Source organism: Lynx canadensis, chromosome X, assembly GCF_007474595.2.
Source record: "Lynx canadensis isolate LIC74 chromosome X, mLynCan4.pri.v2, whole genome shotgun sequence".
NCBI lineage: Eukaryota > Metazoa > Chordata > Mammalia > Carnivora > Felidae > Lynx > Lynx canadensis.
In genome coordinates, this window is record NC_044321.2 from 78711573 (window position 1) to 78855751 (window position 144179).

At 38.8% G+C, this 144179-nt stretch overlaps 2 protein-coding genes, 1 long non-coding RNA gene and 1 other non-coding gene across 8 annotated transcripts; 2 read left to right on the top strand and 2 right to left on the bottom strand.

The window, feature by feature from the left end:
* Positions 1 to 16159: 16159 nt before the first annotated feature.
* On the bottom strand, positions 16160 to 46227 carry LOC115507492. 2 transcript variants are annotated; one of them, XR_004343220.1, is made up of 4 exons: positions 45803 to 46227; positions 43325 to 43512; positions 43174 to 43234; positions 16160 to 16526 (listed from the first exon to the last, which is right to left on the bottom strand). It is a non-coding gene; the product is annotated as an uncharacterized LOC115507492 (long non-coding RNA). The 2 variants fall into 2 exon arrangements; XR_003966669.1 differs by having other exon boundaries at positions 43128 to 43234.
* Positions 46228 to 46336: 109 nt separating this feature from the next.
* On the top strand, positions 46337 to 69806 carry CSTF2 (cleavage stimulation factor subunit 2). 2 transcript variants are annotated; one of them, XM_030305657.1, is made up of 15 exons: positions 46337 to 46434; positions 47285 to 47363; positions 47876 to 48045; positions 48778 to 48914; positions 49389 to 49508; positions 49618 to 49755; positions 51718 to 51841; positions 56346 to 56408; positions 58749 to 58808; positions 59458 to 59599; positions 60620 to 60795; positions 61365 to 61657; positions 65062 to 65172; positions 67143 to 67268; positions 69590 to 69806. In XM_030305657.1, the coding sequence occupies exons 1-14, from the start codon at positions 46377 to 46379 to the stop codon at positions 67263 to 67265; spliced, it is 1794 nt and encodes a 597-aa protein (XP_030161517.1). In that variant the 5' UTR covers positions 46337 to 46376; the 3' UTR covers positions 67266 to 67268; positions 69590 to 69806. The 2 variants fall into 2 exon arrangements, with proteins under 2 accessions (XP_030161517.1, XP_030161518.1); XM_030305658.1 differs by lacking the exon at positions 58749 to 58808.
* TRNAR-UCG lies at positions 63722 to 63806 on the top strand. The gene has a single exon. It is a non-coding gene; the product is annotated as a tRNA-Arg (tRNA).
* A 2059-nt stretch (positions 69807 to 71865) lies between the features above and the next one.
* NOX1 (NADPH oxidase 1) lies at positions 71866 to 100421 on the bottom strand. 3 transcript variants are annotated; one of them, XM_030305659.2, is made up of 13 exons: positions 100362 to 100421; positions 92374 to 92469; positions 87711 to 87821; positions 87384 to 87468; positions 86892 to 87043; positions 86607 to 86788; positions 86386 to 86518; positions 79617 to 79709; positions 77664 to 77899; positions 77060 to 77222; positions 76492 to 76638; positions 76135 to 76259; positions 71866 to 72832 (listed from the first exon to the last, which is right to left on the bottom strand). In XM_030305659.2, the coding sequence occupies exons 1-13, from the start codon at positions 100404 to 100406 to the stop codon at positions 72706 to 72708; spliced, it is 1695 nt and encodes a 564-aa protein (XP_030161519.1). In that variant the 5' UTR covers positions 100407 to 100421; the 3' UTR covers positions 71866 to 72705. The 3 variants fall into 3 exon arrangements, with proteins under 3 accessions (XP_030161519.1, XP_032448034.1, XP_032448035.1); XM_032592143.1 differs by lacking the exon at positions 87711 to 87821 and having other exon boundaries at positions 100362 to 100406; XM_032592144.1 differs by lacking the exon at positions 76492 to 76638 and having other exon boundaries at positions 100362 to 100406.
* Positions 100422 to 144179: the final 43758 nt, after the last annotated feature.

Sequence of the window (144179 nt, forward strand, 5' to 3'; positions counted from 1 at the left end):
TGAATGCTGCACTGAAGGGCACTATAGGACCTCTACTTCATAAGGCCATTACCGTCAAGAACAGAAGACAAAGCTGACTTTCCAAACACACAGAAACAGACACAATGAGTTAGACACAATGAGGAAACAGAGGAATGAAAAAAAACAGGAAAAAAAACACAGCAAGGAACCTAAGCAAAACAGATATGAGTAATATGCCTGATAGAGAAATTAAAGTAATGATCATAAAGATACTTACTGGACTTGAGAAAAGAGTAGAGGACATCAGTGAGACCCTTAACAAACAGATAAAAAAAGAACCAATCAGAGATGAAGAACACAATAAATGAAATCAAAAATACACTTGATGGAATGCATAGCAGGCTACAGGAAGTAGAGGAACAAATTAATGACCTGGAAGACAGAGTACTGGAGAGTAATGAAGCTGAACAAATGAGAGAAAAAACTTATGAAAACTGAGAATATACTGAGACAATTAACTCAGTGACTCCATCAAGCATTATGGGGATAATAACTGCATTATAGTGATCCCAGAAGAAAGAAAGGAGGAGAGAAAATTTATTTGAAGAATAGCTGAAAACATCCCTAATCTAAGGAAGGAAACAGATGTCCAGACCCAGGAGGCAAAGAGATCCCAAAAAACCTCAACACAAGGAGGTCTACACCAAGACAAATAGTAATTAAAATGGTAAAAAGTAGAGATAAAGAAAAAAAATTTAAGCAGCAAGAGAAAAGAAAACAACTTTATATAAAGGAAAACCCATAAGGCTGTTAGCATATTTTTCAGCAGAAACTTTGCAGGCCACAAGGGAATGGCATGATATATTCAAAGTGCTAAAAGGGAAAAATCTGCAACCAAGAATACTATATTCAGCAACACTATGTATGATTCACAATACAAGGACAGATAAACAGTTTCTCAGACAAACAAAAACTAATGGAATTCATGACACTAAACCACCTTATAAGAAATATTAAAAGGAACTCTTTGATTCAAAAGGAAAGAGCATAACTAAGGGTATCAAAATAAAAAACACCAAAGCAGTAAAAATAAGTGTATCTGTAAAAATCAGTCAACAGATTTAAAAAACAAAAGGATATAAAATATGACACCATATATCTTAATAATATAGGGGAGAGGAATAAAAAATGGGCTCAAACTTAAGCAACCATGAACTTAATATAGACTGTTATATGCAGAAGACGTTGCATACAAACCTAATAGTAACCACAAATCAAAAACCAGTAATAGGTATGGAAAAATAAAGAGAAAGAAATCCAAGTTCATCACTAAAAAAGGCCAAAAAAACATGAAAGAGAGCAGGTGAAGGATCAGAGAGAACCACAGAGTAAGTAACAAAATGGCAATAAATACATATCTATCAATTACTTTGAATATAAATGGATTAAATGCTCTAATCAAAAGACATAAGGTGACAGAATAGCAAAATATAAAGAAAATTTACATTGGATGCAGTAGAATTTAAAACAAAGACCATAACAAGTAACAAAGAAGAACACTATATAACAATAAAGACGACAATCCAACAAGAAGATATAACAATTGTAAATATTTATGCACCCAACATGGAACCACTCAAATATATAAAACAGCTAATAACTAACATAAAGGAACTAATCCACAGTAATATAATAATATTAGGGGACTTTAACAGCCTTTTTACATCAATGAACAGATCATGCTAACAGAAAATCAATAAGAAAACAGTGGCTTTGAATGACACACTGGGCCCAATGGATATAACAGGTATATTCAGAACATTCCATCCTAATAAGGCAGAATACACATTATTTTCAAGTGTACATGGAACATTCTCCAGAAGAGATCACATATTAGTCCACAAAACAAGTCTCAAAAAATTCAAAAAGATCAAAGTCATACCATGCATCTTTTCTGACCACAACACTATGAAACTAGAAGTCAACCACAAGAAAAAAGAAAGACCACAAATATGTGGAGGTTAAATAACATGCTACTAAGCAATGAATGGGTCAACCAAGAAATCAAAGAAGAGATAAAAAATTAGATGGAAACAAATGAAAATGAAATCTTCCAAAATCTCTCGGATGGAGCAAAAGTGGTTCTAAGAAGGAAGTTTATAGAAATACAGACCTACCTCAAAAAGCAAGAAAAATCTCAAACAACCCAAACGTATACCTAAAGTATCTATAAAAAGAACAAACAAAATCCCAAACCAGCAGAAGGAAGGAAATAATAAAGACTAGAGAAGAAATAAATGATAAACAAACAAACAAAAAAACACAAGAGAAAAGATCAATGAAACCAAGAGCTGGTTCTTTGAAAAGATCAACAAAATTGATAAACCTCTACCCAGACTCAAAAAACAAAAAAAAAAAAAAAAAAAAAAAAGAGAGAAAAAAGACAGGACTCAAATAGACGAAATCACAAATGAACGGGGAAAATATCAACCAACACCACAGAAATATAAATAATTCTAAGAGAATATTATGAAAAGTTACATGCCAACAAATTGGACAACCTAGAAGGAATGGGTAAATTCCTACAAACACATATTGTACCAAAACTAAAGCAGGAAGAAAAGGAAAATTTGAAGAGACAGAAAACCAGCAATGAAATTTAATCAGTAATCTTAAAACTCCCAATAAACAAAATTCTAAGACCAGATGGCTTCAAATATGAATTCTACCAAACATTTAAAGAAGAGTTAATACCTACTTTTCTCAAACTATTCCAAAAAATAGAAAAGGAAGGAAAACTTCCAAATTCATTCTATGAGGTCAATGTTACCCTGATACCAAAATGAGATAAAGACACCACTAAAAAGAGAACTACAGGCTAATATCTTTGTTGAACATGGATGTAAAAATCCTCAATAAAATACTAGCAAACTGAATTCAACAATACATTAAAAAATTCATTCACCACAATCAAGTGGTGGATCAGTTGCAAGTGAGGATCAGTATCTGCAAATCAATCAATGTGATACATAATATTAATATAAGAAAAAATAAGAACCACATGATCATTTCTGTAAATGCAGAAAAAGCACTGGACAAAGTACAACATCCATTCATGATTAAAAACCCTCCACAAAGTAAATTTAGAGGGAGCATACCTCAACATAATAAAGGCCATATATGAAAAACCCACAGCTAGTCATCCTCAATGGGAAAAACTGAGAGCTTTTCTTATAGAGTCAGGAACAAGACAGGGATGTCCACTCTCACCACTTTTATTCAACATAGTACTGGAAGTCCTAGGCAGGAAGTCCTAGAGATCAGAAAACAAAAAGAAATAAAAGGCATCCAAATTAGTAAGGAAGAAGTAAAACTTTCACGATTTGCAGATGACATGATATTATATACAGAATACCTAAAAACTTCACAAAAAAATACTAGAACTGATAAAATGAATTCAATAAAGTTATAGGATACAGAATCAATGTACAGAAATCTTTTGGATTTTTATACACTAATAATGAGGAAGCAGAAACAGATATTAAGGAAAGAATTCCATTTACAATTGCACCAAAAACAATAAAATATCTAGAATAAACTTAACCAAAGAGGTGACAGATCTATACTCTGAAAACAAGAAAACAATGATGAAGGAAATTGAAGGTGACACAAAGAAATGGAAAGACATTCCATGCTCATGGATTAGGAGACCAAATATTGTTAAACAGTCTATACTATCCAAAGCAATCTACAGAGTTAATTTAATCCTTGCCAAAATACCAACAGTATTTTTCACAGAAGTAAAACAATCCTAAAATTTGAATGCAACCACAAAAGACCCCAAATAGCCAAAATAATCTTGAAAGAGAAAACCAAATCTGGAAGCATCACAATTCCTGAATTCAAGTTATATTACAAAGCTGCAACAATCAAAACAGTATGGTACTGTCACAAAAAACAGACACCATAGATCAATGGATGAGAATAGACAACCCAGAAATAAATCTACAATTACATGGTCAATTAATCTTCAACAAAGCAGGAAAGAATATCCAATGGGAAAAAGACAGTCTCTTCAACAAATGGTGTTGGGAAAACTGGACAGTGACATGCAGAAGAATGAAACTGGACCATTTTCTTACACTATACATAAAAACAAACTCAAAATGGACTAACGACCTAAATGTAAGACTTGAAACCAAAAAATTGTAGAAGAGATCACAGGCAGTAATTTCTCTGACATTAGCCACAGCAACTTTTTTCTAGATATGTCTTCTGAAACAAGGGAAACAGAAGCAAAAATAAACTATTGGGACTTCATTTAAAAAAGCTTCTGCACAGTGAAGGAAACAATCAACAAAACTGAAAGGCAACCTACTGAATGGCAGAAAACATTTGTAAATGATGTATTCAATAAAGGGTTAGTATCCAAAATATATAGAGGACTTATAAAACTCAACACCCCAAAAAACAAATAATCCAGTTAAAAAACGGGCAGAAGACATGAACAGACATGTTTGCAAAGAAGACATAGAAATGGACAACAGACACATGAAAAGATGTTCATCATCACTTACCTTCAGGGAAATGCAAATCAAAACTACAGTGAGATATCACCTCACACCTGTCAGAATTGCTAAACTCAACAACACAAACAATAGGTGCTGGCAAGGATGTGGAGAGAAAGGAATCTTTGGGCACTATTGGTGGGAATGCGAACTGGTGCAGCCACTCTGGAAAACAGTATGGAGGTGCCTCAAAAAGTTAAAAATCAAACTACCCTACAATCCAGCTATCACCTACTAGATATTTACCCAAAGAATACAAAGATCTTAATTCAAAGGGATACATACATCCCTGTGTTAACTGCAGCATTATTTACAGAAACCAAATCATGGAAGCAGCCCAAGTATCCACTGATAGATGAATGGATAAAGAGGTGGCATACACACACACACACACACACACACACACACACACACACACAGAGGAATATTATTCAGCCATAAAGAAGAATGACATCTTGTCATTCGCAATGACATGGATAGAGCTAGAGAGTATAATGCTAAGTGAAATAAAACAGGGAAAGACAAATACCACATGACTTCACTCATATGTGGAATTTAAGAAACAAAACAAATGAACAAAGGAAAAAAGAGAGAGACAAACCAAGAAACAGACCCTTAACTATAAAGAACAAATTGATGGTTACCAGAAGGGAGATGGGTGGGGGAATGGGTGAAACAGGTGATGGGGATTTAGAGTACACTTATCATGAGCACTGAGTAATGTTTTGAATTGTTGAATCACTATATTCTAAATCTGTAACTAACATAACACTGTGCATTAAATATACTGGAATTAAAATTTAAAAATTAATTTAAAACTCCTGTAGCAAGAAATAAAAAAGAGCATTCCATAATGATCGAGAGGTCAATTCAATAAGAGGATATAACACTGGTACATGTTGATACATCTAACATAGGAGAACCTAAATAGAGAAAGCAAATATTAGTGGAAATAGAGCTAGACACTGCCAGTAATGCAATCACAGTAGCAGACTTCAACAGTCCACTTAAATCAATTCATAGATCATCCAGACAGTAGTAAATCAATAAGGAAAGAGTTGTTTTCAAAGACATATTAGACCAGGTGAACCTAACAGATATATACAGAACATTCCATCCAAAACAATGAAATACACATTCTTTTCAAGTGTACATATAACATTCTCCAGCATAAATCACACATTAGGACACAAAATAAAACTCAGGCACTCCTTTGCTATATATCCAATAAACTTCTATCACCTTAGGGGCGCCTGGGTGGCTCAGTCGGTTAAGCGTCCAACTTCAGCTCAGGCCATGATCTCATGGTCCATGGGTTCAAGCCCCGCACCAGGCTCTGTGCTGACAGCTCAGAGCCTGGAGCCTGCTTCAGATTCTGTGTCTCCCTCTCTCTCTCTGCCCCTCCCCCACTCATGCTCTGTCTCTCTCCTCTCCTCTCATCTCTCCTCTCCTCTCTCTCCATGTTTCAAAAATGAATAAATGTTAAAAAATTAAAAACAAAAAACTTCCATTCCCTTAAAAAAACTCAGCGAATTTAAGAAGACTAAAATCATATCAAGAATCTTTTCTGATAACAATGATATAAAAATAGAAATCAATTACAACAAAAAACTGGAAGAAACACAAACACAAGAAGGGTAAATAACATGTCAATAAACAACCAAAGACCACTGAAGAAATCAGAGCAAATCAAAAAATACATGGAGAGAAATGAAAATAAATCACAATGGCCCCAAATACTTGGGACATAATAAACACAGTTCTAAGAGGGAAGTTAATAGCAATACAGGCCTACCAAAACAAAACAAAACAAGGAAAATCTCAAATAAACAATCTAACCTTACACCTAAAGGTATAGAACAGCACCTTTACGAAAAGAACAAGGGCCAAAGTTAGTAGAAATAATGAAATAATAAAGTTCACAGCAGAAATAAATGAAATAGAGACTAAAAAACAATAGAAAAGATCAATGAAACCAGGCTGGTTCTTTGAACAAAATTGATAAACCTTTAGCCAGATTCCTCAAGATAGAAAGAGGACTAAAATAAGTAAAATAAGAAATAACAGAGAAGTATCAACTGACACCACAGAAAAACAAATTACTAGTAATTGTGAAAAACTAGTAGTTGTGAAAAAACACAATTACTGGTAAGAAAACTGAATCTGTAATCAAAACCTCCCAATAAACAGAAGTCCAAGACCAAGTGGTTTCACAGGTGAATTCTACCAAATGTTTAAAGAAGAGTTAATATTCATTTCACCAAATTATTCCAAAAATAGAAGAGGAAGGAAAGCTTCCAAATTTATTCTACAAGACCAGAATTACTCTGATACCAAAACCAGAGAGACAATACAAAAAAATAAAATTACATGCCAATATATTGCCTGATGAACACAGATGCAAAAATGCTCAACAAAATATTAGCAACCTGAATTCAAAAATACATTAAAAGGATGATTCAACCCAATCAAGTGGAATTTATTCCAGGAATGAAAGTACAGTACAATATTCACACATCGATTAACGTGATACATCAAATTAACCAAATAAAGAGTAAAAACCATATGATCATCTCACTAGATGCAGAAAAAGCATTTGACAAAATTCTGTATCTATTCATGATAAACACCGAACAAAATGAGTAGAGGAAACCTACCTCAACATAATAAACACCATATATGACAAACATACAACTATCATACTCAGTGTTGAAAACCTGAAAGCTTTTCCTCTAAAATCAGAAACAAGACAAAAATGTCCCCCCTCACCAGTTTTTTTTTTTAATTTTGTAACGTTTATTCATTTTTGAGAGAGAAAGACAAAGCACGAATGGGGTAGGGGCAGAGAGAGAGGGAGACACAGAATCTGAAGTAGACCCCATGCTTCAAGCTGTTGGCACAGAGCCCAATACAGGGCTCAAACTCACAAACTGTGAGATCATGACCTAAGCCAATATCGGATGTTCAACCAACTGAGCCACCCAGGTGCCCCTCTCACCAGTTTTATTAAACAAAGTAGGAGATATCCTAGCAATAGCCATGAGAAAAAAAAAGAAAATCATTCAAATTGGTAAGGAAGAAGTAAAACTGTCATTATTTGCAGATGACATGATACCATATAGAGAAAACCCTAAAGACTCCACCAAAAAAAATATTAAAATAAATGAATTCAGTAATGTTGACAGACAAAAAATTAATATACAGAAATCTGTTCCATTTCTAAACATTAATAATGAGGTAGAAGAAAGAGAAATTAAGAAAACAATGCCATTTATGACTGCACCAAAAAAAATAAAATTCCTAGGAATAAATTTCACCAAGGTGAAAGACGTGTACTCTGAGAACTGTAAAACACTGATGTACAAAATTGAAAAGAACACAAGCAAATGGAAAGATATATATGTTCATGGATCGGAAGAACTAATATTGATAAAATGTCCGTACTACCCAAGGTAATCCTCAGATTCAATACAATCCCATCAAAACATCAATATTTTTCACAGAACTAGAAAAAATAATGCTAAAATTTGTATGAAACCAGAAGAGACCCCAAAGAGCCAAAGCAATCTTGAGAAAGAAGAAAAAAGGTGGAGGTACACAATGCCAGATTTCAGGATATATTACAAAGCTAAAATAATGAAAACAGTATGGTACTAGTACAAAACAGACATATAGATCAATGGAACAGGACAGAGAGTCCAGAAATAAACCAATTAATCTATGACAAAGGAGGTAATAATATATAATGGGGGAAAGACAGTCTATCCAATATATGGTGCTGGGAAACTAGACAGCTACATGTAAAAGAATAAAACTAGACCAACTTCTTATACACAAAAATAAAGTCAAAATAGATTAAGGACCTAAATCTGAGACCTGAAACCATAAAACTCCTAAAAGAAAACACAGGCAGTAATCTCCTGGACATCAGCTCTAGCAACAGTTTTTTAGATGGTTCTCCTCAGGCAAGGGAAACAAAAACAAAATTAAACCATTAGGACTGCACCAAAAAAAGAAGCAGCAGCAGCAGCAGCTTTTGTACAGTAAAAACAAAAAAAAAAAGGATACCTACTGAATAGAAGATATTTTTAAATGATAGATCTGATAAGGGGTTAATATCCAAAGTATATAAAAAACTTTATACAAGTCAACACCAAAAAACCCCAAATAATCCAATTTAAAAATGGGCAGAGGTCCACAGCAACTTCTTACTCAACACGTCTCTGGAAGCAAGGGAAACAAAAGCAAAAATAAACTATTGGGATCTCATCAAAATAAAAAGCTTCTGCACAGTGAAGGAAACAATCAGCAAAACTAAAAGGCAACCAATGGAATGGGAGAAGATATTTGCAAACGACCTATCAGATAAAGGGTTAGTGTCCAAAACCTGTAAAGAACTTATCAAACTCGAACAAATAACCCAAAAAAAAAAAAAATAATCCAGTGAAGAAATGGGCAAAAGTCATGAATAGACACTTCTCCAAAAAAGACATCCAGATGGCCAACCGACACATGAAAAAATGCTCAACATCACTCATCATCAGGCAAATACAAATCAAAACCACAATGAGATACCACCTCACACCTGTCAGAATGGCTAACATTAACAACTCAGGCAACAACAGATGTCGGCGAGGATGCAGAGAAAGGATCTCTTTTTCATTGCCGGTGGGAATGCAAGCTGGTGCAGCCACTCTGGAAAACAGTATGCAGGTTCCTCAAAAAAAATTAAAAATAGAACTACCCTACGACCCAGCAACTGCACTACTAGGTATTTATCCAGGAGATACAGGTATGCTGTTTCGAAGGGGCACATGCACTCCAAAGTTTATAGCGGCACTATCGACAATAGCCAAAGTATGGAAAGAGCCCAAACGTCCATTGATGGATGAATAAAGAATATGTGATGTGTATACACACACACACACACACACACACACACACAATGGAGAATTACTTGGCAATCCAAAAGAATGAAATATTGCCATTTGCAACTTTGTGGATGGAACTAGAGGGTATTATGCTAAGCGAAATTAGAGAAAGACAAATATCATATGACTTCACTTATATGAGGCCTTTAAGAGACAAAACAGATGAACATAAGGGAAGGGAAGCAAAAATAATATAAAAACAGGGAGAGGGACAAAGCATAAGAGACTTTTAAATATGGAGAACAGAGGGTTGCTGGAGGGGTTGTGGGAGGGGGGATGGGCTAAATGGGTAAGGGGCATTAAGGAATCTACTCCTGAAATCATTGTTGCACTATATGCTAACTTGGATGTAAATTAAAAAATAAATTATTAAAGTCAAGCCATAAAAAAAATGGGCAGACCTGAATAGACATTATTCCAAAGACACATGAAAAAATGCTCAATATCACTAATCAGGAAAATGCAATCAAAACTACAATGAGATATCAGTTATACCTGTTTGAATGGTTAGTATCAAGAAATAACAAATGTTTGCAAGGATGTGGAGAAGAGATCACTTGTGCACTTTGGTGGGAAGTAAACTGATGCAACTATTGTGGAAAACAGTATGGAGTGTCCTCAAAATATTAAAAATAGAATTACTCTATGATCTAATAATTCTACTATTGGGTAATAACCCAAAGAAAATAAGAACACAAATTCCAAAAGATAAGTGCCCCTATGTTTATTGCAATATGTTACAATATTCAAGGTATGGAAGCAACCTCCATGTCTATCAATAGATGAATGGATAAAGGACATGTAACATATATATTCAGTGAAGTATTAGTCATAAGAATGTGATCTTACCATGTTCAACAACATGGATGGACCTAGAGGGTATTATGCTAAGTGAGATACATCAAACAGAGGAAAACAAAAACCGTATGCTTTCACTTATATGTGGAATGTAAAAAACAAATGAACAAAAAAAAGAGACAGAATCATAAATACAAAGAACTGATGTTTGCCAAAGGGGAGGGGATTGGGGACATGTGTGAAATAGGTGAAAAGGATTAAGAGTTACAAACTTCCAGTCATAAAATTGGTAAGTCACAGGATGAAAAGTATAGCATAGGGAATACAGTCAGTAATACTGTAATAACACTGTATGGCGACAGATGACAATTACACTTATGGTGAGCATAGTGTAATGTACAGAATTTTCAAATCACTATGTTGTACACCTGAAACTAATACAACATTGTACATCAAATACGGTTCAAAAAAAAGGAAAGAAAATATGGTATATATATATACAATGGAATATAATCCAGCCATAAAAAAAGAGAAAATCTTGCCATTTGGGACACCATGGATAGACCTTCAGGGCATTATGCTAAGTGAAGTAAGTTAGAAGAAGACAAATACCATATGATCTCACTTATATGTGGAATCTGGAAGAAAAAAAAAACCCAAACTCACAGATATAGAGAACAGTTTGATAGTGTCAGAGGTGGGGGTAGGGAATGGGCAAAATGGGTGAACTGGGTCAAAATAAATAAGTCATTGGATACAGTGTACAGCATACAGCATGGTGACTAGTTAATAATACTGTATTGTATATTTGAGAGTTGCTAAGAGAGTAGATCTTAAAAATTCTCACAAGAAAAAAACTGTTAACTATGTATGGTGATAGAGTTAAGTAGACATAGTGGAGTGAACATTTTGGAATGCATACAATTCACCTGAAACTAATTAATGTTGTATGTCAATTATATCTCAATAAAGAAAAAAATGGGTAAAAGTGGCCAAAGACCAGTAAAAATATTTGCAAGAGACACATTTGATAAGGATTTTAACCCCGATTAAAAATGGGTCAAAGACTTAACAGACACCTCACCAAAGATATACATATGACACTGGGCATATGAACGAAGCTCCTCATCATATGTCACTAGGAAATTGAAAATTAAAGCAACAAAGATATACCACTACATACTATTAGAATGGCCAAACTCCAGAATAATAAGTAACAACACCTAATGCTGGTAAGAATGTGGAGCAGCAAGAACTCTCTCATTCATTGCTAGTGGGAATGCAAAATAGTATATAGCCCCTTTAAAACACAGTTTAGTGGTTTCTTACAAAACCACACGTTTTTACCATACAATCTAGCAATCATATTCCTTGGTATTTACCTAAAGATGAAAACTTACGTTCACGCAAAAACCTGCACACAGATATTCATAGGAGCTTTATTCATAATTGCCAAAACTTTGGAAGTAACCAAAATGTCCTTTAGTAAGTGAATGGATAAATAAATGGTAGTACATCTAGGTAATGCAGTATTATTCACTGCTAAAATGAAATGGGCTATCAAGCCATGAAAAGACATAGCGGAACCTTAAATTCTATTACTAAACAAAAGAAGCCAATCTGAAAAGGCTACATGCTGTGTGACTCCAACTATAAAGTCACAAAAGGCAAAAACTATGGAGACAATAAAGAAGATCAGTAATAGCCAGGGGTTGCAGGTACAGGAGTTTTAGGGCAGTGGAAATACTCTGTATGAGACTATAATGATAGATACATAAGATTATACATTTTTCCAAAGCCACAGAATTTACTTCAAGAGTGAACTCTAAAAGTAAACTATGAGGTTTTGGTGACTATGTGTCAATGTAGATTCATCAATTGCAACCAAAGTATCACTGTGGTGGGGATGTTGAAAATGTGGGAGGCTATTTAAGTGTGGAGGTAGGGGGTATATAAGAAATCTGTGTACCTTTCTCTCAAATTTTCTGTGAAACTACAATTGCTCTAAAAAAATTAAAGTCTTAAAAAAAACCATAGGATAAAAGAAAATATTAGCAAATCATGTATATGATAAGGGTCTAATATCTAGAATATATAAAGAACTCATAATTCAATAATAAAATGACAAACCACCCAATTAACAAATGGACAAAGGACTTGAATAAGCATTTTCCAATAAAGGTTTACATAGAAAGGTGTTTGACAGCATTATTAGAGAAATGCAAAACAAAACCACAAGGAGATACCATTTCACAACCAATAGTCTGGCCATAATTTAAAAACAACAGAAACCAGAGCGCCTGGGTGGCTCAACCAGTAAGCGTCCAACTGCGCCTCAGGTCATGATCTCGCAGTTAGTGAGTTTGAGCCCTGAGTCGGGCTCTGTGCTGACAGCTCAGAGCCTGGAGCCTGCCTTGGATTCTGTGTCTTCTCTCTCTCTCTCTCTCTCTCTCTCTCTCTCCCCTTCCCCCACTTGTGCTCTCTCGCACTCTCTCTCTCAAAAATAGTTAACATTAAAAAAATTTTAAATACAGAAACAAGTGTTGGCAAAGATGTAGAAAAAATGGAACCTTTGCATATTGTTCGTAGGACTGTAAAACGGTGCAGCCACTGGCAAGTTTGACACTTTCTTAAAAAGTTAAATACAGAATTACCATATCACCCAGCAATTCCACTCCTATATATATGGCTAAAAGAATTGAAAACAGGAGTTCTAAAATGATCTAAAATGACTAATAATTGCATGCCTCTGTGAATACTATTGAATTTCTTACTTCAAATGTGTAAATTGTATAGGAATAATAACATTCACACATAAATATGGAATGAAGTACTGATATAAGCTACAACATGAATGAACCTTGAAATCATTATGTTCATTCAGTTAAAGCCAGTCACAAAAGAGCACATATTATATGATTTAATTTATATAAAATGTCCTTAATAGTCAAATATACAGAGACAAAATATACATTATTGGTTATCCTGGGCATGGAATGGGGAATTGGGATAGCTACAGCTAAAAATTAGAAGGTTTCTTTGTGATACGATAAAAATATTTTAAAATTGATTGTGGTGATAGTTTCATAATTCTGTGAATACACCAAAAGCAATTGAATTGTATACTTTAAATGTGAATTATACCACAATAAACTGTTTTTTGTAAAATAAAAAAAAAAGATTACTAGAAGACAAGGGGATTAGAACTTAGGTTGAGATAACATGTTAAAGGCATCAACTATGGGGGCACCCAGGTGGCTCAGTTGGTTAAGTGCCCAACTCTTGATTTCAGCTTGGGCCACGATTCTCGCAGTTCATGAGTTCGAGCCTCACGTTGGGCTCTGAGCTAACAGTGTGGAGCCTGCTTGGGATTCTTGCTCTCTCTCTCTCTGCCCCTCTCCCATTTGCACACGCTCTCTCAAAATAAACCTAAAAAAATAAATAAAGGCATCAGCTATGGACACTAATTCACACATGAAACCCATATGCCACAGGACTTACCTTCTCTAGTCAACTAAAGGACAGGGATAGATCCCCTGCTAACACAGCTCAGATCCAGGACTATGTGATATACATGGACAGTATAGGATTTTACCAGCTGAGTATGTAGGATCTGTGTCTTCCATAGTTAAGTGTGCACTTTGATGAAGAATGGCAAAGTGATTTTCTACAGATTGAGCCCATCTTTGCCACTCTAGCTTGGTTACTGGCCAGATTTCCTCACAGAAGCCCTGGTAGCTTTATATTTCTACTGGTCATTGATAATTTGCTAAGGATAATGACAGAGCTTATTCGCCTCTATTTCCATGCTTCCAGGAAGATGGAGATTCTCTCCCAGAAAAGACAACACATTTGGGTGAACATGCAAAATGCCCCCAGTCCTGATATAACATTTGATAAGCTATGAACCAGCCTTCTTCAGGGCCAAGGACCAGCCCCAGAATTACCCTGTCAGTGATGTTCAACAGTTTCTGCTACAAGAGGCACAAAGAAATGAAATGAGGAACAAAAGCAGTCCTATCAAATGGGACATCGCTTTGGGAAGCAAGAGAGAAAATGACTACCTATACCTTACCAATTCTCTTTTCCAGTTGTATATCCTGAAAAGAAAAAAAAAAAATTCTTCTGCACTTTATTCTGTAGGAAATGAGGATGACTCATCTTTTTTTTTTTTTCAACGTTTATTTATTTTTGGGACAGAGAGAGACAGAGCATGAACGGGCGAGGGGCAGAGAGAGAGGGAGACACAGAATCGGAAACAGGCTCCAGGCTCTGAGCCATCAGCCCAGAGCCCGACGCGGGGCTCGAACTCACGGACCGCGAGATCGTGACCTGGCTGAAGTCGGACGCTTAACCGACTGCGCCACCCAGGCGCCCCGAGGATGACTCATCTTTCATGAGTTTTCACTTTAAGTTAACATTTCTCACATCATTTTCCTTTCTAATTTATTTTAAGGCAGGCAATACACATCTTCAAACAGTGTTAAATTTCCAAAGTCCCATATTCTATTTCTACCACTTTATCTTTCTGTATTAGTTCCAGATCTTGGCTTCCTACCTAATCCCCGCTTCCACCCAATTACATACAAATAACTTCCTACATTGTATCACTCAAATTTTGAGTAAAATCATTCAATATAAGAGCAGTACTTTGTGTAGTTGTGATGAAGGCAAGCAATAGAGTTGGTCTTGTTTGTTTTTGTAAAGAAGGATATTTTCTGAAAGTCACTGCCTGGCGACTTTACTGTAGAAAGTCACTCTGAGTTATCAAAAGCTGTATTTCCCCTGCACTCAACTTTCTGTTATTTTCAAAGTATATTTGGCACCAATCTGCTATTACATCTATCTCTAGATTTTTTTTTTCCTCAAAGCAGCCATAGTATGAAGATTCCAATCAGAGTCATGGAAGAAGAGAGCACAGCATGAACTGGGAATGGCAATGTAGTCAATCTCTACAGAAAGATTAGACACTACTTGATATTATGGGCCCCAAGTGGCCAACTATAAATAAAGGTTCCAAGCTCTAAGACTCAGAAATAGCAATCTTCTTGAGGAAATACCTAGCTGTGGACTGAGTTGGGAGTTAATTTCTTATAATCACACCCAAGGGACTAAAGAAGGCATGAGGAAACTACCTCAATTTAAGAAGTACCCTTATTCAAATTTGTAGAGGACTATACTCTAGACTTATTAGAGAGCCTTTATCTTCCTCCTAATTATCAATAAGCAGATACTTAGTACTAACTTGACTGGGGTACTTACATACATGTTCTTTAGGGAGATGACAACATTAATACAAATATTTAGAAGATATATAGGAACATGACCAAATGTTGAATACGTATTTGTATTTATAACATACACAAATCAAGGGCCAATGCATTCTAGGGGATAAAAAGCAGTGTTCAAAAAGCAGTAGACAGGGAGGTATTAGCACTCCTTAAAGTACTCCAGGTAGAGTTTGAAGTTATTTGAATGTAGTCTAGAGAAGAAAATTATGAGAAAAGAACATATCATGTATGAAAGTCATGGGAGAAGTCAGGTATAAAAAAATATAGCAATCTTAGAGGGGGGTGCTGACACTCAGGAGGAAGATTTTAGACATAATCTGTAGTGAAATAGGAAGAACCTTTAGAAGAATCACATGATCAAAAGGAGGACAATTTCTTCTTAAAGGAATAATTTTTTTTTAATTTTTTCAACGTTTATTTATTTTTGGGACAGAGAGAGACAGAGCATGAACAGGGGAGGGGCAGAGAGAGAGGGAGACACAGAATCGGAAACAGGCTCCAGGCTCTGAGCCATCAGCCCAGAGCCTGACGCGGGGCTCGAACTCACAGACCGCGAGATCGCGACCTGGCTGAAGTCGGACGCTTAACCGACTGCACCACCCAGGCGCCCCTTAAAGGAATAATTTTAAAGAGGTCACCTAACAAGGGGATACAAAATTTGCTAGGAGGATACTAAAATCTTTTTAATTCTATTAACAAAAAGAGATTTGGTGTTCAGTTTACCTTAATATGAATATTTCATATTCAAATGACATGATTTTTTATGGTCTCTAAGATAAAGACCAATAGAGACTCAGGAGTGGACTGAACCTGATTATGGGTCTGGCAAAGAGACAGCTACATAACGCCAAATGTCCCTAGAAAGGTCACCTGCAGAGACCCCCCCACATGCTTCTCCAGTACCAGGCAGTGATGCCACTTGCAGCTTCTTGGCGATCTCAAAGGAGAACATGTACTGGATCCCATCAAAAGCATTCCTACAGAGAGAAATACAACAAGAGGGAAGCTGAATAACATAGGCATCAAAGTGAGAATTCACAGTTGTTCATGACATTATAGTAGCTACTTCAGATGAGTAAAGAATTTAAACTAATAACAAGAGCTAACATAAGAATGCTTACTGTGTGCCAGACACTGAAGAGCATGTGTTTTATATCATTTAATCATTGTGCCAACAACCTGATGAGGTTATTATACCAGTATTACAGATAAGGAAATTTATGTTTACAGACACACAACTAGGAAGTGTCAGAGTTGGCATTTAAACCTAAGGTATCTGACTCTTATTTTATGCTCTTAAGTTGCCTCCAAATGTATAGTAAAGTATCATTCATAAGAAAATTGGATTATGACCCTTCCAGCTTTGTCCTTTTCTTTGGTCTTGTAGCCACCTCAACATACACATACCCTTCCAAATGAGTTTCTAGTGGCTACTACAATCTATTAGAACTTTCATATCCTGGAAGACATTTTGATTTACTAAAAGGAACTGCAGTTCTTTGGAGAAATGACTGATTATACAATAGCTGAGGCAGGGAATATACAAAATAGGCATCTCATCATGCAAGAAAGTAAGGAAGTACTCAGGAAATACAACAATGGGGGCATGCCAAAGGGACATGGGAACCAATGTGAAAGAGCTTTCAATGGACAAAACTGAAACAATTTGAGAAACAAAATAAATAATTTTTTATTATTATTATTTTATTCTTCCTATAGAAGAATGCTAAATAACTTATGTAGCTTCTCACCCTCCAGGAAGTGGAGCTTAATCTTCCCCAACACTTCTTAACTGTTGTATATAAAGTAAAAAAGTAAGTTTACAGAGCAGAAACCCAGCAAACACTACCTTAGCCAGCTGATCAAGGCCCTGACATGACAGGATAAGAATGGCATTTTACCTGTGTGGTCTTCCTCCCAAATACCCATAACCCAGTCTAATCATGAGAAAAGCCATCAGACAAATTCCAACTGAGGCACAGTCTACAAAATACCTGAACAGTACTTCTCAATACTATCAAGGTCATCAAAACAAGGAAATTCTCTGAAACTGTGACAGTCAACAGGAGCTAAAGGAGACATGACAACAATGTAATGTGGTATCCTAGACTAGGTCCTAGAATAGAAAAAGATATTAGGTTAAAAATAAGGAAATCTCAATAAAGTACAGACTTCAATTAACAATAATGTATCAGTAGTGGTTCATTAATTGTAACAAATGTACTAGATTGATCTAACATGTTGATAAAAGGGATAATTGTGTAGGGCAGAGGGTAGGTGGATATGGGAACTCTCTGTACTACCTTTGCAACTTTCTGGCAAATCTAAAATTATTCTAAAATACAAAGTTTCTTTCAAAAAATTCACGAAACCTGGAAAAAGAAATATAGTCAAATTCCAGCCTTTATCTTTGTGTAACCTTGTGCAAGTCACTATCTGAGCTTTGGTATTCCTGTTTATAAAATAGTTAAAATAATCTTTTTTAGGAACATCTAAAAGATAGCAGACTAGGAAACTCCGTCCAGACTCTCCATCCTCTACCTACACTGACATTTAAAACAACTAGAGGAGAACAGGTATTTGACAGAGTAGAAGGATCCTGAGCTTGCCTCCTCCCACAGACACACTAAGGCAATGACTTCATGTAATGCAATGCACTCTGAAAACCACCTGAACACTGGCAGAACAGATCCTCCAAAACCAGTAACATAAAAAGAAGGCCATATCAAGAAGGATAGAAGGGGCAGAGACACAACCGGGAATCAAATGCTTGGCATGATGACCCAAAAGCAGAAGGGATATCACAGGCATGGAGGTCCTTTCCTTGAGGAGTGAGGGGATCAAGACCTACATTGTACACCAAAAGGAAGAGCTCCCATTATGTCTGTCTTAGAAAATCAGCAGGGCTCAAAACTGGGAGATTTGAAAATCAGGAGAGCTTGAATCAAGGAGAGCCACAGGGTGAGAGGAAACTGAGACTTCACTCTGAAAGGGCCAGCACACTGTATCACTCAGTCTCAGACTCAGCACAGAAACAGCAGTTTGAAAAACACCTGTATTATATGTGAAGGAGATTTACTGACTAATTTTAGGTATGTGTTAGAGAGACAGGGATCAACTAGAACTTTCTCCAGGAATGGGAGTGCTGGTGGGCACCATTCTTCTTGCCCTTCTTCAGTCTAGCTGGCCCAACACTGGTAGACATTAGTTCTGATACTGATACATCAGTACTCTGATACCATCTACCTTGCTAGCACTGCTTGCCCTGCCCTAGTATTCCCCTGCTGGCCCACCCTAGCAGGAGCCCCTCCAAAGCAACTATTGCCTCACCACACCTGGCTGGCAGCCCAGCCCTACAAAGTGACTCCTTCACTGAGGAGTCATTCCCATCAACCAGCATACCCACAGCCACTGTGGCCAAGCCAATTAGCCAGCTGTACCAAGGGACGTTTGCACCCAATAGTACACCAACAGTATCTATGACCCAGCCTCTCAGCCAGCTACAATGGGAACTAACACCACCTACCAGCACACCATCAGCAACTATAGATAGGACTCTCAACCAGCTGTGAAAGGAGCTACTCCACCCACCAGAAAGCTGGCAGCAGTTACAGTTGAACCACTCAGCAAGCTGCACCAGGGTCCATTCATGCCCACCAATATGCTTGCAGCAGTCATATGAATCACTGCTGACAACAGGGCTGATGGCCAGCCACATCCACAAGCGTACCAGCAGCAGTCACGGCCAAGTCACAACAGAAGGACCTATGAACCCACACAGGGGACACCCCCACAGTGATGGCTGGTTCTCTTGGCCAGGGAGACTGCACTACTGGGTGCCATAAGATGCCTTCTTCATAAGGCCACCACTTTCAAGACCAGAAAACACACATGACCTACCTAATACCCAGAAACAAACACAGAGACTCAGATAAAATGAGGAGACAAAGGAATATGTTCTAAACAAAAGAATAATACAAAACTTCAGAAAAAGAACAAAATGAAATGGCAATCAACAATCTATCTGATAAGGACTTCAAAATAATGGTCATAAAGATATTCACCAGACTTGAGAGAAGAGTGGATGAACTAAGTGATAACATCAACAAAGAGATAAAACAAAACATGAAAAATCTGAGCCTAAGAATTAAATCTGAGACTAAGATTTAAATAACTGAAGTGAAAAATACACTAGAGAGAATCAACAGTAGATTTTTAAATGCAGAAAAATGGGGCGCCTGGGTGGCTCAGTTGGCAAAGCATCCGACTTCGGCTCAGGTCATGATATCACAGTTCATGTGTTCGAGCCCCACGTCTGGCTCTGTACTGACAGCTCAGAGCCTGGAGCCAGCTTCAGATTCTGTGTTTCCCTCTCTCTCTGCCCCTCTCCCACTCACACTCTGTGTGTCTCTCTCTCAAAAATAAAGAAACATTTTTTAAAAATTTTAAATGCAGAAAAACAATCAAGCAATCTGGAAGACAGGGTAGTGGAAAGCACCCAAACTGAAAAGCCAAAAGGAAAAAGATTTTTTTAAATTGAGGGTAGGTTGGGGAGACTGGGTGGCTCAGTCAGTTAAGCATCAGACTCTTTCTCTCAGCTCAGGTCTTGATCTCAGGGTCATGAGTTTGGGCCCTGCATTGGGCCCCATGATAGTTGTGGAGCCTAATTAAAAATAATAAAAATAAAAATTTTAATTTAACACATAAGGGTAGGTTAAGGGACCTCTGAAAAAATATCAAGCATACTAACATTCACTTTAGAGAGGTCCTGAAGAAGATAAAGAGAAGAGGGCAGAAAACATATTTGAAAAAATAATAGCTGAAACTTCCCTAAGCTGAGGAAGGAAAAAGACATCCAGGCCCAGCAAGCTCAGAGAGCCCCAAACAAGATGAACCCAGGAAGGTACACACCAAGATACATAATAATTAAAATGTCAATAAATTAAAAATAATCTTTTAAAAAAAAACAACAAGACAAAAGCAAGTGGATAGCTCAGTCAGTTGAGTATCTGACTCTTGATTTCAGCTCATGTCATGATCTCATGGCTTGTGAGATCAGAGCCCCACATCAGGCTCTGCTGACAAAGAAGAGCCTGCTTGGGATTCTTTCTCTCCCTCTCTTTCTCTGCCCCTCCCTTGCATGTGTGCATTCTCTCTCTCTCAAAAAAATAAACTTTAAAAAAAGAAAAGCAAATAGGTATGTATGTACAAAGGAAATCCTATGACATAATCAGCTGATTTATCAATAGAAAACCTGTCAGCAAGAAAGGAGTGGAATGATATATTCAAAGCATTGAAAGGAAAATACCTGCAACCAAGAATACTACTATACCTAACAAAGTCATCATTCAGAATTGAAGGAGAGAGAGTCTCCCAGAACCAACAGATACACGTACATCACCACTAAAACTGCCTTACAAGAAATGTAAAAGGGAATTCTTGAAATGGAAAAAGAGAAAGTCATAACTAGAAGGAATTATGAAAAGAAAAAATTTCACTGGTGAAAACAAACTGAGGAAAAGTAGGTCAACCACCTATAAAGCTAATATGAAGGCTAAAAGACAAAAGTAGTAAATACAATTGTATCTACAAAAGTTAGCTAAGGATGCACAAAATAAAAGGATGTAAAATAGTACATCAAATACATAAAATGTGGAATGGGGAGAATAAAAATATAGCGCCTTTAGAATGTGTTTGAACTTAAGTGACCATCAACTTAAGACAGACTGCTATATACAAAGGATGTTACATGTGAACCTCATGGTAACCGCAAACAAAAAACCTACGATACACAAAAAATAAAGAAAAAGGAATCCAAGCATAATACTAAAAAAAAGTCATCAAATCACAAGTGACCAAGAAAGGAAAAGAGAGGAAATATAAACACAACAAAAAACAATTAATAATAAGAACACACCTATCAATAATTAATATAAATGCTAATGGTCTAAATGATAAATCAAAAGACACAGGGTGAATGAATGCATAAAAAAACAAAACCCATCTATATGCTGCCTACAAGAGACTCACTTCAAATCTAAAGACCCATACAGAGTGAAAGTGAAGGAGCAGAAAAAGATATTCCACATAAATGGAGGCAAAAAAAGCAAAGCTAGGGTAGCAATACTTATATCAAACAAAACAGACTTTAAAAGACCATAACAAAAGACAAAAAAGAGCATCACATAATAAAGAGATCAATTCAACAAAAGGATATAACAATTATGAATATATATGCACCCATGGAGTGCCTGGGTGGCTCAGTCAGTTAAGTGTCTGAGGTCAGCTCAGGTCTCATAGTTCATGAGTTCAAGCCCCGCGTCAGGCTCTGTGCTGACAGCTCAGAGCCTGAAGCCTGCTTAAATTCTGTGTCTCCCTTTCTCTGCCCCTCCCCAGCTTGTGCTCTGTGTCTCCCTCAAAAAAATAAACGTTAAAAAATAAAAAAATATATATACATATATGTGTACCCAATAGAGAAGCACCTAAATATATAAAGCAAGTATTAACAGATCTAAAGGGAAGCATTAACAGTAATTCAATAATAGTAGGGGACAGTCCACATACATCAAAGGATCACCCAGACAGAAAATCAATAAGGAAACCATGGCTTTGAATGACACATTGGACAATAGACTTAAGAGATACATACATTAACATTCCATCCAAAAATAGCAAAATACACATTCTTTTCAAGTGCACATGGAACATTCTCCAGCATAAACCATGTTAGGCAACAAAATAAGTCTCAATAAATACATGAAGACTGAAATCATATCACATCAAGTATCTTTTCAAACCACAATGGTATGACCTAAAAAACAGCTACCAAAAAAAAAAAAAAGGGGACAAACACAAACATATGGAGGCTAAATAACATGCTACTAAACAACCAATGGGTCAACTGCAAAGTCAAAGAGGAAATAGAAAATACATCGAGACAAATGAAAATGGAAACATACTGGTTCAAAATTTGTGGTACACAGCCCAAATAGTCTTAAGAGAGACGTTTACAGCAAGAAATAAGAAAAATAAGAAATAAGAAAACAAAAAATAAGAAAAATCTCCAATAATCTAACCTTACACCAAAAGGAACTATAAAAAGAACCAAAAAATGCTCAAAGTTAGCAGAAGGAAGGTAAAATAAAGATCAAAACAAAAATAGACTTGATCCTTCAACAACAAGGGTTTCAACAACATAGGGCCAGCTACATGCAGATTTTGTTTTATAAAGTACAGTACTGTAAATGTATTTTCTCTTCCTTATAATTTTCTTAATGACATTTTTTCCTCTAGTTTACTTTATTATGACACCAGAATACAACATATAAAATATGAGTTAATCAATGGTTTGTGTTCTCAGGCTTTCAGTTAATGGTAGGCTATTAGTAGTTAAGTTATGAAGCAGTCAAAAACTGTATGAAGATTTTTGACTGTGTAGGGAGTTGGGGACCCTAACCCCCACACTGTTCAAGGATCAACTGTAAATAAAATAGAGTCCCTAAAAACAATCAAAAATATCATGAAACTGTGAGCTGGTTCTTTGAAAAGATAAACAAAATTGATAAAACTTTAACCAGACCCATTAAGAAAAAGACAAAGAAAACCCAAATAAAATCAGAAATGAAAGAGGTTACAACTGGGGCGCTTATGAAGTAAGTGTCTGACTTTGGCTCAGGTCATGACTTCACAGTCTGTGAGTTCAAGCCCCACATCAGACCTGTGCTGACAGCTCAGAGCCTGGAGCCTGCTTCGGATTCTGGGTTTCCCTATTTCTCTGCTCCTCCCCTGTTGTGCTCTGTGTCTGTCTCTCAAAAGTAAATAAATGTTTTTTTTTTCTCCTTCTTAAAGCTTTTATTGGGTTTTTGGAGGAAGATGGCGGTGTAGGAGGAGGACGCTGGGCTCACCGCGTCCTGTTGACCACATAGATTCCAACCACATCTGCCTAAATAACCCAGAAAACTGCCAGAAGACTAGCAGAACAGACTCTCCAGAGCCAAGCATAGACAAGAGGCCCACGGAAGAGGGTAGGAAGGGCGAGAGGTGGTGCGCACTCCACGGACTGGCACAAAGGAGCCGGGACGGTGGAGGGGCAGCCCGCCCGGCAAGGCAGAGTGCCCGAGTCTGGCTTGCAAAAGCGGAGGGGCCGAACGGCCTCTGTACACCTTGCGGATCCACCCTGGCTAATACGCCAGATCCCATCGAAGCAGCACCACAAGCCTGGCAGTGTGCAAATGGCCCAGACAGGGGCCACACCACTACACAGTGAGTCCTGCACCCGGCAGAGGGGAAGATAAGGTACACACCAGTCTGACTGTGGCCCCAGAGGTGGGCTGGGGGCAGACATCAGGTCTGATTGCAGCCCCACCCACCAATGCAAGTTACTCCAGACAGCACAGAGGAACAGCCCTGCAGTTCTGCGCCACTCCAGGGACTATCCAAAATGACGAAACAGAAGAATTCTCCTCAAAAGAAACTCCAGGAAGTAGCAACAGCTAACGAACCGATCAAAAACGATTTAAGCAATATAACAGAAAGGGAATTTAGAATACTAGTCATAAAAGTAATCGCTGGGCTTGAAAAAAGTATAAAGGACAGCAGAGAATCTATTACTACAGAGATCAAGGGACTAAGAAACAGTCAGGAGGAGCTTAAAAATGCTATAAATGAGCTGCAAAATAAAATGGAGGCAACCACAGCTTGGACTGAAGAGGCAGAGGAGACAAAAGGGGAATTAGAAGACAAAATTATGGAAAAAGAAGAAGCTGAATAGGGGCACTTGTACCCCAATGTTTATAGCAGCATTCTCAACAATAGCCAAATTATGGAAAGAGCCTAAATGTCCATCAACTGATGAATGGATAAAGAAATTGTGGTTTATATACACAATGGAGTACTACGTGGCAATGAGAAAGAATGAAATATGGCCCTTTGTAGCAACATGGATGGAATTGGAGAGTGTTATGCTAAGTGAAATAAGCCATACAGAGAAAAAAAGACACCATATGGTTTCACTCTTATGTGGATCCTGAGAAACTTAACAGAAACCCATGGGGGAGGGGAAGGAAAAAAAAAAAGAGGCTAGAGTGGAAGAGAGCCAAAGCATAAGACACTCTTAAAAACTGAGAACAAACTGAGGGTTGATGGGGGGTGGGAGGGAGGGGAGGGTGGGTGATGGGTATTGAAGAGGGCACCTTTTGGGATGAGCACTGGGTGTTGTATGGAAACCAATTTGTCAATAAATTTCATATACATAAAATAAATAAATAAATAAATAAATAAATAAATAATAAAAAATAAATTAAAAAAATTTTAAAAAAAGGAAAAAGAAGAAGCTGAAAAAAAGAGAGATAAAAAAATCCAGGAGTATGAGGGGAGAATTAGAGAACTAAGTGACACAATTAAACGTAATAACATACGCATAATTGGGACTCCAGAGGAGGAAGAGAGGAAAAGCTGCTGAAAGTGTACTTGAAGAAATCATAGCTGAGAACTTCCCTGACCTGGGGAAGGAAAAAGGCACTGAAATCCAAGAGGCACAGAGAACTCAGACGTAACTTGAAACGATCTTCTGCATGACATACCATAGTCAAACTGGCATAATACAAGGATAAAGAGAAAATTCTGAAAGAAGCTAGGGATACACATGCTCTAACATATAAAGGGAGTCTGGTAAGACTAGTGACGGATTTATCTACTGAAACTTGGCAGGCCAGAAAGGAATGGCAGGAAATCTTCAATGTGATGAACAGAAAAAATATTCAGCCGAGAACCCCTTATTCAGCAAGTCAGTCATTTAGAATAGAAGGAGAGATAAAGGTCTTCCCAAACAAACAAAAACTGAAGGAATTCGTCACCACTAAACCAGCCCTACAAGAGATCCTAAGGGGGATCCTGTGAGACAAGGTACCAGAGACATCGCTACAAGCATAAAACATACAGACATCACAATGACTCTAAACCCGTATCTTTCTATAATAACACTGAATGTAAATGGATTAAATGCGCCAACCAAAAGACATAGGGTATCAGAATGGATAAAAAAACAAGACCCATCTATTTGCTGTCTACAAGAGACTCATTTTAGATCTGAGGACACCTTTAGATTGAAAGTGAGAGGATGGAGAACTATCTACGATGCTACTGGAAGTCAAAAGAAAGCTGGAGTAGCCATACTTATATCAGACAAACTAGACTTTAAATTAAAGGCTGGAACAAGAGATGAAGAAGGGCATTATATAATAATTACAGGGTCTATCCATCAGGAAGAGCTAACAATTATACATGTCTATGCACCAAATACGGGAGCCCATAAATATATAAAACAAGTAATCACAAACATAAGCAACCTTATTGATAAGAATGTGGTAATTGCAGGGGACTTTAATACTCCACTTATAACAATGGGTAGATCATCTAGACACAAGATCAATAAAGAAACGAGAGCCCTGAATGATACATTGGATCAGATGGACTTGACAGATATATTTAGAACTCTGCATCCCGAAGCAACAGAATGTACTTTGTTCTCAAGTGCACATGGAACATTCTCCAAGATAGATCACATACTGGGTCACAAAACAGCCCTTCATAAGTACACAAGAATTGAGATCATACCATGCATACCTTCAGACCACAATGCTATGAAACTTGAAATCAACCACAGGAAAAAGTCTGGAAAACCTCCAAAAGCATGGAGGTTAAAGAACACCCTACTAAAGAATGAGTGGGTGAACCAGGCAATTAGAGAAGAAATTAAGAACTATATGGAAACAAAGGAAAATGAAAAGACAACAATCCAAACGCTTTGGGATACAGCGAAGGCTGTCCTGAGAGGAAAATATATCGCAATCCAGGCCTATCTCAAGAAACAAGAAAAATCCCAAATACAAAATCTCACAGCACACCTAAAGGAAATAGAAGCAGAGCAGCAAAAACAGCCTAAACCCAGCAGAAGAAGAGAAATAATAAAGATCAGAGCAGAAATAAACAATATAGAATCTAAAAAAACTGTAGAGCAGATCAATGAAACCAAGACTTGGTTTCTTGAAAAAATAAACAAAATTGATAAACCTCTAGCCAGGCTTTTCAAAAAGAAAAGGGAGATGACCCAAATAGATAAAATCATGAGTGAAAATGGAATTATGACAACCAATCCCTCAGAGATACAACCAATTATCAGGGAATACTATGAAAAATTATATGCCAACAAATTGGACAACCTGGAAGAAATGGACAAATTCCTAAACACACACACACTTCCAAAACTCAATCAGGAGGAAATAGAAAGCTTGAACAGACCCATAATCAGCAAAGAAATTGAATGAGTTATAAAAATCTCCCAACAAATAAGAGTCCAGGACCAGATGGCTTCCCAGAGGAATTCTACCAGACATTTAAAGAAGCAATAATACCTATCCTTCTCAAGCTATTCTAAAAAATAGAAACGGAAGGAAAACTTCCAGACTCATTCTATGAAGCCTGTATGACTTTCATTCCCAAACCAGACAGAGACCCCACAAAAAAAAGAGATCTACAGGCCAATATCCCTGATGAATATGGATGCAAAAATTCTCAAGAAGATACTAGCAAATTGAATTCAACAGCATATAAAAAGAATTATTTACCATGATCAAGTGGGATTCATTCCTGGACTGCAGGGCTAGTGCCATATTCACAAATCAATCATTGTGCTACATCACATTAATAAAAGAAAAGATAAGAACCATAGGATCCTGTCAATCGATGCAGAAAAAGCATTTGACAAAATTCAGCATCCTTTCTTAATAAAAACCCTCGAGAAAGTCGGGATAGAAGGAACTTACTTAAACATCATAAAAGCCATTTATGAAAAGCCCACAGCTAACATCATCCTCAATGGGGAAAAACTGAGAGCTTTCTCCCTGAGATCAGGACCAGGACAGGGATGTCCACTCTCACCGCTGCTGCGTAACATGGTGTTGGAAGTTCTAGCATCAGCAATCAGACAACAAAAGGAAATCAAAGGCATCAAAATTGGCAAAGATGAAGTCAAGCTTTCGCTTTTTGCAGATGACATGATATTATACATGGAATATCCGATAGACTCCACCAAAAGTCTGCTAGAACTAATACATGAATTCCTCAAAGTCACAGGATACAAAATCAATGTACAGAAATCAGTTGCATTCTTATACACTAATAATGAAGCAAAAGAAAGAGAAATAAAGAAACTGATCCCATTCACAATTGCACCAAGAAGCATAAAATACCTAGGAATAAACCTAACCAAAGATGTAAGGATCTGTATGCTGAAAAATATAGAAAGCTTATGAAGGAAATTGAAGAAGATATAAAGAAATGGAAAAACATTCCGTGTTCATGGATTGGAAGAATAAATACTGTTAAAATGTCAATACTACCCAGAGCTATCTACACATTCAATGAATTCCCAATCAAAATTGCACCAGCATTCTTCTCAAAGCTAGAACAAGTAATCCTAAAATTTGTATGGAAACACAAAAGGACCCAAATAGCCAAAGTAATTTTGAAGAAGACCAAAGCAGGAGGCATCACAATCCCAGACTTTAGCCTCTACTACAAAGCGGCAATCATCGAGACAAACAGACACGTCGACCAATGGAATAGTATAGAAACCCCAGAACTACACCCACAAAAGTATGGCCAACTCATCTTTGACAAAGCAGGAAAGAATATCCAACGGAAAAAAGACAGTCTCTTTAACAAATGGTGCTGGGAGAACTGGACAGCAACATGCAGAAGAATGAAACTAGACCACTTTCTTGCACCACTCACAAAAATAAACTCAAAATGGATAAAGGACCTGAATGTGAGACAGGAAACCATCAAAACCCTAGAGGAGAAAGCAGGAAAAAACCTCTCTGACCTCAGCCGCAGCAATTTCTTCCTTGACACATCCCCAAGGGCAAGGGAATTAAAAGCAAAAATGAACTATTGGGACCTCATGAAGATAAAAAGCTTCTGCACAGCAAAGGAAACAAGCAACAAAACTGAAAGGCAACCAACGGAATGAGAAAAGATATTTGCAAATGACATATCGAACAAAGGGCTAGTATCCAAAACCTATAAAGAACTCACCAAACTCCACACCCGAAAAACAAAGAACCCAGTGAAGAAATGGGCAGAAAACATGAATAGACACTTCTCTAAAGAAGACATCCAGATGGCCAACAGGCACATGAAAAGATGCTCAAAATTGCTCCTCATGAGGGAAATACAAATCAAAACCACACTCAGATATCACCTCATGCCAGTCAGAGTGGCTAAAGTGAACAAATCAGGAGACTATAGATTTGCTGGAGAGGATGTGGAGAAACGGAAGCCCTTGCACTGTTGGTGGGAATGCAAACTTGTGCAGCCCCTCTGGAAAACAGTGTGGAGGTTCTTCAAAAAATTAAAAAGAGACCTAACCTATGACCCAGCAATAGCACTGCTAGGAATTTACCCAAGGGATACAGGAGTGCTGATGCACAGGGGCACCTGTACCCCAATGTTTATAGTAGCACTCTCTACAATAGCCAAATATGGAAAGAGCCTAAATGTCCATCAACTGATGAATGGATAAAGAAATTGTGGTTTATATACACAATGGAATACCACGTGGTAATGAGAAAGAATGAAATATGGCCCTTTGTAGCAACATGGATGGAACTGGAGAGTGTTATGCTAAGTGAAACAAGTCATACAGAGAAAGACAGATACCATATGTTTTCACTCTTATGTGGATCCTGAGAAACTTAACAGAAGTCTATGGGGGAGGGGGGAAAAAAAGAGGTTAGAGAGGGAGAGAGCCAAAGCATAAGAGACTCTTAAAAACTGAAAACAAACTGAGGGTTGATGGGGGGTCGGAGGGCAGGGAGGGTGGGTGATGGGTACTGAGGAGGGCAACTTTTGGGATGAGCACTGGGTGTTGTATGGTAACCAATTTGACAATACATTTCATATAAAAAAAAAACTTTTATGTGTGTAGCAACAATTCCGGGTTTAACTTAAGCAGTGTCCATGATAGAAGCATCTCTTCCCCTTTTTAAAATCAGAAAATCTATACTCCTCAAGGAAAGGATTAAACGTTATTAAAAATTTTTTAAAAAGGAGTTACAACCAGCAGCAGAGTAATACAAATGATTATAAGACACTATTACAAAAAAATTATATGCCAACAAACTGGACAAAAAAATTATAAATGCCTAGAAACATACACTGCTCCTAAACTGAATCAGTAATAAATAGAAAATCTTAACAAACCAATTACTAGTAACAAAATTCAATCAGTAATCCAAAAAATCACAGCAAACAAAAGTCCAGGACCAGATGGCTTCACAGGTGAATTCTACTAAACATTTATGGAAGAGTTAATACCTATCTTTTACAAACTGTTCCAAGAAATAGAAGAGGAAAAAATATTTTCAAATTCATTCTATAAGATTAGCACTGCCCTAATACCAAAACCAGACAAAGACACTACAAAAAAATTTACAGACCAGTATCTCTTCTGATGGACAATGATGCAAAAATCCTGACCAAATTATTAGCAAACCAAATTCAACAATACATTAAAATACATTAAAACAATACATTAAACTGCTTAAGTTAAACCCGGAATTGTTGCTACACAGATAATAAAAGTTTTTTTTTTTTAATACGATCAAATGGGATTTATCCTAGGGATGCATGGATGGTTCAATATCTGCAAACCAATCAACGTGGAACGCCATATTAACAAAATAAAGGATATAAATTATATGTTCATCTCAGTAGATGCAAAAAAAGCATTTGACAAAATTCAGTATCCATTCAGAATAAAAATTTTCAAAAAAGAGCGTTTAGAGGGAACAAACCTCAACATGATAAAGACATTATATGACAATCCCACAGACAACATCATAATCAATCATAAAAAGCTAAAAGCTCTTCCACTAAGATCAGGAACAGGACAAGGATGTCTACTCCCATCATTTTCACTGAACATAGTACTGAAGTCCTAGACACAGCAATCAGACAAAAGAAAGGGATAAAAGCCATCTAAATTGGTAAGGAAGAAGTAAGTAAAAACTGTCACTATTTACTGACTGCATGATACCATACATAGAAAACCCTAAAAATTCCACCAAAAAAACTATTTGATGTAATAAATGAATTAAGTAAAGTTTCAGGATACAAAAATATAAAGAAATCTGTTGTGTTTCTATACACTACTAATAAAATAGCAGTAAGAAAACAATACAATTTACAATTGTACCAATGAGGATACAATACCTACGAATAAACTTAATCAAGGAAGTGAAAAACCTGTACTGTGAAAACTTTAAAACATTGATGAAAGAAATTGAAGACTACACAAAGAAAAAGAAACAGAAAGACATTGCATGCTCATGGATTGGGAGAAGAAATATTGTTAAAACGTCCAAGCCGCCCAAAGCAATCTACAGATCCAATGCAATCTTTAGCAAAATACCAACATTTTTCACATGACTAGAACAAATAATCCTATAATTTGTATGGGAACATAAAAGACCCCAAATAGCCAAAGCAATCTGTAAAAAGAAGAACAAAGCTGGAGGTATAACAATCACAGATTTTAAGATACACTACAAAGCTTTAGTAATCAAAATAGTATGGTAATGGCACAAAAATAGATACATAGATGAATGGAACAGAATAGAAGACCCAGAAATAAACCCATGTTTATATGGACAATTCTATGACAAATTACAAGAATATACAATGGCGAAGGGCACCTGGGTGGCTCAGTTGGTTAAGTGTCCGACTCTTGATTTTGGCTCAGGTCATGATCTCACTATTCATGAGATCAAACCCTGTGTCGGGCTCTATGCTGACAGCGCGTGGAGCCTGCTTGAGATTCCCTCTCTGCCCATCTCTTTGCCCATCCCCCACTCATGCACATGCACTCACTCTCTTTCAAAATAAAGAAACATTTTTTTTTATAAAAGAATATACAATGGAAGAAGACATTCTCTTCAATAAATGGTGCTGAGAAAACTGGACAGCTACATGCAAAGGAATGAAACTGGACCACTTTCTAACACCATACACAAAAATATATTCAAAATGGGTTAAAGACCTAAATGTGAGACATGAAACCATAAAGTCCTAGAGGAAAACATATGCAATAATATCTTTAACATCAGTCAAGGCAGTATTTTTCTAGATATGCCTCCTCAGGCAAGGGAACCAAAAGCAAAATTAATCTATTGGGACTACACCAAAATAAAAAGCTTTTGTACAGTGAAGGAAACCATCAACAAAACAAAAAGGCAACCTATTGAATGGAAGAAGATATTTGCAAATGATATATCTATAGGCACCTAACATCCATAACCAGCTAACATCCAAAATATATAAAGAATTTCTACAACTCAATACCACAGAAACAAAGAATCCAATTAAAAAATGGGCAGAGGACCCGAACAGTTTTCCAAAGAAGATACACAGACAGCCAATAGACACATGGAAAGATGCTCAACATCACTAATTATCAGGGAAATACAAATCAAAACCACAATGAGATATCACCTCACACACCTGTCAAAACAAAAAATAAGTTTTAGCAAGAATGTGGACAAAAGGAAGCCTTGTGTGTTGTTGATGGGAATAGAAATTAGTGAAACTATTGTGGAAAATAGTATGAAGGTTCCTCAAAAAATTAGAAATAGAATTACCATATGATCCAGTAATTCCACTACCAGGTATTTACCCAAAGAAAACAAAAACATTAACTTGAAAAGATATATGCACCCGTAGGTTTACTGCAGCATTATTTACAATAGCCTAGATATGGATGCAACCCAAGTGTCCATCCATAGATGAGTGGATGATGAAGATGTGATACAGACACAGACACACACACACACACACACACACACACACACACACACAATGGAATATTACTCAGCCATAAAAAAGAATGAGATTTTACCATTTGCAACCATACCAATGGACCTAGGAAGTATATAAGGCTAAGTGAAATAAGTCAGAGAAAGACAAATGCCATATGATTTCACTGATATGTATATTTTAAGACACAAAACAAATGAACCATCTAAGAGACCATCAAAAAACCAAATTCTTAAAATACAAAACTGTTAGTTGCCAGAGGGGATATGGGTGGGAGGAGAGGTGAAATAAAGACAATCAAGAGTACAGCTATCTCGGGGGGCGCCTGAGTGGCTCAGTCAGTTAAGTGTTTGACTTCGGCTTAGGTCATGCTCTCACAGCTCATGAGTTCAAGCCCTGCTTCGAGCCCTGTGCTGACAGCTCAGAGCCTGGAGCCTGCTTTGGATTCTGTGTCTCCATCTCTCTCTGCCCTTCACGAACTCAGGCTCGCGCTCTCTCTCGCTCTCTCTCTCTCTCTCTCTCTCTCTCAAAAGTAAATTAACATTAAAAAATTTACAAAAAAAAGAGTACACTTATCTCGGGACACCTGGGTGGCTCAGTCAGTTAAGCATCTGACTTAGGCTCAGGTCATGATCTCATGGTTTCTGAGTTTGAGCCCCACATCGAGTTCTGCGGTGACAGCTCAAAGCCTGGAACCTGCTTCGGATTCTCTGCCTCCATCTCTCTCTGCCCCTCCACCGTTTGCTCATGCGTGCTCTCTTTCAAAAACAAACTTTTTTTTTCAAAAGCGTAAACTTATCCTGATGGCAAGAGTAATGTACATAATTGTTGAATCATTATACTGTATTGCTGAAACTCATAATACTGTATGTTAATTTTACATCAATACAATTACACATGGATATCTTTAAAGAAGAGTAAACTTAACAAAGGAGGTGCTTTTAATGCTAAAAACTACAGGGGCACCTGGGTGGCTTGGTCGGTTAAGCGTCTGACTTCGGCTCACTTCATGATCTTGCAGTCTGAGTTTGAGCCCCTGTGTCAGGCTCTGTGCTGACAGCTCAGAGCCTGGAGCCTGCTTCCGTTTCTGTGTCTCCCTCTCTCTCTGCCCTTCCCCCACTCATGCATGTGCGTGCGCGCACGCGCTCTCTCTCTCTCAAAAATAAATATTTTAAAAAATTTTAAATGCTAAACTCTACAAAAGGATTCTGAAAGAAATTAAGGAATACATAAATAGAAAGACACCTCATGTTCATGAGTTGGGAGATTTGATATTGTTTTGATGCTAATACCACTGAAAGTGACCTACAAATTCAAAGCAATCCCTAGTAAACTCCCAATGACATTTTTGCAGAGATAGAAAAATCTATCATAAAATTCACATGGAATCTCAAGGGATTCTGAATAGTCACAATAATCTTGAAAAAGAAAAAAGTTTGAGGTCTCACACTTCCTTATTTCAGAACTTACTACAAAACTACAATAATCCAAATAGTTTGATACTGGCATATAGACAGACATGTAGATCAATGAACTAGAGAGCCCAAAAATAAATTCTCACATTTATGTTCAAATGACTTTCAACAAGCGTGCCAAAACCATCCAATGGGGGAAAAAAAGCAGTCTTCCAACAAATAGTGCTGGGACAACTGGATATCCATATGCAAAAGGATGAAGTTGAACCCTTATCTAAACCACATACAAAATTATCTCAAGTTAGATCAAAGACCTAAATGTAACAGATAAACCTATGAAACTCTTAGAAGAAAATATAGGAGAAAAGTTTCATGACATTGGATTTGACAAAGAGTTCTTAGATATGACACCAAATGCACAGGCAACAAATAAAAAAGATAAGTTAGACTCCATCAGAATTAAAACCTTTTGTGCTTCAAAGGATACTATCAACAGAGAAAAGGCTACATACAAAGTGGGAAAAAATATTTGCAAGTTATATATCTGACAAGGGATAAGTATCCAGTATAAAAAAAATACTACAACTCAAGAACAAAAAATCAACCCAATTAAAAAATAGAAAAGGGGGAGGAGTTAAGATGGTGGAGGTGTATGGGGACCCTAAGCTGGTCTTGTCCCTAGAACACAGCTAGATATCAAATCATTCTAAACACCCAAAACATCAACCAGAGGTCTGAGAGAACAAAAACTGCAAGTCTACAAGTATAAAAGCAACCACGTTTTAGAAGGTAGGAGATGTGAGAGTTCACTTGGGGGAGATATAACTGTGGGTACAGTGGCGGGGAGGGAGCATGCCTATGGAAGCTACTACAAACTATCATAAGCAGCAGAGCGCAAAATATGAACTTTTAGAAGTCCACTACTGTGGCTGATGCGCCTGACTTAAACATGCTCAGGGGGTGACGTGGGGCAAAATCCCAGGACTGACAAGGTGATCTGAGGATCCCTTGGGTCACAAGAAGGACGGCTGGCACCAACATGCTTCACTGTTTTCAGGCATAGGAGTCAGGACTCTGGTTGAGGGCAACGAGCCAGGGTGCCAGCTTTCTGCTCCATTTTACCGTGAACTCTGAATGGCTGCACGGTTCAAAATTGCTACACAGCTGTGCAACCATACTCCTTACATGGCAAGCAAATGGCAAAAGTGCCCCGAGACCCTCCCCCAGAAGAACAACACAGGTCCATGCCACAGAAGTCCCTAAAATTTGGTGATTTGAAACTCAGTCATACGCCTGAGACAAAAAACTTGGACACAGGCAGCGTGAACACAGGGTTCTGACGGAAACCAGGAAGACAAGACAGGTGACTGATTGCTCTTCTGTGAAGAGTGGGGGATGCGAACTTCCAGCTCCAGGGCTAGAGAGAGGGGCGCCACCACATTCATCCCAACCATCAGCACTAAAAGTCTTCAGGGAGCAAAACAGCGCCAGTGAGCTGGCCAGGAAGCACCCAGATTAGGGAAGTACCAGATTAGGAAGCACTGCTTACACTAAGCCCCACCCCCCTGAGTCCTGCAGGTGCATCTCCACTAGGGCAGATCCACCTGAGAATCAGTGTAACAGGCCTCTCCCCTAGAAGACCAGCACAAACAACTCACTTGTGCCAAGTCTACTGATCATAGAGTGCTGCAAAGCCTAATCTGGTGAAGAACACAGATATCAAAATCCAAGAAGCACAGAAAATTCCCACTAACTTCAACAAAAGCTGACCATTGCCAAGGCATATGATAGTCAAATTCACAAACTACAGACAAGGAAAGAATCCTGAAAGCAGTGAGGGAAAGACAGTCTTTAACCTACAAGGGTAGAGAGATCAGGTTCACAGCAGATCTGTCAACAGAAACCTAGCAGGCCAGAAAGGAATGGCAGGATATATTCAATATGCTGAATGGGGAAAATATGCAGCCAAGAAGTCTTTGTCCAGAATGGCCATCATTCAGAATAGAAAGAGAAATAATGAGTTTCCCAAACAAACAAAAACAAAGTTTGTGACCACTAAACCAGCCATGTAAGAAATTTTGAGGACTCTTTGAGTGGAAAAAAAAAAAAAAAAAAAAGACCAAAAGCAACAATGACTAGAAAGTACCAGAGAACATCACCAGAAACACCAACTCTACAGGCAAAACAATGGCACTAAATTCACATCTTTCAATAATCACTCTGAATGTAAATGGACTAAATGTTCCAACAAAAGACATAGGGTATCAGAATGGATAAGAAAACAAGACCCATCTATATGCTGCCTACAAGACATTCATTTTAGACCTAAAGACACCTGCAGATTGAAAGTGAGGGGATGGAGAACCATCTATCATGCTAATGGACATTGAAAGAAAGCTGGAGTACCTATACTTATATCAGACAAACTAGATTTAAAGAAAAATTTTTAATGTTTATTTATTTTTGAGAGAGACACAGACAGAGCATGAGCAGGGGAGGTGAAGAGAGAGAAGGAGACAAAGAATCTGAAGCAGGCTCCAGGCTCTGGGCTGTCAGCATAAAGCCATACACAGGGGTCCAACCCACGAACCACAAGATCATGACCTGAGCTGAAGTTGGACACTTAACCGATGGAGCCAACCAGGTGCCCCCAACAAACTAGATTTTAAAACAAAGACTGTAACAAGAGATGAAGAAGGGCATGATATCATAATTAAGGGGTCTATCCATCAAGAAGATCTAACAATTGTAAATATTAATGCCCCCTAGTTGGCACCCAAAATATATAAATCAATTAATAACAAACACAAACTCTTTGATAATAATACAATAATTGTAAGGGACTTCAGCACCCTACTTACAGCAATGGACAGCTCAGCTAAGCAGAAAATCAACAAGGAAACAATGGCTTTGTATGACACACTGGACCGGATGGACTTAACAGATATATTCAGAACATTTCATCCTAAAGCAGAATATACATTCTTCTCAAGTGCACATGGAACATTATCCAAAATAAATCACATACTGGGTTACAAATCAGCCCTCAACAAACACAAAAGGACTGAGATCATATCATGCATATTTTCAGACCACAATGCTATGAAACTTGAAGTCAACCACAAGAAAAAATTTGGAAAGCCCTCAAATACATGGAGGTTAAAAGACATCATACTAAAGAATAAATAGGTTGAGGTGCCTGGGTGGCTCAGTGGGTTAAGCGTCTGACTTCAGCTCAGGTCATGATCTCATGGTTCCTGAGTTTAAGCCCTGCATCAGGCTCCCTGCTGTCAGCACAGAGCCTGCTTCAGATCCTCTGTCTCCCTCCCTCTTAGCCCCTCTCCTGCCTGTGCTCGCTTGTACTCTCTCTCTCAAAAATAAACATTAAAAGAAGAATGAACTTGTTAACCATGAAATTAAAGAAGAAATTAAATACATGGAAGCAAATGAAAACACCATAGTCCTAAACCTTTGGGATGCAGCCAAGGCAGTCCTAAGAGGGAATTATATTACAATACAGGCCCATCTCAGGAAGCAAGACAGGTCTCAAATATACAACCTAGCTAGCCTTACACCTAAAGGAGCTATACAAGTAACAAATAAAGCCTAAAGCCAGCAGAAGAGAAATACTAAAGAACAGAGCAGACATAAATGACACAGAATCAAAAACAACAGTAGAACCTATCAATGATACTATGAGCCAGTTTTTTTAAAGAACAAAATTGATAAACCCCTAGTCAGACTTCTCAAAAAGAAAAAAAGGACCTAAAGAGATAAAATCACGAATGAAAGAGGAGAGATGATAACCAACACCACAGAAATAGAAACAATTACTAGAGAAAACTATGAAAAATTATATGCCAACAAACTGGGTAATCAAGAAGAAATGGAAATATTCCTAGAAACTTACAAACTACCAAAACTGAAACAGGAAGAAATAGAAAATCTGAACAGACCCATAACCAGCAAAGAAATTGAAACAGTAATCAAAAACCTCCCAACAAACAAAAGTCCTAGGCCTGATGGTTTCCCTGGGGAATTCTACCAGACACTTAAATGAAGAGTTAATACCTATTTTTCTCAAACTGTTTCAAAAGATAGAAATGAAAGGAGAACTTCCATACTCATTCTACAAAGCCAGCATTACCATGACTCCAAAACCAGAGACCCCACTAAAAAGGTAAGTTACAGGCCAATATCCCTGATGAACACAGATGTAAAAATTTTCAATAAAATATTAGCAAATCAAATTCAACAGAACATTAAAAGAATTTACCATGATCAAATGGGGTGTATTCTTGGGCTGTATACAGGGTTGGTTCAATATCTGCAAATCAATCAACGTGATATACCACATTAATAAAAGAAAGGATAAGAAGCATACGATCCTGTCAATATATGCAGAAAAAGCATTTGACAAAATACAGCATCCATTCTTTTTTTTTTTTTTTTTTTTTAAATTTTTTTTTCAACATTTATTTATTTTTGGGACAGAGAGAGACAGAGCATGAACGGGCGAGGGGCAGAGAGAGAGGGAGACACAGAATCGGAAACAGGCTCCAGGCTCCGAGCCATCAGCCCAGAGCCTGACGCGGGGCTCGAACTCACGGACCGCGAGATCGTGACCTGGCTGAAGTCGGACGCTTAACCGACTGTGCCACCCAGGCGCCCCACAGCATCCATTCTTGATTAAAACCTTCAACAAAGTAGGGATAGATGGAATATACCTCAACATCATAAAGGCCATATACAAAAGACACACAGCTCACATTGTCCTCAATGGGGAAAACCGAGTGCCTTTTCCCTATGGTTAGGAACAAGACAAGGATGTCCACTCTCACCATTACTATTTAACACAGTATTGAAAGTTTTAACCTCAGCAATCAGACAACAAAAAGAAATAAAAGGCATCCAAATTGAAGAATTCAAACTTTCACTATTTTCAGATGATATAATCCTCTATGTAGAAAATTCAAAAGACTCCACCAAAACACTGCTAGAAGTAATACATGAATTCAGCAGTCACAGGATATAAAATCAACATGCAGAAATCTGTTGCATTTCTATACACCAATAATGAAGCAGCAGAAAATGAAATCAAGGAATCAACCCCATTCGCAATTGCACCAAAAACAATTAGATATCTAGGAATAAACCTAACCAAGAGGTAAAAGATCTGAACTATCTAAACTATAGAAGACTTATGCAAGAAATTGAAGAGGACACAAAGAAATGGAAAAGTATTCCATGCTCATGGATTGGAAAAACAAATTGTTAAAATGTCAATACTACCCAAAGCAATCTATACATTTAATGCAATCTCTATCAAAACACCATCAGAATTTCTCACAGAGCTAGAACAAACAATCCTAAAATTTGTATAGAACCATAAATTACCCCAAATAGCCAAAGCAATTCTGAAAAAGAAAAACTAAACTAGAGGCATCATGATTCCAGATTTCAAGCTCTAGTACAAAGCTTTAGTCATGAAGACAATATAGTACTGGCACAAAAACAGAGACATAGGTCAATGGAACAGAACAGAAAATCCAGAAATGGACCTACAACTATATGGTCAATTCACCTTCAACAAAAGAGAAAAGACTATCCAAAGGAAAAAAGACACTCTCTTCAACAAATGGTTTTGGGAAAACTGGACAGCAATATGCAGAAGACTGAAACTGGACCATTTTCTTATACCATATGCAAAAATTAATTCAAAATGGATGAAAAGACCTAAATGTGAGATAGAATACCATCAAAATCCCAGAGGAGAACAAAGGCAGCAACCTGTTTGACCTTGGCTACAGCAACTTCCTACTAGACACATCACCAGCGACAAGGTAAACAAAAGCAAATATGCACTATTAGGACTTCAAGATAAATAGCTTCTGCACAGCTAAGAAAACAATCAATGAAACTAAAAGGCAACCTACAGAATGAGAGAAGATATTTGCAAACGACATACGTAAAAAATGGTTAGCATCCAAAATCTATAAAAAACTTATCAAAACACCCAAAAAGCAAATAATTCAGTTCAGAAATAGGCAGGGGCTCCAGGGTGGCTCAGTCGGTTATGTGTCTGACTCTTGATTTCCACTCAGGTTATGATCTCATAGTCATGAGAACAAGCCCCATATCAGGCTCCATGCTGACCACATTGACTGTGCTTGGGATTCTCTCTCTTCCTCTCTTTGTCCCCCCAACTCGCAGTCTCTCTCTCCCTCTCTCTCAAAATAAATAAAAAGAAAAGAGAAATGGGCAGAAGACATGAATAGACATTTTCCAAAGAAGACATCCAGATGGCTAACCAACACATGAAATATGCTCAATATCACTCATCATCAGGGAAATACAAATCAAAACCACAATGAGCTACCACCTCACACCTGTCAGAATGGCTAAAATTAACAACACAGTAAACAACAGGTGTTGGCAAGGATGCGGGGAAAGGGGAACTGTCTTGCACTGTTGGTAGGAATGCAAACTAGTACAGCCACTCTGGAGACCATATGGAGGTTCCTCAAAAACCTAAAAATAGAATTACCCTACAATCCAGCAATTGCACTATTAGGTATTTACCCAAAGGATACAAAAATACTAATTTGAGGGTGTACATGCACCCCAAGGTTTATAGCAGCATTATCAACAATAGCCAAAATATGAAGAGAGCCCAAATATCCACTGACTGATAAATGGATAAAGAAGATGTGGTATATATATACAATGGAATATTACTCAGCCATCAAAATAGAATAAACCTTGCAATTTGCAATGATGTGAATGGAGCTAGAATGTACTATGCTAAGCTAAGTAAGTCAAAGAAAGACAAATACTGTATGATTTCACTCATATGTGGAATTTAAGAAACAAAACAGATGAACATATGGGAAGGGAGAGGCAAAGATGAGAGAGGAAGACAAACCACAAAAGACTCTTAATGATAGAGAACAAACTGAGGGTTGATGGAAGGAGGTGGGTGAGGAATGGGCTAGATGGGTGATGGGTATTAAAAAGGGCACTTTTTATGATGAGCACTGGGTGTTGTATGTGACTAATCACTTAAGTCTCCTCCTGAAACCAATATTGCACTATATTCTAACTAAACTTTAAATTAAAAAAAATAAGAAAAGGACCCAAATATACATTTTTCCAGAAAAGATATATAAGTGGTCAATAGCATATGAAAAGATGTTCAACCTTACTCATCACTAGGTATGAGATAATAGAAAATACACATACAGGTCTCTGCACCTGATTCTCCATTTAGAATTCCTAAAACCCTTATAATTTCAAAGTGATAAAAGCACAAGGAGTGTCTCTTATTCTAATATTTGGTCTTTGACGCCATCCCTGATACAGGGCTCCTATGTCCCTTGTAAATTCCTAAGTGATAACTGTATTAGGGGCATCTTTTGCCATAATGAAGCAACTCTGGGTGGGCTCCTGGATGGGGGCTGGTCACCAAATAACCAAGCCATAATTAGATGTTGGAATTGTCAGCCCCTCCACCCCTATCCCCCAGAGAGGGAAGTGAGGCTGGAAATGGAGTTAGTGATTGATCTTGCCTAAGTGATGAAGTAGGTAGGAAGTTCATAGAGCTTCCAGGTAGGTGAACACATCCATATACCAATAGGGTCACACATCCCAACTCCACAAGGACAGAAGCTCCTGCACTCAGGACCTTCCCAGACTTCACCCTATGAATCTCTTCACCTGGCTGTTCATCTGTATCCTTTATCATATCCTTTATTTTTTTTTATTTTTTAATGTTTATTTATTTTTGAAGGAGAGAAAGAGTGTGAGCAGGGGAAAGGCAGAGAGAGAGGGAGACGCAGAATCCAAAGCAGGCTCCAGGCTCTGAGCTGTCAGCACAGAAGCCTGACACGAGGCTCAAACCCACAGGCTGTGAGATCATGGCCTGAGCCGAAGTCAGACGCTTAACTGACTGAACCACCCAGGCGCCCCTATCATATCCTTTAATAAACTAGTAAATATTAGCAACTATTTTCCTGAGGTCTGTGAGCTGCTCTAGCAAAGTAACTGAACCCAAGTTTATAGCCAGTCAGTCAGAAGCACAGGTGACAACTTAAACTTGCAACTGCCATCTGAAATGGCGTAAGGGCAGTCTTGTGGGATTAGCCCTTAACCTGTGGGAATCTGACACTATCTCCAGGTGTCAGAATTGAGTTAAACTATGGGACACCCAGCTAGTGTTACAGAGAATTGCTTGCTGTGGGGAAAAATTCCCACACATTTGGCAACCAGAAATGTGAAAAGTAAATTATTCTGAGTGAAAATAAAGGAGACACTCAGGAGAGGAGAACAGTAGGTTTTCCAATATAGTAGTGAAATGCAAATCAAAACCACAATGGAATACACTTCACAACTATTAGGGTGGCTTTTACTCAAAAAAGAAATAAGTAAATAAAAAATATTGGTGAGGATGAAATGGGAACCCCTACGTATTGCTGATGGGAATGTGAAATGGTGAAGCCTCTGTGGCAAATGGTATGGTAGTTCCTCAAAAAATTAAACATAGAATTACCACACAATCTAGCAATTACACCTCTGGATATATACCCAAAATAATTTAAGGCAGGAACTCAAACACAATACGTATTTGTACTCCCATGTTCATAGCAACATTATCCACAATAGCCAAAAGATAGAAGCGACCCAAGTGTCCGTAAAAGGATGAATGGATAAACAAATTTTGGTATGTATAGACAACAGAATATTACTCAGTCTTAAAAGGGAAGGAAATTCTGGCACATGCTACAACACGGATGAACCTTGAAGACACTACGCTAAGTGAAATAAGCCCATCACAAAAGGAAAAATAGTGTTAAGATTCCACTTACATGAGGTACCTAAAGTAGTCAAATTTATAGACACAGAGAGTAGCATGATGGCTGCCAGGGGCTGATGGGAGGCAAGAATGGGGATTAATGTTTAATGGTATGGAGTTTCTATTTGGGAAAATAAAGAGGTTCTAGAGATGAATAATGATGATGGTTGGACAATGTGAATATACTTAATGCCACTGAATTGTACACTTAAAAATGGTTAAAATGGTAAATTTTGTTACATATACTTTGCCACAACAACAAATATATAGAGCACACTTTTAAACAATCTCCCCGGTTTTGTGAGACTCAAGTACGATCTATGTAGAAAAGCTCTGTAACCTATACAGCCCTTCACAAATATTAGCTCTTTCTAATCACTATCACCCTGTTTCCCCCAACCTGATAGCATTATCTACATGTTCTATCTAGCCATGCTCACCCAGAAGCACACTGTTGGAGTTTAAGTGTGGTACAGTGATATCCACCTTTGTTTTGCTAAACCCTGGGTTCCATGTGTCAATGCAACAGTCTCCCAGAACTCTGGTTCTGAAACAGAACAAACCCACCAAAGACATAAGTTTTAGACAAGCCTGATTGGATTCTAGAGAAAAAACTCAAGAGACTTCCTCCTCTTACCCAGCTTTCCCCAATGCTTGGTTTGGAAGCAGTTCTCATTCAGCAGCAAGAGGTCACCATGCCGTTGTCAACAACAAGGAAAATCTTACTCCAATTCAGTTGACCACCTAACTCCCTGGCCTGCTACCAAGCAATGTACCTCAGAAGGCAGCCCTTAAGCAGGTGAACAATCTTGAATCTTCTGGATTCTAGGAAACAAATAGAGGAAATGTAGTCATTAAGCATCAATTGAGAAAAGTAATTAGATAATAAAAATGAAAATGCTAAAATCTAAATACCACATGATCAGCTTTGATGGACTGCACAATTCTCTACATTGTAGCTTCAGAGATGAACCCTCAAATACTCATAGAAAGTAAAAATATTGCTGCAGAACCAGTGTGATAATGCAGTAGTGCAAAACTTAGAATGATGTTTCTGGAAAGCAAGCCAAATGGAACCTACAAACAAATACTGAGCAAGATCTGTGTCAGCATTTAGGTGCTCTCTGAGAGCCCCAAGTTTCCTTAACTATTACATGTGCTGCTTACTGAGAATTTCTCCTAACATAGGTAATGCTACAGTGCTATCTGAAATCTTTTTCATGCAATGATGTATACTCAGGAGTTCCTGCCTTTGCAGATAGTCCCTGGAGGACCAATGAGGGATTTTATTCCATGGCTCTTTGAGGAGCTTTAAATGCACATCAAACATGAAGTAGTACTTAGCCCAGCCTTGGAAATTTGACTTTCTATGGCCAAGTCTCTGTACCCTCACATTCTCTTCTTTTTAATATGAAATTTATTATCAAATTGGTTTCCATACAACACCCAGTGCTCCTCCCAACAGGTGCCCTCCTCAATGCCCATCACCCACTTTCCCCTCCCTCCCACCCCCCATCAACCCTCAGTTTTTAAGAGTCTCTTATGGTTTCCCTCCTTCCCTCTCTTTTTTTTTTCTCCTTCTCCTCCCCCATGGTCTTAAGTTTCTCAGGATCCACAGAAGAGTGAAAACATATGGTATCTGTCTTTCTCTGTATGGCTTATTTCACTTAGCATAACACTCTCCAGTTCCATCTACGTTGCTACAAAAGACCATATTTCATTCTTTCTCATTGCCACGTAGTATTCCATTGTGTATATAAACTACAGTTTCTTTATCCATTCATCAGTTGATGGACATTTAGACTCTTTCCATAATTTGGCAATTGTTGAAAGTGCTGCTATAAACATTGGGGTACAAGTGCCCCTACACATCAGCACTCCTGTATCCCTTGGGTAAATTCCTAGCAGTGCTATTGCTGGGTCATAGAATAGATCTATTTTTAATTTTTTGAGGAACCTCCACACTGTTTTCTAGAGTGGTTGTACCAGTTTGCATTCCCACCAACAGTGCAAGAGGGTTCCTGTTTCTCCACATCCTCTCCAGCATCTATAGTCTCCTGATTTGTTCATTTTGGCCACTCTGACTGGTGTGAGGTGATATCTGAGTGTGGTTTTGATTTGTATTTCCCTGATGAGGAGTAACGTCGAGCATCTTTTCATGTGTCTATTGTGTGCCCTCACAGTCTTGAATGTCATTGCTTGCTTCACTTATACTTATCCAAGATTCTTAGTATCATCCACAAGACTAAATAAGAACTCAAGATTTTTTGACAAAACTTTCTGCCAATGCCCACAAATCTTGGCTGTGGTTTCCCAAATTCTTTGATTCTCCACCATTAACCCTTTCTCTTGTGCGCAAAGCCCATAAATAATACTTATTCTATATATAGTCCCATTTGTGTACAAATGCATCTTTCCTAGTTTTCCCCCCTACCTCTTCATACTGCACCTATATTTTTGTGTTAACTCAGGTTCAGTCATAACAGCTACGACAGCATCAGACACTTTACCTTCTGTCTTCATTTTGCTATAACCTATTGGCTAAAGATGTATGTCGCTTTGGGAGTGCTGCAGTGATGGAAAAAGACTCAAAGGGACAACACTGAGGCAGGGGACACCAGCACACAGACTATAAATAGAACCCAAATATACAAAAGCAAAAGCTTATGAAACATCCCTTGCACACACCTCTTTTATAACCAGTTGAGTACGACTGGTTGATGAAGTGAAAGAACCAACAATCCCTTCTCCACAAATGATTGATGGCAGCACAACAAGCCCCTGGCTACAGGTGCCTCAACATATTCTTGGGTGGTTCATTGTTGTGAGTCATTGGCCCACCATCACCAGGTGGTAATGGTAATAAATTTGGAGCCATTCATATTCCCTCAGTTATAATGGGAGGAAATAGCTACAGCAGTTAAGCATTCAGTCTCTCAGCCAAAGCGACCCGAGTTCAAATCATGCTTTAGCCGCTTGTTGAGTACCAACAGTCAACGATCTTTTCTTATACCCCACTTGTCCAAGCCCTCGGCCACCTCGCTCCCTCACCACCACCAAGCACAGGGTGTCCGGGGACTACACAAGAGCAAACAGGAATCTGTTCTCCCTTTACCTGTCCATATCCTCAGCTATGTTGCCGCCTTGAAGTTGAGCGCTCCTCATTCTCTCATTCCCTAGACTGCCGCGACTCTCCTCATATTCCACCAAACACTCCAGCTAAATTTACAAAATAACAGGCACGCTGCTGGAGTGGAACCAAGCACTTCCTTTCCCTAACAAGGCGGAACTAAAGTGAAAGTGCCAAGGTTGTTAGCAAATGACTGCCCTGTTACCATGGTAAAGCGGCTGTCGCCATCTTTATTGTGATCGATGATTCCTCGTGTCGGTGTAAGAATAAATAAATAATAAAGATTTCTACAAACTAAAAGCCTTCCTTCAAGTTAGTCTGGGCCGGCACAAACGTAGGTCGGAACGGAGTTATCCTCAGGAAGCAGCCCAGCCCGGAGTGGTTAATGCTTTCGTGGACTGATCGCTGCTGCTGACGGAATGACGCCAGGGGAGGGGCCATACGTACGCCCAGGCCAGTTGCTTCCGGCTTACGCGCCTTACAGACGCGTGTTTAGCGCAGATCTCACGCGCCGTACGGAAGTGTGCTCTGGCGCACCGGAAGCGGCCGGAAGAGAGCGATGGCGGGTTTGACTGTGAGAGACCCTGCGGTGGATCGTTCTCTGCGTTCGGTGTTCGGTGAGAGGAATTCGTGGAGCCAAGCATCAGGGAGGCGCAGAAAGAGACAGGGGCTACGAGGAATTCCCCGTGCACCTCATGAATTGCCACAGGAGCTGGTTATGGGTTGGGCTTGCAGCTCTACCTGCCTATCCTGTGGGGCGGCCAACCTGGTGGACTCGCGGGCAAAGTGATGCCCCTTTCCCCTGAGGTCTCACAGCCTTTCTAAGATGTGGCTGAGAAAGTTAAACTAGCGTTCAGCTTCGATGCGTTTGTCCTTTCACGAGCTTCAATCATTGCCTGCAATTGAGGGCGCATGGCAACTGTCCCTACTACTTCTCACCCCCTTTCTCAGAATACAGATTATATGCTGAGTGTATAGATCCTTGTGTCCACTTGCCGCCCTCCATAAGGACTTTCCTCTGCTTTTTACCGTAACATTATCTAGTTAGATACCTGTAGCGGCCACCTGGCTTCTTAGGGTGAATTGTGAATGAATTTTTAAAATACCAAATACATTGGTATTTTTAGTTCTTATTGATAAGATTCGCAGATTTTCAGGTAAATACCAATGCCAGAGTTTTTCACCAAAGTTAAGGAAAATCATAACACTTGTCAGATAAGTCTACGAACTGCTACTAAGGAGTGCCTATACCTTTTATATTTACCCTTAGTGGTTTATTTGTTTTCTAATTAAAGTCAGCAGACAAAATTGAAATCTTATCTGAAGTACCATGGAACTGGGGTTGTAGGAACACAATTTTGAGGTAGTTATATTTTCAATGATAGAAGTAGATACTGGTTTACTTTCTCACCAGAGAAATGGGTTACAAACTCAAAAGTTTTCATATGTTGTCTATTTTCTTCGTAGTGGGGAACATTCCATATGAGGCTACTGAAGAGCAGTTAAAGGACATCTTTTCTGAGGTTGGACCCGTTGTTAGTTTCAGGTGAGATCCCCTTTGACTACTTGGGGTCTTCTTTAAAATCACAAATTTGGCCATTAGCAATAATGGCAAGGTTTTTACTGGTGACTTTTCACATTCTTCTGTTTTTTTGTAACAGTTTTATTCAGGTATGATTCATATACCATACAATCCACATTTATTTTTACTGAAAGATACTTTTTTTTCATTTAAAAAATATTTCAGTGAGGGGCATCTGGGTGGCTCAGTCAGTTAAGTGTGACTTCGGCTCAGGTAATGATTTCATGGTTTCAGTTCAAGCCCCACATCAGGCTGTCTGCTGTCAGCACAGAGTCCGCTTTGGATCCTCTGTCTCCCTCTCTCTCTGCCCCTGCCCGGCACACTCAAAAATAAGCATTAAAAAAAATATTTCAGTGGGGCGGTCAGAGTGATAAAGTTACTTGTCTTACAGTGGACCAAATTAGAACATGGCAATGTTAGCAGGAAACCTATATGTGTGTAACATTTGTGTCTGATACTTGGTTCTGCTCTTCCAGGTTGGTATATGATAGGGAAACAGGAAAGCCAAAGGGTTATGGCTTCTGTGAATACCAAGACCAGGAGACAGCACTTAGTGCCATGCGAAACCTGAATGGGCGTGAATTCAGTGGAAGAGCACTTCGCGTGGACAATGCTGCCAGTGAAAAGAACAAAGAAGAGCTGAAGAGTGAGTATAAACCTTATTTGTATGCAACATGAGTTAGTAAAGACGTATTGAAGATTTTCCATTTATGACCTGTTTTAGCATCTAGTGAAATGGTTAGCCATGTAGCTTTTTTACTTGACCCACTTAAGGCGCCTGAGGCGCCTGCATTAAGTAAGTGTATTTCTTTGAGAAACAAAGTACAGTTGACTTTAGAACTCCCTCTAGTTGCCAAGGAGTTGATTTCTAGTTAAAGATGAATTCGGGCTCACTAAGCCATTAGTTGCACTAATAACTGGGTCATTAGTTTGCCACTGCTGTAACTGTTTGTCAGATCTGTAATTAGTGGGATTACTAAGGCATTCTCTCGGCTTTTTTCATGAAGTAACAGATGAGGAATTACATTTTGAAATTGGTATCTTTATCTATTATTTTGCTTCTGAAAATTAGCATCTTTATCTATTGTTTTGCTTCTGAAATGAGTTGTCAAAAGAAATTGATATGCCCCATCCCTAATTTAGGTTAACATTGTCCACCTATGTGATCTTAGTCCCAGCTTTCCTCTGAGAGCAGAAAATACACTCGTCACTTTCCTCTACAGAAATAAGAGACTTGCAAATCACTTATTTCTCAGTTCCAGAGAATTTACAGTTATCAACGGGTCCTGGAAGGGAAGTAGCCCTGGAAAGTAGATACTTGAAATGATTTAGCTCTTAATTTTGCCTCCTTAACTTTTTGTACTTTCTTCCTGATCAGGCCTTGGCACTGGTGCCCCTGTCATTGAGTCACCTTATGGAGAGACCATCAGTCCTGAGGATGCCCCTGAGTCCATTAGCAAAGCAGTTGCCAGTCTTCCACCAGAGCAGATGTTTGAGCTGATGAAACAAATGAAGGTGGGAGGAGGCATTAGGTTAAGAACAAATCAAATCACAGCAAATTTTCAAGGAGTTAATTGATAAAGTTAATGGAAATGACTCCCTGAGCTCAAATATAAGGTGTGCCTGTTAATCACCATTTCTTGCACCTTTGATATGCCATATGTCCATAGCATATTTTACATTTTGTGCAAGGAGCTTTCCATTTTTGTACACGAACACAACTATACAGTCTGGCTTTTTGTGGCCCATAGATATCAGATGCAGATATTAAAATGTGTCTTTTTTCCTAAATGGTGGTATTATGGTATTTGAAATGCCTCTTTCTTCTCTTGCCTGTCATGACCAAAATTTTATGTGCTATGCAAAAACCAATGATAGCTTAAAAAGCTTCTTGAACATTACATTTCTCAGATGAGAATGGCTCTAAATCACTATTAATTTCTAAGTAATAAGTATTGAACCTGATGATGAATCTGTTTATCTTCTCAGCTCTGTGTCCAGAATAGTCCTCAGGAAGCACGGAACATGTTGCTTCAGAACCCTCAACTGGCTTATGCTTTGCTACAAGCACAGGTAGTGATGAGAATTGTGGATCCAGAGATTGCCCTGGTGAGTGCTGCTTGTTTTTTATGGAAATGCCACAATAAACTTTGAGTGGGGTAGGAACTACTTGATTGCTTTGTTAAACAGCTCATAGATTTGTCTTTTTGTTTTTTAGAAAATTCTGCATCGTCAGACAAATATCCCAACACTGATTGCAGGCAACCCTCAGCCAGTCCACAGTGCCGGCCCTGGCTCAGGATCCTCTGTGTCAATGAGCCAGCAGAATCCTCAGGCCCCTCAGGCCCAGTCTTTGGTAGGGCTTTACCTCTTAATATTACTTTTACCTGTTTTAGAATGCCATTTTCATTTTAGGAAGATATATTGAAAGAAGAATAGTCAGGAGTTGAAGATGATAATTTCAATTTCCAGACATGATAGCAATTTTCAGTTTGCAGGGTATATGGCCTCTAAATGAATATAGATGCAGTGCCAAGTTTGTAAAACAAAAAGGTCCTTTCTGTGTGCCCTTTTATAGAAGCTAATCTTTTGTTTACGTGCATGCATGGTACTGTGGTTGACAGTTTGTTCTACATAGGTCTCATTTAGTACTTATAGCAATTGTATCAGGTTGGCACTCTTATTATCTCCTTACCAATGAAAGTGTAAAGCTTGCTTTCCAACCGTGACACAAAACTTTGAAGCCATAAGAAATAAATACATTGGAAAGCTGAAAATTTTCTGTATAAAGAAAAAGAAATAGGGACGCCTGGTGGCTCAGTAGACTAAGCATCTGAATTCTGCTCAAGTCATGATCTCATGGTTCGTGAATTTGAGCCCCGTGTCAGGCTCTGTGCTGACAGCTCAGAGCCTGGAGCCTGCTTCGAATTCTGGGTCTCCCTCTCTCTGCCCCTCCCCTGCTCACGCTCTCTCTCTCTCTCTCTCTCTCTCTCTCTCAAGAATAAATAAACATTAAAAATTTTTGAAAAGAAATAAATACCAAAGACAAATGACAAATTGGGGAAAGTATTTGCCACACTCATGATGGATAATAGACTGATTACTTAATCATGTTCAAGAATGTTTATTGTCACAATATAATAGTGAAAAATTGAAACATCCTAAATGTACATCAGGGGGAGAATGGGAAAAATGTATATTTATCCACTGTGTCCCCATGAATGACTTTCAAAAACATAATTCCATATAAGCAGGTAAGATGAACTAGGATACAATGCTATCAACACAGATAACCCAAACATTCTAAAAGTGAAAATAAGTGGATGTAGAAGCCTTTTCAAAATATGGGATATATGTGTTTGCATATATCCCAAAAATATGCTGAAATGTGTTTAGTATGTATGTTTAGTTTGTAATGATTTATATATGATTTCAAAACATCTGTAAAAATTCTTAAGTGGTTGTCTTAAGAAGGGGATATAGGGAGGCACCTGGGTGGCTCAGTCAGTTAAGCCTCCGACTCTTGATTTTGGCTCAGGTAATGATCTCATATGAGGTCATGGGATTGAGTCCTGCAGTGGGCTCCCTGCTCAGTGTGGATTGGGATTATCTCTCTCCATGCTCACTGTGCTTGAGATTCTCTCTTTCCCTCTCTCTCTCTCTCTCTCCCCTCCTCCCCTGCTCACACTCTCTCAAGATAAATAAATAAGCTTAAAAAAAAAAAGGATACAATATGCAGTTGAGAAAGACCATACAGCAGATTTCAAACATATATATTATTTATTTTCTAAACTGTACGTTTATTTTATTTTGTATATAATTTATATATCTGGACTTTTTCGTAACAAAAATGTTCAACCTCAAAATAAGACAAATGTGAACAGAAATTACAATAATCTATCATTTTTTACCTATCACATTGGGGGAGATAAACAACTTGAAGTCAACCATGGGTGCTACATGTGGCCTCACAACACATATCAGACTTGTCAGTCTCTACTTTTATTTTTTTAATAAAGTTTATTTATTTATTTGGAGAGAGAGTGTATGCATGTGAGTGGGGGAGGGGGAGAGAGAGAGACTATCCCAAGCAGGTTCTGCACTGTCAGCTTGGAGCCTGAGGTGGAGCTTGAGCTCACCAATCATGAGATCATGACCTAAGTTGAAATCAAGAGTCAGAAGCTTAACTGACTGAGCCACCCAGACACCCCGGTCTCTGCTTTTAGAATGTGGTCCATCTTAATTGTGTTCTATATAACCAGGCTCATCATGTGTGTGTCCAGAGGCATGTACATACTCTGTTTTTTCTTTTGATCAGGGTGGAATGCATGTCAACGGTGCACCTCCTCTGATGCAAGCTTCTATGCAGGCTGGAGTTCCAGCACCAGGGCAAATACCAGCAACTGTAACAGGACCTGGCCCTGGTTCCTTAGCTCCTGGAGGTATGTTTCATTTAGAGTCTTCACCATTTTGGTATTTTGCTAAAGTTTTGTTGTAGCAATTGGTATGTTGTAGCCACATTATTACGTGGTAAAGAGATCTTGATATAAAATTAATATGCAGCTAAGAAATATATCCTAGGTGGAGGAAATAGTTGATATCTTATATATAGATCTTCTGTGTCTGATTAAGAGAACAAGGAAAAGGACTACAAAATGGGAAAATCCAGTAAAACTTCCAAACTTCCAAATGGAATGAATGGGAACTAGACCAAGCCAACAAATAGAAGGTACAGGAAACAACATTGTAAAGTAAGTAATAATAAACATAGAGTAAGGAGGAAGGAATAAAATCTTTTTTTTTTTTTATTTTATATATGAAATTTATTGTCAAATTGGTTTCCATACAACACCCAGTGCTCCTCCCAAAAGGTGCCCTCTTCAATACCCATCACCCACCCTCCCCTCCCTCCCACCCCCCATCAACCCTCAGTTTGTTCTCAGTTTTTAACAGTCTCTTATGCTTTGGCTCTCTCCCACTCTAACCTCTTTTTTTTTTGTTCCTTCCCCTCCCCCATGGGTTCCTGTTAAGTTTCTGAGGATCCACATAAGAGTGAAACCATATGGTATCTGTCTTTCTCTGTATGGCTTATTTCACTTAGCATCACACTCTCCAGTTCCATCCACGTTGCTACAAAAGGCCCTATTTCATTTTTTCTCATTGCCACGTAGTAAGGAATAAAATCTTGTATAGAGGTTAATTCTACTAAATGTGAAGGGACTCAATTTTCCCACTGAAAGCCAGAGATTTGGGTTAAATGGCACTTAAAAAGACACAAAATAATTGTACTTATTATTATATTTAACAAGTATAAAATTGTACTTTATTAAATGTAATCAGACAAAACTACAAAAAGAAAAAACATTTTGAAGCTGTATCTTTTCATTGAAAGTGTGTATATAGAAATTAAGAGTGTTGCTATTATGCTTATAGTTTTTTCTCATTCAACACTCATAACTAAAAAAGTTATGAGTGAAATAGTGATTCCCTATATGAAACTCCTGTATGAACACATGACGTGTATCAATATTAAAGTTTTTTATGCAACGAAATTGCTTCTTGTTAATTTATCTAATCTAGGTTAGATTGACTACAGCATTACTACTAGAGGATAATTGAATCTAAATTGTTCTGTATTGTAGAGAACCTGGTCTACAGAGCTAAGTTGACAAGGAATAGAGGAAGGGATTTTAAAAGAAATTTCAGCAAACTCATGATTTCCATTTATCTATGCAGTTAAAATATCTTTCAGTGAAAAAAATGAATTCTGTATTTTATACATTTTTGAGTTATGGGTACCTAACTTAAAAATATTACAAATTGTGATGTGGTCCTACTACACATGACAAGTATGCAACCCATGATATATGCAGCTCATAATGTAAGTTGAAAACACCCAAAGTGGACTATACCCTGTTCAGGGAGACAAGTGCACTTGGATGTCACAACAGTGTCAATTTGCTCTAAAAGTTTCTGTGTCCTCCATTTCTGCATTTGACATTGTCATGAATTGTTAACATAGTGTGTGGATCAGCATTGTCTGTGGACCACACTTTGAGTACCTTTGTACTAATGGACCAAAAATAAGTGAAGACATTGAGGAATAAAGTAGCAGAACCAATAAGCACAATTTATTATTGAGATTTGACTAAAGAATATACTTTTCCCCCCAAATGACCATGGAACAGTAAAAAAAAAAAAAAAAAAAGTGACTATGTAGTTGGCCATAAAATTAAAAGTTTAAAAAGTAGAGATTTTACAGGCCACATTCTCTTATTATAAGCCAATAAAATTAGGGGCGCCTGGGTGGCTTAGTTGGTTAAGTGTCCGACTTCAGCTCGGGTCATGATCTCACAGTTCACGAGTTCGGGCCCCATGTCGGGCTCTGTGCTGACAGCTCAGAGCCTGGAGCCTGCTTCAGATTCTGTGTCTCCCTCTCTCTCTCCTCCTTCCCCACTGGCACTCTGTCTCTTTCTCTTGCTCACTTGCTCAAAAATTAATAAACATTAATTTTTTTAAAAAATAAGCCAATAAAATTAGAAATAATTAAAAGGTGACTGAAAAATAACCTTTACTTGGGAAATTAAGGAACATACATTAGGTATCCTTGAATTAAAGAGAACATAAGGAAATTTATAAATTATCCAAAAGACAACAAAAATAGTGTACTTTATACAAAAAGTGTGGGAAATAGTGAAGGCAGTACTTAAAATGAGTATCTTTAAATGCCTGTGTTATTAAAGAATAAAAGAGCTCTAAGTGCTGGTTTTAAAAAATTAGGAAAATAATATTTTCGATGGTATGTTTTGTGAGTTTGTAGCACTTATACTCCTGAAGTTTTTAAAACATCACTAGGACTTTTAAAATAACCTCTACAAAGCTCTTTGACAATTGGTGAGAAGAGGGAACAACCTAGTAGAAAAGCAGGCAAAGAAAATGAGTAGGCACTTCAAAGAAGAGCAAATCCAAATGGCAACAAAAACAAATCCATTTATAGTCATAGGATTGGAAATTAAATAACAAGATTTCAAAGATAGACGACACTATTGGTGGGGAAAGTGGTATCATAAATTAATTGGTAGCGGAAATGTGAAGTTTTTCAGCCTTTTAAGAAACTAGTCTCACATTTAAAATTCATGTACACTTTAACCCACCAATTCCACTTCTGGGAACCTAGCCCATACAAATAAAAGTGTCATCATGTGATAGTGTATAATATGAGAAGTTATGCCCAGAAGTCCTTCTGCCATTGCTTTTATTAGATCCTAAATCTTTGTATTGTTTTACTGACTGGTCTGAATAAATCCTAGAATGTTGTGATTAGAAGAGACCTTTGAAATCATTTAGACCTGTTCTCAAACTTTAATGTACATTAGAATTACCTAATTAGCTTATTAAAACTCAGATGCTGCTTCCCACCCTGAGACTTTCTAATTCAGCAAGTCTGAGTTAGGGCCCTGGAATTTGCAGTTCTAATAATTCCTTGGTGATACTGACACTTCTGGTCTGGGGACCACATTCTGAGAACTACTGGTTTAGACCAACTCATTCACTTTGCAGGTGAGGAGGCCTGGGCATATGCTAATTGTATTAAATCACTTGTTCAAAATCACAGTTACTTTGTTCCAGTAGAGATAGGGCTATCCCAGGTTCAGGTTCTTAATTAATGGCTCTTTGGTGCCTGGCATGTTAAATGGAGTAAGAGAATATTATGTATTTTTGATATTTTAGTTAAGTATTAATAAACTGCAAACAGTAAAGCTTGTCTTTTCTCCCCGCTCACAGAATATATTGTTGCTTTAAGGAAAAAAGAATTACTGCTATATGGAAAGGGCAAGATAAGGACTTGTGATGCATAATTATTCTTTGTGTACCAATCCTCATATCCCAACTGGTTAGGATAGAACTAAGTGGTTCTCAATCCTGTTAGACCCTGTGGCCTCTTTTCATAACAGATACTTTGCAGTGACTTTTTACTATCCTGAAATGAAATGCACACTTATAACCTACTTAACATGATTTCCAAGAAAATAATGTCCTAACTATAATATAAAGGAGAAGCAAAAAGAAATTAACCTATAATAAAAAATATTTTTAATACACAAGTGTTCAGGCATGACTACACAAGAAACCAAAAGGTAGCAGTCAGATGCTTGCACCTATACCATGAAGTAAAAGCTACAAATGTAGACAAATACAGGTATGTTGTTTTGGCAACACAAATACCAAAGAGACTATTGATGTTAGTGGTGTGATTTTTCTCAAGTGGTGAAAACTCTAGGTAAAATTCTTAACAAAACAAAAAATGCAGTACCCATAATTAACTCAGTAATTGTATTTCTGGAAAATTCAGTACATCTGTGTATATACATAAGTAGGGAAAAGAACTTTTTGTTTACAGATACAACAGACTTAGGTTCTAAATTCAGATGACCATAAGCAGGTTTTCATTTGTGTTAATGTTCACCAAGGCATTTGAGAGTTTTGCAAGACAAGATGATTCTGGATTCTGGAGGACTGTTTCAGACATTGCAGGACATCTAGTATCCCTGTTGGCTTTTCATTAAATGCCAGCCATGCCCTCTAAATCTTTTCACAACTAAAACCCACACATTTACAAAATACCCTGGGAACAGTATTGCCTCCTATGAGAGGAGTTATGTGGATAAGTGCCGTTTTTCTCCTATGTAACAGAACTTCTGCCACGGTTTTGGTAACCGGTGAGATTAAGTATTGTCATTTAACTCGCTCTTCTGTCACTGAAGCCTAGAGTTTACTAACAAACTCTACTTCTGTATACCTGCATTGTTTCAGGATAGTTATGATGTTCCTGAGTAGTTTTCTGCCTCTGAGGCCAAAAGAGAACATTTGTTAACTCAACCACTGTCCTAATTTTTTCTCCACTGTCATAATTTGTGTTTTTCTTTGCTTCCCTTTATCTTCTAGGAGGAATGCAAGCCCAGGTTGGAATGCCAGGAAGTGGACCAGTATCCATTGAGCGGGGACAAGGTAAATAAATATTAATATCTGATTAATGTGGATTGGACTTGGAAATATTCTATATCTGCACTATCTTACTATAGCAGCCACTAATGATATGTGGCTATTTGAATGTTAAGTTAATTAAAATTGAATTGAATTTAGGTAAAACTTAAAATTCAGTTCCTCATTCACACTAGCCACATTCCAAGTACTCAATGGCCACATGTTGCTAGTGGATACTATACTGGATAGTGCAGATACAGAATATTTCCATCATTGCAGAATATACAGCACCAGTCTAGATTTTCCATCTAGTGACCCAGAGCCCAGCTGTATAAGAATTGATGATAAATCAAGTGGATCCTTTGTTTCTATTTAAGTTATATCACCTTTTCCTAATAGTCTAATGATTCTACTGACATATTCTCTGTTACTCTGTGGCTATCTGTTGACTGAGTAAGGAATTTTAATAATAAGCATGTAACACGTGACTGGGCATGAAGAAGCCTAAATTTAAACTGCAGAGAAAACTGGGAGGAGGTCAGAGGTCTAAAGCTTACTTGATAAGAAGAGCATGTTGTACTGTGGCAGTAACACTAGACACCACAGCAGAGCCACTCCAAAATCTCCACATTATTTCCCTCTGTTACTGGAGTTTGAAGAAAAAGAAAATACAGTAGTTTGGTTGAAAACATTAGGAGGAGACAGTGAGAAAACAGAAGGAATGAATGATAAAACTGAGTGCATACTGTGGGCAAGGCACCTTAATTTTCACAGACAACTGTGTGAGTTAGGTGGCAGCACCTCAGTTTTCAGGTAAAGAGGTGGAGGCTCAGAGTTTTAAAGTTACCTATTTAAGGGGCATGGTAGTAAGTAAGTAAATACTGCTGTCTGAGTAATGTGGACAGGACTCAGGCCACTCATCTCTTCCAGCCAGTAAGTGGCAGAGCAAGACTCTGAAGTCTCTGAAAAAAATCTATACTCTATCTGAAGAGTGCCTTCAGTGCTTTTTGTTCTTACTCATTTCGTCATTTGATGAGAAAGAACTGCTTTGGACAGCACAGAGAAGTTTAAGTTACTTCCTAGCATATGGCCTATAAGAGAAACTCATTTTTTAAAAGCAAAATATTAACATAGAAGCCTAAGTACTTTACTTCTTGTCTATAGTTTGTACACTAGGGTTGGTTGTTGAAGTAACAGAACTAATAATCTTGTCAGATAATTGACAGTGGGACCAAGCTCTTGACCAAATGTCTCATCTAAAGCAGCCTGTGCTTTCGTGCTTTGTGCCCCTCCCTCTCAGCCACTATCAGCAGATCGTATGTGTATCCCAGAATATTTTTGCATTAGGGAGAAATTGGGGTTGCAGTCATATTCTTCTTCCCAAGCCATCAATCAATCAGTCACGCTTTAGGTGTTTAATGCATACTTCCACAAGACATCTTCTTTCCTGCTATAATTGTCTTCACCTTTCTGGTTAAAAGTTAGCAAAGGGAAATGACTTGGATTTTGAAGGTAGATAGGTGTGTCTTCTTGAAGAGATAAAGTGAGATGAGTTTTCTTTTATAGTTTGTCTTCAGTACTTAGCAGAGGAAGCAAGAATCTTTCCGTTTGTACCCAGTTTTTCTTTTCCTGGAATCCATGCTTCTTATACGCATTTGTAATGGTAAAAGGAGACAGTGACATGTTTAAAAAGATACTTCTTGCCTTCCGCCACCTTTGTGTAGTATTAGCACCCTTGTCATCTCATTAGTCTTTGTTTGCTGTTGTCATGTTTCATTATTACTAGAGACTTGCAGTGGCAGAGTGTTTCTTGAGGGGCGATATTATCTTTCTTTGTCTAAAGCTCACTCACTGCATTTCCCATGGAAATTTTTGTGCTTAAAAATATGGCAAAAATAGTACTGTCCAACTTGTGTTATGGGCCTCTTCAGAATAAATCTTGCCTTCTAGGTTCAGTACAGTCTCTTTCATGTTTTGCTTATGAACGTATGTTTATGTTCTTTGCCTAACTAGGGGTTCAGAACCATCCTTTTTTTTATTTTGTTTCCTTTTTTTTTGTAGTGATATAAGGAGATTTAGGTGGACTTGTAGTAGCAGAGGCGAAAATCGAAAGTGGCTGAGTAAAATCATTGGCTGACAGGTTTCAACTTAGGAGGTAATCTCATCACAGCAGAACAATTTCAGATCCCAAAGAAGCTAATATAGTTCAGGAACATTTTGTAGCCTGGGGCAGGCTCCTTGGCTTTGTAACTTACGTGTATAAATCTCCAGCGTCTGTATGTGTATGTTTCTCTGTGTGTGCGCACATGCGCAAGCTGTTTCAAGTGTCTGCTCTTTCTCCTTTTGAACTTACTGCTCACCTAGGAACACTACAGCACTCGCCCGTGGGACCCGCCGGGCCTGCATCAATTGAGCGAGTTCAAGGTACCCATTGTATCTGCGGGTTTCCTTTTGTTTGTGGTGTTCAGGGTGGGACATTGAGAGGACAAGGGCTGCTTGGCAGTCATCCTCACGTTCGGAACCCAAAAGGGTAGTGTTTTGGGTTTTTGTTTTTAAATTTTTTTCCTGTTGGGGCCACAAGCCTAAGATTGACCTCTTCACACAGGGCAGAGAACATGGATGATATGGGCATCTGTCCGAGGCTGTACTCCCTCCCTACTGGTGTCAGGAGGCTTGGATGGAATAGCAGTCTGTAAGGAGACAGCAGGTTCTTGCAGAGCCATGGCAGTGTTCACATAATGCCAAGACCCTACCTCTCTTTTGTGACTCTGGTCCTTGAACTAAGATTGATTATAAGGAGAACCAGGAGCATAAATTTCTTCAGGTTGCAGTGCTAGTCCTTGGCAGGTTGCTCCCCACTTTGCTCTTTATATAATTCCATCCATACCTCTGACATGGCACAGATTCTGCCTACACCCTGCTTCTGTTCTTGAGCTGCAAGAGGAGTCTGCTGTGGTGAGGTTTCACCCACTCTCAGGTGTCTGAATTATGTTGTCAGTGGTTATATAGAGTCATTTCTTGTTTTCCTTATGTGTCCTTCACAACAGTAACTCCCTGTTTGTTTTCCTGTCAGTGCCAATGCAGGACCCCAGAGCAGCTATGCAGCGTGGTCCCTTGCCTGCCAACGTCCCAACTCCTCGAGGTCTACTAGGAGATGCTCCAAATGATCCACGTGGAGGCACTTTACTTTCTGTAACTGGAGAGGTAGAGCCTAGGTAAGCACCAACAGAAGGAAAAGATTGGATGGGGCATCTGGGTGGCTCAGTCGGTTAAGTGTCCGACTTCGGCTCAGGTAATGATTTCATGGCTCATAAGTTCGAGCCCCTCGTCTGGCTCTGTGCTGACAGCTCAGAGCCTGGAGCCTGCTTTGGATTCTGTGTCTCCCTCTCTCTAGGCCCCTCCCACACTTGAGCTCTCTCTCTCTCAAAAATAAATAAACATTAAAAAAATTTTAAAAAGAAGGAAAAGACTGGAGGAATCAGAATTTTCCCATGGTTTGAGAACAGTCTTTCTGTACCAGTGGTACCTATTTGTCTACCTCAGAAGATAGATAAGTATTCATAGCCACTGTCCAAGACTAAGCACTTCTCCTTGGACAGAACCATATAGTTGAGTATGTCATTTTGAATGAACCATGGCTACTCCATCTTTACAAATGAGAAATTCTGGCATATGTACCTGAACAGGAAAAACTTTTGCATAATGGTAGTAATGATATTAATAATAGCAGTAATGATAATAAGAACAATGATTGATGCTAATGGGGATTATGCCTCTGACTCTGCTGTGAGTACTTTACTTAGATCATCTCATTAAATCTACACAACCACCCTGTGAGATTGATACTAATATACCAGTCATATTTTACAGAGGAAGAAGCAAAGCTATAGAGAGGTTAAGTAAATGTGCCCAAGATCACACAACTAATGTGTGATAAAGCCTGGATTTGAACCCATACAGTAACCCATGTTTTTAAGCACTGTACTACATACTCATTCTGTACAGTGGGTATCTTACCTCCTCAGTTATGAGCACCCTGACCAAATGTGAAATTCTAGAATGCGTGGATTTACATCTCAGCACTTTTTTTGACCTGTTTGGTGTTAATTCTCTTAGAATTCGTAGACTGATGTTTGCATCAGTTCTTTGACTTTTTTACTTACTGATCTTCTGGTTAATAGTTTTGGTTGTTGTTTTGTTCTGTTTTAAAATATAACATTTTCCTCCATCTCTAGAGGTTATCTGGGACCACCTCATCAGGGTCCACCCATGCACCATGTCCCTGGTCATGACAGCCGTGGCCCACCCCCACATGAAATGAGGGGAGGGCCATTAGCTGAGCCCAGACCTCTAATGGCGGAGCCAAGAGGACCCATGCTAGATCAGAGGGGTCCACCGTTGGATGGCAGAGGTAAGGGGGAGACCACATCACAAGGCTGACTGGTAGTTGCGGGCTACCAGCAATAAACCCAACTATCTTAGGCCCTAAGCTGGTATAAAGAAGGTAGGGCAATGGGGTTGAAAAACATTTTTAAGGTTTATCTGCAAATCTGTGAAATTGGGAAGGAGAATGTAGTATCATGTGCACTTGAACAACACGTTTGAACTGCACAGGTCCGCTTATACATGATTTTTTTTTTTTTTTTGGTAAATATAGTACAGTGCTAGTTTCCTTAAGATTTAATTAATAACATTTTCTTTTCTCTAGCTTACTTTATTGCAAGAATGCAGAACATAATACACATAATATACAAAATATGTGTCAATCAACAGTTTATGTTTTCGGTAAGGCTTCCAGTCAACAGTAGGCTATTAGTAGTTAAGTTTTAGGGGAGTGCTTCAGTCCTCACACTGTTCAAGGGTCAGCTATAGTTGTGGGGGAGATGTGACTAGAGGAATAGATTTCTTCTTTGATTGTTGGGTTTTTTTGCAGTAAGGATGAGTAGCTACACAGTGGTTTTCTTACAACTTTCTTTATAGGCGGAAGAGATCCCCGAGGCATAGATGCACGAGGAATGGAGGCACGAGCCATGGAGGCTAGAGGATTAGATGCCAGAGGATTGGAGGCCCGTGCTATGGAAGCCCGAGCGATGGAGGCCCGTGCGATGGAGGCCCGTGCGATGGAGGCCCGTGCAATGGAAGTCAGAGGGATAGAAGCCAGAAGTATGGATACAAGGGGCCCAGTCCCTGGTCCTAGAGGTCCTATACCTAGTGGAATCCAAGGTCCCAGTCCAATTAACATGGGGGCAGTTGGCCCCCAGGGATCCAGACAGGTATGTGCAACACTCACTTCTTACTTCTATGTGAAATCTTAATCTATTCAGGAATTGATAATTAAGCCTGTTACTGCTTTCTGATTTAGGCTATTTCTCAGTTTGTTAAAACGGGAAGATTAGAATCTCCCTTCTTTTAGTTTCTGTGTCCCTTAAGGTGGTTATTTGCTAGGCACCAGGATTGTGGCAACCTTGTCCCACAATTTAAGGAGCTCTTCCATTCAGACCAGAGTCCCTGCAAATTTAGGAGACAGAGTGTGTCTCACTAGAATCTAGGCATGGATAATTTGAAAAACCTCCTCCAAATGATTCTAATGTACAACCATAAGAACTGCATTAGAGCATATGAACAGCTATAGGTAATCAATTCAGGTAATCTTAGTTTTGCAGAAACCTATTTTAATTTACTTTCATCAAACAGCCTAAGTGAACAGTGGAGTATCAAAGGCAATTTACTAATGCTTACCTTAAAACCTGTGGAACTGAATTCTTATCTCTTCTTGTTTGGCTCTTTCCAGCTCTGTGTATGTGGTGATCTATGATTGTCTATGTGTTGTCATCTCCTCCCTTTTCAACACAATTGGTTGTGGGGAGATGGTGATATACATGTGGCTTCCCTGAGTTTTTAGGTGCTAGCACCTTCATCTCCCTCTAGCCCCTCCGTCTTCCTTTCTCCATTTGTCTTCCTCCTTCCTCTATGTACTTCTGGCTCTCTTCCCTCTTCCATATGTTTATGTGTCTTGCTCTCGTGTGTGTGTGTGTGTGTGTGTGTGTGTGTGTGTGTGTGTGTGAGAGAGAGAGAGAGAGAGAGAGAGAGAGAGAGAGAAAGAGGTAGGGGGAGAGAGTCAGCTGGAATTGAACATGTCAGCCATCCATTTCTCTTGTTTTATAGATTTGGAAATTGAGATCCAAGAATTCAGGTTACTTGTCCAAATTCACACAACTAAAAAGTAACAGAGTAAGGAATAGAACCCACTATTTTTTTCCACTGTACCACTCTGTCCTGTTATCTGCATGTTATGTATGTGTGTAGACATACATGTATGTATGTCTGCCTCCCCCTCTTTAATAGGAAATACGAGTATGTCGTTTTCTGGTATGTGTGAAATAAAACCGTTCTCTATTTTTTTTCTTTCAAGTTATGCTTTTTAAAAAATGTGTGTGTGTGGGCCTTGTTGTTTATTCTGCCCTCTATGGTCAGTAGCCTCATAACAAAAATGGTTTTTATGCATTTATTCAGTCATTCAACAAATATTTATTGAGCACCTCCTGTGTAGCAGAGACAGCTTTAGGTACTGGGGATATATCAGTGTGAACAAAACAAAGTTCCTGCCCCCCTGGAGCTTGCATCCTAGCTGGGAAAACTGACAACAAATAATTGCATGATTTGCTTGTATAATTCTGTCAATATTTTCATTGAAAATAATGGTTGGAAGACTGTTTCTGGAGAAAGTCTTGCTCTTTCATCTCTGCTAGCACTTGAACTCATTACTCTGTAGTGTTAGGTTTATATAATTTTAATTAGTAGATTGTATAAAGCCTATTAGATCTGAGGTGACAATAAATTTTATCTTCAAACCTTTTTTTTAAATTGTTTAAAGTAGTATGTTCATTCATACATAAAAGATATACAGTGAGAACCTTGCTTTGTCCACTGTATCCATCTCCCTTGTGACCCCCATCTCCTACAGATAATTGCTTTTGTTCAACTTCTGTTATATCTTTCTAACAAAGAAGACTGTTAGAAAATATGCATTGTTTAAAAATGTATATTTTTCCTTTCTTTCACTGTCCTTGTGCCTAGGGCAAAAGCATAAACTAGGACTATCTTAGGCAAACCTGGTTGTGTAGTCACCTATATTGTGACTTGTCTGCCTCGAATAGGCACTCCTGGAAACTTGAAATGGCCATTATTGAATGGTTAGATCATGTTATAATAGTTCAAATTAGTATTGACTAAAATGTAAAAAATGTTATCCTCACAGATATTTCAGATCTGTAGCACAACATTAAAGTTCAGACCGGTCTCTGGATTCAGTATTGATAACAGAAAGTGATAGGGGTGCCTGGGTGGCTCAGTTGGTTGAGCGTCTGACTTCGGCTCAGGTCATGATCTCACGGTTCGTGGGTTCGAGCCCCATGTCGGGCTCTGTGCTGATGGCTCAGAGCCTCGAGCCTCAAGCCTGCTTCAGATTCTGTGCCTCTCTCTCTCTGCCCCTCCCCTGCTCACACTCTGTCAATCTCTCTCGAAAAATAAATAAGCATTTGAAAAAATGTTTTTCAAGAAGAACAGAAAGTGATAATGAAGTGTATTATGCTTCCTTCCCTTCTTAAACAAGATAGGAAAAACAATTTTCACCATTTTTTGATTACTCAAGGTCATCATTACATGTACCCATTACTGTATATGCTGTAACAGAAAACACAGTTACCTCCTGTTTGGTTTCTGGTCTCCTCCACTGTCAGTTTGTCACCTGGCTCTTCACATTGCTGTCCTGGTATCTGCTCCTAACGGTTTATCACATTTCTTTTTGAGTTTTGATGCTTCTAATTTTCTGGGGAAGCAGGTAACAAGTTAACAATTTGTGTTTAATAAGAGTACCTCAACTCTGGGTGAATGCCTGAGTGTGAACATAATAGCAGAGGGAACTTAAACAGTGATTCTAGGTGCTCTGAGGCCTTTTCCTTGGGGTATGGTAGTCTTCCCAAAGATTGAAGTCACCAAAGATCTTAAATAAGTGATATAACTGCATTTTGTTCTTTTAACTTGGGTCAGTGATATTTCTTGGTCTGTAATTTAGCAGAAAGTATCTGCTGCATATTCTCTCTGGAAAGTTATAAAAAGCAAATGTTGGGCTAATAACAGTCTTTTCCCCAGAGGCCTTCCCATCTCCTTTCTGCCTCTGCCATTATGATCGTCTCTGCCTTGCTTGTGGGATAGGGCCCTTTGGAACAAACTGCCTATGTCTGATTGAACTAGAGGTAGGCGGTATCCCTGTGAATGTAGCTTCCCCAGTGGACCAGCATACATTATTTCTAGAATCTGCTGGCTTTCATTTCTGTTTCCACTGAGCACTAGTTTCTAGGATGCTCTCAGTTTTCTCTGTGTTTATGCAGCTGGATTTTGCTTGATTTGATGGTATCTGATTGTTCAGTGTTATATTTGTTGATGATGCTGGAGCTATTGTAAGCAAATGTGTCTAAGTTGCTAGTCGATCTCTGGCTAAACTCTGCCTTCTGCCATTGCTAACAGTAGGAAATGATCTTCAGAATCATTAATTTGCTTTTTTTGTTTTTTTACTCATATCCATAATCAGTTCATGTTTTTCACATTATTATTCGATCCTGAATACCTATATGAGAAGTTCTGAAACATCTCTCCTCATCTCTCTTTATGCATATAGGTCCCAGTTATGCAGGGAGCAGGCATGCAAGGAGCAAACATTCAGGGTGGAGGTCAGCCTGGGGGCTTTAGTCCTGGCCAGAACCAGGTCACCCCACAGGACCATGAGAAGGTAAGCAACACTGCCTCCAGTGGCACACTTCTCTTGGATTCTGCTTTTCTTTTTTCTTTTTTCTTTTTTAATTTTTATTTATTTTTGGGAGAGAGAGAGGGAGAGCAAGAGAGAACAAGCCGGGGAGGGACAGAGAGAGAGGGAGACACAGAATCTGAAGCAGGCTGCAGGCTCTGAGCTGTCAGCAGAGACCAATGCGGGGCTTGAACTGAAGAACTGCGAGATCATGACCTGGGCCGAAGTTGGACACTTAACCAACTGAGCCACCCAGGCGCCCCTAAATTTTTTTTTTTAATGTACATCCAAGTTAGTTAGCATATAGTGCAACAATGGTTTCAGGAGTAGGTTCCTTAATCCTTGTTTGTTCTCCATATTTAAGAGTCTCTTATGTTTTGTCCCCCTCCCTGTTTTTCATATTATTTTTGCTTCCCTTCCCTAATGTTCATCTATTTTGCATCTTAAAGTCCTCAAATGAGTGAAGTCATATATTTGTCTTTCTCTGACTAATTTCGCTTAGCATACTACCCTCTAGTTCCATCCACGTAGTTGCAAATGGCAAGATTTCATTCTTTTTGATTGCCAAGTAATACTCCATTGTGTATATATACCACATCTTCTTTATCCATTCATCCATCGATGGACATTTGGGCTTTTTCCATACTTTGGCTATTGTTGATAGTGCTGCTATAAACATAGGGGTGCATGTGCCCCTTTGAAATAGCATACCTGTATCCATCCCTTGGATATATACCTAGTAGTGCAATTGCTGGGTTGTAGGGTAGTTCTATTTTTAATTTTTTGAGGAAACTCCATACTGTTTACCAGAGTGGCTGCACCAGTTTGCATTCCCATAATTTTTTTTTTAATGTTTATTTAGTTTTGAGAGCAAGCGAGCATGAATAGGGGAGGGGCAGAGAAAGAGGGAAACACAGAATCCAAAGCAGGCTCCAGGCTCTGAGCTGTCAGCACAGAGCCTGACACAGGGCTCGAACCCACAAACTGTGAGATCATTACCTGAGCCGAAGTTGGACACTCAACTGACTAAGCCACCCAGGCACCCCAGGATTCTGCTTTTCAATTACTATGTGAATGTCCTGGGTCTCTGGAGTTCCTTTGGAAGCAATGGTTTACTCCTATAACTTTTTTATGATCTTGCTATCTGAAAATTTATCAGCCTGGTCTTAAATATCTTTTCTTTTTTAATGTTTTGTTTTATTTCTGAGAGAGAGCATGAGCAGGGAGGGACAAAGAGAGCAGAAGACACAGAATCCGAAGCATGCTTCAGGCTGAGCTGTCAGCACAGAGCCCCACACAGGGCTCAAACCCACAAACTGCAGGATCATGACCTGAGCCAAAGTCAGACGCCCATCTGACTGAGCCACCCAGGTGCCCCTATGGGCCTGGTCTTAAAATTCTTTAGTGGATGTATATAAATGGCGGCTTATCTTACATTTCAGACTCGAATGGCAGCTTATCTTACATATCAGACTCATCTGCCATAACTGTTTTTGGTTTTTTTTTTTGTAGGCCAGCTTGACCTGAAAATCCAAGTCTCTTTTTTCCCCCACCTAAAAACAATAGCAAATCCCCCATGAGTATGTCTCTCTGTTTCTATATTTGACCATTGTGGGGAGCTCATGTCTGATGGAAAGACTAAAACTTGTAAAAAAGAGAGACTTTCAAAATGGGACCAAAAACTAAAGACTTCCCAAGGCTCACAGATAACATGTTAGTCTGCAAGAACTTTGGGTTCATGCAGGTGTCTGATTCGAGTCTTCTAATCTTAGGTATTATTGTACTTGAGCTTTTCATTGTGCCCTTTCTCACCAGCTGGGTTTTTAACTTGGTTTGGGTGTTTTTTGTGTACAGTATTCTAGGCGTGAAATATCCTTCCTTTTTAGACAGAAGCTGGTGTTGTTTTTATGGCTGCCATCATGAAAACTCACTCCCTTTTTTTTTCCTCTTCACAGGCTGCTTTGATCATGCAGGTTCTTCAACTGACTGCAGACCAGATCGCCATGCTGCCTCCTGAGCAGAGGCAGAGTATCCTGATCTTAAAGGAACAAATACAGAAATCCACTGGAGCACCTTGAAAGGTGAGCCAACTTAACCTGCCTAAGTTGGACAAGCTCCTTGTGCATTTGGGGTATTAGATGCTTTCAACCTTAACCAACAACACTCTCCTGATCTCGAGACTGTCCGAGGCCTGCAGTCCTCTTGGCTACACTCTTCACCCTTCATTAGATTAGGTCAGCTCCTATGAAGATAGCAGAAGGCAGCAGGGTATTTGTTCAGTTGTTGAGTTGGTTGTAAGCTTTTTTTTAACCTTTCTTTCCTAATGGCAGAAGTAACATGTGATCACTTTTACAAAGTTAATCAAACACAGAAATGTAGAAAGGTCAGGGTAGGAAGCTCTGCTTCCTCAATCTCATTCCCCGAGCAACCTCTAAATATAGTTTGGTGGGTATCCTTCCAGAATCAGTTGTGTTATTGTATTCCACATATTCTCCATCAAAATGGAGAAAATGCAAAACATTTCAATAAGATGTATAAATATTTTAGTTTCCAGTATTTATTTAATATTGACTGTGTTGAGGTTAAACTGATAGAGCACCATCACCATCGGTCCCTTTACATTTTAGAGGCTGGGGTACACCTCTGCCCTTTATTTTTCTTGCTTATCAGTCATGTAAAAGGGATCATAATCATGTGACCTAACCTGATTCTATGTATTTGAGTTTCTTTTAAAAACCTTTTTCCCCAACACCTTGTATTTTGTAAATAATTATTTTCTAAAAACAGTTTAAAATTCACATTGTCCCAATATCGGCTGGAATATCACATCGTGAATTTCTACTTTCTACCCCATCTGTATTATAATTCCCATCCACATATTATAATATAATAGTGAGGAGCGCCTGGGTGGGTCAGTCGGCTGAGCATCTGACTTAGGCTCAGGTCATGATTTCACACTTTGTGGGTTCAAGCCCCGCGTCAGGCTGTGTGCTGACAGCTTGCTCAGAGCCTACAGCCTGCTTCAGATTCTGTGTCTCCTTCTCTCTCTCTCTGCCCCTCCCCCGCTCATGCTCTGTCTCTGTCTCAAAAACAAATAAATGTTAAAAAAATTATAATATAATAGCGAATTCATTTACACCATTTAGCAGTCTTTACTAAATATGTTGTGTTTTAATCCATATTTGTAATGTCATTAAAACATCCAAACCAGAAACATGCATCATATCTGTATTTAGACTTTAAATTTTTTTTTAATATTTAGTTTTGAGAGATAGAGTGTGAGCAGGGGAAAGGCAGAGAGAGAGAGGGAGACACAGAATCTGAAGCAGTCTCCAGGCCCTGAGCTGTCAGCACAGAGCCCGACGTGGGGCTCGAACTCACAAACCATGAGATCATGACCTGAGCCGAAGTCGGACGCTTTAACCAACTGAGCCACCCAGGCACCCCTGTATTTAGACTTTAAATGACTAAAGTGTAATGAGAAGCTGTCCTAGATGGATGGCTAGCTAGACTTTAACTTTTTAGTCCAGATACCTGAGGCATTTTTTTTAGTAAAAGAATAGGCTATTATATTTAGAGTAATAGATTAAAAACTATTCCTTTTACTTTTTCTAATTTATTTATGTCAGAGAAGGCATGCCCCACAACATGGAAAAATTACTCTTTTTGGATAATAGAGGTAGAAATATTTCTGAAAGTTCTTTCATTATGTATTCTTGCTCATAACCTATTCCCAAGCCGTGCACACAAACCACAGGGCAAGGGTTTTTGTTTGTTTCTATTTTGAAATAATTAATATAAATTCACAGAAGGTTGGAAGAATAGTACAAAGAGCCTCGTGTACCCATCCTTAAACTTCCCCCAAGTATAACATCTTGAGAAGCTGTTGTGCAGTGCCTTTTTAGTTTGTAGTACAAAACCAAGAAATTGACATTGGTACATTTCTGTTGAGTACAGACCTTACTCAGTTTTCACTATTTTTTAGACATATTATTTGTGTGTGATCAGTGGTTCTCATCCAGAGGCAGTTTTGCTCCATATAGGAAATTTGGAAATGTCTGGAGACGTTCTTGGTTGTCAGAACTTTAGGGGATAGTGTACTACTGGCATTCAGTGGGTAGAGACCAGAGATGCTTCTGAACATCCTATAACCACAGGATCACCCCCCACCCCATAACAAAGACTAACCTGTCTCCAAATGTCAATATTGCTGAGGTTGAGAAACCCTGCTGTCAGGTGATTACTTTGGGGATCCTGGAGGTAGACACCTTAGGAATCTGTCCCTGGTGATTTGCCTTTTTGCATAGCCTCCCTCCCTTCCTTTAAATTTTTTTTTCCTGATGTTTGGGGAAGAGAACTTTTTCTCCATTTCTGATGGCTTTCTCCCAACTTTTTCTTACAGGTTTTCAAAAATACCTGGCAACAAATCTGGAAATTAATTCCATAACTTTGTTGAAATGTTGCAAAAAGATGACTTCTGCATCCTAACCCTTGAATGAATGCCAGGTGGAGGATTCCCATCACCTTCTCTCAGAACAAAATCAGTTCATTCTGTTGTCTTAGTTTGTATATTTTCTGTGACTTGAAATAAACTTTGAACACAATTTTAGTATACTGCAGATTGATACACATGACCTTTTTGCTTTTAAAAAGGTGTACACCAAGGGTGAAACCTTAGAGATGTGTTTTCAACCCTTACCGCAGTATTGTACTTTAATGTTATATTGCCATAGCTCTGTTTTTCCTTTAAGTTAACCACTTATTCTTCTTGATGATATTTGAGAATTTCTCAGAAGCAGTGTTTTCTAGAACTTAGTTTTTGCTTTGTTTGCTTCCAGCAGAAATAATGCAATTTGCCCTTTGAGAACTTGCTAGAACTTCTGAGTTTACTGGGAGAAAATAGCCCATGCTTAGAGCTGTAAAATGGCAAGAAGGACAACAAAGCAAAGAGCCTAGCAGAGCAGTGTATTTAGTGTAGAAAAATCCAATTATCAGAATGTACTTTTGTTTATCAGTAGCAGGTTTATTTACATGCATAGTTCAGAATTAAGACAAAATGTTGTATTGGCACTGGTTCAAGTGTGTCAGCAACACAAGAGACTGTTGACATTTACCTGTCCTAAAACTCTTCAGTCTCAGTAGTCAACCTTGAAAGTTAAAAAAGCCACTAATTTTTCACATGTTCGAGATGAAATAAAAACTAAATAGAAATCAAATGAACAAAATACATTCATTCTACCTTCTAGATAATCACTAACCTACAGTCTTCCTCTATAACCAAATTTATTCTGGGAAATTAAAACATAGAAAACCCTGAAACTTTTACATTCTTCTCATTTATTTTAAGAGGACCAAATGTAGAGCATAAGTAGTCAGATTGCCCATTAGGCCTGCCCCTGCCTGCTTCCTTGCAGATAGACGTGACCATAAATAGTGCCACTAGTTCTAACCTATGGCTCTTCCAGCCTAGCATTCTCTCTCTCATAGTGGCATTAAGGAGGAACATGATTTCTCTCCATCAGGCCAACCTCAAGAGGTTAAGAGATGCCTTAATAATTAGTAAAGTTCCACTGGAACTACTCTTTGAGCCTATTTATATTCTCAGAATCCTACCCCCTGGGTTAGGATTATGGTTAAGTGAATTAAAAGCCTGCCATAGGCTTAGAGAATGTAATAGCATATTGCTTACACGTCAAGCAAAAGAATGCAATGATAATCAACTTTATGAGAGACACTGAAATTGAGGGATTTTCTACTCTGATGTGTAAACATTTACTACAACAAAAGTTTGCTGAATAAAATATTTCATATTACAACTTAGGAAGAAAAACTTGCTCAAAACAGCTAAAGAGATTTCTAGGTATCCTGCTCATCCCCAATTTGGGCTTGGATGTTGATTATACATAGGATTATTATTACCTTTTCTGCCTACTTCCATGAATATTCTAGGCCTTATTGTGTTGATTTTAGCAGCAATCATATCTTGAAGAGTCAATATATTTAGACATTGAAATCAAGTGAAGCCTTTCTCATTAGGGACTCATAAGTTTCAAGGAACACTAAGATTCCAAATCAAAGTCAATGAAGATCAAATTATCATGGTCAGCAGTTGTCTAAGAGGAACCACATCACCAAGGTTCCATTGTGCATTTTCCTAAATCATTACTAAGTTTAATTTAGATAGCTGAAATCCAGGAAGTCAATAGTAGGGGTATCCCACTCAATTCCTATGGAAATACCCATTACTAGTTTTTCCTGATGTCCAATTAATAAATGAAACACAATTAGCTATCATGAGCCCATGATAGCCTTTATTTTGTTCAGACTACTGAAAATGGATCTTATCCTTTAAGTCATAAAATCTGGGTACTTAGAAATGACCATTTATTCATTTTTGGACACTTAATGGTAGAGAAATAGGTGCTATAATGCTGATTTAGTAGGAACATTCTTACAAATCTGAGTTGAATTGTCTTTTGGGGTAATGAAGTGTGGGCCTCTTTTAAGGGCCCCAGTCTTTGCTTCTAATTCACTGTGACTAACATCCCAGAGCTGGGTGGATGGCAGAAATAAAAAGCATTCTGATAGGAGAAAAGACATTTTGCTTATGTCATTAGGTGAATGATTCCTTAATAAATAGGGAAGAGCCAAAACATGGTATCAAACTTCTAAATTATCTTTTTTTTAAAACTAAATGTTGCTAAACCACCCCCCTTAATAAAAATGGCAATAAAGAGCCCCGGTTAAGTCACCCTAAAATGGAGTTCAAGTTTTTGCAGTTATTTCCAACAGAACAATGCAAGCTAATGACAATATAGCTTTAAGTTAAAATATAATTTCAATTACAATTAGCATAGTTACAAGATTTTCTTTCCCCAATGGAGAGCCTAAAGTAATGAGTCATTCATTAAGAGATAAAGTAATGAAAGATTCATTAAGAGGAAAATCATTTCACGACAAGCAAAAACAAAGCATAAATTGCTAGTCACACTGGATAAGACCGTGTTTAAAATAACAGTAAGAATGTACATAGTGTTATATAGGGATGGGGTTCTTGGTGATTTTATGTTCATTGCTTTATTATTTATGCTTATTATGTTTTGTCATTATTCAATAAATTTTTTATTTAAAAAATAACCCTACTTTAGAAATCTTCTTTGAAGGTGAGAGGGTGGGAAAAATAATACCAAGAGCCTGGGAGAGAATAACAGAGTAAACCATATCAACTGGGGTAAAGTTGTGTAACTGTTAACCACCTCTGCTATCAGGCCTTGTTGCAGTCATGGCATTCCAGAAGGATTCACAGTTATTTTCCCAAGGAAGGATGGGCTTTGCAATTATTGTGACCTCATGAAGATCAGTGACATCAAAGTTGAATCCAATAAAAAAAAATGAATGCTGGGGAGAGTTTAACATGCATGTTACTGTCCTTACGTGGATGCTCATACCTGACCAGACCAAGTTATTGAAGATTCAGAGGAGAGACTAAATGCAGATTACCATCCCCATTCCTATAATTCAGAAATCTTCTTTGTTGAAGTAGAATTGAACCTTCCTAGGATCTAGACTGGAGTACTGGTGACAGCATTTGCTCAGGCTCTTTGCCAAAGTCTGAGGACCACATAAAAAGACTCCCACCACGGACCTGCAGGAATAGAATAGGGCAAGAATACAGCAAAAGCTGCTATGTTCATGAGGATGGAGAAACTGCCTCCGCTAGGCCTCTACTGCTCCCAACAAACTTGCATAAAGATTCAGTTGACTCCCTCACATTCTTCATTGTAGTTTTCTCACGTTTTCTGCTTGCAAGCCCCAAATGTGCTCCCAGCCTTCTGTTGCTCTCAGCATGCATGCATCCTTACCTATTCTATGGAGAACAGATAGAAGATCTGATGCAGGGTAGAGATTCAGTGCTAGACCCCGGAGCCCAGCTCTCGGTTGACATAACAGCTCTGATGGGGGACCTGGGTGGCTCAGTTCAGCATCCGACTTTTGATTTTGGCTCAGGTCATGATCTTGTTCGTGAGATCTAGCCCTATGTCAGGCTCCATTCTGACAGTGCGGAGCCCGCTTGAGATTCTCTCTCTCCCTCTCTCTACCCCTTCCCCACTGTGCTCTCTCTCAAAATAAATAAACTTTAAAAAAATAAATAGAAATAACAGCTCTGGCACTTATCCCTGCTGTGTGAATTTAGGCAAGTTTCTTTAACCTCTGTTTCAGTCCCCTCCCCCTGTAAAATGGGTATAAAAATAGTACCCATCTCACAGGGTTGTTTTGGGGTTTATTTAAATGAAAGACCTTTGTAAAGCAATTATAAAAATGCATGGCCCATAGCAAGTGCATATGTGTTAGCTGCTATTAGAGCCATCCATTGTGCAGTTATCCCCACTTCAAAATTTCTCACACTGAAGAGGTGGTCAGCTTCTCACCAAGGATAATCTAATTATGCTCTGGGTCTCACCTTCTCCTTCCTTCTATCATCCCTTCCTCTCCCCTCCTTTTGACTTCATTGAGATATAATTCACATGTCATAACATTCACATTTTTAAAGTGTACAGTTAGTGCTTTTTAGTATAGCCACAAAGTTGTGCAACCATCACCACTATCTAATCCAAGAACATTTTCATCATCCCCCACCAAAAAAAGCCCACACACATTAGCAGTCACTCCCCATTTCCTCCCGACCACCTCCTCCCAGCCCTCGACCATCAAATCTACTTTTTATCTCTAGATTTGTCTGTTCTGAACATTTCATATAAACGGAATCATACAATATGTAGCCTTTTGGGTCTGGTTCTTTGCACTTAACAGGCTGTTTTCAAGTGTCATCCATGTCCTAGCATGTACCAGTACTTCACTTTTTTTTAGATAGCTGAATAATATTCCATTGTGTGGATATACCATATATTGTTTATCCATTCATCTGTCATTGGATACTTGGGTTATTTCCACTTTTTCACTATTCTATATATATTCATGTACAAGTTTTTGTGTGGATAGCAAAGGCTATTTTCCATTCTCCTGGGTATATAATTAGGAGTGAAATTGCTGGGTCATTTGGTAACTCTAGGTTAAATATTTTGAGGAAATGCCAGAGTTTTCCCAAAGTGCTGCACCATTTCACATTCCCACAAACAATGTGAGAGGAACTCTCCTACAATTTTTCCACTTCCTCACCAACTCTTATTGCCCATGTTTTATTATAACCATCATAGGGGCACCTGGGTGGCTCAGTCAGTTAAGCATCCAAATTTGGCTCAGGTCATGGTCTTGTGGTCTGTAGGTTCGATCCCCACGTCAGGCTCTGTGCCAACAGCTCAGAGCCTGGAGCCTGTTTCAGATTCTGTGTCTCCCTCTCTTTCTCTCTCTCTCTCTCTGCCCCTCCCTTGTTTGCACTCTCTCTCTCTCTCTCTCAAAAATAAATAAACATTTAAAACAATTTTTTTAATTTGTTTTGAAAGAGAAAGAGAGCATGAGCAGGTGGGGCAGAGAGAGGGAGAGAGAGAATCCCAAGCAGGCTTCATGCTGTCAGCACAGAACCCAATGCGGGATTCGATCCCACAAACCATGAGATCATGACCTGAGCCGAAATCAAGAGTTGGACACTTAACCAACTGAGCCACCTACGCGTCCCATCCCCATTTTTGTATATTTATTTTATTCTATGTACTGGTTTCTGTTCTGTCTATAAACATGCTTAGATCATCTTTAAGTTAAATAAGCATTTCCTGGACCCTGCCACACCTCCAATTCTTCAATATTTCCTCCCTGGGTTTTTGTGACACCACTTCTCCACGTTCTCCTACTTCTTCTCGGCTTATCTTTCTCCATTCCCACACGATGTAAGCATTGCTTAATGCTATTGTCCTCCACCACTCTCTCCTGGCAATGTCATCCATTCTCACAACTTCAACTATGGTCAGCTCAACACAGTAATTAACATAACCTCTTTTGTTTAAATGCTGCTTTCCTGTTTACAGAGCATTTTTCATATAGGTATATGTTTAATGTTTATAATAATTCTGCAAGTGAGAAGAGAAGGCACTTACTCATATAACCTCCATTTTATAGATAAGAAGTCTGAAGGTTAGAGGATTTTCTAGCTCAAGGTCCCAGGAATGGAAAGTATCAGAACTAACATTAGGACCCAGGATCATCTGAATCGGAGTGACTAAGTATTCTCACCACTGCCTTCATGAAGCCTGCTGTGATCACCCTATGTTGGCATACACTTTCCTTCCCTCGATATCTATGTACCTGTTTCATGGAGTGCATCATTCTGCTTTGGGTTGATTGTATGTATCTCTTATTAAAATGTATGCTCCTTGAGGGCAAGAACCATATCCTATTTCTCTTTCAACCTCCAAACCTTCTAGAATAATGAGTGCTGAACTTATAGAAGGTAACCAGTAATGTTTGTGAAATTGAATTGATCCTTAGTTGCCAACTTGTTCCAGGAATTTATCTAAATGATCAGCTTAATTTCTTTCCCATTAGAATGGCTGATTTCTTGGCACCAGGTTTTCCTATATGCTCTAGCATGTCTCAAAACTCTTCCAGAAAGACCGACAATGTCAGGTCATCAGTTAACTAGACAATACACTCTAAACTTTTCTTACTTGACGTAGGGATTATTAAGCCCAAAAATAATGCATTTGAATTTTTCCAGTTTTCCATTTTATTCCATAATACTAATCGGAACTGAGTCTCCTTGCCTTGTTTGAATGGGGACTTGCAGGGGAACCAAACATCTTCTTATCAATTACAAGGTCACAACCCTTATTTGGCTAAAACCCCAGATGAAATTTTTTCAGTTTTAAGCAAGAATCTGAGAATGATTCAAATAGTTTCTGCCCCAGAGATCTTTTTCCCAAAAATGCTCAACATGCTGTAATATCTTTCCTAAACTCTAACTCTGTAAACTCAACTAGAGGAAAACGCACTTACTTGGGGTGGGCATTAGCTATTGTAGAAAACTCATTGTCCCACATGGGTCTCCCAAATGAGGTTTTCTGTTTCAGACCTGTCAGGATGTCAGTGGCCTTGTCAAAGTTTAATGCGGCATGACCAGCCTGGAGCCAAAGAAATAAAAGTTAGAAAAAGCAGGCCCTGATAGCTGTTTCTTCCTTTAGCCACTTTTGTTTTGTTTTTGTTTTGTTTTGTTTTGGCCACTTCTAAACTCAGGGGTGAGGGTGAGGGCGGATAAGAAATCATAAGAAATCATTATTTCCAATCAGCATTCATGACCTTGTCTAACATTTATCTTGCATCTAACTTGGGAATTAGTGTATTGTTTGAACTCACGATGTTGGTGTCCCATCCGGTGAGAAAGAGACGGTAGTTTAGAAAATCCACTTTGCCTAATTCTTCCATCTCATGTTCCAGAGAAGCCAATAGGTCACTGAACCAGGCAAAGGCACCTGTCTCCCTACAGATCCAGAAGAAATAGATCTTGAATTAGCAAGAGAGAACATAGCCTTACTAAGTGCCTTCATGATGTACATTGTGGTGACATGATTATGAGCATATACTCTGTATTTGTTGATCAAATCTAAGAGTGACCTGAAAAATCACTTCTTCAGAGCAGCAGACTTTAGAAAGCATGAATGTTCAGAGTTCTTACAACATCCCTTAAGGAAAAAGACTTCCAACCTCATCTTTGGTTCAAGGTGATTTTAAATTCCAAATTGAAAATGAAGACTCTATTCTTGTGATGAATCTGTAAAAGTGGATGCCTTGGCAGACAGAAGTGATCACTCACTCTCATAGTTCCAGGGATGGTTACTCTCTTATCAATTGTAAAGAGTTTAACCCATGAAAGCAATGGACCTGTCCAGCCCAGTCCAGCTGCAAAGTGGTATGAGGGAGTTACCGTTTGTGTTTTAAGGTTGTGATCTGCGTGCCGAAACTTGTACCAAATAGATTTTAAGATGGAAGCAAAGGGGGTGACCCCAATTCCTGCTCCGACCAACACAGCCACTTCATACTGGAAAACATCTTCACTGACAGTGCCAAAGGGACCATCCACCTCAATCCTGACAGAAGACAGAAGACAATGGGCAAGTGAAATCTCACTTCCACCCCCAACCTCAAACATCCTCCCAGAGACATAGCTGTTCCCATTGCTCATTTAGTGCCTATTTTTTTTTCCAACGTTTTTTATTTATTTTTGGGACAGAGAGAGACAGAGCATGAATGGGGGAGGGGCAGAGAGAGACGGAGACACAGAATCGGAAACAGGCTCCAGGCTCTGAGCCATCAGCCCAGAGCCCGACGCGGGGCTCGAACTCACGGACCGCGAGATCATGACCTGGCTGAAGTCAGACGCTTAACCGACTGCGCCACCCAGGCGCCCCTGTGCCTATTTATTTTAATCATATTCTATCTTACCAGACTTAAGGTTCAACAAGGAATTGCTTTCTCTTTTCTACCTGTCTGTGTCTTGCTCTGGGTTTCCGCTGCTCTTGGGGACCTACCTGGGAATTGGTGAATGTTGTTGCTCAAAAGCCCTTATGAGATTTTCTGTCCAGTCTCCCACTGCTCTGATATGAATGGAGAAGAAGTCTTCCTCTGGAGCAGAGGTCAGAGTAAAGGGATGCCATTCCAAGTAAGAGATTGAAGGACAATTAACAAAAATATACTGTCCCACTTCCATGATAAAGCCACGCTTGCTCATCTGCAATTCCAAAACTTTGGATGGGTGCATGACAACCTAAGAATAGAGCACAGAGGCCAGAGGAAGTAAATTCAAATGGTGACAGGGGCAGGCAGATGAAATAAATGAATAAAGCTGGAGGGCAGGTCTTAGTGGTGAACTGCTAGCGAAAGTCCTTTCTAAAGGTGGCAGCAGTGGGGGGCCTGGGTGGCTCAGTCAGTTGAGTGTCCAACTTCGGCTCAGTCATGATCTCATGGTTCAGGAGTTTGAGTTCCGAGTTGGGCTCTGTGCTTACATCTCAAAGCCTGGAGCCTGCTTCACATTCTGTGTCTCCTTCTCTCTCTGCCACTCCCCTGCTTGCATTCTGTCTCTCTCACTCTCAAAAATAAATAAACATTTAAAAAATTAAAGGTGGCAAGTTACTTTGTCCAGACAGTGGTTGCACTATGGAACTGCAACTCAGCACATTCAGGTTGCCTGATTCTTCACTACTAGCTGTTTATCCAAAGGATACAAAAATGCTGATTCGAAGGGGCACATGCACCCCAATGATTCTAGCAGCATTATCAACAATAGCCAAATTATGGAAAGAGCCCAAATTTATATTGACTGATGAATGGATAAAGAAGGTGTGGTGTGTGTGTGTATATACACAATGGTATATATATATATATATATATATATATATATATACACACACACACACACACACACACACACACACACACATACAATGGAATACTGCTCAGATATCAAAGAGAATGAAATTTTTTCATTTGCAACAATGTGAGTGGAACTAGAATGTATTATGCTAAGCAAAATAAGTCAGAGAAAGACAAAAATCAGATCATTTCACTCATATGTGGAATTTAAGAAACACAACAGATGCACGTAGGGAAAGGGAAGGAAAAATAAGATAAAAGCAGAGAGGTGGGTGCCTGGGTGACTCAGCCGGTTGAGCATCTGACTTCGGCTCAGGTCATGATCTCACAGTTGATGACTTCAACCTCTGCGTCAGGCTCTCTGCTGACAGCTCAGAGCCTGCAGCCTGCTTCAGATTCTATGTCTCCCTCTCTCTCTGCCCCTCCCCTGCTCATGCTCTGTCTCTCTTTGTCTCAAAAATGAATAAACATTAAAATTTTAAAAAAGCAGAGAGGGAGGCAAACTATAAGAGACTCTTAAATACAGAGAACAAATGAGGGTTACTGGAGGGGTTGCAGGTGGAGGGGATGGGCTAAATGGGTGATGGGCATTAAGGAGGGCACTTGTGATGAGCACTGGGTATCATATGTAAGTGATGAATCACTGGGTTCTACTCCTAAAAACAATCCTACACTGTATGTTAACTAACATGAATTTAAATAAATTTTATAAACAAACAAACAAACAAACACACAAATAAATACCAGGTTGCCTGATTCTTTGGAAGAAGATAGAAATGCCATTTTTATTTTACTGTGAAAGCCTCTATCCAGATTTTTAAATGTTAGCAAACAATTCAACTTTCTAAACAATCAGTGTGTGGGCCAACCAAAATATGTCTGTGGGCTAGATCTGGCTCAGGCCACCTGTTTGCAGCCTCTGACATAGACCCATGCTGATGATTTCTGCCAAACCCTTTTTCCCATAGTTTTGTCCAACACTGGAGGAACTGAAATATATTGCCCCCCAGTTCTTTTTTTATTCCCTTCAGGGTGACAACATGACAATCTATTCCTATAATCAGGAAGAATAAGACTCTTATCACAGCTAGGGGAAAGTGTATATTCATTACCTTGGTAATCACAACCTTCTGCTTTGAACGATAAAATCGGAGAATCCTTTCAAAGATATAAAGAATGCCTGGTGCAAGTATCCACTTCCAAGACTGCACAGAAAAAGAATAAAGTTGAGGTTACACATTAATCTCTTGTTTAGGATTTGTGTAGCAGTAATATTGAATATTACTTCATTCAGTAATATTTATTGAGTTTTCTGATGTGTATCATTATTAAGCCACTAATTTCACCAAATCTTGAGGATGGAAATGGAAAGGAGTAAATTGCAATGGTTTCATTTGCTAATCTGTTACTCATAAAGCAGATCATTTCCTGAAGTTTTACAAGTCTCACTGGGAAGCATAGAAAAGCACAGAAATAAAATACATTATAATTATATGTATAATTATAATGTATACATATACCTATAATTATACATATACATATATATGTATATATATCTTAAATTATATATAAATTTTAATTTTAAGACTCCAAGACAGTATTCCAGGACAATTTGTCCAATCTGAAAAAAACAACAGAGAAAGTAGATGCAACATGGAAGCAGATTATTATAAACAAAACAACTAACAAAAAAAGGAAAATGAGTGACTGACACTATTGGTAACAGTATATAAAACTTGGTATTTATCCATCACCTCTTTTTTCAGGTTTTCAAAACAGCTAACATAGTAATATACTTTTTATCTTGTCTACATTTTTTTAAAGTAGCCTTTCTATCCCTGAGATCCTCTCAAAGGTAGCAGGTTGCCCCCATATGTACATGAGCTGCTAAAAACATATTTCCTAGCAATGCTAAGTCATGTCCTTTCTTGCACAACTTCTTCAGAACAATACATCAGAACTATGTGGAATGAGGTTTCTTATGCTGTTTCAGGCAAACAACTTCCTTAGGTATTTTTAGTAAGGAAAGGGGCAGAGATGGGGCTGGTGAACTTGAAAGTGGGTATTATACAATTTGATATTATTCCTTATTTGGAAAAGATTCCCCATGTCTTCAAAGGAAACACAAAAAAATATATATATTTAAGAAATGGTTGATAACAATATGGAAAAAATTGACCTCAGAAGTAATCAGAGAAATGAATATTAAACCAAAATAGCATTTTAGAAAGCCTGGGTGGCTCAGTCAATTGAGCCTTTGACTCTTGATGTCATCTCAGGTCATGATCCCAGGGTTGTGGTAATAAGCACTGAGTGTGCAGCCTGCTTAAGGTTCTCTCTCTCTCTCTCTCTCTCTCTCTCTCTCTCTCTCTCTCTCTCTCTCTCCCCCCCCTTTCCTGCTCACATGTGCTCTCTATATATAAAATTTTAAAAATAGTATTTTAGCCTCTAAGATTGGGAAAAACAACTTTAAACCATAATGCCCACCATTAACTGGGATGTAGGGAAATGGGCACATTCACATGTGCAGGTAATGGAGGACAAATTAGTAGTATCTTCCCAGAAAGCAAAGTGGCACTACATCCCAACAGCCTTAAAAGCATTCCTTCTCTTTGACCCAGAAATTTCACTTCTGGGAAATGAAGCATAAAGATATAATTAAGGTGTATACTAAGTATATGAGCGTAGCAATGGCCATATTATTTACTAAGAAAAAAATGACAAAAATGGTATATCACACAGATTTCTTTTGCCAATACCAAATTCACTTTTTTAAGTTTTTATTTACTGTTTTGTATTGAGACATAATTGACATGTCATTATATAAGTTTCAATTGTACACCATAATGATTCAATATTTATATATACTGCAAAATTATGACAATAAGTCTAGTTAATATCCATCACCATACATCGTTGCAAAATAATTTTTTCTTGTGCTAGGAAGTTTTAACATCTACTCGCCTAACAACTTTCAAATATGCGATACAGTATTATTAACTATAGTCACCATGCTATACCTGACATACCCATGACTGGAAGTTTGTACCTTTTGACCACCTTCACCCATTTTGCCCACCACCCACCTCCTGCCTCTGGCACCCACCAATCTGTTCTCTGTATTTATGAGCTAGGTTTATTAAAGTACAATTCCACATATAAGTGAGATCATACAGTATTTGTCTTTTTCTGTCTGACTTATTTTACTTTGCATAATGCCCTCAAGATCATTAAAAATGATCATGTAAAAAATTTGACAAAAATGGTATACCATACAGCTTTTTAAAAACAAATGTTTCAATGAAGCAGCAGAAAGAGAAATTAAAAAAGCAATACCATTTACTATTGCCCCCCCAAATAATAAAATACCTAGGAATAAAGTTAACCAAAGATGTGACAGATCTGTACTCTGAAAACAATAATGCATTGATTAAAGAAATTGAAGATGACACAAAGAAATAGAAATTCCATGCCCATGGATTGGAAGACAAATACTGTCAAGATGTCCATACTACCCAAAGCAATCTACAGATTTAATGCAATCCTTACCAAAATGTCAACAACATTTTGCACAGAACTAGAACAAACAATACTAAAATTTTTTTGGATCCACAAAAGACCCTGAATAGCCAAAGCAGTCTTGAAAAAGAAAAACGAAACTGGAGGTATCACAATTCCAGACTTCAAGTTATATTACAAATCTGTAGTGATCAAAACAGTATGGCACTGGCACAAAAATAGACACATAGATGAATGGAATAGAATAAAAAACCCAGAAATAAACCCACAACTGTATCATCAATTAATCTTCAACAAAGCAGGAAAGAAAATCTAATGGGAAAAAGACAGTCCCTTCAACAAATGGTGTTGGGAAAATTGGACAGCAACATGCAAAGAATGATACTGGACCACTTTCTCATACCATACACAAAAATAAACTCAAAATGGATTCAAGACCTAAATGTGAGACCTGAAACTATAAAAATCCTAGAAGAGAACACAGGCAGTAATTTGTATGACATTGGCTGTAGCAATATTTCTCTTTTTTAAGTTTATTTATTTATTTTTGAGAGAGAAAGAGCATGAGTGAGGGAGGGGAAGAGAGAGAAGAAGGACAAGCCCAGGCAGACTCCACACTGTCAGCACAGAGCCCGAAGCAAGGCTTGAACTCACAGTGAGATCATGACCTGAGCTGAAATTGAGAGTTGGATGCTTAACTGACAGTCACCCAGGCACCCCACAACATTCTCTAGATTTATCTTCTGAGGCAAGGGAAATAAAAGCAAAAATAAACTGCTGGAACCACATAAGAATAAAAAGCTTCTCAACACTGAAGTAAACAATCATCAAAATTAAAAGGCAACCGATAGAATGTGAGAAGATATTTGCAAATGACATATCCAATAAAGAGTATCCAAAATATATTAGGAACTTATAAAACTCAACATCCAAAAAACAATCCAGTTAAAAAAATGGGCAGAAGACATGAATAGACATTATTCCAAAGAAGACACACAGATGGTCAACAGACACATAAAAAGATACTCAACATCACTTATCATCAGGGAAATGTAAATCAAAACTACAATGAGATGTCACCTTACACCAGTCAGAATGGCTAAAATTAACAACACAACAGGTGTTGGCAAGGAAGCAGAAAAAGGGGAAACCTCTTGCACTGTTGGTGGGAATGCAAATTGGTGCAGCCACTCTGGAAAACAGTGTGGAGGTGCCTCAAAAAGTGAAAAATAGAACTCCGATCCAGCAATTGCACTACTAGGTATTTACCCAAAAGATACAAAAATACTGACTTGAAGGGATACATGCATCTGGATGTTTATAGCAGCATTATCTACAATAGCCAAATTATGGCAACAGCCCAAGTGTCTATCGACTGATAAATAGATTAAAAAGAAGTGGTATATATACAATAGAATATGACTCAGCCATAAAAAAAGAATTAAATCTTGCCATTTGCAACGACATGGATGGAGCTAGATAGACAGCATTATGCTAAGTGAAATAAGTCAGAGAAAGATAAATACTATTTGATCTCACTCATATGTGGAATTTATTTAAGAAACAAAACAAAAGAGTATAGGGAAAAGGAGAGAGAGAGGCAAACCAAGAAAGAGACTCTTAACTATAAAGAGCAAACTGATGGTTACCAGAGGAGAGGTGGGTGGGGGCTGGGTTAAATAGGTGATGGGGATTAAGGAGTGCACTTGTGATGAGCACCAGGTGATGTATGGAAGTGTTGAATCATTATATTGAACACCTGAAAGTAATATTACACTGTATGTTAACTATAGAGGAATTTAAATAAAAACTGAAATATATATATATACAATAAATTTTAATATATATTTATTCAAATTTATTATATTTTCTTTTCTGGCTTCAAGGTCTTTTAAAATATTTAGGGAATATTTTTTCTAATCCTCCGGTATTAGATAAAAATTTCCCATGTGTTGGGGCGCCTGGGTGGCTCAGTCGGTTAGGCGTCCGACTTCAGCTCAGGTCGCGATCTCGCGGTCCGTGAGTTCGAGCCCCGCGTGGGGCTCTGGGCTGATGGCTCGGAGCCTGGAGCCTGCTTCCGATTCTGTGTCTCCCTCTCTCTCTGACCCTCCCCGTTCATGCTCTGTCTCTCTCTGTCTCAAAAATAAATAAACTTAAAAAAAAATTCCCATGTGGTATTAGGGCGCTTTTATGATTTCCTTCCTTTCTTTAACATTTAAATCCTTGATCCATGCATTCCTGATTCACATTTTAATGTACAGTGTGGAATAAAGATTCAGCTTTTTTCCTGGATGGATATCCTATTATCTCCAAAACATTACTGAATGATATATCTATTTTTCCTACTAATTTGAAATGCCAACTTTTGGAGATTTTTTAAAGATATTATTCCCATTCTAGATGAGGAATGAGCTATTGCTCTTAATTCTGTAACTGATTTAAAGATTTAAAGACTTTAATCACCTTCAGAGCACTTTGAGATACCACAAGTCAACCTCTCCCATTTATTCCTCCATCTAACATATTTTATGAGCAAGCAAAGATAAACCACGATATCCACAGTAATTATCCCAAGGCACACCTTGAGTTCCCTGGAACCCAGTTTCTTGAATGCCCATTATTTAATAATAATTTCCAAACAGGTACTTATAACACCAAGGAAAGCTGACTTTAAGAATGCTGCTTGTGGGGCGCCTGGGTGGCGCAGTCGGTTAAGCGTCCGACTTCAGCCAGGTCACGATCTCGCGGTCCGTGAGTTCGAGCCCCACGTCGGGCTCTGGGCTGATGGCTCGGAGCCTGGAGCCTGTTTCCGATTCTGTGTCTCCCTCTCTCTCTGCCCCTCCCCCGTTCATGCTCTGTCTCTCTCTGTCTCAGAAGTGAATAAACGTTGAAAAAAAAAAAATTAAAAAAAAAAAAAAAGAATGCTGCTTGAGGCACCTGGGTGCCGTCCAACTTCAGCTCGGGTCATGATCTCATAGTTCGTGGGTTCTAGCCCTGCATCAGGCTTTGGGCTGACAGCTCAGAGCCTGGAGCTTGTTTCAGATTCTGTGTCTCCCTTCCTCTCTGCACCTCCCACGCTCACGCTGTGTCTCTCTCTGTCTCTCAAAAATAAACATTAAAAAATTTTTTTAAAAGAATGCTTTTTAAAAAAGTTAAACTCACAGAAACAGACACTAGGAAGGTGATTAACCAGGGCCTGGGGAAGGGGGTCGGGGAGTGTTAGAAAGATGTTGGTAAAAGGGTATGTGCCTTCAGTCATAAGATGAATAAGCTCTGGGGATCCAATGTAAAGCATGGTGACTATAGTTGATAATAGTGGATAGCATACTTGAAATGTGCTAAAAGAGTAGATTTTAAGCATTATCACTACCAAAAAATTGGTAACTACGTGAAGTAATGGATGTGTTAATTAATCGCATTAGGGTGATCATTTCACAAAATATGCATGTATCATTCATCACATTGTACACTTCAAATATATACAATTTTATTTGCCAATTGTACTTCAAAAAATCTGGGAAAAAAGAATGCTTGCCCCCACTCAAGAAAATTGACTTGATTTCACAGCTAATCTTTGGTACAGTACAGTGTTCAAGAGCACATTCTTTGGAATCTAAAAGGCTTGGGCTTGAATTCCAGTTCCACTAGTTACTTACTGTAGGAGCTTGGCAGTTTAATCTCTTTGAATCATAGTCCTATCATCTCACAATGGAGACAAAAAACGTACGTACCTCATAGATTATTGCTATGTATAAATGAGACAATCCATATTACACAGCAAACCTGTCATATGGCAAACACTATTAATAATAGAGCTATCAGGGCATCTGGGTTGTTCAATTGGTTAAGGGTCCGACTTCGGCTCAGGTCATGATCTCGCAGTTCATGGGTTCTAGCTCTGCATCAGGCTCTGTGCTAACAGCTCAGAGCCTGGAGCCTGCTTGGGATTCTGTATCTCCCTCTCTCTATGCCCCTCCCCTGCTTGTGCTCTCTCTCTCTCTCTGCCCCTCCCCCACCTGTGCTCTCTAAATAAATAGATAAATAAACAAAAAACATTTTAGTAATAGTAATAATAACAATAATAATAATGTGAGCTATCATTATTACCTTTGGAGAGGGTCTCACAACATGCAATAACCATTAGTTCTTTCTCTTCAGGATCCCCTGCTAATGATAACTCCCTAGCCTGTTGTCATTGATATTGGAGTTCCTTGGTGGTAGGAACCTTGAAAATATATCCTCCAGAAGACCCAGCACAGTGCTGAGCTAATAATGGTAACAATAATAAGAGTAATAATAACACAATAACAATAACAATAACAGCTCCTGACAGAAGTCTGTCCCTGTCGGTGGGCTTCTTACCTCAGCAGGGAGCCCTTCAAATCGGGGATGCTTGCAGTGGGAGTCATGATCATCCCACTGCTCGAAAAATTCTGCACACCTGTGTGGATGACTCTCATTCAGGCTCTCTTCTGTTTGACCCCGGACAATTCCACTGAGATGGACAAAGAAGGACAGTTTGGGACAAAGAATTATGCAAGGCCAGGGGCTGGGGCATGAGAATGAGGGTTTGAAGTCCTTACCCAATGCCGTGAATCTCTAAACCAATGAAGTAGACGATAAAAATATGATGAGTATACCAGAAGACCTCAAAATAACTCCTCCGGATAAACTCCATAGCTGAAGTCACCATGAGAACCAGAGCTATTGTGATGATCACTCCAGTGACACCAGTGATGCTGGTAAATGTCACATACTCCACTGTCTATGAAAGAAGAAATTTCAACTTAACACAATGTATACCAAGCATACCATGCCCTTCCTGCTCATGACCAGATTCCAGATGCTTTGCCATTGAGTCAACTCACCATGTTTGGGGACTGGATAGGATTTATCCAAGAATCTTCATCTCTCTCTTGTTGAGATAGGGTGGAGAGAATGGAAGCAAGGGATCCATCTGTGGCCCATCGGCTTCTGCTGTAGTGTTCAAAGTTGAACAGGTGTGCAATGATATGAATAGCTAAATGGAAAGATGAAAGGGAATTGAAAAGTGTCTCAGAAACATTATGGCAGGCATACCCTACTAGAAAAGGAGAATCCTATATATAGTGTCTAGCAGAATGCCGAGTCTACAGAAGGTGCCCAATAAATCTTGACTGCAAAGAGAACCAATATTTTTTTATACTCATTCTGTTACCAAAAGAATCGAATGTAAGTTCCATGAAAATAGGCCTACAATGGTGTGTGGCAAGTAGTGCCAGGTTTTCGATAAACACTTTTTGAATGTCTAAATGCATAGATAAATGAAACTACACTCTGAATGCCTGCGACCTTGCAGTTTTGTGGTTTGCCTCAGTTACCTGTGTGTAGGCAGATCATATATGCTACCAGTTTGTGGAAGGCGAGATTGTGATCCAGTTGCTTTCTCAGGGCATGCCTGCAAAACTACAAATGGGAAGTGATCAAGATCTGATGTCTGCAGGCAGCTTTATAAAATTCAGTAACCCATAACCAAAATGTCTTGAACAAAGCATACCTATACCCACCCACCCTTACCTCCCTCCTTGGCTACCAAAGGAGACCCTTGGCTTCCATTCCTAGGGGTTTGATATTAGGTCATCCTACTGAGGAGTTCAGGATCTCTCGTCTTTAGTGTGAACATTGACCTACGAGTGCCTGGGACTCACTGAGCAGGTGCCCCTCAGGAAGGACAGCAGATTTCGACACACAGGAAGCAGGATCAGCGTGCTGTTAAAATTCAGGCAGCGAGCAGAGGCTCGGGCCCAGGCCAACGCCGACTGGAGCAGAGGAGAGAAGAGACCATCAGCTGCTTCCATCTCATCATCTAGCAGGTGACCACGCACCCAGTCCACTTATCTGAGACATGGGAATGGACAGAGCTACATTTTCCTCACCTCCTATTCAGTAGTTAGCACAATCAGTGTAGACTCTCTGTTTGCAAATGACAGAAAATTTGCTGATCTTAATAGTGAATTGAGAAATTCTCATGACAGTGGTTTGGAAATATTTGTACAATACAAAAGAGAACAGGATTTAGTAATTTCACATTAACAAATACAGTCTATCAAAAAAAAAACAAATACACTCTACAAATGTAATACTCTGCAATGAGTATTTTTGCCTAATACACTCAATTATTACTTTATTGTTTGTTATTTGAAAACAATCTCAAAGAGTGTATATATTTTTTAATGTTTGTTTATTTAATTATTTATTTATTTATTTATTTTTAAATGTATATTTATTTCTTTGCGGAGGGAGGGGCAGAGAGAGAGACGGGGAGAGAAAGAATCCCAAGCAGGCTCCATACCGTCAGCACAGAGCCGGTCGCAGGGCCCAATCTCATAAATCCGTGAGATCATGACCTGAGCTGAGATAAAGAGTTGGATGCTTAACCGACTAAGCCACCCAGGCACCCTGAAGATTGTATATATTTTTATTTGCACTTTAAATAAAGCTTATATATTTAGAGGTATAATTACAGATGGTGACTATTTTTTCTTTTCTGTATTTTCTAATGTAATTATAAGCATGTAATAATCATGTAAATAAACAATAAAAAATTTAACCATTTATATTTAAGATGTCTTTAATCATTGAATAAAGCTTAAGTAAAACTAGTGAATCCCTCAGAGCAAAAATTTTAAACTTAGGTAGAGATTTCAGAAGGGAGAAATTCTGAGAACAGAATTTCAAACTGACTTCCTTGGGTGGCCCGGAAGCATACATCAAATTCAATCTGATCCAGCAGTAGAAGCTGCCAGAAAAGGAGACAAGAAATCAGTGCTTCAAAGAAGTATTTATCCCCAAAGAGGCTTGGTTAGGTATAAGCTGGACAGAATATGCTGAACTCCATGGTAGTTAAGTCCAACTTCTCTTCTTAACTCTGTGCAACTCATCTCTGAGTCAGCTCTACATACTTGGTATTGCAGGCTATGGAGTGTGACAATCTCCTAATAGCAGCAGCCAGGCAATTTTTGTTGCACTTTAGCCAGCCTTACATGTGTGCTATCAGCAACTGGCTGAAAGGCAGAATGTGGGTTACAATTAACAATTTCTTGGACTTTTTCTAATAATCTTTTTCAGCACAAAAACTATTTTTCCATACAACCTAAACCCAGGGAAACGTGACATCAAGCCAGATAAAGATCTGCCTAACGTCCACAATGGCTTACAATGTCAGGCAGTGCAGTGAACAGGGCTGCCCCACTGTTTTCTGTTTCTGGCTCTTCCATAGGACCTGTGTTTTCTCCCTCTGCTGAGTCACACTCTGAGTGTTTTTGAGAGAGACATCCTGCTCCATTTCTGAGTAAATTTTCTCTGTTCATCTCAAAGATCTTGCATTTCCACATTGGTTCACACAGCTTGCTTACTTGAGTCACAGAGGTTTCTTAAAGTTAAAATTGGCAAGTAAATGGAAAATATAGGACTACAATTTCACAGTTCCATATTTTGTAGGGGCTATCTGTATGGGATAAATTATTTTTAGAGGAAATCCTTTTTTACCATTACAGCACATTGAAATATCCCAATTTATGTTCAGTTTTCAGTATCAGCACTACCTGATGTTCTAATTCAACTGTCGCTGTCCTTAATGTCTTATTGACTATAAATTTTCTTTAATGTTTATTTATTTTTGAGAGAGAGAGAGAGAGTGGGGGGTGGAGGTAAGAGAGAGAAGGAGACACCAAATCCAAAGCAGGCTCCAGGCTCCCAGCTGTCAGCACAGAGCCTGACACGGGGCTCAAACTCTCGAACGGTGAGGTCATGACCTGAGCTGAAGTCAGACGCTTAACCGATTGAGCCACCTAGGCTCCCCATTATTGACTATAAATTTAAACTGCTTCTTATGTTACTTATTTGTTCTGCTTCATAGTGAATCAAATAACTGTATTTTCCTAGAGGAAGCATGAATTTAAGAAATGCAGTACAGAATGATTAAATAAATTACGGCACATCAATGCCATGAACTGCTATGTTCTTAAAAGGATGACAGCTATAGGCACTGGAGTAGCAATGGTATATGTTTAACTTTCAGGTGAAGTGTGGGGGGTCTTGATTTCCAGCATTTGCCAATTGACATGATGTGAATACTCCTGCCATGGCAGATTTCATGATACCAACTTGATGTCACTGAACACCATTAAATACAGGGTTGAGAAGAGAGCCACATAACTGGCTGTTGTAAGCTGGTATGAGCTAGTTCCAGCACACTACTAGTTACATACTCACATGGAAAGATATCTGAGATACACTACATGTAAGAAGCTATTTTCAGCCAATATCTACAATGTAATCCCTGCTCTGGTTAAAACAAAAACCTCTTTGCTACTGTGTGTGTTTATCAAAACTCATAGAATGGTGAACCAAAAAAGAGAAAATTTTACTGGATACAGGGAATTAAGAAGTGTATAAGAATAATACCTATTGGGGTGCCTGGGTGGCTCAGTCGGTTGAGTGTCTGACTTCGGCTCAGGTCATGATCTTGCGGTTTATGAGTTCGGGCCCTGTGTCAGGCTCTGTGCTGACAGCTCGGAGCTTGCAGCCTGCTTTGAATTTTGTGTCTCCCTCTCTCTCTGCCCCTCCCCTGCTCATACTCTGCCTCTCTCCGTCTCTCAAAAAGATATAAATGTTAAAAAAAAATTTTTAAAGAATAGTACCTACCACAAAAACAAAATGTATGTCTGATGTATGTGTGAGCATATGTCAATGTGTCTACACACACATGCACAACAGCACTATTAACAGTGGTTGTCTCTGGGGAATGGGATGGGAGGGCAATTTTCACATTTTACTTTATACACTTCAGTATCATTTGATCTCACTGAAAGTAGTATTGTTTATAATTAATTTTTTTTAATAGAGAGGATTTTTTAAAATGAAGTGAACGAAATGTCCACAGGATATCAATATGATTCATTTTTCTGTGGCTGACTTCTTGGTCATAAAGCAATTAAGCTCTTAATAACTAGTCACATTTATTGCATCATTCTCTTAACAAAAAGCTGTTTTTAAAATAAATTAACACTTGCTTTGGAGTTATAATTTCCAAAGAAGGATCAAGGATCAACATTTAAAATGGAAAACAGCAGGATGAAATACGTCACAAACAAAACATTCAAATTAGTTGTGATCTCAACATGGATCCTTTGGTTAGAAAGAGAAAAGAAGGATTTAAAAAAAAATGACAATCTGTCTTTAAGCATGTACATTGGAAGGGTCTTTGTGGAGAGCTAATGATCTAATCAAGATGAAAGTGATTTAACCAAATCCCTTACCTACTGAAAAACTGACTAGTGTTAGCAGTCAAATTTGCTTTTCTAATCAGATAATGGCCAGGTTGATGAGCCTGTGAGAGAATAATTCTCACCTCCCTGCTTCTTCCTGGTCACCACCACACCAATGTGCCCTACTTCTTCTATTCTTGACCTGTGACTTCCACAGCCTTCTCCATACCGTTATTCTCACCTGCCCCCTGCCTTTCTTCAGGCCTTGAGTTCTGCAGCACCACCCACCCCAGAGACTCCCTAAGCATCCCTCTTGTTTGTTAGGTATTTTTCTCTGAGATCAGTCCACAGCGGTAGCTTTCAAGTTGTTTGTTTACTTGTCTTATTTTATTATGTTTTAAATGTTTGTTTATTTTTGAGAGGCCAAAAGTGGGGGAGGAGTAGAGCATGGGACAGAGGATCAGAAGTGGGCTCTGAGCTGACAGCAGGGAGCCCCATGTGTGGCTAGAGTTCAGGAACTGTGAGATCATTACCTGAATTAAAGTCAGATGCTTAACCGACTGAGCCACCCAGGCGCTCCTGTTTACTTGTTTTAAACCAAACTATTTCTTAAAACCATAAACAGGAGTCCATAAAACAGATAAAGGTTGCTTTGGTTGAAGTAGAGGCAGGGGCAGGAGCACTACTTGATTAGCTTTCCCTTCACACCTATAAGAGCACTTGAGTTTCTGTAGAAACCAGTTTGAAAATGATTGCTTAATAGTTTTGTTTACTGTGTGTTTTTATTATTGGATCAGGGGAGTGTGCCCTAAATGGGGCTCTGAGATTTTAGCGAACAACAATACAGGATGCCCAGCTAAATTTGAATGTCAGATTTTTAAAAACGAATGATTTTTTAGTATGCATATGTCCTGTGCAATATTTGGTATATACTTGTACCAAAAAATGATTTTTCTTGAATTCAAATTTAACTGGGCATCCTGTATTTTTCTGGTAACCCTAGCCCTACAAGAAATCAGGGCATTGAGTCTCAAAGAGCTGAGGCCACAAATAACAACAAAAAACCCACAGAGATTCCCCATATCACAACTATGATACTCACCCCCAGGATTTCTCTTGTATAGAAGTACTTATCGGCTTTTTCATATGACAGGAAGGCATGCACGAACAGGAAAACATTCAGCCCCAACCAAGTAGCCTAGAGGAAAAAAAAAAAACAAACAAGCAAAGAATAAAGTAAAATTTGGGTATGGGAAGGAATAGGTAAGTCATAGGAAATAATGTCACCATTTTGGCTATTTTGTGTTTGTTTTCATTTTAAATGAGTACAAGCCCTCTAGTATCTAGCTGCCTTTCAGAGAGAGTTAGTACTTCAAGACATGCATTAGACGCTAATGACCATGGTCAGCAAATCAAGGCCATGAGCCAAATGTAGCTCACCATTTGCTTTGTCCAGCTTACAAATTAAGAATGGTTTTTACTTTTTTATTTGTTTTCACACATTTAAATGGTTGGGAAAATGAAAAGAAAAAGAATATTTCATGATGTGAAAATCACATGAAATTCTAATTTCAGTGTCTGTAAATAAAGTGGAATTGGAACTTAGCCATGCCTACTTATTTTTATATTGTTTATGGCTGCTTTCATGATTCAATGGGAGCATTCAGTAGCTGTGACAGAGACCATATGGCTTGCAAATCCTAAAATATATACAACCTAGCCCTTTACAGGAAACATTTGCCAACTTCTGGACTGGAGCAAACTATTGCAACTAAAAGATGCAATAAGTGAATAAATGGATTTCTAAGGAAACAAAGAATAAATTTAACATCTATAATAATACCCATCTGAAAGAGATTAAACCATTCCAGATGGGCCTGGGCCTGCCTCTTTAATTATACCCTGACACACATTTTCCTGTTTTTAGATTGTGAGTCTCTTTTCAAATTAACCTACCATTGCTTTGGACTCATTTGAGCTCTTAAGACTGCTTTTGTCTATCTCAAGCTCTGTCTCTGCACTGGGAAAAGGGGCAATTTGGACCCCACTGCCCCATTCATTGCCTTGGAAATCAACCATTGTGGCCCTATCCCAAGCTTGGAGGTGCTAGTTTGTAACCAAGCAGGACTCTAGGGCATTAGGATGCCCCTAAAATATATTGTTGACCTCAGGATGGCTCAGAACCATCTCAGTCCCATGAGTAGAGGGCCGTTAGCCTAGGACATGGCCCATTCAGAGTCCCTAGATCTGGACTGTTCACACACCTTTAGCAGCATAGCATAGTGATTTAAAGTGATATCGGAGACAAATTCCTTGGGCTCAAATTCAAGTTCCACCACTTTCTTGTTCTGTAATCTTAGACAGACATGTGATTTAACTTCTTTGAACCCCAGTTTCTTCTCCTATAAAGGGTGGGTAGTAACAATATCTACCTCGCAGCAATGCTGTGAGGCTTATGTGAAATCAAGCATGTGAAGTGATTAATACAATGGTTGGTGCATAGTAGGAGCTCAACAAATGCTAACTACAGACTTGTGTCATTACCAGGCTGGCTTCACCAATCCACTTCTACCTGCATCCTTTGCTTAGACACCCTTTCCAGAACTGAGGATCTTTCAGAAATTCATTGACCCTAATAGAAAAAGAGAGGTGAAAGACACAGATACCTCAATAGTTCAAAAGACAGAAAAGAGAAGTTTATTTAGAGAGAGCAGAAATATTTCAGGATCCAAGAGAAACACAAAGAACTCTGTGTCAGACTATCACCAACTGTAGACAAGGAGAATACAGTGACATTTGGGAGTAAGGAATTCCATTTCCCACCCTCACTATCATTTCTTCCATTATGAATGGATAATGAAGTCGAAGACCTGGCAAAAGGAGGAGTAAGAATGTTTTCTGAGTAATTTAATTTTTATGTTAAAAAACAGTTCATAGGAAGGTAGCCTCAGTGGCTCAGTTGGTTGAGCATCCAACTTAGGCTCACGTCATGATTTCACAGTTCGTGAGTTCAAGCCCCGCATCAGGCTCTGTGCTGACAGCTAGGAGCCTGGAGTCTGCTTCAGATTTTGTGTCTCCCTCGCTCTCTTCCCCTCCCCTGCTCACACATTCTCTCTCTCTCAAAAATAAATAAACATTTAAAAAATTAAAAAAAAATAGTGCATAGGAGTATATGTCAGAGATAGCAAGAAGTCTGAGCCTACCAGCAAGATTGGTAGGGGGTGGAAATTCAAAGCTATATAGTTAAATGTGAGTCACCACAATGGGTGTTGAACTCTCTAAGCAAAAACTAAGGGAGGGATACAAAATGCAGGGGATTTTAGAACTAGAAACGGACTTATATTTGTATCTAGTTATTTCATTTATCTCCCCCCACACACAGATGACCTAAAGTCTAGAGAGGATAAATAATTTGATCAAGATTACTCAATTAATAGCAGAACTGAAACTAATTCCTGGGTTCCCTGTCTCCTAAACTAGTGCAAAAGGAACTACATACACTGCATTGAGCATTGAAAATATAAAGCATAGGGTAACTGGCCCAGTTAGGCACTTGGCCTTTTATTAAATACAAAACAAATAATCTGATTGCTCTTTACACCTTTTTTCCTTGAGCACCTGGGCAGTCCTTGGGGACCCAAAGAGGAGAAAAGAGATAACCCCAGAAGGATGGATAACATGAAGATCTAGGAAACTGAGAAAGAACAGGGAGTTCCAAGCTCAGGGGTGGCTCAGAAAAGGAAAAATGAGGGTGGGGATAGGTGTGTGTGTGTGTGTGTGTGTGTGTAAGGAAAAGGGGATTGTGCATATGTGGTGTGGTCAAGAACATCTGGCCTAAACACTGGGAAGCTGAGTTTGAATGATAGCTCTGCAATCAATTCACTGTGTGATATATGGAGTTGGTTTATATCTGCACTATGCAATGCCATAGACACTACCCATATGTGATCATTTGAAATGTGGCTGGTCCTAACTTAGATATGCTATAAGTATAAAATACATATCGTGTTTCAAAAACTTAGTGAAAACAAATGACATTACATGCTCTCATTACTATTTTCTTTTTTTTTTAATATTTTTGAGTGGAAAGTTTCTTGGAACATCTTTGTCAAGCATAATTTAAAATTATTTAAAATAGAGGCACCTGGGGTTCGCAATCAGTTAAGCCTCTGATTCTTGATTTGGGCTTAAGTCATGATCTCACGGTTTGTGAGATCCAGCCCCACATCAGGCTCTGTGCTGACAGCATAGAGTCTGCTTGGGATTCTCACTCTTCCTCTCTTTCTCTGCCCCTCCCCAACTCATGTGCATGCACTCTCTCAGAATAAATAAACATTTATTTTTTTTTTCAAAGTTTATTTATTTTTGGGACAGAGAGAGACAGAGCATGAACGGGGGAGGGGCAGAGAGAGAGGGAGACACAGAATTGGAAACAGGCTCCAGGCTCTGAGCCATCAGCCCAGAGCCTGATGCGGGGCTCGAACTCACGGACCGCGAGATCGTGACCTGGCTGAAGTCGGACGCTTAACCGACTGCGCCACCCAGGCGCCCCTAAATAAACATTTAAAAATAAAATTATTTAAAACAAATTAAAAACATCTACAAAAGTCAGAACTTTCAGCATTTTAAGATGAAGCTAATTTAGTTGTAGTATCATGGTTAAGAAAATAACAAGTATGGCAAGCTATACATTTTTAAATTATAAAAAAAACATTAAAAATTAAATATCTGGGGCATGTGGTGGCCCAGTCGGTTAAGCGTCCAACTCTTGATCTTGGCTCAGGTCATGATCTCGCAGTTCATGGGATTGAGCCCTGCATTGGGGCTCTGCACTGACAGCGTGGAGCCTATTTGGGATTCTCTCTCCCTTTCTCTCTGCCCTTCCCCCACCTTGTGCACTCACGAGTGTGCTCTCTCTCTCAAAAATAAATAAACTTAAAAAAATTAAATATCTAACAAAATACGTCGTGCTGTTGCTTTGGGGGAAAAGGTGGAGACAAATATGTTTTATTTTAATTATATATATTTAGGGACGCAGCGAAGGCAGTCCTGAGAGGAAAATACATTGCAATCCAGGCCTATCTCAAGAAACAAGAAAAATCCCAAATACAAAATCTAACAGCACACCTAAAGGAAATAGAAGCAGAACAGCAAAGGCAGCCTAAACCCAGCAGAAGAAGAGAAATAATAAAGATCAGAGCAGAAATAAACAATATAGAATCTCAAAAAACTGTAGAGCAGATCAACGAAACCAAGAGTTGGTTTTTTGAAAAAATAAACAAAATGGACAAACCTCTAGCCAGGCTTCTCAAAAAGAAAAGGGAGATGACCCAAATAGATAAAATCATGAATGAAAATGGAATTATTACAACCAATCCCTCAGAGATACAAACAATTATCAGGGAATACTATGAAAAATTATATGCCAACAAATTGGACAACCTAGAAGAAATGGACAAATTCCTGAACACCCACACTCTTCCAAAACTCAATCAGGAGGAAATAGAAAGCTTGAACAGACCCATAACCAGCGAAGAAATGGAATCGGTTATCAAAAATCTCCCAACAAATAAGAGTCCAGGACCAGATGGCTTCCCAGGGGAGTTCTACCAGACATTTAAAGCAGAGATAATACCTATCCTTCTCAAGCTATTCCAAGAAATAGAAAGGGAAGGAAAACTTCCAGACTCATTCTATGAAGCCAGTATTACTTTGATTCCTAAACCAGACAGAGACCCAGTAAAAAAAGAGAACTACAGGCCAATATCCCTGATGAATATGGATGCAAAAATTCTCAATAAGATACTAGCAAATCGAATTCAACAGCATATAAAAAGAATTATTCACCATGATCAAGTGGGATTCATTCCTGGGATGCAGGGCTGGTTCAACATTCGCAAATCAATCAACGTGATACATCACATTAACAAAAAAAAAGAGAAGAACCATATGATCCTGTCAATCGATGCAGAAAAGGCCTTTGACAAAATCCAGCACCCTTTCTTAATAAAAACCCTTGAGAAAGTCGGGATAGAAGGAACATACTTAAACATCATAAAAGCCATTTATGAAAAGCCCACAGCTAACATCATCCTCAACGGGGAAAAACTGAGAGCTTTTTCCCTGAGATCAGGAACATGACAGGGATGCCCACTCTCACCGCTGTTGTTTAACATAGTGCTGGAAGTTCTAGCATCAGCAATCAGACAACAAAAGGAAATCAAAGTCTTCAAAATTGGCAAAGATGAAGTCAAGCTTTCGCTTTTTGCAGATGACATGATATTATACATGGAAAATCCGATAGACTCCACCAAAAGTCTGCTAGAACTGATACATGAATTCAGCAAAGTTGCAGGATACAAAATCAATGTACAGAAATCAGTTGCATTCTTATACACTAACAATGAAGCAACAGAAAGACAAATAAAGAAACTGATCCCATTCACAATTGCACCAAGAAGCATAAAATACCTAGGAATAAATCTAACCAAAGATGTAAAGGATCTGTATGCTGAAAACTATAGAAAGCTTATGAAGGTAATTGAAGAAGATTTAAAGAAATGGAAAGACATTCCCTGCTCATGGATTGGAAAAATAAATATTGTCAAAATGTCAATACTACCCAAAGCTATCTACACATTCAATGCAATCCCAATCAAAATTGCACCAGCATTCTTCTCGAAATTAGAACAAGCAATCCTAAAATTCATATGGAACCACAAAAGGCCCCGAATAGCCAAAGGAATTTTGAAGAAGAAGACCAAAGCAGGAGGCATCACAATCCCAGACTTTAGCCTCTACTACAAAGCTGTCATCATCAAGACAGCATGGTATTGGCACAAAAACAGACACACAGACCAATGGAATAGAATAGAAACCCCAGAACTAGACCCACAAACGTACGGCCAACTCATCTTTGACAAAGCAGGAAAGAACATCCAATGGAAAAAAGACAGTCTCTTTAACAAATGGTGCTGGGAGAACTGGACAGCAACATGCAGAAGGTTGAAACTAGACCACTATCTCACACCATTTACAAAAATAAACTCAAAATGGATAAAGGACCTAAATGTGAGACAGGAAACCATCAAAACCTTAGAGGAGAAAGCAGGAAAAGACCTCTCTGACCTCAGCCATAGCAATCTCTTACTCGACACATCCCCAAAGGCAAGGGAATTAAAAGCAAAAGTGAATTACTGGGACCTTATGAAGATAAAAAGCTTCTGCACAGCAAAGGAAACAACCAACAAAACTAAAAGGCAACCAATGGAATGGGAAAAGATATTTGCAAATGACATATCGGACAAAGGGCTAGTATCTAAAATCTATAAAGAGCTCACCAAACTCCACACCCGAAAAACAAATAACCCAGTGAAGAAATGGGCAGAAAACATGAATAGACACTTCTCTAAAGAAGACATCCAGATGGCCAACAGGCACATGAAAAGATGTTCAGCGTCGCTCCTTATCAGGGAAATACAAATCAAAACCACACTCAGGTATCACCTCACGCCAGTCAGAGTGGCCAAAATGAACAAATCAGGAGACTATAGATGCTGGCGAGGATGTGGAGAAACGGGAACCCTCTTGCACTGTTGGTGGGAATGCAAATTGGTGCAGCCGCTCTGGAAAGCAGTGTGGAGGTTCCTCAGAAAATTAAAAATAGACCTACCCTATGACCCAGCAATAGCACTGCTAGGAATTTATCCAAGGGATACAGGAGTACTGATGCATAGGGGCACTTGTACCCCAATGTTCATAGCAGCACTCTCAACAATAGCCAAATTATGGAAAGAGCCTAAATGTCCATCAACTGATGAATGGATAAAGAAATTGTGGTATATATACACAATGGAATACTACGTGGCAATGAGAAAAAATGAAATATGGCCTTTTGTAGCAACGTGGATGGAACTGGAGAGTGTAATGCTAAGTGAAATAAGCCATACAGAGAAAGACAGATACCATATGGTTTCACTCTTATGTGGATCCTGAGAAACTTAACAGGAACCCATGGGGGAGGGGAAGGGAAAAAAAAAAAAGAGGTTAGAGTGGGAGAGAGCCAAAGCATAAGAGAATGTTAAAAACTGAGAACAAACTGAGGGTTGATGGGGGGTGGGAGGGAGGGGAGGGTGGGTGATGGGTATTGAGGAGGGCACCTTTTGGGATGAGCACTGGGTGTTGTATGGAAACCAATTTCTCAATAAATTTCATATATATAAAAAAATTATATATATTTATTAAAAGATTTTCCATATGACATTATAAATAGTCCCATTTCTTTTGTATTTTTCTATAATACATGAATTCACACAAAGGAGATGGAATACATAAAAATAGAAATATGGTAGAAAAGTAAACCACATCACACCCAAATACACAGTTAATTATTACAGAAAGCATAATCTGAACATATAAGGCATATTAGTTTTAGAAAAAGAGCACTACCCACCCACATCTTATTAGTATTTTCAATATTGATTACATGTTGAAAGGATAATATTTTTGATATATTGGGTTAAACTAAATATATTACTACACATTAATTTCACCTATTTCTTCTTACCTCTTTCAGTGTAGGTACTAGAAATTTTTTACATTAGATATATGGCTCCCATTACATTTCTATAATCAACAGCACTGGGCCATGATCTTGACGAATATTTCTATATCAAACGTTCAGTGATTTTATGAAATCTTGATGTTAGTTAGCAGTATAGAAAGGATGAAGAGAAATGAATGCTGCATGGCAATAGTTAGAAGTGAGATGGAAGAGAAAAAGAGAAGATGGAAAATGAAAACAAATTGAAATTTCAAATACTTGTGATCTATATCATTTGTCTCTTTACCAATCAATTTCTGGAGTTGAATTTTTCCCTTTTCTAAAATGGTGAAATATATCATACACAGAAGATTTTACAAAACATATATTTGTTGTCTTAGAGTTGAGTTTTTTAATAGATAACTGGCCTTAGTGGGCCTAATATTGACATGGAATATTTCCATTTCAAATAAGTTTACAAATGTTAACAAATATAATGTTTCCTTCCTCTGTTAGGAGTAATTAATAGATAGTGAAATGTCACTTACCAGAAACAAAACTGAGAACCAGTGGTTAACCACCCAGTTGCCCATTGTCAAGAGGTGGTTTGGAGTCTCTCTAGGCAGCAGGGATGATTCAACAACTTGGATTCTGGAGACGTTCTTCAGGATTAGGTCTTCTGTCTAGCTCAGGGTATGTGAGTCTTTAAGATATGAAAGATGCACAATTACCCAAAAAGATTCAAGGAATGAATAAATGCATTCTGCCTTCCTCCTTCTACGGAACTATGTTATCAGCTTCAGTAGACCAGCCCTACCTATGAGAACCACAGGGGTTTTCCCTGGTGGGGTTTTATCCCTTCAGGAAATAGCAATCTTCTGGAGTGAGAATATTCTCTCTCATCATCTTATCAACATGACCTAATGTGAGGCATTGCTTTCCTTGATAAGACAATTTGCTAAGTTTCTCACTAAAGGCTAGGGCTATAAACAGATGACCTCAGGAGAAGCAGGGCAGGAAGCAAGCATGTGAAGCTTTAAGGTGGGCAATCAGAAGAGCTGCTACATCTGCCACTGCGATTTGGACCTCAGCCTGGCTAGCTCAGAAACGTCACTATATATGTTCTCTGGGAGGATGAATCTGGCTCTAGGGACAGCTTGACTGGCTAGGACGACAAGTGACAAAATGGCTAAATGAATAAAAGAAAATTTAGGAGATATAAAGGTACACCTTGGTTCAGATAAAAAAAAAAAACAGAGTACTCACAACGAGAGAGGTGATGATCTTCTAGTATGATGGATTAACTAGAGTTGTGTGTTCAGTTCTGTACACTGATTTTTTTCCTTTTCTAAAGTGGTAAAATATATCATACACAAAAGTAGGCATAAAACACATATATGTACTTTAAAGAATAATTTTAAGGAATGAATATTTATTCAATTATTAACTACCCAGGTTAAAATAATAGAATATTTATTTCCATAATCTTAAAACCATCTGTGTATCCTTCCCTGATTACAATTCCCTTATTCCTCTCTCTCTCCCAACAGATATAACTACTACTTTGAAATTTGGGGTAATTATTGCCTCGTTTCTCTTTATAGGTATACTAACTGAATGCATCCCTAAACAACATACTGTATTGTTTAACGTTTCCTGGTTTTGAACTCTTCAATAAACGGAACCTAGTTGTTTGTATGTATGTATGTTCCTGTGATTTGCTTCTTTTACTCAATATTGTGTTGCATGATGATAGAAAAATGTTAATGAAATGATACATATATGGTACAGTTACTCTAGAGTATATATCCTGGAGTAGAATTCCTGGGTCCTGGGATTTGCACATGTACAATTTTACTACATAATGCCAAACCTTTTTCCAAAGTGCTCACATTAATGTATAATCCAACGAGGCATGGGTGAACATTCCACTCCCTTTGCGTGCTCTCCAACACTTGGTATTTTTATTAGACTTTTACTATTAGACTTTTTTTATTTTTATGATTCCAGTGAGCATAAAACATTACTTTGTTGCGATTTTAATTTTCATTTCCCCAATTACTAATGAGGTTGAGCATCTTTTATTTCAACTGTTGACGCTTTGGATTTTCTTTTTGAGAAGTGCCTATTCTAGTTTTTGGCCTGTATTTCTATTGTTTTTTTGTTCTATAGTTTATAGATTTTAGAGTTCTCTTTATAATATGATATTAGTCTTTGGTTACATTTATGGTTTATCTTATTCTTTCAAGAGTGTTTTCTGATAAATAGAAGTTAACTTTAATGTACTCTGATTTATCAGTTTTTTCTTTTGTAATTTATACATTTTGGTCTTCTTTTAGAAATTCTTTAATACCCAAAGATCATTGAGATATTCTTTTACATTTTCCTCTACAAGTTTTATGTTTTTGCCTCTCACATTGTTTTGACTTCATCTGCAGTTGATGTTTTTATGTATAGTGTGAGCTTCCATATGGAAAACTAATTGTGCCAGCACCATTTTTGAAAAGTACACTTTCTTCACTGATCGAAAATGTCAGTTCTATATACAGGTGGGTTTGTTCTTAAACTCTATTCTGTTCACCCCATGCCACAGCCTTAATTCCTATGGTTTTATAATAAATCTTGACATTTGATACGGCAAGTTTCCCCACCTTGTTCTTGAAGAATGTTTCAAGGTATTCTTGACCTTGTGTACTTGTATGTAAATTTTGGATTCAACTTCCTTTTGCACGTCTTTTGTTACATTTGTTGTTCGGTACCTTTTTTTTTTATAGGATTGTAAATTATACCGTTTTATTTGAATTTTTAATTGTGGCTATTGCATAAAAGGGCAACTTATTTTTACATATTGATTTTTATATCCAGCAATACAAAGCTTATTAATTTTATATCCAGCAATAACAAGCTGATTAATTCTAATATTTTAGTATTCAGTCTTTGGATTTTTATAAACTAGGTCATACTTCTGTTATGACAATTTTATTTCTATCTTCCTGATTCTTATATCTTTTATTTCTTTTTTTTTTTTGTTTTTGGCTTGCTTCACTCACTAGAACTTCCAATACAATATTGAGCAAAGCTAGTAATAGCGATCTCCTTATCTAATTCCCAGTCTCAAAGGGGATTTTTTCTTTTTTTTATTCATTTATTTTTTAATTTACATCCAAGTTAATTAGCACAAAGTGAAATAATGATTTCAGGAGTAGATTCCAGTGACTCATCCCTTATGTATAACACCCAGTGCTCATCCCAAAAAGTGTCTTCCTTAATGCCCCTTACCCATTTAGCCCATCCCCCACCCACAACCCCTTCAGCAACTCTCAGTATGTTCTCTGTATTTAAGAGTCTCTTATGTTTTGTACCCCCTCCTTGTTTTATTTTTTTTTTATTTTATTTAAAAAAAATTTTTAATGTTTATTTACTTTTGAAGGAGAGGGAGACAGAGCACAAGCAGGGAAGGGGCAGAGAGAGACAGAGACACAGAATCCAAAGCAGGCTCCAGGCTCTAAGCTGTCAGCACAGAGCCAGATGCAGAGCTGGAACTCATGAACAATGAGATCATGACCTGAGCAGAAGTCAGACGCTCAACCAACAAAGCCACCCAGGCGCCCCACCACCTCCTTGCTTTTATATTATTTTTGCTTCCCTTCCCTTATATTCATCCATTTTGTATCTTAAATTCCACATAGTAAAGTCATATGATATTTGTCTTTGACTAATTTAGCTTAGCATAATACCCTCTAGTTCCATCCATGTAGTTGCAAATGGAAAGATTTCATTCTTTTTAATTGCCAAATAATACTCCATTGTGTATGTGTGTGTGTGTGTGTGTGTGTCTGTCGATGGACATTTGGGCTCTTTCTGTACTTTGGCTAGTGTCAATAGCATTGCTATAAACATATAAACATTGGGGTGCATGTGCCTCAAAGGGTTTTTTTTTCAACATTTCACCCTTAAATATGATATTTGGTGTAACTTTTTATAGGTACCTGGCTATATGTTCCTATTTTACTTTAGGCACAAAAGTAAATATGTAAAATAATAAAAGAAATGATAGCACATTTTTAACAGCTTTATTGAGGTATAATGTACATACCCTAAAATTTCCTTGTCATAAGGGTAAAACTCAATGCAAAGCACATTTTACATTTTAAAAAGCTGAATATCTCTTCAATATCACAAAACTCAAAAATAACACTTTCAGGGGCGCCTGGGTGGCTCAGTCGGTTAAGTGTCCAACTTCAGCTAATGATCTCACAGCTTGTGAGTTCAAGCCCCGCGTCGGGCTCTGTGCTGACAGCTCAGAGCCTGGAGCTTCAGATTCTGTGTCTTTCTCTCTCTCTCTCTGCCCCTCCCCTGCTCACATTCTGTCTCTGTCTCTCAAAAATAAACATTAAGAAATTTAAAAAAATAACACTTTCATTAGCTGTCTAACACACCTGGAACTTAACATCACAATGCTAAGTGAAATTAGCACAGTGGGGGTAAGCATATTCTTAGAAGCCATTCCTACACTAAGACAGCTAGCAATCAGTTAACTATACATGGAAGTGTCAGTGAACCACATAATATATATTCTCCTAAACCCAAACTAAATATACCACCAATACAGGTTCCCCTTAGCTCTACCAGAACTGCTCATCGCCACCCCAGTGTGCCTTGACTTGAGGGGAAATATGACAGGGGAAGGAGGAGCTGAAAGAGACCATTATCTTAACCATGTGTGATAAAAATATCTTACTTTTGCAAATTTTATGAAAGCACTTGACCATGCCCAAGACCACACCTTAAAATAGAAACTGAAGCCCATCCACGGGAGGTTAACCAGGATGATGTAATGATTTGAAACCATTTTATACTAGGAGGTGTTAATGGATTTAGGGAATTTGTCCTGGAAAAGAGGTTTGTCAGGAACATGAGCTTATTGGTTGCTTGGGTTTTGTTTTTTGTCTTTTTGGAGAAGGTTTAGTTTGTTTTGTATGGGATCCCCAGAGGTCTACCTAAGAATGAAGCCATTAAAGTAGTAACACATTTTTAAGCGGCCCTCTTGGTGCAGTGGGCAGAGCGTCAGTCTCATAAAGTAGTAACATATTTTTGTTCAATATAAAGCAGAATTTTCTTTTTTTTAATATATGAAATTTATTGTCAAATTGGTTTCCATACAACACCCAGTGCTCATCCCAAAAGGTGCCCTCCTCAATACCCATCACCCACCCTCCCCTCCCTCCCACCCCCCATCAACCCTCAGTTTGTTCTCAGTTTTTAACAGTCTCTTATGCTTTGGCTCTCTCCCACTCTAACCTCTTTTTTTTTTTCCTTCCCCTCCCCCATGGGTTTCTGTTAAGTTTCTCAGGATCCACATAAGAGTGAAACCATATGGTATCTGTCTTTCTCTGTATGGCTTATTTCACTTAGCATTACACTCTCCAGTTCCATCCATGTTGCTACAAAAGGCCATATTTCATTTTTTCTCATTGCCACGTAGTATTCCATTGTGTATATAAACCACAATTTCTTTAAATTTTTTTTTCAACGTTTATTTATTTTTGGGACAGAGAGAGGCAGAGCATGAACGGGGGAGGGGCAGAGAGAGAGGGAGACACAGAATCGGAAACAGGCTGCAGGCTCTGAGCCATCAGCCCAGAGCCCGACGCGGGGCTCGAACTCACGGACCGCGAGATCGTGACCTGGCTGAAGTCGGACGCTTAACCGACTGCGCCACCCAGGCGTCCCTAAACCACAATTTCTTTATCCATTCATCAGTTGATGGACATTTAGGCTCTTTCCATAATTTGGCTATTGTTGAGAGTGCTGCTATAAACATTGGGGTACGAGTGCCCCTATGCATCAGTACTCCTGTATCCCTTGGATAAATTCCTAGCAGTGCTATTGCTGGGTCATAGGGTAGGTCTATTTTTAATTTTCTGAGGAACCTCCACACTGCTTTCCAGAGCGGCTGCACCAATTTGCATTCCCACCAACAGTGCAAGAGGGTTCCCGTTTCTCCACATCCTCGCCAGCATTTATAGTCTCCTGATTTGTTCATTTTGGCCACTCTGACTGGTGTGAGGTGATATCTGAGTGTGGTTTTCATTTGTATTTCCCTGATAAGGAGCGACGTTGAGCATCTTTTCATGTGCCTGTTGGCCATCCGGATGTCTTCTTTAGAGAAGTGTCTATTCATGTTTTCTGCCCATTTCTTCACTGGGTTATTTGTTTTTCGGGTGTGGAGTTTGGTGAGCTCTTTATAAATTTTGGATACTAGCCCTTTGTCTGATATGTCATTTGCAAATATCTCTTCCCATTCCGTTGGTTGCCTTTTAGTTTTGTTGGTTGTTTCCTTTGCTGTGCAGAAGCTTTTTATCTTCATAAGGTCCCAGTAATTCACTTTTGCTTTTAATTCCCTTGCCTTTGGGGATGTGTCGAGTAAGAGATTGCTACGGCTGAGGTCAGAGAGGTCTTTTCCTGCTTTCTCCTCTAAGGTTTTGATGGTTTCCTGCCTCACATTTAGGTCCTTTATCCATTTTGAGTTTATTTTTGTGAATGGTGTGAGAAAGTGGTCTAGTTTCAACCTTCTGCATGTTGCTGTCCAGTTCTCCCAGCACCATTTGTTAAAGAGACTGTCTTTTTTCCATTGGATGTTCTTTCCTGCTTTGTCAAAGATGAGTTGGCCATACGTTTGTGGGTCTAGTTCTGGGGTTTCTATTCTCTTCCATTGGTCTATGTGTCTGTTTTTGTGCCAATACCATGCTGTCTTGAGGATGACAGCTTTGTAGTAGAGGCTAAAGTCTGGGATTGTGATGCCTCCTGCTTTGGTCTTCTTCTTCAAAATTCCTTTGGCTATTCGGGGCCTTTTGTGGTTCCATATGAATTTTAGGATTGCTTGTTCTAATTTCGAGAAGAATGCTGGTGCAATTTTGATTGGGATTGCATTGAATGTGTAGATAGCTTTGGGTAGTATTGACATTTTGACAATATTTATTTTTCCAATCCATGAGCAGGGAATGTCTTTCCATTTCTTTAAATCTTCTTCAATTACCTTCATAAGTTTTCTATAGTTTTCAGCATACAGATCTTTTACATCTTTGGTTAGATTTATTCCTAGGTATTTTATGCTTCTTGGTGCAATTGTGAATGGGATCAGTTTCTTTATTTGTCTTTCTGTTGCTTCATTGTTAGTGTATAAGAATGCAACTGATTTCTGTACATTGATTTTGTATCCTGCGACTTTGCTGAATTCATGTATCAGTTCTAGCTGACTTTTGGTGGAGTCTATCGGATTTTCCATGGATAATATCATGTCATCTGCAAAAAGCAAAAGCTTGACTTCCTCTTTGCCAATTTTGATGCCTTTGATTTCCTTTTGTTGTCTGATTGCTGATGCTAGAACTTCCAGCACTATGTTAAACAACAGCGGTGAGAGTGGGCATCCCTGTCGTGTTCCTGATCTCAGGGAAAAAGCTCTCAGTTTTTCCCCGTTGAGGATGATGTCAGCTGTGGGCTTTTCATAAATGGCTTTTATGATGTTTAAGTATGTTCCTTCTATCCCGACTTTCTCAAGGGTTTTTATTAAGAAAGGGTGCTGGATTTTGTCAAAGGCCTTTTCTGCATTGATTGACAGGATCATATGGTTCTTCTCTTTTTTGTTGTTAATGTGATGTATCACATTGATTGATTTGCGAATGTTGAACCAGCCCTGCATCCCAGGAAGGAATCCCACTTGATCATGGTGAATAATTCTTTTTATATGCCGTTGAATTCGATTTGCTAGTATCTTATTGAGAATTTTTGCATCCATATTCATCAGGGATATTGGCCTGTAGTTCTCTTTTTTTACTGGGTCTCTGTCTGGTTTAGGAATCAAAGTAATACTGGCTTCATAGAATGAGTCTGGAAGTTTTCCTTCCCTTTCTATTTCTTGGAATAGCTTGAGAAGGATAGGTATTATCTCTGTAAAGCAGAATTTTCTAACACAGGTGTTTAGAGAAGTGATGAGGTAATGAGTTTCCTGTTATTTGAGATGCTTAAGGAAAAATGAATGACTCCTTGCCAGCTATTTTATACGGGGAATTTCAGCACCAGATGGATGGTTAATTAAATGTCTTTGAAGTACCCTCCAATGCTGAGATCCTGTGATTCATAAGAGAATGACTTATAATCTAGATGACAATTTATGCATTGTCTAAACGATTATACATGCCACACTGAATGGAGCCTTGTGTCTGTTGGGAGGGGCCCTGATTCCCAATATTAGAGTACTAGGAAGTCAGTTGATAAATTGGTGAGCATAGAATCTAGGCAAAGATGGTCAGATGATCTTAATGGAATATTATTATTAAACTGCAGCAGCAGGATCAGTTGGGCCCTTTCAAAATAAGATTATATTAATCCAAATAAAATATTCATGCCCCAAATCTGAGGCTCCTCTTTCTTGGACAATGTGGGACACACTAAAAAATCCTTACTGTCAACCTCCCTTTTTTGTAACTTCTCCAAGAATTGCTTTCCTTCTTTTGGCTGTAGACATTATAATACTTTCCTCCCTTTTGTTTTACCAGACTGTCTTAATGTTTGCATTTCCCAGGTTTATAGATTGACAAGTTTGAGGTTGGCTGCTTCCTGGAGACCTCTAGGGAGTACTTAAATGTCATCAATTACCTATCCACAGTTATACTGTAGGCTTTTGTAAATATTTCCTGTAGACGGTTGATCCCACCCATTGTGGGTAGATTTTTGTAAACTGCAAACACATAGCCCCTCCCTGACTTGCTTGCTCTGTCTTCTTCCTGATCACTTGCCTCTGTCATTTACCCAAACTTACTTTTACAATTATAACTTTTGTACACCTTTTCCAGGAATTAATATATAACAGTAACAGTAAGTACTGAATTACCTAACAGTTGAAACATGTGCTTAAGACACCCAGAAAAATGCTTTTAAGAATTCTTTTAACAATATGGTCCTTGGTTTTCAAAAAGATAAATGTAAGAAGCCATGATGGAAAAAACTGGTATTTGTATTTACTTTACTGTTTTTAATTTGAATCCATAGTGGATAGTTTGGGGAAGACAGCCTTTTCTTTTTAAGAATTTAGAGCCCCTGGGGCGCCTGGGTGGCTCAGTCGGTTGGGCGGCCGACTTCAGCTCAGGTCATGATCTCACGGTGAGTTCTAGCCCCGTGTCGGGCTCTGTGCTGACAGCTCAGAGCCTGGAGCCTGCTTCAGATTCTGTGTCTCCCTCTCTCTGACCCTCCCCTGTTCATGCTCTGTCTCTCCCTGTCTCAAAAATAAATAAACGTTAAAAAAAATTAAAAAAAAAAAGAATTTAGAGCCCCTAAAGGTGTTAATCTGGCTTTGATCACAATGTCTAAAAATAAAGTGTCTCATGATAAAGGGATTAATGCATGTGGTATTGTTTGAAATAAATTCTTTTCAGAATGTTGGATCAGAACCAGACCTCACAAAGTGGCCTCGATTAAAACAAAAAAAAAGACAACATGGTGTGATGAAGCTGGATTTAACTCCTAGCTCCTCACTTACTACCAGTGTTGCCTTGGAAAAGCCTAAATTTTCTAGGCCTCAGTTTCTTCATCTGTAACTCAGTGTGCTGGTTTCTCATGGCAAAAATGTCCAAGTAGTAGTCTATATTAATTGGCAGAAGATGAGGTGGTGTAAGGGAAGAGGCAGTGATCCAGCATAGAAACACAGGTTTCAGAAGCAGTCTACCTGGGTTTGAAGTCTGCCTCATTTTACTTCTCCCTACAATGGGTTGTTGTAAGAATTAAATGAGTTAAAATATGTAAAGCAATTATATCAATGCACTCCATAGTTGCTTGCTGAGATGATGATGATGATCCCTAAGAAAATATAAGCAGAGAGCCTGAACCCAATGGTACTTTCTTATACCATTAAGAAAGCAGAAGGATATAAAATCAATGCACAGAAATTGGTTGCATTCCTATACACAATGAAGCGACAGAAAGAGAAATCAAGGAATTGATCCCATTTACAGTTGCACAAAAAACCATAAAATACCTAGGAATAAACCTAACCAAAGAGGTGAAAAATCCATACGCTGAAAACTATAGAAAGCTTACGAAAGAAATTAAAGAAGACACAAAAAAAATGGAAAAAGATTCCATGCTCCTAGACAGGAAGAACAAATATTGTTAAAATGTTGATACTACCCAAAGCAATCTACATATTCAGTGCAATCCTTATCAAAGTAACACCAGCATTCTTCACAGAGCTAGAACAAATAATCCTAAAATTTGTATGGAACCAGAAAAGACCCCGAATAGCCAAAACAATCTTGAAACAGAAAACCAAAGCAGGAAGCATCACAATCCCAGACTTCAAGCTATACTACAAAGCTGTAATCATCCAGACAGTATCGTACTGGCACAAGAACAGACACTCAGATCAATGGAACAGAATAGAGAACCCAGAAATGGACCCGCAAACATATGGCCAACTAATCTTTGACAAAGCAGGAAAGAATATCCAATGGAATAAAAAGACAGTCTCTTCAGCAAGTGGTGCTGGGAAAACTGGACAGCAACATGCAGAAGAATGAACCTGGGCCACTTTCTTACACCATACACAAAAATAAACTCAACATGGATGAAAGACCTCAATGTTAAGATAGGAAGCCATCAAAATCCTCAAGGAGAAAGCAGGCAAAAACCTCTTTGATCTTGGCTGCAGCAACTTCTTACTCAACACATCTCCAGAGGCAAGGGAAACAAAAGCAAAAATGAACTACTGGGACCTCATCAAAATAAAAAAAAAAAAAAAAAAACTTCTGCACAGCAAAGGAAACAATCAGCAAAACTAAAAGGCAACTGACAGAATGGGAGAAGATATTTACAAATGACATATCAGATAAAGGGTTAGTATCCAAAATCTATAAAGAACATATCAAACTCAACACCCAAAAAACAAATAATCCAGTGAAGAAATGGGCAAAAGACATGAATAGACATTTCTCCAAGGAAGACATCCAGATGGCCAACCGACACATGAAAAAATGCTCAACATCACTCATCAGGGAAATACAAATCAAAACCACAATGAGATACCACCTTACACCTGTCAGAATAGCTAACATCAACAACTCAGGCAACAACAGATGTTGGCGAGGATGTGGAGAAAGAGGATCTCTTTGCATTGTTGGTAGGAATGCAAGCTTGTGCAGCCACTCTGGAAAACAGTATGGAGGTTCCTAAAAAAGCTAAAAATAGAACTACCCTATGACCCAGCAATTGCACTACTAGGCATTTATCCACGGGATATAGGTGTGCTGTTTCGAAGGGAAACATGCACCCCCATGTTTATACCAGCACTATCAACAATAACCAAAGTATGGAAAGAGCCCAAACGTCCATCGATGGATGAATGGATAAAGAAGATGTGGTATATATATATATATATATATATACACAATGGAGTATTACTCGGCAATCAGAAAGAATGAAATCTTGCCATTTGCAACTATGTGGATGGAACTGGAGGGTATTATGCTAAGTGAAATTAGTCAGAGAAAGACAAAAATCATATGACTTCACTCATATGAGGACTTTAAGAGACAAAACAGATGAACATAAGGGAAGGGAAACAAAACTAAAATAAAAACAGGGAGGGGGACAAAACAGAAGAGACTCATAAATATGGAGAACAAACTGAGGGTTATGGGAGGGGTTATGGGAGGGGGGATGGGCTAAATGGGTAAGGGGCATTAAGGAATCTACTCCTGACATCATTGTTGCACTATATGCTAACTAATTTGGATGTAAATTTTAAAAAATAAAAAATAAGATTAAAAAAAAAAGAAACCAGAAACGATTAGAGGCCAACATTATATAAACTTTGTAAGATTATGGAACATTTGTCACTTCCTTATATGTATTAGCTTTATCTGCTGTTTCTCCAGAGTAGTTAGCAGATAAGCCTTAAAATTACATGAGCCTGTATGCTTGGCTTCAATGGCAGCAAGGAAGTGGGGGAGGTAGAGAGACTGTGTCTCATTCTGCATTTAGGCTTAAAAGGACAACTACCAAAAGGAGAGAAAACAGGGATGTCCCTGTGGCTGCAAGGAAGAAGGAACATGGGAAGCAGACCTAAACCTGGAGAGGGTCCTGGGGACTTAATGATGGCAAGGTTCATGTGGTTCCCTGCCCTCCCTATGTCCCTCATGGGGCTATGGTGAGCATCAAATGAACTTATTACAGTGCTTTTCGAGCTGATAAGTGTTACAGAGACATCACTTTATTTTTTTTTTTATATGTTGAATTTTATTTTTTTTATTTATTTTTTATATATATGAAATTTATTGAGAAATTGGTTTCCATACAACACCCAGTGCTCATCCCAAAAGGTGCCCTCCTCAATACCCATCACCCACCCTCCCCTCCCTCCCACCCCCCATCAACCCTCAGTTTGTTCTCAGTTTTTAACAGTCTCTTATGCTTTGGCTCTCTCCCACTCTAACCTCTTTTTTTTTTTTCCCTTCCCCTCCCCCATGGGTTCCTGTTAAGTTTCTCAGGATCCACATAAGAGTGAAACCATATGGTATCTGTCTTTCTCTGTATGGCTTATTTCACTTAGCATTACACTCTCCAGTTCCATCCACGATGCTACAAAAGGCCATATTTCATTTTTTCTCATTGCCACATAGTATTCCATTGTGTATATATACCACAATTTCTTTATCCATTCATCAGTTGATGGACATTTAGGCTCTTTCCATAATTTGGCTATTGTTGAGAGTGCTGCTATGAACATTGGGGTACAAGTGCCCCTATGCATCAGTACTCCTGTATCCCTTGGGTAAATTCCTAGCAGTGCTATTGCTGGGTCATAGGGTAGGTCTATTTTTAATTTTCTGAGGAACGTCCACACTGCTTTCCAGAGCGGCTGCACCAATTTGCATTCCCACCAACAGTGCAAGAGGGTTCCCGTTTCTCCACATCCTCGCCAGCATCTATAGTCTCCTGATTTGTTCATTTTGGCCACTCTGACTGGCGTGAGGTGATACCTGAGTGTGGTTTTGATTTGTATTTCCCTGATAAGGAGCGACGCTGAACATCTTTTCATGTGCCTATTGGCCATCTGGATGTCTTCTTTAGAGAAGTGTCTATTCATGTTTTCTGCCCATTTCTTCACTGGGTTATTTGTTTTTCGGGTGTGGAGTTTGGTGAGCTCTTTATAGATTTTAGATACTAGCCCTTTGTCCGATATGTCATTTGCAAATATCTTTTCCCATTCCGTTGGTTGCCTTTTAGTTTTGTTGGTTGTTTCCTTTGCTGTGCAGAAGCTTTTTATCTTCATAAGGTCCCAGTAATTCACTTTTGCTTTTAATTCCCTTGCCTTTGGGGATGTGTCGAGTAAGAGATTGCTACGGCTGAGGTCAGAGAGGTCTTTTCCTGCTTTCTCCTCTAAGGTTCTGATGGTTTCCTGTCTCACATTTAGGTCCTTTATCCATTTTGAGTTTATTTTTGTAAATGGTGTGAGAAAGTGGTCTAGTTTCAACCTTCTGCATGTTGCTGTCCAGTTCTCCCAGCACCATTTGTTAAAGAGGCTGTCTTTTTTCCATTGGATGTTCTTTCCTGCTTTGTCAAAGATGAGTTGGCCGTACGTTTGTGGGTCTAGTTCTGGGGTTTCTATTCTATTCCATTGGTCTGTGTGTCTGTTTTTGTGCCAATACCATGCTGTCTTGATGATGACAGCTTTGTAGCAGAGGCTAAAGTCTGGGATTGTGATGCCTCCTGCTTTGGTCTTCTTCTTCAAAATTCCTTTGGCTATTCGGGGCCTTTTGTGGTTCCATATGAATTTGAGGATTGCTTGTTCTAATTTCGAGAAGAATGCTGGTGCAATTTTGATTGGGATTGCATTGAATGTGTAGATAGCTTTGGGTAGTATTGACATTTTGACAATATTTATTCTTCCAATCCATGAGCAGGGAATGTCTTTCCATTTCTTTAAATCTTCTTCAATTACCTTCATAAGCTTTCTATAGTTTTCAGCATACAGATCCTTTACATCTTTGGTTAGATTTATTCCTAGGTATTTTATGCTTCTTGGTGCAATTGTGAATGGGATCAGTTTCTTTATTTGTCTTTCTGTTGCTTCATTGTTAGTGTATAAGAATGCAACTGATTTCTGGACATTGATTTTGTATCCTGCGACTTTGCTGAATTCATGTATCAGTTCTAGCAGACTTTTGGTGGAGTCTATCGGATTTTCCATGGATAATATCATGTCATCTGCAAAAAGCGAAAGCTTGACTTCATCTTTGCCAATTTGGATGCCTTTGATTTCCTTTTGTTGTCTGATTGCTGATGCTAGAACTTCCAGCACTATGTTAAACAACAGCGGTGAGAGTGGGCATCCCTGTCGTGTTCCTGATCTCAGGGAAAAAGCTCTCAGTTTTTCCCCGTTGAGGATGATGTTAGCTGTGGGCTTTTCATAAATGGCTTTTATGATCTTTAAGTATGTTCCTTCTATCCCGACTTTCTCAAGGGTTTTTATTAAGAAAGGGTGCTGGATTTTGTCAAAGGCCTTTTCTGCATCGATTGACAGGATCATATGGTTCTTCTCTTTTTTTTTGTTAATGTGATGTATCACGTTGATTGATTTGCGAATGTTGAACCAGCCCTGCATCCCAGGAATGAATCCCACTTGATCATGGTGAATAATTCTTTTTATATGCCGTTGAATTCGATTTGCTAGTATCTTATTGAGAATTTTTGCATCCATATTCATCAGGGATATTGGCCTGTAGTTCTCTTTTTTTACTGGGTCTCTGTCTGGTTTAGGAATCAAAGTCATACTGGCTTCATAGAATGAGTCTGGAAGTTTTCCTTCCCTTTCTATTTCTTGGAATAGCTTGAGAAGGATAGGTATTATCTCTGCTTTAAATGTCTGGTAGAACTCCCCTGGGAAGCCATCTGGTCCTGGACTCTTATTTGTTGGGAGATTTTTGATAACCGATTCCATTTCTTCGCTGGTTATGGGTCTGTTCAAGCTTTCTCTTTCCTCCTGATTGAGTTTTGGAAGAGTGTGGGTGTTCAGGAATGTGTCCATTTCTTCCAGGTTGTCCAATTTGTTGGCATATAATTTTTCATAGTATTCCCTGATAATTGTTTGTATCTCTGAGGGATTGGTTGTCATAATTCCATTTTCATTCATGATTTTATCTATTTGGGTCATCTCCCTTTTCTTTTTGAGACGCCTGGCTAGCGGTTTGTCAATTTTGTTTATTTTTTCAAAAAACCAACTCTTGGTTTCGTTGATCTGCTCTACAGTTTTTTGAGATTCTATATTGTTTATTTCTGCTCTGATCTTTATTATTTCTCTTCTTCTGCTGGGTTTAGGCTGCCTTTGCTGTTCTGCTTCTATTTCCTTTAGGTGTGCTGTTAGATTTTGTATTTGGGATTTTTCTTGTTTCTTGAGATAGGCCTGGATTGCAATGTATTTTCCTCTCAGGACTGCCTTCGCTGCGTCCCAAAGCGTTTGGATTGTTGTATTTTCATTTTCGTTTGTTTCCATATATTTTTTGATTTCTTCTCTAATTGCCTGGATGACCCACTCATTCGTTAGTAGGGTGTTCTTTAACCTCCATGCTTTTGGAGGCTTTCCAGACTTTTTCCTGTGGTTGATTTCAAGCTTCATAGCATTGTGGTCTGAAAGTATGCATGGTATAATTTCAATTCTTGTATACTTATGAAGGGCTGTTTTGTGACCCAGTATATGATCTATCTTGGAGAATGTTCCATGTGCACTCGAGAAGAAAGTATATTCTGTTGCTTTGGGATGCAGAGTTCTAAATAGATCTGTCAAGTCCATCTGATCCAATGTCTCATTCAGGGCCCTTGTTTCTTTATTGACCGTGTGTCTAGATGATCTATCCATTTCTGTAAGTGGGGTGTTAAAGTCCCCAGCAATTACCACATTCTTATCAATAAGGTTGCTTCTGTTTATGAGTAATTGTTTTATATATTTGGGGGCTCCGGTATTCGGCGCATAGACATTTATAATTGTTAGCTCTTCCTGATGGATAGACCCTGTAACTATTATATAATGTCCTTCTTCATCTCTTGTTACAGCCTTTAATTTAAAGTCTAGTTTGTCTGATATAAGTATGGCTACTCCAGCTTTCTTTTGGCTTCCAGTAGCATGATAAATAGTTCTCCATCCCCTCACTCTCAATCTAAAGGTGTCCTCAGGTCTAAAATGAGTCTCTTGTAGACAGCAAATAGATGGGTCTTGTTTTTTTATCCATTCTGATACCCTATGTCTTTTGGTTGGCGCATTTAATCCATTTACATTCAGTGTTATTATAGAAAGATATGGGTTTAGAGTCATTGTGATGTCTGTATGTTTTATGCTTGTAGTGATGTCTCTGGTACTTTGTCTCACAGGGTCCCCCTTAGGATCTCTTGTAGGGCTGGTTTAGTGGTGACAAATTCCTTCAGTTTTTGTTTGTTTGGGAAGACCTTTATCTGTCCTTCTATTCTAAATGACAGACTTGATGGATAAAGGATTCTCGGCTGCATATTTTTTCTGTCTAGCACACTGAAAATCTCGTGCCAATTCTTTCTGGCCTGCCAAGTTTCAAAAGAGAGATCAGTCACGAGTCTTATAGGTCTCCCTTTATATGTGAGGGCACGTTTACCCCTTGCTGCTTTCAGAATTTTCTCTTTATCCTTGTATTTTGCCAGTTTCACTATGATATGTCGTGCAGAAGATCGATTCAAGTTACGTCTGAAGGGAGTTCTCTGTGCCTCTTGGATTTCAATGCCTTTTTCCTTCCCCAGTTCAGGGAAGTTCTCAGCTATAATTTCTTCAAGTACCCCTTCAGCACCTTTCCCTCTCTCTTCCTCCTCTGGGATACCAATTATGCGTATATTATTTCTTTTTAGTGTATCACTTAGTTCTCTAATTTTCCCCTCATACTCCTGGATTTTTTTTGTCTCTCTTTTTCTCAGCTTCCTCTTTTTCCATAACTTTATCTTCTAGTTCACCTATTCTCTCCTCTGCCTCTTCCATCCGAGCCATGGTGGTTTGCATTTTGTTTTGCATTTCATTTAAAGCGTTTTTCAGCTCCTCCTGACTGTTCCTTAGTCCCTTGATCTCTGTAGCAAGAGATTCTCTGCTGTCCTGTATACTGTTTTCCAGCCCAGCGATTAATTTTATGACTATTATTCTAAATTCACTTTCTGTTATATTATTTAAATCCTTTTTGATCAGCTCATTAGCTGTTGTTATTTCCTGGAGATTCTTCTGAGGGGAATTCTTCCGCTTGGTCATTTTGGATAGTCCCTGGTGTGGTGAGGATCTGCAGGGCACTTCCCCTGTGCTGTGGTGTATAACTGGAGTTGGTGGGCGGGGCCGCAGTCAGTCCTGATGTCTGCCCCCAGCCCACCGCTGGGGCCACAGTCAGACTGGTGTGTGCCTTCTCTTCCCCTCTCCTAGGGGCGGGATTCACTGTGGGGTGGCGTGGCCCGTCTGGGCTACTTGCACACTGCCAGGCTTGTGATGCTGGGGATCTGGCGTATTAGCTGGGGTGGGAAGGCAAGGTGCACGGCCGCAGGGGGGGCAGGCTTAGCTCGCTTCTCCTTAGGTGATCCACTTCAGGAGGGGCCCTGTGGCAGTGGGAGGGAGTCAGATCCGCTGCCGGAGGTTTGGCTCCGCAGAAGCACAGAGTTGGGTGTTTGCACGGAGCGAGCAATTTCCCTGGCCGGAACGGGTTCCCTTTGGGATTTTGGCTGGGGGATGGGCGGGGGAGATGGCGCTGGCGAGCGCCTTTGTTCCCCGCCAAACTGAGCTCTGTCGTCCGGGAGCTCCGCAGCTCACCCTCCCTTTGTCCTCCAGCCTTCCCGCTTTCCGAGCAGAGCTGTTAACTTATGACCTCCCAGACGCTAAGTCGCGCTTGCTGTCGGAACACAGTCCGTCAGGCCCCTCCGCTTTTGCAAGCTGGACTCGGGGGCTCTGCTTGGCTGGCGAGCCGCCCCTCCGCCCCGGCTCCCTCCCGCCAGTCCGTGGAGCGCGCACCGCCTCGCCGCCCTTCCTACCCTCTTCCGTGGGCCTCTCGTTGCACTTGGGTCCGGTGACTCCGTTCTGCTAATCCTCTGGCGGTTTTCTGGGTTATTTAGGCAGGTGTAGGTGGAATCTAAGTGATCAGCAGGACGCGCGGTGAGCCCAGCGTCCTCCTACGCCGCCATCTTCCTGTTTCTCTTCGAGACATCACTTTAAATAGCAGTGAGTAATTTCATTTTACAACTGTTACATTGGAAAGCTGCACTCAAAACTGTATATTATTAAAACATAAACTGAGGCATATTAAAAATATTGACAGTTTGAGCAAAGATCAATTCTAATGAGGCAGCACCAAAACGAAGTGGTTAGCTCCCTGGCAGGAGTTAGGGGAATAATTTACATAGGGAAGGTACAGAAGCAAAGGAAGGAAATTATTTGATTGACTATAGCTTCAAGCCTAGTTGGCTGCTTGTGATTGGTTGTCCTTTGGTTTCTATTTCTTAACCTTAAGGCATTTACAAGCATAGGTTTTAGTTTATTTACATAGGCCACAAAGCACTAGAGCCACCTCAATCTAATGGTGTCCTTGTTTTTAATTAAAACAGTATGTAAGACTTATTGAACTCAGTTCAATGTTTCAGTTTTGTCTGAACAATATTCAAATTTTCTTTAAGACTGATTGAGCAAGTTCTGCTTCCTGTAGGAAGCCTTCTCTGAACATATCAACAATCTCACCACACCCTCTTCTAATTTTCATAGGAGTTCCTCTTATCTTCTTACCACTCCCACAGCCTGTGAAACGCTCTATTGTTATTTACCCTTCTCTGAATAAATTCTGTCTCACCCAGATGGCTCCCTGAGGTAGAGCACAAAGCTCTCTATTCTTAGTTGGTGCTCAAAAAATACTTATCAAGTGATAGCTAGGTATGTGGTGTAATGACCCCCCAAAGGTGTCCACATCCTAATCCCTGGAACCTTTGAATATGTCACCTTATATATCAAAGTAAAATTAAGGTTGCAGATGGAGTTAAGGGTGCTAATCAGCTGACCTCAAAACAGAGAAGTTATTCTGGATTAGGCAGATGAGCCTGATGTAATCACAAGGACCCTTAAAACTGGAAGGAGGCAGAAGAATAGGTCAGAGTGACATAATGTGAGAACTGATCCTCTGTTGCTGCCTTTGAAGATGGAGGAAAGGGACCAAGGGCCAAGGAATGTAAGCAGCCTCTAGAAGCTGGAAAAAGCAAGGAAATTGGTTCTTCCCTAGAACTTACAGAAAGGAGTGCAGTCCTGACAAGACCTTGATTTTAGCTTAGTGAGACCCACTGCAGATTGCTAACATCCAAACCTGTAAACTGCCAGGTATGTAGTAATTTGTTACAGCAGCAATAGGAAACTAAAACAGATGGCAAAAACTGACTTTTCTATGACTGTATTCACTGGCTCTGAACTTCCAACTCAGCCTGAGAAAAAGACAAAGCTTGTTTTCAGAGCTAAAGGTTGAAAGTCTATAATCCCTATCATTAACATAACACGCACTCTGGGGTAAATGAGTTAGAACTATTTTGGTTGCAAACAAAGCAGGATATAAATGATTGGTCTTTTCAATAAGGAAAGGTACTGCTTTTTAAAAAACTTTTTCCTGGGGCGCCTGGGTGGCGTAGTCGGTTAAAGCGTCCGACTTCAGCCAGGTCATGATCTCGCGGTCCGTGAGTTCGAGCCCCGCATCGGGCTCTGGGCTGATGGCTCAGAGCCTGGAGCCTGTTTCCGATTCTGTGTCTCCCTCTCTCTCTGCCCCTCCCCTGTTCATGCTCTGTCTCTCTCTGTCCCAAAAATAAATAAAAAAAAAAAAAACGTTGAAAAAAAAATTAAAAAAAAAATAAATAAAAAACTTTTTCCTTCAGGGTGCTGTGTGGCTCAGTTGGTTAAGCATTGGACTTAGGCTCAGCTTATGATCCCACAGTTTGTGAGTTCAAGCCCCGTGTCGGGCTCTGTGCTAACAGCTTAGAGCCTGAAGCCTGCTTTGGGTTCTCTGTCTCCTCCTCTGTCCCTCCCATGTTCATGCTCTGTCTCTGTCTCTCAGTAATAACGTTCAAAAAAAATCTTTAACTTTTTCCTTAGTTGTATTAGAAACATTTGGCTCATTCTAGGGGTAAGGGAACTCTCCCAAAACAGGATGCAAAATATTTGCCCTTCCTTTCAGAGAGCATGAGATGAGATTATTTAAATTTTGAAAACTGAGATTTTCTTGCAGCTCAGAAAAAGGTTTTTGATTGTTACAAGTTTGGACTAGGGTTTCAGGCTCTTTACCATGTGTTAGCAAAGTCTCTTGGTAAAGAAAATAGAATTGGGCAATGGATAGAAAGGAGGCATCTTGAAACCCAAGAATTTGAAGTGGGGGAGACAAGGAAGAGAATTGGTTGAATGTGTTTGGGAAAGTGGCCTCGGTGCTCTGGGGTTCAATCCTAGAATGACTATAGCTAGTGAAGTACACTAAGAGAATAGCCACACCAAAAGGCAAAACCTGCACCCAGAACCTGTGCCCATTGGTATTCCAGTATGCACATGGGCAGGAACATGATTCCATTCTGCCCAGTACTTTACCAGCCGAACATCCTATAGGAGGGAGCTATGTCTGGACTTCAGTAAGATTTTTTTCTAATTGTGGTAAAATACACATAATATAAAATTCACCATTTTAGGGGCGCCTGGGTGGCGCAGTCGGTTAAAGCGTCCGACTTCAGCCAGGTCACGATCTCGCGGTCCGTGAGTTCGAGCCCCGCGTCGGGCTCTGGGCTGATGGCTCAGAGCCTGGAGCCTGTTTCCGATTCTGTGTCTCCCTCTCTCTCTGCCCCTCGCCCGTTCATGCTCTGTCTCTCTCTGTCCCAAAAATAAATAAACGTTGAAAAAAAAATTCACCATTTTAATCACTTAAAAATGTACAACTTAGTGGCATTTAGTACATTCAAAACACTATATACAACTATTGCCAGTATCTATCATCATTTCACAATGTATACAAGTATCAAATTATTATATGAAACTAACATGAAACTAATATGTTATATGGCAATTATGCCTCAATTAAAAAAATTTTTTTCTGTCACCAACCACATATCCCATGTAGATATCTCTCCACAATACTTATAAACACCATTTGTTAGGAGAGCTACTCCTCCAAGAGTCTCTTATGCTCCTACAAATCTTGCTGGATACGCCAAGGATGCAAGGTCCTGACCTGCTTTTTACCCAATCCATTTCTCAGAGTTATGTTTACATCAAGCAGCCTTGAAAGATGAGTTAATCTCTCCCTACAAACAAAAGGTGGGCTTTCTTCTGCTTGCTATAAATGAGTGAATTCCCAAGCTGAGTGTTCCTTGCCTGAAAAGCAAACCCATTCCATGCATAGTATCTGCCTGGCCCTACCATAACCTCTTTATACCTCCCCCGTGGAACTTGAGAGGCATGGGGAACCCACAGAAACCAAAAGGAAGCTCATGCTACTTGCTGTGCTGTGGGTAATAAAATCCTATGTCTCTGACCCAGGAGTGTCATGTCTTTGCCAGCATCCATGACACATTCAGTCTCACTTATTAGCCTATAAGTAAGGTAAAATCTCAGACCCTTCAATTCTTGACACCTATAAGCCTTAGATGTCTATTAGGGTAGTGCAGATGAGCTTACACATCTGTTCTGGGAGGGAATGTGAATTGAGCAAATTTAAAACCTAGGGCTGGGACACAGCATTTTGGTATTTTAAAATGTCTCTCCATGAAGTATTATTATTTAACCATAGAAGTCTTGTATATTTTTCTGTATATTTATACCTAATAATTTATATTTATTATTGCCTGACAATATGAATGATATTTTAGATTTCATTTTTATCTGTCATCTATATAGGATTCAATTAATATATTTATTTTGCACCCAAGAACCTAGGTCAATTGTTTTTAATTCTAATAACTAATTTGGACATTTTTTGGATGTTATGATTTGAAAGTTAATGAAGTTTGTGGCCACCTTATAAAAATATTACTTAATGCAGGTTAGACAATATTTTTCAAACCATAAAGTCTACAGAGGGAAATATAAGGAAAGAAGTTCTAAGTGATGAAAACATTGAAATCAAACTATGCTATCCAATCTTGGTGACTTCCATTCATCATAGAAAATTGAATTTTATATTTGATACTTATTGAATACTTGTTCTATACAAGGTGTGAGAAAGTCAGAGATGAATCAGACATAGTTCTTTCCTTCAAGGAGGTCACAGTGTAGCAGGAAGGATGGAAGGAGTGTCTTCAATGTTCTACTTATGTGGAAGCCACTGACTTCATAATCTACCATTCATTTATCCCTCTAGGCTCCAGTGTTTTTTCCTTCATTATTGCTTATTTTCTTACCCTTGTGATTCAAGATCATGACCTGAGCTGAAGTCAGATGCTTAACAAACTGAGCCACCCAGGCACCCCTATTACCCTTGTGAATCAAAGAGCAAAGCCAACTCAATGTAACTTCAAGAATAAAGAGGGCCTATTTTCAGGTGTATTTTTTCTCTTATTTTTGTGGATTACTTTCTCTCTCATCTCTATACCTTCTCTGTTCTTTCACCAATACCCGTGAGAATAGAATTTAATTGGCTTAAGGTGTGCTTGGGTGGCTCAGTCTGGTAAGCATCCAACTTCAGCTCAGGTCATTATCTCATGGTTTGTGAGTTCAAGCCCCATGTCAGGCTCTGTGCTGATGGCTCAGAGCCTGGAGCCTGCTTTGGATTCTGTGTCTCCCTCTATCTCTGCACCTCCCTTGCTCATGCTTTTCTCTCTCTCAAAAATAAATAAACATTTAAAAAAACTAAAAAAGAATTTGATTAGCTTACTCTTTCTTATGCTATGAGCCAGATGTGGTCTCTGACCATTCTATTGGGTGGGGTTGCCTAACCTTGGGCTATGTTATCATCCAATCTGTTAATGTCACTATTAGTGCAGGACATGGCCACTGAGGCAGGAGAAGGATATGAAAAGGTATGGCATAGGTAGAGCAGACAATCATGTACATCTCTAGTATGCAAATTTATCTCTTGCGGAGCCCATTTTTGTTCCTATAAATGGTCATGAGAATAAGCCATATAAAATACTTTGTGCTGTGAGTTGAAGGTCTAATTTTAGACCTGAGGACACCTTTAGATTGAGAGTGAGGGGATGGAGAACTATTTATCATGCTACTGGAAGCCAAAAGAAAGCTGGAGTAGCCATACTTATATCAGACAAACTAGACTTTAAATTAAAGGCTGTAACAAGAGATGAAGAAGGACATTATATAATAGTTACAGGGTCTATCCATCAGGAAGAGCTAACAATTATAAATGTCTATGCGCCGAATACCGGAGCCCCCAAGTATATAAAACAATTACTCATAAACAGAAGCAACCTTATTGATAAGAATGTGGTAATTGCAGGGGACTTTAACACCCCACTTACAGAAATGGATAGATCATCTAGACACACGGTCAATAATGAAGGTCTAAATAAATAGTTTTAAATAAGTAGTTTCAATTCTACCAAGGTGAAGAAATTAAAGAAAAATTATTGGGTGAAGTATTGGTCAAACAATATCAGGATTCTTTTTTTTTTTCCTCACTGTTGACCAAAACACAAAACACTTCCTTTAATTTACAACTTTCATGTACAATATGAAGTCTGTAATTGCTTGAAATTCCCACCTGGCTCTAGTAAAGATTTCAGTCGGCACTTTCAGTCTCCATCACCAGAAAGGATACCTAGTTCTTCATCTGTCCACTGGGAAGGATCTGGATATGGAAAGTGACTCCAACACACCATCCCAGTCATGCCCAAAGCGCCAGAGAATCCAGAGCCACATAGTTGCACTGAAGAACTCAGCCTGGTCACCTGGACCTGGTCAGTGGGGGAAACTGTCTATACCAGGGTTCAATGGACTCCACTGCCTCCAGTCGCCTCTGAAGAAGTGGCCTCCAATGTGAATGAAAGGCTCCAACCACGTCAGAGTCAGCATGTCAGCACGTGTTCTCACTGCAGTCCCCACACCAATATCAGGATTCTTTAAGCTTCAGTAAATTCAAAGCAATGTACTATCATCTGTAGGGAAACCTTTACTTAGATCTCTGTTGCCTCTCTTGCTTTGAAATTGAAACTCCATTGTACATAAACATGAAATAGCTGGTCATTTGACAGTTTAATGGTTCCACTTCTAAAGTAAGACAATGTTGTTCTTAATGAGACCAGAGCAGATGAGAGGTAGAGCAGAAAGTACAAGTAGGTCAGGTAAGCAGTCTCCTATCATGTATAATTTTTTGAGAAATTCAAATATTCCTCCTCCCTAACCCACCAAAAAAAATAGCATTTTAATTAGTCTGTTATAGGGCAGGACATTCTTACCATTGGTTAGACTCCATTGTTACCTTGTAATGGTAGAGGAGTGGGTAGGGTTGGTCTTAAGGGAGAGAGAAAAAAGTGACCAATCCACTATCACCTGCTACTCATTATATTTTCACAGAGGGCAGTGTCCAGAGAGAAACAGACCTAAGACACGTACATTTGAAGACAAGGTAAAAACAGAAAGATCTGTAATCTGGGCATCTGGCAAGAAGGGGTAGCTAAAATGGGGTACTGTAGCACAGGGCTTTAGAAAACAGGTGCCTTGGGTGTTTGGAGGGGGCTAAGGCACAAGTAAGTGCCTAACAGGGGAAGCTTTAAGACCCACTTGATCTACCTTATAATTCCCTCTCCATATCTACTGAGTCAGAATTTTCATTTTAACAGCATCACCAGGTGATTCATGTGCACATTAAATTTGAGAAGTATTGCTCTAAGGTGTCTGCAATCCACAAGGGCCCAAAAAACTACTGGCTTAAGCAGATTTAAGGAAAGGTTAAATGGAAAAAATCTGGGAATTGATGTTGCAAAATGGTTTAATTAAATTCCTTCTCCCTTTATTTAACGAAATTTGTCTTTGAAGAAATAGTTTTGAAACTAAACATCCTTCCCCTCTTGTTTGAATCTTCCCAGATCACAAACCACAAACAACCCCTTTTTTATTACAGGAAAAGTATAAACATCAAAGATTCCGGTTAAAGTCCTCTTTTGACCGTTGAGGAAATATGAAAGCAAGCAATAGTCAAAAACCCCTCCAGAGACTTTGTTTAAATATCACTTTATCATAGCACCTGTCACAGGTCATACAGCCCAGAGCTGGGAGGCAGGTAGGAGGTCTTTAGTTTCACCCTTCTCAGGTCAGAACTCAAAATGTACAATTTTTTAAAACTTTGAGGAACAAAATATAGCCATTGCTCTGACTTAAGACTCTTAAATTTGGGTATCTCAATTAGAAGTCAGCTTAGTTCCTTGGCCTTTTCTGAGCAAGTTGATCCAATGAAAAGGATCCACTTTTTCTCCTAATAAGTAGTCCAGCCAGGCCCATAAATGTGTGCCTACTGGACCTGAAAAGAACTAGCGAGGCTGGAGAGAGAGCAGGTGGTGGATAATCTTTGAGGGAAGATTGAAAATATGCCTCTGCCTTGGAACTGACCTCTCTTCAGTCTGATTTTTTGCTGCCCTCAGCTGGTTTCCTGGTAGTACAAGCAGAGGGAAAACAGGTACTAGGTCTGGGAGAGAGTAATATTATTTTATTGTTTTATAATTGGTCTCTTAGGATTAATTCATTTAAAAGTGGGGGGGGGTGTAGTATGTGAATATCTTGAGGATTATCTTGGGATAAGTTCCATTTTCTCAGGGGAAATTTAATTCTATTGGACTTAATCAGAGAACCTCAAAGTGAGCATTTGCTTATTCAATGCTCATTCAAAAAACATTTATTAAATATTTTCTAACAGATATTGTGTTCGGTATTGATGATACAGCAGAAAATGAGATGAACAAACTCCTTGTCCTCATGGAACTTATATTCTGGTGGGAAGGACAGATAAAAACAAAAATAAATCTATTTCAGGTGGTGACGGGTGCTATGACAAAAATTGAAACAGGTAAGGGAATAGAGAATTATGTGTGTGTGTGGTGGAGGGGCTATTTTAGATAGAATGATCAGGGAAGGCCTCTTTGAGGTGATGAGATATGAGATGACACTTGCATGCTGAGAAGGGAACAGTCATGCTTCTTTGGGGTTCTAGACAGAATGACTAGTATGTATAAAGCACCCGAGGTGGAAGTCAGCTTGGTATGATAGATGTTATGAGTTGAATTTTGTCTCAAAAATTCAGATGTCAAAGGCATAACTCCCAGTACCCCCAGAATGTGACCTTATCTAATGTAAAGAGGAGGTCATCCTGGACTAGATTGGGCTTTTAATCCAGTATGACTGGTCTCCTTATAAAAAAGGGGAAATTTGAACACAGACATCCACTCATGGAGAACACCATGTGAAGATGAAAGCAGAGGTCAGGGCAATGTTTCTATAAGCCAAAGAATACCCAAGATTATCCCCAAAGAATCAGAAGCTAGGGAACAGGCATGGGACAGATTATTTTCCACAGATCTCAGAAGGAACAAACCTTGCCAACATCTTGATCCCAGACTTGTAGACTATAGAAGTGTAAGACAACAAATTTCTGTTGTGTAAGCCACTCATGCACTTGGCTGTGGCAGCCCTAGCAAAATAATACAGCCCGTGCTGCTGAAAAAAATGGGAATAGGTGGTAAGAGTTGAGTTCAGAGAAGTAAATAAAAGATTATCTAGGGCATTGCAGGCCTTTGCAAATGTGTTGTAAATGGACCTAAACCTATTGATTTTGGTAGATTTAAGTAGGCTCTGAAGATTAGAGATAGGTGAGGGCTATAAATCACATCTTCTACAACCTCCTTACTAAAATATAATATTACAATGAAGGAAACTGTCAGATTGAATTCTATGACACTTATAGTTATTAACAATTAGGGACCAAAACAGTCAGTACTTTCTGACTTTTAGGAATTCCAGCAAGTTCCTTGAATGAAAGATTTACCTGAAACACAGAGCCTAATCATAAGGTAACAGGATCTGCCTACCTTCTGGGTGAATCAGGAAAATCTTCTATTAAGTGGTATATATTAGTTATCTATTGCTGTTCTACAAATCACCCCCAAAATTTAGTGCCTTAAATCAACAAACATTTATTATCCCACATAGTCTCCGTGTATCATGAATCTGGAAGTATCTTGGGTGATTCTGTCTGAGAGTCTCTCGTGAGGTTTGCAGTCAAGATAATGGCCAGGGCTGTAGTCCTCTGAAAGCTTGAATGGGCTGGGGTATCTGCTTACAAGGTGGTTCACTCATATGCCTAACAAGTCAGTGTTAGGTGTTAGTAGGAGATCTTAGTTCCTCACCTCAGAGCCATGAGCCAAGAAAGGGCAAGACCAAAGCTACAATATCTTTTCTGACCTAGCCTTAGGAGTCACACTCTGGCATTTCCATAATATCCTACTGCTTACACAGTCATCCCTACTCAATGTGTGAAGGAACTACACAAGGAAGAATCACTGGGGACCATTTGGCAGGCTGGCTACTACATAGTGGGATGTAGGACTACACAGAGTCTGAGGTGTAGAATGCCACTCCAAAGAGTATGGAGCTGTGGAGTGGGCTTGCCAGATTTTTACACTCTATTCATGCAAGGGTGGTAGCACCTAGACAATATTTCTAGCAATGCCATGTATTGTGAACACAATTCATTTCACCAATGAAATATTATTTTTTACATCTCTTATGCTTATTAATTGAGTCTGTGGTGCAAGGTTTCCTTGGATCCTGTGGATAGAATGCAGATGGCCTGTGGACTTAGATGGGAAAAAAATTACACCTTTATTTTTATCAATATCTAACTGAATATACTCAACAAACCACGGTCTTATTAGCAGTATCTGAGACTTTGTCACCAATACATATCAAAAATATTTTCACATTACAGCTGTTGCCCATATCTCAAAAGATCATTTATGCTCATCACTATTTCAAAATTATGGTGATTATTAGACCTACTGCTAGCTCTTGTTATTTCTGGGTTAATAAAGAAGCATACATAATAATATGTCAAAATTGTATCTTTAATATTTTGGTAATTGCTTTTCAACACAATTGTTTTTTTTTTTCTTTTAATTTAAATTCAAGTTAGTTAACATATAGTATAGTGTTGGTTTCAGGAGAAGTTAGTGATTCATCACTTACATATAACACCCAGTGCTCATCCCAATAAGTGCCCTCCTTAATGCCCATCACCCATTTAGCCCATCCCCCCACTTAACTCCCTTCCAGCAACTTTAAGTTTGTTCTCTGTATTTAAGAGTCTCTTATGGTTTGCCTCCGTCTCTGGTTTTATCTTATTTTTCCTTCCCTTCCCTATGTTCACCTGTTTTGTTTCCTAAATTCCACATATGAGTGAAATCATATGATATTAGTCTTTCTCTGACTGACTTATTTCTCTTAGCATAATACATTCTAGTACCATCTACATAGTTGCAAATGGCAAGGTTTCATTCTTTTTTTTTCTTTATTTTTATTTTTTTAAGGTTTCATTCTTTTTGGTCGAGTAATATTCCATTGTATATATATACTACTTCTTTATCAATTCACCAATCAATGGACATCTGGGCTCTTCCCATAATTTGGCCATTGTTGATAGCACTGCTATAAAAATTGGGGTGCATGTGCCCCCTTTGACTCAGCATTTTTGTATCCTTTGGATAAATACCTAATAGTGCAATTGCTGGGTTGTATTTTTAATTTTTCGAGGAACCTCCATACTCTTCTGAGTGGCTGCACCAGTCTGCATTATTACCAGCAGTGCAAAAGTGTTCCCCTTTCTCCACATCCTCCCCAACATCTGTTGTTGCCTGAGTTGTTAATGTTAGCCATTCTGACAGGTGTGAGGTGGTATCCCATTGTGGTCTTGATTTGTATTTCCCTGCTGATGAGTGATCTTGAGCATCTTTTCATGTGTCTGTTAGCCATCTGGATGTCTTCTTTGGAAAAGTGTCTATTCATGTCTTCTGACCATTTCTTCACTAGATTATTTGTTTTTTGGGTTTTGAGTTTGATAAGTTCTTATAGATTTTGGATACTAACCCTTTATCAGATATGTCATTTGCAATTATCTTCTCCCATTCCTTAGGTTGCCTTTTAGTTTTTTTATTATTATTGTTTCCTTTGCTGTACAGAAGCTTTTCATCTTGATGAGGTCCCAAAAGTTCATTTTTGCTTTTATTTCCTTTGCCTCTTAAGACATGTCCAGTAAGAAGTTGCTGTGGCTGAGGTCAAAAAGGTTGCTGCTTGTTTTCTCCTCTAAAATTTTTGATGGTTTCCTATCTTACATTTAGGTGTGTAATCCATTTTGAATTTATTTTTGTGTATGGTGTAAGAAAGTGGTCTAGGTTCATTCTTCTGCATGTTGCATGTGCAGTTTTCCCAGCACCATTTTTTAAGAGACTGTCTTTTTTCCATTGATACACTTTCCTGCTTTGTTGAAGATTAGTTGGCCATACATTTGTGGGTCAATTTATGGGTTCTCCATTCTCTTCCATTGGTCTATGTGTCTGTTTTTTTGCCAATACCGTACTGTCTTAATGACTACAGCTTTGTAATACGGCTTGAAGTCCAGAATTGTGATACCTCCAGTGTTGGTTTTCTTTTTAGTTTTAATTATAATCTTTTGTGTTTTGTGCATTAAAAACATGACTCTGAAAAGGGTTCACCAGTTGGCCAAAGGGGTCCATGGCACTAAGTGCTGCTTTAGTACAGGTTCAGATAGCAAAATGTGAACATCTGGGGTGTAGCTACCTTGGGTCAAGGACACCTGAGTAGGATCTTTCAAGTGCTAACCACTCCTGAGTGTATATCCTCAACTAGGATAATTCAAATGTTAATTAACCATCTCCAGAGTGTGGATTAAAACTAATTTACAATGAGTTGTATAAATTGTTTATCAATATGAATAACATTGCCTGTTTCTTCTCCACTTCAAAATATGTATTAACGTGTTTACCTGGAATGTATTTTAACTATTTTCATATAGAGTAAACTAAAAGACACACATTTTGTACACTGTGCTTTTTTTGTGGGACATATGTAGTGTGATCCAGTTATTTTCCATCATTTGGTTGTGCTGACCTAGAAATGTTGGTTATATCAATCATTCAATTTAGAAATGGCCATTCTTTTAATTAAAATTAGCTTTTAACTGTTTATAGAAGTATTGCTGTGATCTGAATTTTGTAATACTTTTGTCATAAACTGTAATGCTCTTAATTATTGTAACAAATATAGTTATGTTGACTATAATAGTGTGTAAAGAAAAAACCAAAATATATATTAAATCCACCCCTTCTTCCTACCTCCACTGACCCCATATTAGACTAGAATTTCAAAAGATCATTTTGTAGATGGATGTAATACTTCATTAAATCATTGATTCTATGAATCCAAGAGATCATAGATTGTAAGACCCATCATTCTTTTGTGTACCAAGAAAGAAACACTGCTCTCATTTAAACTATGCCATGCCATTAATGGTAACATTCATCCCAATTTTAGAGGTGATAAAAAGTGAAAAAAATGCATCTTAAAACAGATTAAATAAGGTATATTGCATAGCTGATACTGAAGTGTTTTGAAGTAAATTATAGACAATATAAAACATTGCACATATACAATATAACACAGCAAGGAGTTTAGATTTTAATTTAAATGTAATAGAAAGCAGTTTTGAGCAGGGAAGGGATGGGATGTGTTTTCCATTTTTTTTATAACTATACTGTGGTAGTGAGGCAAAGAACAAATTATGAGAGAGGGGGCTGTGACCAGAGTGGCTTGGTTCAGGGTCAGGGCAATGGAGGTAGGAAGAAAGGTTAGATTCAGGGTATATTTTTAACAGGAGAAGGAACCAGCAATATTTATTCATATTGATAACAAATTTATACAACTCACTAGGCAAAAACAAAACATTGCTACAATATCTAAATAATTCCCAGCATTATTAATGGTTGTTTTGGCATTTATTAACTAAGTGCTACCAAGTATCTGTGACTTCCAGAAGCTCTGCCAATCCCTAATTAGCTGCAGCTAGTTCTACCTCCAGGTGCCAGTATTTCACTTCATTGTAAAGGAGAAAGCAGCATATTAAATTAAGTAATACTTGGGCATGTATGTCTGACAACATCAGCCCCTTATGTTAGTCTTCCCCAGGAACATTGACATTTTGACATGGCTGCTTTGTTGTTGTTTTTTTTTAAGTTTTTATTTAAATTCCAATTATTTAACACATTGTAATATTAGTTTCAGGTGTGCAATGTAGTGATTCATCACTTCCATAAAACACTTGGGGCTCATCACAAATGCACTCCTTAATCCGACATGGGTGCTTTAAAATACAAAGTAAGTATGTGTATCAGTCTTCATGTGCTGCCTTAACAAAATAGCACAGACCGGCTAGCTTAAACAACAGAAATTTCTTTTCTCACAGTTCTAGAAGCTAGAAGTCAAGATTAAGGTGCTCTCAGGATTGGTTTCTGGTGAGAACTCTTTTCCTGGCTTGCAGAGAGCTGCCTTCTTGCTGTATCTTCACAGGGACTTTCCTCTTTGTGCACAGAAACAGGGAGTGAGAAAGAGAAGAGGAGAGAGGGAGAAAGAGATAACTCTGGTGTCTCCTTCCTTTTATAAGGACAAGAGCCCTACAAGATTGAGATGCCATCCTTATAATCTCACTTAACTTTTATTACATACTTATATGCCCTATCTCAAATACAGTTGCTTGGGGGGGGATGTTAGAGCTTCAACATATGAATCTGGGGGGCACACAATTCAGTTAATAACAGTAATCATTTTTCAGAGTATATATTCTAGGGAAACAATTTGAAGTACAGAAAAAAATTAAGTTTTTTTTAAATGTTTTTATTTATTTTTCAGACAGAGACAGAGCATGAGCAGGGGAGGGGCAGAGAGAGAGGGAGACACAGAAACTGAAGCAGGCTTCAGGCTCTGAGCTGTCAGCACAGAGCCCAACACGGGGCTCAAACTCACAGACTGTGAGATCATGACCTGAGCTGAAGTCAGATATCCAACTGACTGAGTCACCCAGGCGCCCCAAAGTACAGAAAAAAATTTATGAATCAAGATGTTCATTGTTTATTGAAGCATTAGCTATACTGCCCCTCACCAAAGGGAACGGTATAAATGCTCAATAGTAGAAAATAGTCAAATCAATGATAGTATATATACACAGTGGAACATTACAGAGCTATTTAAAAGAATGTAACAGGAGAATGTATATGCTTTGAAGTTAGAGGAGAAAAAAACCAAGATACAGTATAATCACAATTATGTAAAATTTGGCATGTAAAACACCTGAAAGGAAATATAGCAACATATTAAGTGTGGCTATTTATAAATGAGTTTCTGGGGCAGCTGGGTGGCTCAGGTCATGATCTCACAGTTCGTGAGTTTGAGCCCCGCGTCGGGCTCTGTGCTGAAAGCTCAGAGCCTGGAGCCTGCTTGGAATTCTGTGTCTCTTCCTCTCTCTGCCCCTCCCCCCCCCAACATGCTCTGTCTCCCTCTCTCAAAAATAAACTTTAAAAAAACAAGATTCTACCAAACCCTTAATATTAAAAAAAAAAGATAAGTAAGTTTCTTTGTGACTTTATTTTTACACTTCCGAGTTTTCTAAAATTTTATAAGCATGCATTGCTCTCATATTTTTATTTTTATCAAAGTGATACATTATCATAATTTACAGAGTTAAATATTTCTATAAGTTTTGTTATGAAAACAATTTATGAAAAACAATTTGTTATTGAAAACAATTCCCCATAATTTCCCACTTCTAAGGGGGGCAAGAACTCTCAACTCTTTTAGCTGACTCTTTTGGTACTTATCTTGGTTCTCTAAATAACATTATTTTATTGCTACTTCTTTTAAGTTTTTGACATTGTCTATTGACATACCTACCCACACCCTGCCCCCCATCTCACCCAAAGACCCTTCCTATTCCTACATTCTTCCAATATAGATAGGCGTATCATAATTTTGGTTGGACCACTATTCAGTCATTACAGTATAGTGGCAAAATAAACAAAGTAAACACTATTCACAGCTGAGCTATGAAATATCACAAGTAACTTTCCTTATACAACTTATTGTTTTTCCTGGAGCTAATATATACTTTGTGTTTTTTTCTTTAAATAATTTTCTATTTACTTAGCAGAAGTTCAATTTTAAATTCTTCATTAGTTGCTTCCATCTCCTCTCCATGTGTTTAGGTGTATCAGGTATCTTGAAGATATCTCTTCTGATGCTTTCTAACCTGTGTGAGCATGCTGCCCTCTATTTCTTCCTGGTGTGCAGCTGTCATCCTGGAACCATCATTCTGCATCTTCCCTTTTGCCTCTTTCTTATAGTGGATCCTTTCCACAGTAAACCAAAACTTTCCTCTTCCTTGGTTTTAAACTCTTGTTTTAGGGGCACCTGAGTGGCTTAGTTGGTTAAGCATTCGACTTTGGCTCAGGTCATGATCTTGCGGTTTGTGGGTTTGAGCCCCACATTGGGCTCTGTGCTGACAGCTCAAAGCCTGGAGCCTGCTTCAGATTCTGTGTCTCCCTCTCTCTCTGCCCCTCCCCTGCTCATGCTCTGTCTCTGTCTCAAAAATAAGTAAACATTAAAGAAAAATAACTCTTGTTTTCACCAAGAGGTGTTTGAGGATTAAATTTTTGACACTTTGCTTGTTTGAAAATGTCTTTATTCTGTCCTCACACTTGATTGACAGCTTGGCCGGTACAGAACTCTAGGTTGAAAATAATTATTCTTCAATATTTTGAAGGCACTTCTAATTATCTCCTAGTTTACATTTTTAATATTGAGAAATCCAAAGGCATTCTGATTTGTGATCCATTATATATGACCTGTTTTTACCTCTGGGAGCTTGTAGGATCTTCTTTTTAACCCAGTGTGCACAAATTTTTTGAAGATGTGTCTTGGTGTGGGTCCATTTTCATTGCTCATGGGATCTTTCATCCTGAAAACTTATGCCTTCAGTTTTCAGGAAATTTCTTGAATTAATATATTAAAAACTTCATTCCTTTCATGTTCCCTTCTTCTATGATTAGAACACCTATTTTTTTAAGTTTATTTATTTATTTTGAGAGACAGAGAGAGCAGGGGAGGAGCAGACAGAGAGGGAGAGAAAGACTCCTAAGCAGGTTCCATGCTCAGTGTGGAGCCTGACATCGGGCTCAATCTCACAATTGCAAGATCACGAACTGAGCTGATATCAAGAGTTGAGGGGCGCCTGGGTGGCTCAGTCGGTTAAGCGGCCGACTTCGGCTCAGGTCATGATCTCGCGGTCCGTGAGTTCGAGCCCCGCGTCGGGCTCTGTACTGACAGCTCAGAGCCTGGAGCCTGTTTCAGATTCTGTGTCTCCCTCTCTCTGACCCTCCCCCGTTCATGCTCTGTCTCTCTCTGTCTCAAAAATAAATAAATGTTAAAAAATAATTTAAAAAAAAAAAAAAAAAGAGTTGAACACTTAACTGACTGAGCCACCCAAGTGCCCCTGACTAGAACACCTACTATTCAGATATTGGACTTCTTTTTTCCTATGTTATTTAAAATGCAAATGCATAAGGCAATAATTATAAATCTATGTTAAGTAAAAAATAATGTATAGAGATATATTTTGTGACAACAACAACATAAAGAGGGCATGATGGAGCTGTATAGGGGCAGAGTTTTTGTGTACTATTGAAACTCACAGTATTAATGCAAACTTGTTTGTTATAAAGTTAAGGTAATTGTAATTCCAGGATAACTACTAATAAAAAACCTAAAAAACAAAATACAGAAAAAGAAATGAGAAGAAAATCATATTGGTATACTACAAAATATCAAAGACAATATCCATGAAGTAAACAGAATACACTTACCAATTAAAATGTAGGGATTTGGCAGATTGGATAAAAAAACGTGTTCCAACTATATGTTATTTACAAGAGACTCACTTTAAACTAGAAGACACAAATAGGTTGAAATAAAATGGGTGGAAAAAGGTATTCCACTCCAATTATTACAAAATGAGAGCTGGGAAGGCTATATGAATATTAGACAAAAAAACTTTAAGACAACAATTTCTACAAGACACAAAGAACATTACATATTAACAAAATGGTTAACCCATATAGAAGATATAAAAATTATAAACTTATATGCACTAACAACAGATCCCCCAAAATATGTGAGGCAAAAACTAACATGATGGAGAAAGGAAAAATAAACAGTTCCACAATAATAGTTGGAAACTGCAATACTCTTAATAATGTCTACAACAGGGGAGGTAGGGAAGATGGCGGCTTAGGAGGACGCTGGGCTCACCGCGCATCCTGCTGATCACTTGGATTCCACCTACACCTGCCTAAATAACCCAGAAAACCACCAGAAGACTAGCAGAACGGAGTCTCTGGAGCCAAGTGCAGACAAGAGGCCATGGAAGAGGGTAGGAAGGGCAGAGAGGCGGTGCGCGCTCCACGGACTGGCGGGAGGGAGCCGGGGTGGAGGGGTGGCCTGCCTGCCAAGCAGAACCCCTGAGTCTGGCTTGCAAAGGCGGAGGAGCTGGACAGAGTGTGTTCCGACAGCAAGCGTGACTTAGCATCTGGGAGGTCATAAGTTAACAGCTCTGCTCAGAAAACGGGAAGGCTGGAGGACAAAGGGAGGGAGAGTTGATGAGCCCCCGGACGACAGAGCTCAGTTTGTCGGGAACAAAGGGGCTCGCCAACGCCATCTCCCTCGCCCATCCCTCAGCCAAAATCCCAAAGGGAACCAGTCCCTGCCAGGGAAATTGCTTGCTCCGCGCAAACACCCAACGCTGTGCTTCTGCAGAGCCACCCCTCCAGCAGCGGGTCTGACTCCCTCCCACTGCCACAGGGCCCCTCCTGAAGTGGATCACCTAAGGAGAAATGAGCTAAGCCTGCCCCTCCTGCCCCCAGTGCACCGTGCCTACCCACCCCAGCTAATACGCCAGATCCCCAGCACCACAAGCCTGGCAGTGTGCAAGTAGCCCAGAGGGGCCACACCACCCCACAGTGAATCCTGCCCCTAGGAGAGGGGAAGAGAAGGCACACACCAGTCTGACTGTGGCCCCAGAGGTGGGCTGGGGTCAGACGTCAGGTTTGACTGTGACTCCGCCCACCAACTCCAGTTATACACCACAGCACAGGGGAAGTGCCCTGCAGGTCCTCACCACACCAGGGAATATCCAAAATGACCAAACGGAAGAATTCCCCTCAAAAGAATCTCCAGGAGATAACAACAGCCAATGAACTGATCAAAAAGGATTTAAATAATATAACAGAAAGTGAATTTAGAATAATAGTCATAAAATTAATCGCTGGGCTGGAAAATAGTATACAGGACAGCAGAGAATCTCTTGCTACAGAGATCAAGGGACTAAGGAACAGTCAGGAGGAGCTGAAAAACGCTTTAAACAAAATGCAAAATAAAATGGAAATGACGACGGCTTGGATTGAAGAAGCAGAGGAGAGAATAGGTGAACTAGAAGATAAAATTATGGAAAAACAGGAAGCTGAGAAAAAGAGAGATAAAAAAATCCAGGAGTATGAGGGGAAAATTAGAGAACTAAGTGATACACTAAAAAGAAATAATATAGGCATAATTGGTATCCCAGAGGAGGAAGAGAGAGGGAAAGGTCCTGGAGGTGTACTTGAAGAAATCATAGCTGAGAACTTGCCTGAACTGGGGAAGGAAAAAGGCATTGAAATCCAAGAGGCACAGAGAACTCCCTTCAGACGTAACTTGAATCGATCTTCTGCACGACATATCATAGTGAAACTGGCAAAATACAAGGATAAAGAGAAAACTCTGAAAGCAGCAAGGGATAAACGTGCCCTAACTTATAAAGGGAGACCTATAAGACTCGTGACTGATCTCTCTTTTGAAACTTGGCAGGCCAGAAAGGATTGGCACGAGATCTTCAATGTGTTGAACAGAAAAAATATGCAGCCGAGAATCCTTTATCCAGCAAGTCTGTCATTTAGAATAGAAGGAGAGATAAAGGTCTTCCCAAACAAACAAAGACTGAAGGAATTTGTCACCACTAACCCAGCCCTACAAGAGATCCTAAGGGGGATCCTGTGAGACAAAGTACCAGAGACATCGCTACTAGCATAAAACATACAGACATCACAATGACTCTAAACCCGTATCTTTCTATAATAACACTGAATGTAAATGGATTAAATGCGCCAACCAAAAGACATAGGGTATCAGAATGGATAAAAAAACAAGACCCATCTATTTGCTGTCTACAAGAGACTCATTTTAGATCTGAGGACACGTTTAGATTGAGAGTGAGGGGATGGAGAACTATGTATCATGCTACTGGAAGCCAAAAGAAAGCTGGAGTAGCCATACTTATATCAGACAAACTAGACTTTAAATTAAAGGCTGGAACAAGAGACGAAGAAGGGCATTATATAATAATTACAGGGTCTATCCATCAGGAAGAGCTAACAATTATAAATGTCTATGCGCTGAATACTGGAGCCCCCAAATATATAAAACTATTACTCACAAACAGAAGCAACCTTATTGATAAGAATGTGGTCATTGCAGGGGACTTTAACACTCCACTTACAGAAATGGATAGATCATCTAGATACACGGTCAATAAAGAAACAAGGGCCCTGAATGACACATTGGATCAGATGGACTTGACAGATATATTTAGAACTCTGCATCCCAAAGCAACAGAATATACTTTCTTCTCGAGTGCACATGGAACATAGATCCAAGATAGATCATATACTGGGTCACAAAACAGCCCTTCATAAGTATACAAGAATTGAAATTATACCATGCATACTTTCAGACCACAATGCTATGAAGCTTGAAATCAACCACAGGAAAAAGTCTGGAAAACCTCCAAAAGCATGGAGGTTAAAGAACACCCTGCTAAAGAATGAGTGGGTCAACCAGGCAATTAGAGAAGAAATTAAAAAATATATGGAAACAAACGAAAATGAAAATACAACAATCCAAACGCTTTGGGACGCAGCGAAGGCAGTCCTGAGAGGAAAATACATTGCAATCCAGGCCTATCTCAAGAAACAAGAAAAATCCCAAATACAAAATCTAACAGCACACCTAAAGGAAATAGAAGCAGAACAGCAAAGGCAGCCTAAACCCAGCAGAAGAAGAGAAATAATAAAGATCAGAGCAGAAATAAACAATATAGAATCTCAAAAAACTGTAGAGCAGATCAACGAAACCAAGAGTTGGTTTTTTGAAAAAATAAACAAAATGGACAAACCTCTAGCCAGGCTTCTCAAAAAGAAAGGGGAGATGACCCAAATAGATAAAATCATGAATGAAAATGGAATTATTACAACCAAACCCTCAGAGATACAAACAATTATCAGGGAATACTATGAAAAATTATATGCCAACAAATTGGACAACCTGGAAGAAATGGACAAATTCCTGAACACCCACACTCTTCCAAAACTCAATCAGGAGGAAAGAGAAAGCTTGAACAGACCCATAACCAGCGAAGAAATGGAATCGGTTATCAAAAATCTCCCAACAAATAAGAGTCCAGGACCAGATGGCTTCCCAGGGGAGTTCTACCAGACATTTAAAGCAGAGATAATACCTATCCTTCTCAAGCTATTCCAAGAAATAGAAAGGGAAGGAAAACTTCCAGACTCATTCTATGAAGCCAGTATGACTTTGATTCCTAAACCAGACAGAGACCCAGTAAAAAAAGAGAACTACAGGCCAATATCCCTGATGAATATGGATGCAAAAATTCTCAATAAGATACTAGCAAATCGAATTCAACGGCATATAAAAAGAATTATTCACCATGATCAAGTGGGATTCATTCCTGGGATGCAGGGCTGGTTCAACATTCGCAAATCAATCAACGTGATACATCACATTAACAAAAAAAAAGAGAAGAACCATATGATCCTGTCAATCGATGCAGAAAAGGCCTTTGACAAAATCCAGCACCCTTTCTTAATAAAAACCCTTGAGAAAGTCGGGATAGAAGGAACATACTTAAACATCATAAAAGCCATTTATGAAAAGCCCACAGCTAACATCATCCTCAACGGGGAAAAACTGAGAGCTTTTTCCCTGAGATCAGGAACACGACAGGGATGCCCACTCTCACCGCTGTTGTTTAACATAGTGCTGGAAGTTCTAGCATCAGCAATCAGACAACAAAAGGAAATCAAAGGCATCAAAATTGGCAAAGAGGAAGTCAAGCTTTCGCTTTTTGCAGATGACATGATATTATCCATGGAAAATCCGATAGACTCCACCAAAAGTCTGCTAGAACTGATACATGAATTCAGCAAAGTTGCAGGATACAAAATCAATGTCCAGAAATCAGTTGCATTCTTATACACTAACAATGAAGCAACAGAAAGACAAATAAAGAAACTGATCCCATTCACAATTGCACCAAGAAGCATAAAATACCTAGGAATAAATCTAACCAAAGATGTAAAGGATCTGTATGCTGAAAACTATAGAAAGCTTATGAAGGTAATTGAAGAAGACTTAAAGAAATGGAAAGACATTCCCTGCTCATGGATTGGAAAAATAAATATTGTCAAAATGTCAATACTACCCAAAGCTATCTACACATTCAATGCAATCCCAATCAAAATTGCACCAGCATTCTTCTCGAAATTAGAACAAGAAATCCTCAAATTCATATGGAACCACAAAAGGCCCCGGATAGCCAAAGGAATTTTGAAGAAGAAGACCAAAGCAGGAGGCATCACAATCCCAGACTTTAGCCTCTACTACAAAGCTGTCATCATCAAGACAGCATGGTATTGGCACAAAAACAGACACACAGACCAATGGAAGAGAATAGAAACCCCAGAACTAGACCCACAAACGTATGGCCAACTCATCTTTGACAAAGCAGGAAAGAACATCCAATGGAAAAAAGACAGCCTCTTTAACAAATGGTGCTGGGAGAACTGGACAGCAACATGCAGAAGGTTGAAACTAGACCACTTTCTCACACCATTTACAAAAATAAACTCAAAATGGATAAAGGACCTAAATGTGAGACAGGAAACCATCAAAACCTTAGAGGAGAAAGCAGGAAAAGACCTCTCTGACCTCAGCCGTAGCAATCTCTTACTCGACACATCCCCAAAGGCAAGGGAATTAAAAGCAAAAGTGAATTACTGGGACCTTATGAAGATCAAAAGCTTCTGCACAGCAAAGGAAACAACCAACAAAACTAAAAGGCAACCAACGGAATGGGAAAAGATATTTGCAAATGACATATCGGACAAAGGGCTAGTATCTAAAATCTATAAAGAGCTCACCAAACTCCACACCCGAAAAACAAATAACCCAGTGAAGAAATGGGCAGAAAACATGAATAGACACTTCTCTAAAGAAGACATCCAGATGGCCAACAGGCACATGAAAAGATGTTCAGCGTCGCTCCTTATCAGGGAAATACAAATCAAAACCACACTCAGGTATCACCTCACGCCAGTCAGAGTGGCCAAAATGAACAAATCAGGAGACTATAGATGCTGGAGAGGATGTGGAGAAACGGGAACCCTCTTGCACTGTTGGTGGGAATGCAAATTGGTGCAGCCGCTCTGGAAAGCAGTGTGGAGGTTCCTCAGAAAATTAAAAGTAGACCTACCCTATGACCCAGCAATAGCACTGCTAGGAATTTATCCAAGGGATACAGGAGTACTGATGCATAGGGGCACTTGTACCCCAATGTTCATAGCAGCACTCTCAACAATAGCCAAATTATGGAAAGAGCCTAAATGTCCATCAACTGATGAATGGATAAAGAAATTGTGGTTTATATACACAATGGAGTACTATGTGGCAATGAGAAAAAATGAAATATGGCCCTTTGTAGCAACGTGGATGGAACTGGAGAGTGTAATGCTAAGTGAAATAAGCCATACAGAGAAAGACAGATACCATATGGTTTCACTCTTATGTGGATCCTGAGAAACTTAACAGGAACCCATGGGGGAGGGGAAGGAAAAAAAAAAAAGAGGTTAGAGTGGGAGAGAGCCAAAGCATAAGAGACTGTTAAAAACTGAGAACAAACTGAGGGTTGATGGGGGGTGGGAGGGAGGGGAGGGTGGGTGATGGGTATTGAGGAGGGCACCTTTTGGGATGAGCACTGGGTGTTGTATGGAAACCAATTTGTCAATAAATTTCATAAAAAAAAAAAAAAAGACATCCGGATGGCCAACAGGCACATGAAAAGATGCTCAGTGTCGCTCCTTATCAGGGAAATACAAATCAAAAGCACACTCAGATATCACCTCACGCCAGTCAGAGTGGCCAAAATGAACAAATCAGGAGACTATAGATGCTGGTGAGGATGTGGAGAAACGGGAATCCTCTTGCACTGTTGGTGGGAATGCAAACTGGTGCAGCCCCTCTGGAAAACAGTGTGGAATGTTCCTCAGAAAATTAAAAATAGACGTACCCTATGACCCGGCAATAGCACTGCTAGGAATTTACCCAAGGGATACAGGAGTACTGATGTGTAGGGACACTTGTACCCCAATGTTTATAGCAGCACTCTCAACAATAGCCAAATTATGGAAAGAGCCTAAATGTCCATCAACTGATGAATGGATAAAGAAATTGTGGTTTATATACACAATGGAGTACTACATGGCAATGAGAAAGAACGAAATATGGCCCTTTGTAGCAACGTGGATGGAACTGGAGTGTGTGATGCTAAGTGAAATAAGCCATACAGAGAAAGACAGATACCATATGGTTTCACTCTTATGTGGATCCTCAGAAACTTAACAGAAACCCATGGGAGAAGGGAAGGAAAAAAAAAAAAGAGGTTAGAGTGGGAGAGAGCCAAAGCATAAGAGACTCTTAAAAACTGAGAACAAACTGAGGGTTGATGGGGGGTGGGAGGGAGGGGAGAGTGGGTGATGGGTATTGAGGAGGGCACCTTTTGGGATGAGCACTGGGTTTTGTATGGAAACCAATTTGACAATAAATTTCATATATTGAAAAAATAAATATATAAATAAATAAATAAATAAATAATGGCTACAACAACTAGACAGGAGATCAATAAGGAAATAGAGGACTAGAACAATACTATAAACCAACTAAATCTATGAGAAATATGTAGAACATCTACTCAACGGTAGCAGAATACACATTCTTCTCAAGTACACATTTATCAGAATAGACCATGGTAGGCCACAAAACAAGTCTTAATAAATTTAAAATGACTGAAATCATCAAAACATCTTACTTAACAACACACTCTTTTTTTTAAGTTTATTTATTTTGAAAGAAACAGAGAGAGAGCTTGAGAGCTGGGTAGGGGCAGAGAGAAGGAGAGAGAGAGAATCTTACAGAATGCAGGGCAACTGTAAGATCATGACCTGAGCTGAAATCAAGAGTCAGATGCTTAACTGAGACACCCAGTTACCTCTAAACAACACACTCTTAAACAACCATGGGTCAAAGAGAAATTACAAGTGAAATTATAAAATACTTTGAGACAAATGAAAATAAAAATGGAATATACCAAAACTTATGGAATGCATCAAAAGCAATGCCAAGAGGTAGAATTATAGCTGTAGATAATTACATAAAAAAGAAAACCCTAAATCAATACCCTAACTTTATCCCTTTATGAACTAGAAAAATAAGAGCAAGCTAAACCCAAGTTAGTAGAAGGAAGGAAATGATTAGTGTGAAAACAAGCAAAATAGAGAACAGAAAAACAATGAAAGGGATCAACAAGATAAAAACTTTGTTCCTTGAAGACAACAACAAAATTGCCAAACCCTCTGGCTAGACTGACAAAAAACAAAGAAAGAGGATTAAAATCACTAAAATCACAAATTAAAGTGGGGACATTATAACCAACTGTGCAGAAAATTGAATTATAAGAGAATTCAATGAGCAATTGTATGCAAAAAATTAGATAACATATTTGAAATTGACAAGGTCCTAGAAATACACAAACTACCAAAACTGACTCAGAATGCTATAAGAAATATGAACATACCTATAACAAGTTATTGAGTCAGTAATCTAAATCCTCCCAACAAAGAAAAGCCCAGGGCTAAACTATCATAAACCCAGGAAGGCTAAGGAGGTGGGACAGTTAAATATGATGTGGTATCCTGGATAGGATCCTGGGACAGAAAAGGGGCATTAGGGAAAAGCTAGTGAAATCGGAATAAACTATGGAGTTTAATTAATAACAATGTACCAATATTGGTTTCCTAGTTGTGACAAATATATTATAGTGTTGGAGAAGTGGATAAAGTACACCAAAGATGGCTGATTGGACTAAAACAAACTCTGGTCTCTAGCTTAGAGACCCCTCTTCCAGTTTCTTCTTCCTTTGTTTGCTGTGCGTGAAAACCCCCACAGATATGGAGATTGTCGGCTATAAATTACCCTCCCCGCTTGCATTCCGGTCTCAGACCTTTCAGAAACCTCAAAGCTGTCTCCTCTGAGCCCGCCGGTGTAAAATAAATCTCCAATCCACCAAGATCTCCGAGTGCCACTTGGTTTTTCCGCCAGTGTTCCAGCCTGGTTCTGTAACAACAGCAATGTAAGATGTTAACAATAGGGGAAAATGAGTCAGGAGTATATGAGAACGCTGTATTATCTTTGCAATTTTCTGTAAACATAAAATTAGTCTAAAATAAAAAATTTCTTAAACAAAAAATGACTGCATTGGATTGAAGCACATCAAAATATAAAATATATGAAATCATAATGATGCTAAAAGCAAAAAACCATTGTTGATCACTATTGGAGGTTATTAAGGCATCAACTCATTACTCAGAAAGCTGGTAAAGAGGGGAAAATGCAGCATTTATCCTATCTTTCCTGTATAAATTGTGTCTCAAAGTAAGCAATAGCTGATGAGAGGAAACTCTTATTTATAGAAAAATTCCAGCCAATAAATGCAGAAGAAATGTTAGCATTAGAAAAATCACCATTTTGCAATTCCATAATAAAATAATGGATCTAGGTAATGACTATTAGGTAAAGGGTTGATGGAGATCTTTAGAATGGGGAGATAAGCTGGCATTGTCTGAACCCTACCCACCAATTTTTAGCGTCAATCAAAACGAGATTATGTAGACATAATGCCATGTAAGGCAGTAGGAAGTAAATAACACCATCCATCAGGCATCCTTGCCTAAAAATTGACACTGAATCTATTCAAACCTCTAGATCTAACTATTGGGTCATAGGAAATACAGGGGGCAGAAGAGCAAGTTATACGATATCA

Bases quoted from the DNA above. Each gene is read 5' to 3' on its own strand.
- CSTF2 (XM_030305657.1), top strand. From the start codon at position 46,377: ATGGCGGGTTTGACTGTGAGAGACCCTGCGGTGGATCGTTCTCTGCGT. The intron at 48,915-49,388 runs GTGGGAGGAGGC...TTATCTTCTCAG, and splicing joins AGCTGATGAAACAAATGAAG to CTCTGTGTCCAGAATAGTCC. The intron at 60,796-61,364 runs GTAAGGGGGAGA...CTTTCTTTATAG, and splicing joins TCCACCGTTGGATGGCAGAG to GCGGAAGAGATCCCCGAGGC.
- NOX1 (XM_030305659.2), bottom strand. From the start codon at position 100,406: ATGGGCAACTGGGTGGTTAACCACTGGTTCTCAGTTTTGTTTCTG. The intron at 76,260-76,491 runs GTGAGTTCAAAC...CTTTGGCTCCAG, and splicing joins CCGGATGGGACACCAACATC to GCTGGTCATGCCGCATTAAA. The intron at 72,833-76,134 runs GTAAGTGCGTTT...CTATTCCTGCAG, and splicing joins ATAGCTAATGCCCACCCCAA to GTCCGTGGTGGGAGTCTTTT.